We start from the raw sequence: 121,163 nt of genomic DNA, 5'->3' as shown, positions 1-121,163 counted from the left end.
AAAAAAAAAAAAAAAAAAAAAAAAAAAAAAAAAAAAAAAAAAGCATCTGAATACAGCTCTGTGACATGGCTTCAGAAAAGTGTCTCCTGCAAAGAACAAGGATAAATTTCTAACCTTTTTTAGCAGCAGCGGTTTTGGGAGGCTGTGCTGCTGTGGTCCTGCCAGTAGAGGGTGCTGTAGTAAGTCTAGAGGCAGCGGTTTTGGCAACTGCAGTGGTGGAGGACTTGGTTGTAGCTGTGGTGGGCCTAGATGTGGTGGACGCAGGCCGAGCTGTTGAGGGAGCTGTAGCAGGCCTGGAGGCAGAGACAGAAGGACATGGTCAGGTGGCAAACAAACACTCGCGAACAAAAACGAACACAGCTTATTTTTTGTTGGCAAAGGTCCAAATAGGAAATGTTATGCTGCACCTCTATATGCATTTACACGCATAAATAATTGTCCTAATGTAAACCACAAAAGCAATTTCAACAATGGGAACACATTAACAGCACCATCCATCTTTTGCCACATTAATGCCTCCTTCCTTCTCCACTCACTACCAAGATAAAAGGGCAGGCTGTAATGAGGAGGAGGGGAAAAAAAGAAAGATGGAGGTGGAATGGAAAGCTTGAACAAAGAAGAATGACAAAGAAAAGAGGTAATGCAAAAGGTAGAGGCGATGACAACTGAGACAATGAAAAGTATCAGGAGCAGAAGGGGCCACAGGGTATTTTGAATGCAAATCTATTCGATACACATGACTGTCACAGTGAGACAGAGAAAGAGAGGCTCATTTGTCAATGATCAAAACCATCCAAGCCCAAAACCTTTTGCAACAGAATGGCCCAAATCAAAAACATGATACTTTTACCATAGCCCATCAGGTTCAGGCTGGGTTAGGGCTGGGCAATATAACATTTTCAAAAAGCATGGGGCTGACTCATGATTTTAATTAAAGCTGTCATCAACCTGTTGAAATGAACTTCTGGCAAGCAAAACGTTAAAAAAATTACACCTGTGCATTGCCTGAATCAATGGGTGGCTGTGCCAATAATTGCTCCAACTGAACAAAGACCAAATGGAGATAATTGTTTTTGGTGCAAAATTAGTATGGCTGAAAGTTGGTGCATATCTCGATTTCCTTTCTTTGAAGCCTAAAAACCAAGTCAGAAATCTTGGTGTTATTGACTCCAATTTAAATTTTTCAGCCTATTATCATCATCATAAAAATATAGCAAAAATTAAAAGGATACATAAAAACAAGATCTAGAAAAACTAGTTCACACTTTCATTTCCAATAGGTTGGACTAGAATAGTCTTTTCTAAGGCTTTCCTTGTTACTTGTCTATAAATCACTTAATGCTTTAGGGCCATCTGTGGCGCCTCCCCGGTGGCTCACCAGTATACAGCATACTACTTATGCTCCATCTTTACCGCAACTGCCATGGGTTTGAGTCCGACCCACGGGCCTTTGCTGCATGTCATCCCCTCTCTATCCCCCTCTCTTTCCTGTCACTGTCACTATCCAAATCGAGGCAAAAAAAAGTAGGTGGCAGCCAATGGAAGCAGCTATCTTCTGCATTACATTTTTAACTAAAAGTAACCTTTTCGTGCATCGTTATAACTCGATTTTCATGATGCAGTCATTTTACACATTTGCAAGGAGGCAAAATTGAATTAATTTTATTTATTGCACAGCCCAAGATCAAGTGGCAATCTACATCAAATCCCAATCTCATGCCAGCAGTACTGGCAATGATAGTTAGGATAACAATTACAATGACATGTATAAAATATGTTGCTTCCTGATTGAAAAGTGCTTGGATGTGTGGCCATGTTTCTCTTCGGACACTGATTTTTCCAGATATTTTGTTCTTGCTGCATCATCTGCCCATGTGAGAAACTTGAACAGATGCAACTTTGTCTACGCTGGAAGAAACAGTGCAGTCAAACAGATTTCCTGACAAATTTGACCTTTTGGTAAATAAAATACAATCTAAATAGCCAACCTTTTCAAATAATAATACATTTCTTTGTATTTTTAAGCTATACCACACCTGTAATATAGTTGTGGGCATCTTATGAAACAGAGAAAATACTTTGTAATGTTATTCAGTTATGCTTTTCAGGGCCTCACTGAGGGCCACATGGAGGCCTAACAGGCATGTCTTATTCTAAAAACAACAGACCTGCTCTGAACAGCTCAACAGAAACAAGCAGCATAAACTACAGCCAAGTTCCAAAATCCTGTTATAGTATTAAATTTGACAATCAGAAAGAGATGTGTGTATTGAGGTGAGTGAAATGTAACATGGCATTTGTGCATCATACTCTCAGTGCAGTGATATGAAAAGCAGTAACCTACATAAAAATCTGCTTATGCTATACTGGGCTCTGTGAAATCTCAACATAATGCATTTGCCTTGTCAGGCTCCAAGAATTTGACATAGTCTGTGCTGCAATGCACTGCTGCACTGGCTAACCTACAAACAAATGTCTGTGAAATGAGCGATTCGTCAGCCGCAGGCAGAACTAGTCCTCATTTCTACACTTGATCCCTTGTGATCAAAAACAATGCAAAACCTCACCAATGTAAATAATTTGACATCTGTTTTTAATCAGACAGATTGACTTGAACAACAAGAGCTGTATAATAACATGGAATTGCCTTAAGGAACTGTGTAACCCCATCACCAATTACAGTAATCTCCATTATGTCTTCTTTTAGTTCTTGGTCTGCCGATATGGTCAGTGATGTAGACATGAACTGACAAACACACACTGACTTTGATGGCTTTCAGTGGAGTAGCATGCCAGCACACAGATGCCGCTCCCACATTACATTAACCATTACAATGACCATTTGTTTCCCTGAGATCACAGCCACTGCACAGACAAGGACTCAAAGCTATGGGATAGTGTAATTGGCTGTCATCAAAAGATTTGGGTTGCAATGTGAAGTGCAGCTAATTAAGGTCATTTTTCTAACCCTATATGTGAGCAAAATCTGGATTGACATGACCACTCAAGTATAAGAATCAAGGTGTACAGCACTGAGTGAAAGGCTTCCTCTGAAGGGAGAGAGGGAAAGTGAAATGAGGAGAAGAGTAAAGGGGAATAAAGAGGGTAACGGGAGGTCGCAGACACAATATAACCCCAAAAACACCCAACCCCTCCCTCCATTGTTTTACGATGAGTCATAACTCATAAAAGGTTTGATCAAGAGGGGACGACACACAGACGAATAGACAGACCCACTAATGCCTGTACTCCACACACTGTCTGTGGGTGTTGGCTGGTGGTTCTGTTGTTGGTATATCAGTATGGATTACATTTCCTGCCAACGGAGGGTTGAAATCAATACAAATCAACGGTCCAAAGAGCGGATGAGAGGCACAACACACCCATCTGAAGGATTTTAAGGGCAAAGGTCAGCACAGAGACACTGTTACACATTATGGGCTTTCTATGTTTTAATTTAGAATCAATATTCACAAATGTTCACAACAGATGCAAAACAACACACTAATGGCATGAACATACTGAGCAGCTGCGACATCTGTTTGGCCAAAAATCAAAGTGTAAACATGAGTCAGGAAAGTTTTGGTGAAGCCACACCTACACCATCCATTCATCCATGAATCTCTCTTTCCTTTTCTTCCTTCTAAAAAAAAAAAAAAAAAAAAAAACACACAGCTGGGAGGCTAGACTCCTTTGCATACTCACTTGTGGATTAAATTATTCTGTTTTAATCAAGCCAAAGAGAAAGACGTTGGTTTGGCCAGGGTGTACACTTTATCCCTGTTGCAGTAAGATCATCCTACAAATAAAATGCAGTTTAAGTACACATTCTTCTGTTCTCACCCGTTCTCCCCTCATCACTTCAAGAGCCCCCTCCGAGACAACAAATGGAAATAAAGCACCCTAACAATACCTTGTTTGGCTTGTAGGCTGTCCAAACCCAGCTGCTTTACTCCCTCCGGAGAGGAGCACACATTCCTAGGGTTGTGCCGGCCTACACTTATCTCCTTGACAATAAAGAGTGGAGCCCTGAATCAGCTCAGTGGAGAATTTAGATGAAGTGTTGCAGCCCAGCAATAGCTGGGCAGACAGCACTGGCTCTTATGAGGCCCTAGGCACCCACTGTCACTGTGATAGATGCCATGGGTCTTTTCCGTTAGGCCAGTAATCCTGCTCCCTGCCAAGACTGTCGGGGAGAAGTGACACAGTTTTATCTCCAATAGAACAACACAGAAGAAATCAGGAGAAGAGACAGTGGGAGAAACAAAGTGATGGGCTAAAAGTGAGAATAAAGTGTGTTGCACAAAGCCAAGCCATTCTTGTATTTGGTGTAATTTTGATAAATTCTCCATTACAGCACAGTCAGTTTTTTGAATGAGAATAAATACTGTATCTGAGAGACAAAAAGTACTATGCCCCTGCAATTCTGTGCATTCCCAATTGCGACTCTGAATATTAATCATTAATCTACAGATTGCTCAGCAACATGAAGGCATGCTACATCATTTGGATTGGACGTTAGGCTGTAAGGAGGGCTTGAGGAGATCCTGGACAAATGCCCAGCACTGTACATGCACAGACGGCAGAAAAGAGGGATGAGGGGCAAGAGAAGGGAGACTGAAAGAGGGGGTGGGGTGGGCAAAGACTGATTACTCAGTCAGTGCAAGGACACCATAACTCATCATTGGAGGAGAGCAGAGCAAAGCAGGTGCCAGATTTTACAACATTTGGCTTCGACTCCAGTTATCAAGGGTTCTCATCGACCACTGGGACAGAGACATCCTCCTGTCATGCAGATTAATTGTCCATCTTCACATGTTACACAGTCTAACTAACGCACTGAAATGGCAACACAGCTGAAACAGCCTTGCCTCATAACTGTGCACCATCATATCCTATGAAATCTTATTGTCATCTTGCCTAAGCACAAATCCTATTTCTAGGGGCTCATAGATGAACCCATCGCCAAATCTCATTTGCCCTTCTTGAATGAGGCTCATTTTTTAAAACCCAATACGTTTTCATTTCTCCCTCTGGACCAGTTAACATCAATACTTCATGAGAGGGGCTGGACTTTCCATTGGACACAGGCAGTGTGTGCCACTACAACAACAACATGCTTGTTGAGCATGATGACCTTACAATAGGCTTTACTGTCTATGTTGTTTGCCACAACAAGTTTACTTGAACAATATTTACCTGCAGATACTTGAAAATGTTGCACTTTGAGCCACCATGACTGCTGTTGTCGCAGCAACATGAGAAACAATGGCGTGGCTGAAATTACAAAGAAATGGCTACAAAATTACAAGGAAGAAGTGATGGACCTATTGTGCTGCAACTAAATAATCTCCTTTGGGTAGTTTGCCAAATCCTTTAACACCATTCAGTTCTGTTGGATGTGCTGCTATGGAAGGTTAGTGCCATTGTGTTAAGTGTCACGACTAATGCAAGTCACTGCTTGAGCTGAGAGATCCGTTTGTGTTAGTGTCCCACTCTGCCAGAGAGCCAGCAAGAACACCAATACTGACTGAAATGCACACCACCGATACGGTTGCTACACAAAGGATTTCGAGACGCTGCTGACTTTGCCATCACACACAGGTGGCACGAAATGCAACATGCGTTGTCTGTCACAAGGGCACACACCTGCTGCTGTTCTCCTGTTGTGCTGCCCATGTCTCAAACTGAGAGGCAAGTGTCTAATGTCACATCCTGGTGAACAAGCCAGGAACGGTCACATAAGGATGATGTGCTACTGTAATCAGACTCCTACACTTCAATGCCTCATCTGATTAATTCAGAGGATGAGGTTCTTCACACACACACACACACACACACACACACAGAAAATACACAACATTAAGAGTAATACTCTGAGTCTGACCTATATAATTCCAGTCTACATAGTGCCACATTGTTAAGTACTATATAAAAGTGATCATTGGTCATTGTTGTTAAAACCATGGACATTGGTATCACTTTCAAGACGATTGTGATAGCTGTCTCTGCGCTGAATTGATCAATGTATCAAGTCATCCGTCACACAAAAAGACCTTGGAGTCCAGGAAGCTGTCGCAGCCATTTTAATTTGTAACCATTTCCTAACATTTTATAGACTAAACGATAAATTGATTAATAGATAGCTGAATTAATTGTTATATTAAACTGATCATGAAAGTAATTGTTTCCGCAGTAATTAAAAAAATAATAAAAAAACCCAGCTTTGTCTGCTGTTTAAAATAGGAAATTTGGAGAATCTATAAATCAACAATAAAAATAGAGCTGAGGTATAGAAATTGGTGTTGGTTACACACAAAGAGGCATTTATTTTATTTCTTGTAGAAAAGAAACAATTCAATGACCCTCTTCTGCTTCAGAAAACAGAGTGATGCAGCACATTTTTCCTTTATTTAATAATAGAACATTAAGAGGGAAGACAAGTGGAGGCAGAATCTAATCAGGCCTCTCAGTACAGAACAAAACATCCTGTGGAAAGATGTTGGATTGGTGAATTATGGACCTGACTCTAAATTTCAGAGACCAATCACTTCATTTCCACAAATGAGTATCTCAGTAATCAAGTTCAAGTTGTGATTACATAATTTGACAAACATCTGAAGAAAAAGGGTTTGTAGCTATAGCTTTGGCCTTCAGCTAATAATTATGTTTGGCAACTGGTTATAGAAGCCTGAATTTAATCAGGATATCTTAAATTTCTGTCAAGTAAAAATGTCTTTAACAAAAGCTTTCTCGTTGAAATGGCAGTAAATAACAATCTCAACCATGAAATTCTACAACGGTTAAATGATCACTTGAGAGCACCACTTTGAGCAAGTCTAGTCCAACTACATCACTCCATGTCCAAACCACTGGTCCAGTATGAGAGGGATTATGAGCCAAGTCATTAGCTCTCTGCCCTGGGGAGGTGGGGCTGGTTGCTGCCAGGGGGTCCGTTTGGGACAAAGCGGTAGTTCTTCAGTATCACCGACTCTGTTAAGGCCCTCTGTCTCAGGTTATTTCTGCTAACATGACTCACACTTGAAGTGAAATTTGACTCAATAACAGCCCAAAGACCACAATGGACATCATTCTCCGCTGCTCCCTTTCAGGGCATCAAGATAAACAGTCAGTCTCATCCAGTTTGTAAGGGGATTAAAAGTTCAGATCTCAGAGACAGAAACACAATGAGAGAGAGAGAGAGAGAAGGGCATTACACACAGTGCCATTAGGCCTGTAAACTTTTCAGCACCTGTTGCCCGTCTGCGATAGGCATGCATACCTTGTGGTCTTTGAAACAGCAGCACTGCCGGCTTTTGTTGTAGTCGAAGTGCTGGTTTTTGGGGCAGTGGACACCATTGGTCTGCTGGTAGTAGCTGCAAAAAAAGAGAAGATGATATGATTGATGAGATTGTATAGAAATGGATGTCAGGTCGTTAAAGTAAAAAAGAACAAAAAGAAAATTTGAAATACTATCAAACACTACATCAAGTTACAGAAATTTAAATCACAATTCATTTTACTTTTGTTGTTCAGACTCACGTATGGTTTTGGGTCTTGCTGCATTAGCAGTCTCAGCCACTGGTCTCCTCTTAGTGCCATTCACTGTTGTTGGCTTGGTACCATTTGTTACTGTGGAAGCAGCAACAGAGGTAGTCCCAGAAGGTCCAACAGACTTCTTTTCAGGCACTCGATTTTGGTTCCTGACCGTGGTGGAAGCCGCTGCTGCACCCAGTGGTCTTTTAGGTACAGCTCCCGCTGCTGATGCTTTTGCTGCGGTTGTCGTTGTTGTTCTCTTGACCGCAGCTGCAGAGACATTGTTGGAGGATTTGACATTATTCATCATACGGTGCGAGGCAGTACCTGGCCGTGAGTTGGATCCAGAAGCCCCTACAGATTTGGCTGTGGGCTGTATTTTAGTTGCAACGGCTTTTAGTTTGACTTTGGGCTCTGCTGCCACTGGCTTGCCATTGGCTTTTGGAGCAGCCGCGGGCACTGCATCAGTCGCAGCATCCTCTGGTTTAGATGATGCTTGCTCTGTTGAGTTGTCCTGCGATGAAGATGGCTCTGCTACTTCTGCAGCTTCAGTGGGCTCCGTGGTTTCCATGGTAACCCCATCCGGTTTCATCCCCTCCTCCTAAGGTGTGGACACTGATGTTGCTGCTGTTAAGTAGGGTCCAACTGCTCACACTCGTCTTGAATGGCCAGTTCCTCTCACACCTTAATGTCCTGTAGAATTAAAAGCAAAACAAGAACGAATCTCTTAAATGCAGAATTCAACCATGTTGCACTACTCATGAAGTCATATGATAAACATGCCACTGTTGGCCAAAGGAAATTCCATTTATGGTAAGGGGCCTCCGTGGAATTTGGGGGAATCTGAAAAACAGGAAGTGAGCAGTGTGAAATGCCAAATAACCTCTTCTCTAAACCAGTCACTCTTCCACACTCATCTAACACATAACTGACAATCATAATGCATGACGCAGCAAAATTAAGTTAAGAATCGTTATTAAAAACACCAGAATAAAAGGAACAGTGGACTTTTTTATCCGCACATTTTATGGGGCAGAAACACAAAAACTGATGACTTGTGACTGTGCTCCAAATGGCTTCCAGCATGTTGAAATTGAAAAGGGAAAAAGCTGTGGTTTGGAGTACTGAAAGCCAAGAAGCTTCACAATCTCTTGCCATGACACACAGCCCACAGAATGAGTAGAGCGAGGAGATGGACAACAAACAGTAAAGGGCCCATTTGTTGGCCATTGTCTTTCTTTATGTTGAGCAAATGCAGATGGTAATAATCAAGTCACCCAGAGACTGCTTAAAAGAGATCTGTGTGCTGAGAAATTCCTTACTTCACAGCACAAGTGGAAAATCTGAAATTAATGTAGAGTATAAGAGGCTGCAGTGAGGGACAGCAGAAAATGAAAGCAAAGGGCGGTGTGTGAAGCATGTGTGCGAGAAGAGTCATATATAGGTCTTGAATTCATTAACCTCAGTCAAGTTTTCTCTTTCTCTGACTGGACAGAGCTTTTCCCGGATCAGTTCTGGTTTATTCTCCTTCCCCTCAATCATCCTCTCCACCCACACTCCCCATTCCTCTGCCCCTTTGACCATAATAGCTTCTTACCCCCCCCCCCCCCCCGATTACTCCACTCCTTTTTCCTATAGCCACTTGTTCTTCTCAACTCCGTAGTCCCATCCTCCCACTACTAATAGGTCTGCTTCCAGTAAATTGCTACACAGATGGTCTAGCCAGTAGAGGCTCTGTATGGCCCAGGAAACAAGCTGTGCAAGAGATGGATTGAAGTGGAAACAAAAAAGATTGAGATGGATAGAAAAACAACAAAGACCTATCTAAGGAAGCGAAAGCTATGTAACAAAACAAAAGCTTTAAAAAAGGGGGAGAGAAAAGAGATTTATAAAAGGCTGAAGGAAGAAAAGGAATGGCACACAAACAGATGTTGACAGCTCAGAATTACTACAAGGTAAGAAAAGCAAGAGTAATAGTAAGATTGAACAAACCACAACAGCAAATCAGCACAAATTAATTAAGGTCATGTCTGTTGATGTTGTATGATATGCAAGCCATTAAGCCTCATGACTAAAAACATCTAAGGAAAATGGCAAAGTTCCACAAACATCAGATTAATGACTGCATTTACACACACAGTATAGAATAATAATCGAGGAACACTAGAACCTAATTCTGCCTTTACTATGATAAACGCAGTTATTTAAAGCATCTGTATTCATGTCTAACTGACAGACATTTTAGGATTGATTCTTTTGGAGAAGCAGCACACATTCTTGTACTAAGGTCGGGAAACAGTTTGCTCACCAGTTACACATTAACATTTGAGGCAATGTGATACTGAGGCACTTTTCTCCCAGAGCCCAAAATTGTTTTACTTTGGCACTTATGTTTACAAGGTAATAAAGATCAGTAAGACTTGCCATCAATGTACTGGGGATTAGCTTGGAAAAAAAAAAGCAAAGATTCATTAATTAAATGACAATTTCATTAATGACCATTTGCTGCCACTCCTGGAATGACTCATTTGGCCAGATGAGTAATAACTACTGAATACACAACTTCACACCTCCTCACAGAGCCCCTCACACAACACCCACACCTGTACAGCCACTGAAACACCCAAATCTCTTATATAAAATAATTAGTTCATACCCCTTCAGTTCAGCCATGTAAAAGTTACAAGTTGAACTTGCCTCACCTTTCAACTGAGCTTTCACTCCTGCTGCCCTCTTTTGTAATTCTTCTCCTGTGGTCTCTTGTAGTTACAAATCTCACACAGAAAAGGAAGCCAAGTAGTGTAGAGTAACCTGGCTGAAAACACAATGTTTGGATTGTGCCTTCTTTAGGAAAATGTCAAGCCTTAGGGTGAATTAACCAATGTGCAGAGCCCTTGGGACAGTGCTGAGCAGCTCCATTATCATCACTCGATTTATATGGACTGAGAATGGTATGAAGCCATTAGCAAATTGGGAACCATACAACTGAGATCTAATTTTTAAAAAAGCAAGTACAAATCTATTTCTTTTCATATCACTTTTGTACAAATTGTCAAAAAGAAAACCAACTAGAAAAGCTAACTAGGTGGCTCCTCAGGTCAAACTTGCTCCTTGAAGAAAGTTGGTGGATCCATTTGTAAATGAACCCCACCCAGTTTATTCAGACAGGAGGGAGCAGTGAGACAGGGAGTTCGGTTGGCACTGTGACGTGCATGGCATGGCACAGTTTTGCCAGTCCAGCTACTAATGCCAGGGGCTTAGCAGACAGCAGCATGAATCACATTCCTCATGTGATGACCCCTTTCTGGGCAAGTAAAGGCATCATCTCTGACCAGCTGAAAACTACGTGACGCAGCACAGAGGAAGTGAATGGATCATTCAAATCCTATCCACACACACACACACACACACACACACAGATTGTGATGTTTTAATAAATAACAGCAAGACCGCTCTGCAGCCTTGGTGTTCATTTTTATATCCATCAGAAAATGTCACACTGGACACCAATACTAGACTCAATTTGGTGCATCTTCAAGCTGTTGACACCTAGCTGGGGATATGCTGGGTCAGAGTTCCAGATTTTATGTTCAGAAAAATGACTACACAACAATACCAGCAGCACTTTCAAAATGGTCTGTCTGGTCAAGATAACAGCCTCATGCATTTTGATGAAATACAAAGAAAAAAAAAAAAACCTCTTGTCTCCCTTTCTCTCAGTCCACATTTGCATAACAAATCCTAGTTCACTGAAGATTTAAACCATATTGAGGATGCAGCATGTCTTCTTTCTTGCCAGCTCCACATAGCTAATATCACAATTAGCTCAATACCCATGGTGACAATTACAATGAGTTGCAAGTATTGTGATGACAAAACAAAAGGCACGACAGATGACAGAGCTGCAGCAGTATATGTTCAGCCAAAGCAGGAGAAAGGTGTGTGTTTATAAATGCAGCCACCACTTTGTAAGATTGTAAGAGGGAGTCGGTCTAGACGGAGAAAGAACTCAGTGCCCTCAGTGGTATTTACATTCCACTTCTTCTAATAAATAAATATGGCCTTATGCATCATTAAATCTTACTCCTGACCTGTCTTGAGGCAGTTAAATTACATCTGTTGTACCCCATCTCTCAGTCTGTTGCTCTACACGTCCAGACATTAGTTGTGGTGCCTGACAAAATGGGTCACTTTTAATACTGTGTCTAATACAAGCAGAGAGGGATTTAGCTGTGTTGAGAGCATGGCAGGGGTTTGGAATGCATTGTGCAGACTGCTGGAGGTGGTGGTGGTGGAGGGGGGCAGTTGATACTGATGCACAGGCTTAATGTCATCTGTAGATCTACCCCAGACTACTCTCACAATGCTGCAATTATAAAAAGAGCAAAAAGACAATACACATTAGGAGTGGACAGATTAATGGCGTGCCTAAACTGTAGGTAAATACAAACACATGCCAGTGAAGGAAAATGAGGAACATATTTCTGCTGTTCAAGATTTTCCTTATGCGCCTTTTTGTATCAGAGCTGAAGTGTTTAGTCAATCAACAGAAAAATTATTGGAAGCAATTATGATAATTGATTCAGTTATTCAAGACATTTTAAAACAAAACAATCATCTTCCAGCTGCTCACTGGTGACAATTTCCTGATTTTCTTTGCCAGATGTGAGAGTAAATTATAACATTAATAAAAAAGTTATCATAATAATGTCAATATAAAAAAAATTAAATCAATCAACCGCCCCATCAACTTAAAGAAAACAAACAAACAAAAAAAAAAGTCAAATTTAAATCAATATTTGCACATGAAACGAGCTACTTCCTTTGCCCAATGTTGACTGTCTACTTTAAGATTCATGTCAATGCTGCATCTGCTCCAAGATGAGTAATGGTAGAAAGTGAATGCCTAAAGCAGCAGCAGTATCAAGAGCACATCTGACCCATCCACATTCCAGTTCTGCCGACTTCCTCAAGAGACTTCAAGGCTACACAGTGACAGCTGGCCGTGTGCATGTCTGACCAAGTAGGAGTGAAAGGGTCATAGGGAGGCTAGTGAATGTGTGTGCACTATGGTTGAGGGTTGTTGTTGGGGGCAATTTTTGTCATTTTATTTAGTTAATTAGTGGTCTTCAACTCAGTAAATAATTCACCTGTAAAGTGCACTTCAAAGTTTACGCCAATAGGAACTGCCAGTTGGAGCTGAGCACGTTCTTCTCGCATCAATTTCCGTCTTTCACAAATAGTGCAGTGAGTAAATGACAATTAAACCGTCTTTAGTGGTTGCTGTCCAATCGATTGGCACCGAAAAGCAACATCAATTTATTAATAGCATAATAGTATCTGGCAACTAGACCCAAAACTGTACGTGCGATTGCGCTCCGTGATCATTTAATAGCATGTTATCCCCACCCGTTTGTTCACTTGGAAGCTGCAAGCGGAGGTGTCCTTCATCCAACGCTATGGGACTCTTTTTCTAATAGTGTGAGACAGCCGTTCAGCCTGCCCCTACAGCTTATTGCTCAGCTAAGATCTCAAGGTGATCTATTTTGTTTAATTGAAGAAAAGCAGCCTATGTGCCATGATGTCTCAGTAAAATTTGTTCTTCACAGTCTTTAATGTGAAAATCTGAGTGGCCAGTTGGAAAATTTTAACATTACCCAACCCTAGTGTGCACTGTGTGAGCATGCAGAAGATATAGAAGTGTGTAAGCGAGCAAAAAGTGTGTAAGATAAAAAGTCTGCAAGATGTGAAAATCATTTGAAACAAATTTACACGCATGCAGACTAAAGAAATGATGGTGTTTACAAATGATATATGAAGCCTGAGCCTATTTGTTCATTAACTTTCCTCTGGCATGTGACAGAGAGATGCATGTACACAGGAAGAAACACAGGCCGCATTCAGTGCAAGTGTGTATGTATGTATGTGCGTGTGCTTGAAACTGTGAGAGAGGACTGAAAAGATTAAGAGGAAGATGGTTGCCAGTTAATGTCATGGAATGAAGAGCAGAACAAGAGATTTAATCGTATTTGGGAAAACGGGGGGGTTTCCTGACCCCGAGCTCAAGCCTCAGTCTCAGAGCAGATGCAGAAAGCTCACACTTTCACTCCAATTCCTGCTTCTGGATTTACAGAAGCAGCGTTCAGTGACCGCTGAAGAATCTAAAAGCAAATTCATGTCAAAAGTGGGTAGGTAAATTGACTCCAATAAATGGGACGTTGTGTGTCTGTGTATAAAGGCTTGCTGCTCCATCTGACCATACAAGGTAGTAGTGCCGTTTCTGCAGTATCACCAAGTGAGTGTTTAGTTCACACACATACAGAGTGACAAAGTGGGAGAGAGAAAGAAGAGAAATTCAATCTGCTGTTGGAACACAAACGTTTCAAAGCATGCTGATGGGAGAGGCCGAGTACATTCAGTGTACTCACTGTATGAGCCTTGTATTTGTGAATACACAGCTCTATAGAGCACATTGCCGAATAGTTGCCTCCATCTCTGCACATGAATGATCTTTGAAGCTCTCTCACTCTGACACACAAACACGGTAGATCGTGAGTCCTTCACAAGAAAAGGAAAATTTATCCATAACATTTCTATCAATTAAATGTAACTTTGTCCTCTGGCTTAGATAAGTATCACAAAACTAACTTGAAACTTCTCCAGTTTGGATTAAAGAAGTGAAGTTTGTGTTGTACAATGATGTACAAGCAAAGGAGAAGAATGCATCTTTAAAAAGGAAAAAACATAAACAAGAACGCACTGTGTTCTCCGTGGCCAAAAAAAGAGATAGCATAGTTTTATGAAGCTATGATAACCAAAAAAGGCAACAACACTATCACACATTAACAAATCCAGAAATGTAACTTGGCCATTAAATTTATTAGAAATCTGACACCAAAGTTAGGCCCACAGTCATCTGATCACACCGATTTTGCTCTCTCTTAAATTGTTTCCTGCCACTTTATATTGGTAGTCAAGAAATAACATTTTTTTCATTATTAAAGCTTGAAAAATAATGCAGTGGGCAAAGTCAGAAGAAAGGATATAATTAATCCGAAGTATTTTTTATAAGTTTTGTATGATTCATGATAACATTTATTTCTACATCAATTGACAGGAAATGATTAGCTTCAATAACAGGGAGTAACTAAGTAACTAAAATGTAATTTCTCTCCCCTTCATGATACAGACAATGGACAAGATGAGTCCATATTTGTGCTTTAAGCTCACTTTGTGAAATACCCACCTGCACACCAGTAAAATGATCCAATATAATCTGAATTTAAAATGATGGTGGCAGCTTGCACCAGGTTAAGAAACAACCAATAAACAACAAAACAGTGAAGGACAAAGTAATTTGTGAGCTGCTGTCTCTGTCTGTGCAACACAGCTACTGGATTATTGACTTTCGGCACAATGTCCCATCGGCTGTGAAGAGCACAGACTTGTTCAAATGGAAATTCTTTGTATCAGTGAAAATAGTCTGTCACACTGAACCTGCTGTTTGAAATGATTAATCAGTTGAGAATGGATTTCTTGTTCTGGTTTTAAGTAGTGCCTCTGCTGCCATGTAGCATACTCAGATGTGTGGCCTCTTTTCAAGCACATAATTTCTTTTAAGAGGTTTTATATATATATATATATATAAAACAATGTCCATAACTCTTTAGACTTGGCCTTGGTGAGCAGATTGGAGATGACTGTTGACATTACAACACCCAGTCATCTCTAGTTGCATTCCTCAGCAGGCTGTCCAACGGACGAGCAAAATCACACACACAGAAAGTAAAACAGCCCCATTTCTTGTGGGAGGAGGGAGTAAGGACACACTGGCATTCTTTCTCAGCAATGTCTCACTAAAACAAAACCACAGAAACACATACTGTGTGTGAACAATCCCTTGATCTATGTTCAGGTACCATGTTCCCGATGGACAGACAGTAAGAGCTACTGCAGGGCCAGGCCCTGTCTCCTTAGAGCATCATATGTTGACCTTTTTCCCCTAAAACACAAAATCACAAAAGGTGAACTTCCCTTTGCTTATGCATCCATTGTGAATCCCTACTTGTTCAGATTTTGGAGGTGTGCCCATCTGCCAGCCTCAAGGAATTAAAATGAAACAAAAATGAAATATAATCTTTAAGAATAACCACTGGCCCGAACACTTAGCTATAAAAATAAAAACATCCACTCAAACATACAAATATATAAATTGCTTTTACGTTGATGTGTGGTGGACCATTTGCTTTTGTTCCGATACAAAAGGAGTGAAGTGTTTAAGCCACATGATGCCAAAGGAAAGCTGCACTCCAAAATTATCCACTATACATGATGTTGACAATGGAGACCGGAAACGGATAATGGATTCATGCAATCTAAAAACATAAAAACATCCCCCGAAGCCACAGCACTTCTTAACACTTTCCCAATCCAGTCATCATGGAAAGGAAGGGCTATGGTTTTGTAGGAACGCGTTTTATTCATGCTTGCGTACTCTGCTGGAAACCCATTTGTCAAAGAGTGAAAAAGAAAATTTACACTCACAATATCAATATTGTTCATTTTACAGTAAACAGGCAGGAGCTGCTATGGGTCGTGTAACCATTAAAATATATTGACACAAGGATAGGAAAGTTTAGAAGCCATGAAAACAGATGGACCCTTAAGGTGCACCATCCCATAGCTTTCTGAAGTGCATCTATTCTGTTTTTTGTTCTGTTTCTCAGGATCAAGTCTTGGCTCCTGTCCCTGCCAGTCTCCGTGGATAGACCTTTTATAATTATGTGTATGTATGTGTGGAGGGCAGGGCTGCCCACAGAGCCTCCTCACCTCTGCCAGAAAACGATCAGGAAGATAAATGGTGCTCCATGCACCTCGTTATCTGTAGACAAAGAACTGGATTAACCCTGAATGATCTTGCAGATTGGTTGGTTTCTCCTCATCTGTCCATAACAAGACTGTGTGCAAATGTTGACAAGCTCTATAATCACCATTTTTCATCCCAAGACTGCATTTGTATTGACAAATGCTTGTCCTGAGTAAGTTTACTTGCTGTCTACAAACTGCAACCTCCAGGGTATCTCTGTCAAGAATCCCTGCATTACTAAGCAGTAATTTATCCAAAGAGAAACCTAGGATGAACACAATCTGATCAGGCCACTAAGCCCAGTCCCCAAAGTACAAGCCATGGACATGATTATGTACTTCAAAGTCAAACTCTGTCAAACATTGTGTAATAAAAAAGGTACAATGATTAGCCCAGACTGCCTTACAAATGTGTAACCCCTTACAAGTATGACGTAGACAAGGGGGGGGGGGGGGGGGGGGGATATGACTTATAACTGTAACTTTGACAAGATTAGTGGAGGAAATAAAGGATCCAGGAACAGCATCATAATATTCCGTTTATGCTGTGTACACCTTAAAAAAAAAAATCAAACCAACTAATAAACTAATGATAATAAGTTAGGAATGCTCTAGCACAGCTAATGCTCTTGGGAGAAAAGAAAAAAAGAAAGACTTTCATCATGGGGGGGTTTGGCTTGACGTCAAGCATGCAGCTTATTCTAATCAATTCCATAGGGGATACTAACATGTGCTAAGTGACTGTAAGATACTCAATAAGGCCATTAGGAGCAGGTGGTTAAGTGTGGCTACAAGTTAAGTGGACTAAGCCAGTTAGCCTTTAAGGGAGTGGCAGTGAGAAGGGACTGGACTCTAGGCTACTGGCAGAGCAGTGGTCTGAAAGGCTGCATGCAAATAGGTTACAATCTGTTGTAAACCTGGCAGGGTTTTCAGAAAGCACCAGCTAGGCCCTGCTGCCATCAGACAGGCTGCCGGTGGAGTGATTAAAGGCAGTAGGGTGGCATCATTGACCAAGGGGGATAGGAGTGAGTATAAGTATTTGTGTGTATGTAGTCAGAGCTGGTCCAAAACAACAACAACGATCATCTTAAGTGTTTGTGTGCTGAACTGAGTTTAACATGAGGGTACTATGAGGGGGTGGGTGGGCAGACAAGCTCTATTGTCTGCAATTCGCACCATGTAACCCCCTCAGGCATGGTGGTGTCGGGAGTGGGGGTTGGTTCTGAGTGGATTAACTGGTGCAACGGGACGGAGGAGCAGCTGGCACGGGTAACTTCACCCAAAAGACTCCAGGGATATCAAACAGGCTGCAGGGTGAAAGACGGAAGGGTGGGTGACACCTCTTTCATACAGTAGATCTACAAATGACATGGATGTACCATTTGTTTGATGTAGACTGAAGTCTGCTAGCCTGTTATAGCTAAATCTTTACCCAGCAACACCATTCAGAAACTCGGATCTGCAGCTAGCCCCATGCACATCACTGCTATATCATAGTATAACAAAGTCGCGCATCGCATACTGTAAATACCAAAAGGAAGCATCAGTTTCAGGTTCGAATTTTCCCTCACTTGCATGCACTCTTACTTTTAGACTTAGACTTTTAAGTAGCATCCAGCCTGTTTAACCTCGTTTAAAAGAGGATGCTTGACAGAAGTGAGAAGAAAAGCTGAAGGACTGCTAGAAATGGATGGAAAATAAAAAGGTGCCGAGGGAGTTGTAGAATGAAACCATGGCTATAAATCGATTTAGACCAGGCATACCAGTTACTCACCAAGGACCTTTGTCCAGTGTTATCTCCCTCTTCTATCTTACTCTTTTTCCATATTTCCTGTTGCTTCCCACCATCAGCTAACTAATAAAAGTGGAAAGGGGCTGGATAAGACTGTGCAGGCATGTGAAACACTACCTCCTATTCACATCAACTTTGTGTTAAAAACCCTTGGCATTTTCAGTAACTTGAATTCAACATAAAACCAAGAGTCAAATTAAGTGATTCTGTCAAGAATGGCTGGCTGTAGAGAAGCCAAAGCTGACATCAGTTTTCCTATATTAAAGCCAGCAGCTACTCTCCTGTGCAACCGCCAACTGGCTATAGACAAGCAGGCAGATAGTCAATATAATGCTGGAGAGCCTGAGGGCCAGATCAGTTACCATGCCTCTGACTGAGCAGGGTGAGCTGAGGCCAGATGGACACTGATCCCACACCTTGCCTGCCTGCCTCTCTGACAACAACCAAACCCACAGCCACACCCCTGAACAGTGCAAAATACACACACAAACCAATTACTCAACACGCAGGATCAACTTTCTCATGCACGTTAAGAGGCAGAGCCAAGGATGATAACAGGATATGCCCAGCCTGCCCAACACAAATAAATGCACACCCTTATAGCGGTTGTGCACTTTTGATTCACCTCAGACATACTTGGATCAATAACCAAATAGATAAAAAAAAAAAAAAATGCGAAGCATTGCTTCAGTAGTGACAGCTTCTACACACAGCAAACGAGGCCAAGCTAAGAAATGTTCTCATCATACAATATACTTATGCCCCCTCTCCTTTTATACAGCTGCTGGATAATCACATATGTGTTTTCCAATCATCTACATCTCTGTCGTATTACCTGCACAATACATTGCTGCAATAAATACCACCACAAATACTACTGCAAATGCAACTAATAAATAATAAATCACTTGTTCCAAAAAAAACAAAACCCCATGCTGGCAAGTCACAGAAAAGTATGTCTATGGAGTAACATTCAAGGCTACCAAATTGAGCTAACAAACAGACTCTGAAAGTGCTGAGTTACTCTTTCAATAATTACAGTGCACTGAGCCCAGCTTCACAGTCCCAGACAGACCGAGTGCCTAAAAATGCAGCGCCAGCGTCCACCACTTTATCCTAATGGGCAGGAGAGTGCCAGCCTCCAAACCACAGTGACGAGAGTTACAGCACCGCACCGTCTCACCATCCCACAGCTCAACAGCCAAGAGCAACACAGGAGATGCACAACAAACCTGAAGGGTGAATGATGAAATATAGTTAAACCCTGAATGCCACCCTAAACAGATGCAACAGAGCAGGAAAGAGTTCGGATTGAATTCCCATGGGTGTGGGACTGAGACTGACACTGGTTGCATGCTGTAAAAGCAGCTGACTTCCAAGCAGATGCAAATGCTCTATGCTGTACAGGGTTTGTATTTTCCGTTCAGCTGCCCTGACTTCTGAGTGAATCCTCAGACAAGGGACAGACTGAAAAGTGCCAACGTCGTACAAACAGCCTTTACAGATTTCAGTTCAGTATCAATACTTTCAAACTGAACTTCAGTACTAAACTAAACTAGAGCTGAAACGATTAGTCTATAATCAAATGATACAATTTGAAATCAACAGTTGATTTTCTGACATCTTAAAAATCAAATGATTAATTGATCAGCAGAATAATCAAAGATGAAGAAAATCATTAGTTGCAGCCCTGATCCAAAAACAAGTTAAATGCAACAATTAGTCAATTAATTGACCAACAGGAAAGTGAATCAACAGTACTTTTTCAAGCAAAAATGCTAAACATTGGATGGTTCTAGGTTCCCAAAGGTGAAGATTTGCCACGTTTCTTTGTATTACGTTATGGTAAATTGAATACCTTTTCAGTTTTAGACTGATGGTCAGACAAACCAAGACATTTGATGAAATGTCACCTAGGGCTCTGAAACTTTATGAACAAAACAATTAATCAAATACAAATAGTCCTTAGTGGTAGCCCCAAAGTAAATGCTGAGAAATTGATTGCTTGAATTTTTGTTGCTTGGACACAATTAAAAAAAGATTCATGTTTGCATTCATTCGGCATGAGCTATAGATGGATAAATTCAGATAACACTGCAATGACCTTCCGTTTCCCCTTTTATTTAAATTAATTAGTTTTATCGTCTGTCTGATGTGGATAATTTTCCCCTTTAAAATCTGATCCATAATGACTATGAATACCAAAAGACAAAAGAGAAACTGGTAAGTACATTCTGTTCTCACATTGTGTGACTGAGGTGGTGAGGAAATTTAAACCCTTGACCCCGACATCCATAACCACCATAACCTCTCACAGCTGTTGCACTGATGCACACGCAAAGCTGAATAAACAACACAGATCAACCATTAGATGTATTAATCCTACACTTAATCCTGACAGTAGAAAAAGTAGATGACTAGTTTTTGTTCACAGGCCTGTCATCACAGATAAAATCTTGAAGCTTGAAAAAAATAAAAATAAAAAATGTTCAAGTACATGTCCAGAGGGTATTCAGAGTAGTGAAGATGTTTCAGTGAAAACACAGAACAGGTATTTCACTCACTCGGTCACTGAGCATCGAGACTTGTTCCATTTCCCAGTATGTGGCATCCATTTTAAACAGTCACTCTACTGCTGCAATGTCAGCCACCTGCATTTTTCTCTGACCGTCATGCTTGAAATAAACAACTGCACCCACCCCATTAGGCACCAGACCTGCATGAGATGCACATACCAAGACAGAGAGACGCCATACACTGAACTTGATCTTGTAGCAAACCAGTAAACAAAAACATGGAATAAAGTTTTCATCATGATTAAACATGAAATTAATTCCATGTCACACCAAGCTGTAGATATTTTAGTCTCTGTATTACTGGTCATCTTATGAATTTGACACAAACCCTGTTCAGAGGAATGAGGATTTAAAAGTAAGTAACTCTCTTTGCATAATGCCGGCAGTTTCCTCTTTTCAAATCATCTTATCCAACAACTTTAGCTTTCACAAGGTTACAGAATGCACTGAAATGAGAACTATTTTGAGCTCCTCTTCTGGCTTGCTTTGGCCTTTAGGAAGAGGAAAAGGAAACAGAGGTGTGGACAGGGGACGTAACAGTGCAGTATGACAACACAAGCTTTGTCCCAATTTGGAGGCTGGATCTGGCAAAGGATCCGGGTCTTTCACAGAACCTGAAGGGCAGACACAACCTGCTCCTGGTCTGCTGAAAAGATAGCCTCGCCTTGGAGAGAAACCAAAACTAATGGCTTACTTGTTTGATTAATTTGCTTCCCTAAAACTTAATGTTCTGTTTGGAGTATTGTAGAGACCCTGGACCCACTTAAACAGCTAAAAAAAAAAAAAAAACAACCTACATAACATTACTGTATCACCTCAACACATAATTACTTTCCATAACTTTATGAGAATTGCTAATAAACATGACTTTATGGCATGTTTCACAAGTTTGCTACACAAAATGACATATTATTTCTGTTTGAGAGCTGGTTAAATTTTCAAATGCTCTGCATCCGTGACTGGCAGTGACAGTACTTACTCAGTACTATCCCTCCCAAATCCAATAAGAGATCTAACAGGAAGTTAGACTTCTCTTGGGTCCAACTGATTGCAGACATAAGTAATGTCATGATGTAGAATAACATACTGCTCATGTCTTTGTAAATGATTCATTGACAAACAAAGGAATATTTATTTGTTCATTGGTAATCCATGTAACATATAAAACATATTAACCTTTGCACAATGGATTGTGTGATACTGAGGGACATAAATGATACACCAGATGAGTCCTTCAAATTCAGACTGCATGCATCTGCTGCATTTGGTGGAACCTTTCATATAGGTAAGACTGTTGTTATGATGTTTTCAGACTCGAAATGCAGGTTTTGGGGGGTTCCGCCCCTGAAATGCGACACAGTAACAGTGACCCTGCAATGAGCCCCTGGAGCTTCGCCAGAATATCAGAAAAGGCATGAGGGAGAGACCACGTGCGCGTGTCATTCACACTTGGTTTCACACCCTGGTGACGATAAACTGCTGAGCAACAACTCACACACCCTGGCATCGTTAGCACGAAGGTTTTCAGGGGTTACACACTCTCCAGTGAGTTTCTGCATGTCAGATACCTTTTTGAAGCCAGGGATAGAGTCACTGATCCTAACCCTGCCCACCACACCCACACGGCTCAAAACACACCAATTATGTCATGTAGACTCTGAGCCAAAACCTGAATGATCAACAACATCCCTCTATCACTGAGATCTGCAGCCGATGCTGTCTGATAGTCTGTCTCTGAGCTCCCAGTACGCCTCCCTTTTCTCATACCACTCTGCCAAGTGGAGAGGGAGATCGCTCGATTGTGCAGAGATGCAAATATGAAAACAGAGATGACCGCAGGCTTGGCAAGAAACAAGTCAGAATTATTAAAAACACTTGAGAAAGCAGACAAGAAGTTCCTAAAATCTTAAAAGACATGTCGTACTTTTAGGAAGTTTTTACCCCCCCTTAAGTATCCAACATTTCAAGTATTGTCAAACTGATCCTCATGTTGTTTTGACATGTCAAGGACCCCTGGGTGGTCCCTGGACCTCACTTTTGGAACCATTGTTTTACAAGTTACTGGGTGTTTTTCCAAGCCTCAAGTGGAGCTTTAATAACACCACTTGTCCCAGGGAACAAACACGCTGAATTCACCCTGGTTTAGCAAAAGGCCCAGTTCAGCCTCACAGAACAATAGCAGTGTACGCCGGGGAAGCTTGCAGAGAGAAACCCATGAAGCCAGTCAATAAACTGAACCTTATACGACCAAAACAGTGCCAGCTAACTATTGTAACACTGTAAACCCAAATAATCGTTTCTAGGAAAATAAAACCCACGTTGAATCCACCGTGCAGCCGGGAATGCTAACATTACACATCCATCATCACATCCAGACACAAACTGGCCACTACACATTACAAAGAGGTCGCCTGGCTTTCAAAACACATCATGTTTGCTTAATTAAAAAAAATACAGCACAAAGAATGTGAGCTTCTTTTTTGCAAATCTGTCATTTCGAGGGACTTTATGGTCGAGATATTACAAATAAACGAGAATTTAAATAATTTCTCTCGCGCTGGAAACGTTACAACGTAGTAAAATCTCCATACCTTTCAACCGCCGCCTCTGCTCCTGAAGACTCCGCGAGAAACAAACAGTCCCTCCCTCTAGGTCCAGCACGGAGGTAAAATGCACTAAATATGTCGACAAAACCGTAAATTTAACCAGACTAACAATGGAGCCGCGCAGTCAGCGGCGGGCGTCCCTTTCTGTGTCCTTCCCTCCACGTTTTAACAGCGGCAGGCTGCTCCCCTTAATGAAGGATGGACCTGGGCGGGAGGGGGGCTGAATGACCGAGGAGTCCGTTTGAGGATTGAAGGCGAAGCGTGGTGGTCATAAGAGAAAATGCAGATTAAATCCCGCGAGCGGTCCAATCAAAAGCGCGAGACTGGTGGTTATGCAAAGCAGGGGTGACGTCAAATTCAAACCAAGCCCGAGCTCTGTACTGTGGCGCGGAAGGGGGGGTGGGGGTCCCAAACGTGGGGTCCTGGGAAGTGCGGAGCAGCTTAATTTCATCAGTGGTGGAAGAAGTGCTCAGATCAGTACAAAAATTAAAAAAAAAAAAAAAAAATCCAATACAAGTAAAAATCCTGTGTTCAAAATCCAATGCTTTTGATACCCAGAGTATCAAAAATAAAAGTAGGCTACTCCTTCTGCAGCAGATTATATGTTATGTGACTGATATCTGATTCTTTGTGACATTATTACATTGGTAACACTGATGCATCCGTGTGTAAGCAGCATTTTACTGTTGTTGCTGGTGTAGTTAGGTAGTTTAGTCCAGTGGTTTCCAATCTAGGGGTTGGGCCCCTTCAAATTTAGTATTGTACTTCAGCAAATATGGATGACTCACAACACAAAAATTAAAAAGGAGTGGTCAAATTTTTTAAAAGAAAAGGCAGAGATATCCTAAACTTTAGTCCCTTGTATTTGTCAAGCTCCAACAACATTTCCCAGATTGCAACTACCATAGTTAAATAATTTCCCCCTGCCCGGTAAATGCTCGCATCTTTCCCTGCGTCCAGCTTGTGAGACATACTTTTTTAGTGCCTGAGTCCAAGCTGAGGTGACCCAGATTAAACCTGTTTTTATTTCAGTCTGCAGAAGACAGGATAAGAGGAAGTATAACTGTTTCATTAGTTTCGAGATACACTGTTTGTGCTTGCATTTGCTTTTATTCTTTGTTTCATTATTCTCCTGAACTTGCACTGTAACTATGTTAAAATGAATTATTATTACTCAGCTGATAAAATCAAATGGAGAACCAGCTCTACCATGTGCAACAACATGTTTCACATGGAAATCAGTATTTTAATTGTTTAGTTTTTCCAATTAAGTTTCATTGTTTCCACCGTTCCACTGCCAACTACTGGTCAAATGTGTGATTCTCTCCTTTTTTCTGTACCAAGTTAGAAAAAATGTGGAAGAGCAATGCAATCTCATCAAACAGGGATTGCCAAGAATATCTATTTAGGGGCTCTAGGCATGAAAAGTTCAGGAGCTGTGACTCCAATAAAGCAGTGACACTCCACAGACACTCCTTGCCCTTTTTCTCCCACTCACATGTGTTTAGTTTCTGCACTTGAGAATATGAAATTTGAGACATTAAAGTTCCATGAATAATATTCTTCCTCCTTCACATGCACAGAGATTTTTCTGTTTCCTGAGATTCGGAGGGTTGGAAGCATGCCTGAATAAAAACTCTAAAATCTACATTGCTCGTTTGCTACACTCATACCCCAGCACAGTGTCAATTTCCCTATGGTACAAACACACAATAGCTGCAGGCTGAAAGCCTTTTTTTTTTTTAAATGTTGAGTTGCAGCTGCAGGCTCCACAATAGAAATCAATGAAAAGGGAGAGGACATACAAAGACTATTGCAACTCACAGAGAGAGAAAGAGTGAATGGGTTAAGACATCTGACATCAGCTGTTGTTTTCTCCAATAATACTCAGAGAGGAGGAGAAAGAACAGAGGCATGTAAAAGAAAAAGCCTTGTGCGAAGAGAAATCTAAAAGTCTGCGAGCGAAGGGAGGAATGAAGGCTTACCAGAAATCATCAAACATGGACTCGTCAGTGCACACGTTCTCAGTGTGGCTCAATGTAGAGTGAGAGAGTATGAGTCATGTCTCAACTCTGCCTGTCTCCATCCTTGCTCTTTACAAGACTCTGGCAGTGGTTTCATCAGCAGCCTGTCAGCCTTTCCAGTCGGCAAGGGGCCCGGCGCCAGAGCGAGGGGGAAAACCCCAAACTCTCGCTAAAGTGTCACTAATTCTTTAACTTAAACTCAACATCAGCAAACCATTTAACTACTCAAATTTGCAGCTAGGTCACTTAAAAGCTGATCAGCTGATTTTCACCAAGTAATTTTACATAGTTTGTGCAAATCTGAATCCAAAAACTACATGTGAAGCTCTTGCCACAGGAAACCGGCTCTTGCATGTGGATCCACCAGAAGTATGTCAGTAAACCATTTTAGCCTCCTTTTCTTATTTGACTAAACTAGGCACTAATGGCATCCATCATTATATCACTGCGCTGAAAAAGCTAGTTAATCTCCTCACATCCTGCCCATCCATTTCAGATTGCTTCATAATGTTGTTACACAAGGGTGTGGCTCAGTGCTGTGCTCTGGTAAAAACAGAATTAGGATAGACTGAGGGGGTGTTATACTTGACTATACAGACTTGACTTCCTTTAAATCTCTTTCTTTAGTGTGGTCTGGTCACCCATCTGCCCAAACATCTTGCAGTGAAGACAGCTGCACACTCTGCCTGTAGCATAAAACACACTCTGCAGGCCGCACACACACACACACACACACCGACTGACACACCAAACACAATGTCAAGCGGCTGCAGATTCGGTGACTCACTGAATAAAAGGAAGAGGAAACTGCTGCTGCTGCTGCTGCTGCTACAGATCTGCCTTTTTCTTTTTAATCTGAGGTGCTTTGTTAAAATAAAAGTCCCTGAAGTTCAAACAGCAAGTCACACTTGACTGGAGCACATTTTATTTCAAGCTGCGATCAAACTGGCATTAACAAAGAACCACACCTGACACCAGCACACTGAATCTACAACTGATTAGCAGCTTCTAGAGCAAGAGTTTTCCTCTGGGCTTTCATTGTGAATCAATAGCACAATTAGAGTAGTTTGACATATACTCTCATCATGTGAAAAGGATTATTCTCTGTTCTAGGAAGATGAATGAAACATGTTTATGAGATGCATCAAACTATGAACCGTACCTTTGCTTCTCCCACACACACTCCCAACACGAACCATCGAGAGCGGTACATAATGTATGATGATATCAGGTTAAGTGGGTGGAAAGCAAAGATGTGCTACATCAGCTGCCAAGCCTTGCTCGGAGAGCTCAATAACCAGGAAATGAGTTCATCATATTGGACTGTTCTGACATAAAAAAAACAAAAAACAGAATTGTAATTTCCCTCCACAGAGCTTTGTGCTGCAGCGTCGCGACTAAAACATTCACAAGCGCTGTGTTTGACAATGTTTTAGACAAAATCACGAATCATTGTTTCTTCTATGTCCTTAATGTGCCCTTTCTGTCTTCAAGTAGAAAAATAAACTTATAGTCCTTTGGTGCTGTGTTTCATGAATCGGTATCCACACACATTAACTACTTGCTCCCTCTTCTGATGATTCAAAGGAACTGTGTTTGAATGAAACTAACACATAATCTGTATAGTCTTCCAAAAACAGTTTTAATATCAAAGATGACCCGGGAAAGTTTAATCAGTAGATTGGCAACATATGACACCATGTAGATGACTTCATGTTTGCATTTCACAAGTACAAGTGCATATTATTTGTATAAAAAACATGATACCTTCAAACTGTAGGAGAGGTACTAGATAATATAAACATGCATGTAATACCATTTAAAGTTAAGGCCTTGGATACATTTGGCACACATTTGTCATCTCGAGCCAAAGTCCCTACGAATAATTAGCTTAAATGTGACATGTGTTTGTTTATAAGACAGAATATGAGATGACTAAAAAAATACTGTCATCTTACACTCAATTAACCTGTTACTGCTAAAATCAAATCATCTCTCCCTAACAAAATAAACTATTGTCCTAAAAACACCTTCTGGAGTCCAGACTGTGAGACTCCCTATACTACTGTGCGTTTTATGCGGTACATAGACAAAGAGAAATAAAGTTATTCAAGCGTCCACTAAAGATCCGGTCACTGGTCTACAGTTTTAGACAAGACATAATTATGAAGACATGGCAAGACATTATAGCAGCTCTACAAATACATTTTCTGCCATCATTATATCTTCTTGTTATCTACCCCAAACCCCTGCTCAATTTTGTAAGGCAAGTCAAGTTTTTTTCCCTAAAGACTAAACAAGTCGGATGCTATTTGTTGATAGCCGTCAGCGCTGTAAAGAGATGGAGAAAGGGGGTCAGATTTCTACCTTCTGAACTTTGGCATCATTAAAGAAACATGCATATGGCTCTGGAGAGCAGCTTTCCTTGTTGTAGTTGACCACAGGCAATGCTGAGTGCTTCATTAGTGAGTGAGTGCATCCCACTGTATTGATCTTTACTCAGATAAATGCAACACAATCTACTACAGCAATCAAGTGCAGCAACAAAAACAAAACAAAGATCCACATTTGAAGGCAATATGATGCTTGTGCAGTAGAAGCGCAGCTAGAGAAGCTGTTTGAAACTTTATACTGTAGGTGCAGCTCATAGTAGAGCAAACAAATCGAGTCAAGTCAACACCTAAACCTGCATTCTGTATATCTGTTTGTGGTCCTGTTTTCCAGTATTTTTCTGGAAGTCATCTCCCTGATTGTCTTAAATAAAGACAGACTACTAGAAGGTGGATTTCTTCCTCTCATACTGTATACATTTACATGTCCCAGTGTGATTCTAGTGTCCTCTGCTGAGTCGTTTTTGCCGTAAAGAACACTATTTCAAAATGGGTTTTGGTAAAAAGGAGAAAACAGTGGATATGTTTTGTGAGATGTATAAATGCCTCATTTTAAGAGCCCTGTCCTCAAGAGGTAACTGAATTTGAAATACTATAGTAAAACAAAAAACACAAAAATAAAAACAGTCAGCACCATGTATGCTCTTCTGCAGTCCTCATCATGGCAGTTGTACCCACTTAGTATCTTTACAACAGGTCCTTTTCCTGGTTCAGCATTGTGCATTGTTAAATACATAAGAAAAAATACTGATACTTGTTTTAAATACCAACAAGGAACAGAGAAATGTATTTGCATTAGTCATCCATGATGCTGCCTTGTCTTCCTCTTCATACAGAGGACAAGTCCAGCCTCTGATCAGTCCTCAGTTTCTTCTTCATGGAGTCAAGGACAGGAAAAACAATAGGTCCAAAAAAAGACTGTTGTTACATACTCCCTCTACAGAGTGCTGGTCCGGCTGATGGCGGTGACTCCTTCAGATGAGTGCTGAGGTTTGACACAGACACAGTATGTTTGTACAGAGACACTAGGCATCAGGAGTGTGCAGTGTATCCCTGTGGTCAGCAGGGGAGGCTATTGAGGTCACTGAGATCAACGTCAGTTCACCAGCAGGACGTCCTCGTACGTCGTCGTCCTGGGGGGGAAATCAAAGACAGATGGCACATGTTAACCATTTTCTACAGTCATGATATTTCATATCATAATCATATATTCTAATTTAGAGTCACATAATTGTTTTATTTACTGAAATATACTTGAAACATCTTGACAAATTATGTCACAACAAGATGAAAAGAAGAGACAGAGAAGATTGTTGTTGTTGCTCTCATGTCGGCCCTCTCCTCCTCACCTGTCACAACAGCAGAAGAAGGAGCACGGCGAGGTCTCCAGACCTCTGAACTTCCCAGAGCTTGGTGCATCTGTACACTCTGCTATGAAGGCGTGCAGGTCTGTGATATGGATGGGTTCTTGGGTTTGGTGCTGTAGAAATCAATGAGAATTCATCATTGTTGTTTTTTTTTATTCAGTTTTTTTCACCTGTGTCTTCCCTATTCTACATCTCTGACACCAGGCAGTCGAAATGGTAAACTTGGATTAAGACGACCCCTTTTCCTACCTTAATGGTCTCATAGGCTCCTGTGATGAGGGCAATAAACAGCGACAGCACCATGTAGATGAAGAGCGAGATGAAACTGTACAGGTAAACTTGGCTGAACAGCCACACCAGAGTACTGCTCTCCTGCATCTCCACGAACGTCACAAACATGTCGTCCCCGTTAATGAGGGAGAACAGACACTCCGACACCATGGACAGGGAACGGAACTGAGAGAGAGAAAACAGTAAGCTCCATCAAACCTTTTTTATTCAGTCACAGACTGAAATAAATCATGACTATTATCTGAGGTAGGCAAAGAGTTGCATGTGAAGGGAAAGAGACAGAAACAGAAATATTCGACTACACTAAACAACACATTTTTAACATTTTAAATTCAGTAGTTTAACTACACTGATTACCTTCCTGTCTACAAGGGTTTCAGTTTTACTCACCTTGACATGGTATGGTCCCAGGACGATCCAGCCACAGAAGCAGTAACCCAGATAGATGACGGCCACACAGAGGCAGAACCGAATCACATTGGGGAACGCTGCTCGAAGTGTGACGATCAGGATCTGTAGGAGGCACAGAGACATCGCACAGATCAAATCACAGTGTGTGAGAGAGCAGAGGAACATTTTCTCACCTTCTCAACAGTTATTAAATCAGCAGCAAGTTACAACAATATCAGTTGTCGCATACCAGTGAATCTGAGACTTACATTGTATTTCTGGAAGAATGTGAGGTAGCGGATGACTCCCACCCACACCAGAAGTGTGGAGGTCCCCAACAGGATACCACAGAGGTCATAGGAGGACATGTTCTGCCAGGAGAAAAGAAGAGATACCAGCTTGACAATGAACACAAGACTCGTCTATAAAATATTGCTCATTATTAGCCAATTATATTTGTGTGAATCTGGAAGTCCAAATACACCGTACAAAGAGTAAACTGGAACTAAATACAGCGGCTAAATAACATTAGTTGGAAGCCTGAGTCTGACGGACACCTGCAGAGGAAAGGAAAGAAGACCACAGAGGAAAGGCAACCAAAACTGAACAGGAAATAAATAAATGTGGAGAAGTCACAGGTGAGAGTGAGGGAGTGTGTGTAACATTATCTCTGCTGGACAGTTAGTTTAACATCATGTATCAGAAGACGCTGCCAATCTCTGTTGTTGAGATTAGCATTTTGTTGCTATCAGGCCACGGTATAGGTGGGATAACAAGTTCCTTCAAGTTTGTAGGTTCAAGATTATAATGGATGCCTCAGGAGCTAAGAAGCACCCAACGCAATGCAAAGCGGTTTGCCTCCTTTATCAGGTATTATCCTTTACATATAGCACATTAAACTGTAAGAAACTAACTACAAGAACTACTGTGGAAGATGTCGTCACTGAATGGTGTACGGGTAAGAAGGACACACCTTAGATTCAATGCCGACTTTGATAATAGTGCCAGTGATGGTGAGGATATCGCTGACGATAAGGAGGATATACCAGCCATTAATGAACTCAAGCCGGTCTCCCCAGCACACTTTACGATCCAGAGTTTCCTTGAAGAACTGCACAAACTCCTGAAAAACACAGAGACAGTGAGAGGGAAAGGCCAAATTGAAGAATGAGGGTATATGCAGTAAGAGGTTTATTGACTGTACGTTTATGTACATTAACTACACACATTCAGTCACTTTTCCCCTTGATTTTAACTCAGCATTCTCACCATCTAAAGCCTGATTCTGCTTGGGCTGGCTTGAGTCGACGCTCTTATTCAGAGCCCTCATTCTGTCGTATGTTTTCCTCTCTTTTGGTTGTAGCAGACTTTCCTTACCTGTTGCAGCATGATGCCTCGCAGTATGGAGCGTCCGCAGAGCAGCAGTGACACGACGCACACCAGAGCCACGGTGATATCAAAAGCTACGCGTGAGTAGCTGTCAGCTGGGGGTTTAAAGGGAGACAAAAAAAAACAACAAAAAACAGAGCTGTTAACAGTCTTTCACTTCAATCTGGCAGTAGTGCACCCCCCTTGTTAAGTACGGCTGTATAAATAACTTCATGTACTGAAACTTCATGTTGGTTTAGCAATGGTAACTGTAACCAACTTTTAACATCCTCATGTTCCTTACCACCTTCAAGTTTACATCCCGTTTCTTTCACTTGCAGCATTTCTCTGACTGCTATGAGTCTTATATCACATGCTGCTCACACCTGTTCTCAAGAGCCCCAACCATCCGCTCACGTGCTGTCTCACCATGTCCAGAGATGCTCGGGTCTTTACACTCCTTTATTGATGCCTGGTTTTCTAACCGGATCTTCACCTTGCCGCTGTGAGCCTTGTTGTCCAGAACTATCTGGAGGAGAAAGGAGGCCGACACAACAATTCATTTCCTTTGGAACTGTACTTTTTGACATGTATTTCAGACAACGGAGTATGATCTAATAGAATGTGTAATAGTTTAATTTGTCATAAGTCAAATATTGTGGTGCAAATTTGATCTGTGTTATTTGTCATATTGTTTGTCATAGTGTTGCATAATGAAAGTCAAACATAATGCTCAATGAGTAAGAAAGATAAATGTTCAGAACAACTAAACTAAAATATGTATGATAACTGTATAAGTCTAATCAACATGATAACTTGACTAATCAATCTTTTTTAGGGCATGACCGTATACCTAAAGACATGTCTCTTTATTACAAATCCAGGATCTCCTTTTGACAACCAAGAAACTTCACCTGAAAAGTCTCATTCAGTCCCATTATATTAAATGGAACAAATTGTCTTGTATCGTCTGTTTGGAGTTTTCATAGAATAACTCACTCTGTGTTGAGCTCAGCAATTCATTCATTTGTCTATACACTAAATAATCCAAGACATGTCCAGTAAATGCCCTTCAGCAGTGCTGGGAACCGAACCATCAACTGTCTGGGTACATGACAGCCTCTGGAATCAACCCATCAGACATTACCTTTCGATCAACCATTCATATGTCTCTACCATTTGTACTCACCGTTACGGAAAAAGTGTAGCAGTCTGGGATCTCGTTGTTGATGATGGTCTGTATATTGATTGCCTTCAACTTGAACTCTATGGTGACATTAATGAGCCTTGAAAAATATGAAACAGACAGATGGAAATTGAGAGGGAAGCTTGGTAACAGGTGAACACTGGTTTGTAGTGCCAGTGTCTATGGTGTCAATCCTACTAACCTGTATAGGGATTCATTAAATTATCATTTTGATATCCCACTAGTTGTTGCATCAAACATCTTTTCTAGTGTCATGATGTGATGACCTCACTGACTGGTGCGCCACCCCATCAGCGATCTCGTTGGGATTTAATTGATTAGGGGCCTAAGCACTGTTTATTTGTTCACTGTTAATTTCACATTTTTCATTTGTTCAAGTGAAATATTTCTATGCATTCATGCACACAATAAGATTATTGATGCCTAAAAATGATCAGACAGGCATGAATCAGAATCAGCGAACTATGTGTGTGTTTTTGTATCTAAACTTGTATCAGTGTCCTTGTACACATGCTTGAACGTGCGTCTGCAGCAGAGATAAGCGACTGGTTGTCATCAGATATTACAGAGATAATCTTGGCAGTAGAGGCCAAACGAGGGGAAGCCAAAGCCATGCGAAAAATGAAGCCTTACTTGTGGAACTTGAGCGTAAAGTTCTTGTAGCTGCTGCCGAGTGGAGCCGGAGGGACCGACAGAGGGTTCACACCTACACAGTCTGAAGATGGTGGAGAACAGGAAGAGAAATGCCACGTTGAGTAAACACTGGGATATTCTGAAGCTAAAATCAAAGAGGGGGATTTCTGATCTCTGGCATTTTGCTGTTCCTTTTCTACATAGTGAATACAAAATATAAACAAATATGAAATCTTGTCAGCATTATTAGAAGTAGCAGATCACAAAGAAACATTTGACGTACGAGTGATACGAGGATAAGAAAGATGTTGACATGATGTCGTTCCCACTGTTGATCTTACTTCCTCTTAAATTGGTCTAATTTAACTCAAACACAAACTAACATGAGGAAGTAAGAAACCTTTGACCAGCAAATAGGAAATGGTGACACTTTTCTTTAATCCCTCCTGCTTAGCATTTATAAGCACTATACAAACATTTATCAAATGATTTATGAAATATTAATGTATTGTATTTGTCAACCATTAAACCTTTACTATGAAGACATATTTTATATCACTACAGCTGTGTTTTACTTTATTGTCCTTCACTATCTGTTTGTATGCCACATGATAACGTATAGCTGTTGACAAATACATAAACACATATCTGTTTATAAGCACATTATAGTATGTCACACATAGTATAAACCATGTATTAGAGGGATATACACTGCTTATAAATGCTAAATAGGGGCAGGGGGGTTAAAGTAAAGTGTTCCCATTGGTGTTCATAATCACCTCTAGTTTGCTTGCTTCACTTACAACAGATAAAAATCATAAAAAGGCCAGCACTAGATTTTTGACAAAAGGTAAATTAATTCACATGAAATGCCATGACAGGACAAAATAATTCAGTATTCTGGGGAACAAAAAAACAGCCATTTTGCAAATGCAATGATAAAGTGGACCTTATCATGTTATTATGACTTCAGTATCTTCATAATTGCAGGATCAAGTGCTACATTGTATTTTGTAACACATCAGATTAAGTGACCTGATTAGGTGGAGTCAAAAATTGCTATATTGCTGCTGTAAACATTTTTAATCACACTGTATTGCATGCTGGATCATCTCAAAGCCTTCCTGGATGATTCATGATGAGTGACTTTGTGCCTGTGAAGAATCCTGTACTGTTTTTGCTGCTTCTGAAGGAACACAGAGAACCTTCCTGCAGTTATTAATTATGAGATAAGGCTTCAGTGTGGTGAATGTAATGCAGTTCCATAGCAACCATGATCTATATGATTAATATAATTTGTTTTGCAGACAATTTGAAACTTACTAGAAGCCAAAAATGTGACCGGGGCTGCACACAATGAAATAAATATCACATTGTATTTTCACCTAATTTCAGTGGAATGTGACATGAAAACCCGTACAAGACTCTTGGATTGCAGCTGTTTGTTTCCTGTGGTTGGACTTATTCTAAAAAAGCCTTTTGTTTGAGAATACACTCCAGCTTTCACAGCTACTTGTGTAAGAGCCAGAATGCACCCTCAGACATTCCTCCTACTCAGACGTTCCCTTTTGAAGTCAATGTTTGTGTTGCCCCCCCTCAGGCAACAACTGTCACCCTGGACAGTCTGGTCTGTAGATAATTGTTCTCTGCTTGACCTCTGACTGTGTGAAACCAAACTATATGCAAATCTGCTTGGAGCATCCCTTCTGAGAACAATTTATTCTTCTTGTGATCTGTCACTGCAGCACTATCACCATTTTTTCATGTGTTTGTTTTAGTGTCAAAGGAGAGGTGCACCCGTGCTTTCAGTGGGCTTTATCTAGTTATCGGCCGCTCTGGTTCACATGCAGTGATACAAATGCTCACGGTGCACTTAATGTGATGTGACAATTAAATTCTATTAAATTCTTGCATAAATGGTATAACTAAACTCATGTTACGGCACATATGTCCTACATCCACTACAACCCCCACCACTACTGTGTGGCATTTCACAGATCAACAGCTTGTCACAGAGAGGAAAAGTTCACACTACACAGACTTGAGAGCAGCTTTCTACCACTGTTAGCGCTGTTAATGGAAATCAGTTCAGTAGAATGTAGCTCATGTACCTGTGAGGATGTGAGGGTCTATAGTGAAGGTATCGTTGGCTGGGTCGATGCGTCCCTTCTTGTAGTACTGCTGGCAGAGGGAGAGCGCGCTGCCATTCACACCAACATCGTAGACATATGCATAGCGTCCCACTGTGGTCTCTGGTAAGGCCAGATACTGGGGGAGGATGAGAGGAGAATAACTGAGAAAAAGGAGAGAGACTGGAGGAAAATAACACAAATGTTCAAAATGACTTTGAGATAAATCACTATCTTCGTGCATTGTTCTGTATTCCACAAAGTCGGTCAGAATTTCTGGCATCAACTTTACAAAACTCATTATCTAAACTCTGCGTGTATCTGTTGCCTCTGCTTGCATTGTCAGTTTCTACCGACCTGTGCAGGGATTCAATAAGATGGTCTTTCGTTTATTGCTTTACTGTCTTTTACAGTTTAAATTGATGGCTCTGGTTTTGATATCCCAAACATCTATTCTAGTGTCATGAGCCAGACTGAGCAGTGTGCCACCCCGTCAGCCATCTTGTTGGGATTTAACTGAGGACATCTGATACCACAAACCATCCCACTCACAGTTTGACTAAATGTGAAAATACAGCATTTGAAACTGATGGAAACAAACGATTTTCATCAAAACAGCAGATAATGTTCTATCGATTGACTCATCAATTAATCAATTCAGCAGCTTCCCATTTTCCTCAGGGCTTACCTGCTCCACGGCATAAAAGATGTGGTCATAGACATCGCTCTGCGTGTAAACAGCAAAGGAGTCATCTGTGGACTCATCGTAGTCTTTGAGGAAAAGGTGTTTGAAGGTCATCGTGTTCTCCTCTTTGAAGGTCACCACCACCTGGTTACTGAGGCCGAACAGCACTAACTGCAGCAAAGAGGGGAGGGTGATGAAAAAAGTTGACAGGTCAAAGAACAAGGAGAGAGGGAAGAGTGAGATATGTCATGAGGAGGAGTGGGAGTCAGAGAGGAACCCTGAGGCGGTGCGCTCCAGGTGCAACACTAAGACTGCAGGCTTTGTGTTTAAGAACTATGCTCTAATTAATGGCTTGTCGATCAAGTAATCAGAATGTCCTATGTGTCTTTCTGTGCCTCATAAATCAATTCTTCACACAGGAAGTAAAGATGAGACTTCTGCACCGATCCAGTTTAATGAAAAAAATACTGACTACAACAGTTATTTACAATGAGGTGACAACATTGCTGCCTCTCCCACTACCACACTACACAGTTCACTAAAGAACTGACCGATGCAAGCCAGCATCTTTTATATCAACATAACTTTATTTAAATATCATGCAGACAAGCTGAGAAAGTACTGATGTGGGGCTTTCACACAGTATCTCATATCGATCTGTAGACAATGATTTTTCTTTAAAAGAAAAAAAATATTTATATTTTCAGTGATTCGGAGGCAAAATGAGATGGGATTAAATTTATCTACATGTAAATAGACTGTTTAATACTTTTATATCTTACAGTTTTCTGCTGGAATGGTACAATGGTGTTTATTCAAGATTTGTAATCTTTTTTAGGTGCCAGAAGACAACAATGAAATGAATGCAAAGTTTAACCAATTAACCAATTGGAATTGGGGCACCATTAACATTAAACAACAAATATTCCTCAGGAAACAGCACTCTGTCCTATATGTCAAAGAGTTAATATGGAACTGTATGAAACTGTAAGACCAATGAGTTCATACAAACTGAGTCAGGGCATAAACCTTATATAAATATATTATACATATATTAACCTAAAAAAAATATGGGATCAGAAGCCCTGATAATAAAAATGCTGTGGTGAGAAAAAAGAGCAATGTACCTGAGCTGTGACAATAATGATCTTGAGCAGCTGCAGGATCAGTTTAAAAGGCTTGCGGCCCTTAGCATGATATTTATCACAAGGACTCATGAAGAAGTATTTAAGCTTCCTGCGAAGAGCTTCCTCTTCCTGATCAGCCCCAACCCAATGACCTGCTCCCGTCGTGGGAAACTGATGGTTGCTGTGGTTGTTGCCATGACTGCCACTGTGATGGTCATACTCGCCGCTGCTGTCTGTGGAGCCGTAGTGAGTCACAGAGGAGGACAGGCCTTCTCGTTCTGGAGGAGAAAAAAAATGAAACAGTGTTTTTGTTTCTTCATGCTCATGCAAATTTTGATCAAGATTTCATCTTGGTCAAAATGATTTATTAATTTAAAAAAGTACTGAATTAATCTTTGATCAGGACTAATACTCAAAGACAAGCAGACTGAGAAAATCTCCACCTGACGTACAAGCTCCCAATGAGCTACGAGTACTCAAAGTCCTGCATGTCATCATTATTTAAGAGCCACACATCGAATATGAAATGCCGCACAATAAGTAACAAGAGATTACAGAAACGCCAAAGATTCATGAGGCAGTTCAGAAACACTAACTAACACATATCTTAGTTGCTTTACAAACACAAGGATCAAAGAACAAAGGGATCCTTGGCAAATGTGTTTCTGTGTTATCAGTCTATGTAGAAAGTTAATAACAGCCCACATCATTTTAATTGATCATTTTAACTTTTAAATATCAATATTGGTAAATTCCTTAAAATTCCATTTCTACATCTTCTGATTTAGATTTTCTTCATTCACATACTACATTTACTCTGAACATTGGTATGTGTCAACATTTTCAAGCCAAACCCACCATGCACATTACTCTTTCAGCAATTAGTGACAGACAGATTCTTCTAAATTAACATTACTGTCTTTCCCTCCTCATTACGATCGATACTGTCTTATTTGTTTAACCCATTCAGGCTGGTGTTTATTGAGTGTGGCAGATGTGGCTCAGAGTCAGTACTGCTTTCAGGGTTTCTTCTTAGAAACTCTTTAGCTGAGGTGAGCCACCCTGATCCTGATGCATCTCATGTCATGGTCAATTTAGTTAGTGGATGATGGTCTAAATAACAACAGCCACGCTTTTTAAAAAACATAGCATTTCTCATACAAGGTAGCGCCTGTGCTTGTTTCCCCCTAAAGGTTAACATTTAATTTGATAAAGTGTGTTTATTTTTAGTTGGTTGCTAGAAACGGCTCCAAGGATGGCAATGTTGGTCGTTCCACCCCCTTGGTCCTGACTGGAATATCTCATCAACCGTTTGATGGATTTCCATGACAGACATTCATGTTGCCCTCTGGATGAATCGTAATAACTTTGGTCATCCCCTGAATCTTCATCTTTTCATCAAGTCAAAATTTAAAATTGTTCAGTACTAAAGTTTTTGACCAAACAAGTCTGTTAGCATTGCCATATGAGACAACAGTGACTATACCAACTGGCTGAACAGGAAAGCATCATTTACATGAATTGAACTGGTTTTCCAAAGTGCTGAGCCTAAGTCTCGTCATTTCCTGCAAAACTCTACTTGACCTTCTTGTCACAGACACAGACGACTTGCAGCAACAGCAACCTGTCAGCACCACAAGTGTGCCAGAGTCTGAAGTCTGTCTTCAGCTTTCACTGCTTTCATCTTCTCTTTGTCTCCCACTGTGTCTGGCTTTACCTCTCTCTGTCCCCTCTGGCACGCTGAACATGTGCTCAGGTCGGCTTTACGTGTGATTTAACCCTTTCAGCTGCAAAGCCAATAGGGCTAATGTTGCTGAGGACAGGGCACAAAAATAACAACCATGTGATTTTTACAGTTGTCTTTACACTGTGCATGATTTCTGAAAACACTGCTACACTTCTTATTTTTTATTAAATTTAGAGAGGAGTCATGCTTTCTTCATTCTCTCTTCCTCTTTAAATATGGGAAATATCTGAAGCCAAGGTTAAACTATGAATCTAAGGCACCCTTTCAAAAAGTGACAGTGAAAGGGAGAAAAGTCTAGTTACTGCAGACATCAGTGTGGCAGGTGAAGTGAGGCAGATTCCTGGGATGGTTTGGCAAGAGCTGACAAATCTAAGGAGTCTGACCTCGCTGGGTTTGACGAGGGTAACAAGAGAAACTGAGGAGAGTATGTATGAGATATGTTTTGGACATTACATGTTGTTGAACAAAGTCCAGAGTCCAGAGCGTAATAAAAAAAGGCCTTTTAAGAAATATTAAGAAACAATGACACATTACTTTACGCCTAATATTTTTCCTAAATCCAAGGTGTCACAATATTTGACAGTATTTGGGATTTCAGTTGAACTTACACTGATTTGATATTTAAGCCTTTCCTTGTGGTTAAACTGTGTATGTATATTCTTTGGCTTCTATTCAGATATTATATTCTTATTTGATTATTACCACAATTTCTGTAGTATTGCCTCATTGTGTACTTTCAATTACTGAATAATGAGGTGTTGGATTCTCGCACAAAGCTCATAGAGCCTTGTCAGGAATCAAATTTCAAACAATTAGTAGCAGCATCCTTACACTAGCGCCTCAGGTTGCACCAACCAATCAAAAAAAAAAAGCAGTCAAATCACAGACAAGATAATTTCAACTTAATGATGGTTAAAAAAAGAAAAAGAAATAGGGGAAAGGGGTATAAGGTTATTACTGACTTTACTACAAAGGGTGTAATGTGGTAAACAGTAACTGTAAAGTTCTGCAGGGTTCACAAAGTTAAATTCAAGAGATTTTTAATACCATACAATATACAATTTAATACCTGTTTCATGATCATGCCAAGTATCAAGCTATGACTGAAAACCAGTAGGCAGAATATAACCTAGAATCATTTACTATATCATACTCTCTATAAATTAATTATATTAACATGATCCGGACCTGAATAAGCAGCAGAAAAATAGATGGATTTATTATCTTAAATAAATCAGTTTATTTAAGTTCATGTAGGTTGTTGCTAAAATCAGCACTGAGAACATTGATCTGCTAGCTACAGCTGCTAGCTACAGCTGCTAGCTACAGCTGCTAGCAGCAGGGACAGTGTTTGCTACAGGTCTAATGCTGCTGACACTCTTCAGTCTGAGGTCAACAATCCCACTTTTAGTTTTTAGATGTGCGGTGTCTCCTAACAGCCTGCAACCTGATCCAAAAACATATTATAACTAACAACAGTGTCTACTGTAGGCAACAGAAAACATCTCAGACTATTGTGAATTCAATTTAAGACTTTTTAATTCCCGCTGAGGCCTTTTTTTTTTTTTTTTTTTTTTAAATAAAAAAGGAAACTAAACCATGTTTTTTAAGACTTTTCAGGATCCGGACTGCTACTTAATGTTTACAACTCGTGTGCAACTGACTTTGTCTTTAAATAATTAGTGATATAACTGAAAGAATTTCAACTTTAAAAATGGATTTTGGAGAGAAAAAGAAAAAGTTAGTGAGAGACGGACAGACTGGTCAATTTAACCACGATTTGTTTTTATAAATCATAATAGTGTGACTCAGCTAACAGCAGGCGATTTATGTGTCATACCTCTGCAGGACCTGACTACAACCCATAGGAAAATCACAAATCACCAAGTAGCTTAATCATGCTGTCACATGTTTTTAGCTTTCTGGACCAACGACTGATCGCTGCACACGAAGAGATGATTGTAGAGCATGTGTTTACTGTTCTTTGTTTGACAGACACAGGGACCTTATTTAAGTATTACTATGAAGTCAAAGTCAGCATGGCAAGGTCAGATAAACTGCTGAGGGTGAATCCAAACTCAACAGACACAATAAGTCAGCAAAGCAAGGCAACAGCTGGGCAGAGCTGTCCAATGGAAATGAGAAGTGAAACAAGAGGAATACACCACTGATGTTTAATGTTAGTCAGCACTAACTGTAAACAAGATGAAAGTTCAACAGAGGAGCATGACACAGAAAAGTTTGGGACTGACACAACTCCAAATACATGTCGCGCATTATTTCCTTGCACTGCACTCAAACAATGACACAAATGACATTTGTCAAGTTTTCCTGTTTTTCAACATGGTGCAATACTTAGAGTCCTCTCTTTACCCATAATTTATTTCTTCAGAGGATCAGCTCAGCACAAGTTACTAAAAGGAGAGGCTCCTTTTTATAGATAACAATCCACCACATGAAATGTGACAAATGGGTAGCCTCACTACCAAAAAGTCAAAAGACTGAAAAATTAAATTGGAGCAGTTCATGTTTTCTGATACTGTTAAAAGAGTAATCAGCATTTTTTTTTTTTTTTAAATCTGAAACATGGACTCCTCTGGGTTTTACTTGAGGCAGCTATCCAACTAATTTACAATGAATTCTGCTTCATGACACAAGCTTATTACTGATGTAAACATACATTCAAGTGTCTCAGAAAATTAATTACACAGATTTAGCACTTTTCTAGTGTGTGTTAAAGAACCAATCGATCTATTTGGTAGTGATCATGGGTTCCATGTTTTCATCTGTGTTGGTTTATTAATACTTACACAAAGAAGATACAGAGGCTTATTCTGTGTATGATCAGTGGACAAAATGCAGCTTTATGTATGTATCTGAATATTGCGTAAAAGAGTGCTACAATGATTTAGCACTGCATTCCTGCGACACCGTCAGACTCGTGGTGGAAAGTTTCAGGAACAGTATCGAAATCGATGCAGCAGAACCAGAGATATTGTCTTTTTTCCCTGTTCACTTATCTTCCTTTTCAAAATCCGGCGATTACATTGGCGCAAAATGCAACTTGTCCGGTGACTGTTTGGTCAGAGATTCTGCTGTGTTATGCTAGCCTCAAGCAGAGATGGGGAGCGAGCTACAGAGGCCTGGTAAACTAACTTTGTTAAAAGTTCTTAATCTTGTAATTTTCAGACCCAACTAACATTGACTCAAATGACATCACTTTAAACATCGCTCCCTCTGGAGCCACAAACACTTTACACAACTTCTTTCACATATGCAGCAGCACTCCTTAAGACCTATAAACAGACTTTCATGAAGTGGAGTTGCCCTTTACGTTAAATTCATGTGGCCCAAACAAAGAAAAGAAAAGAAAAGAATGGCTTGCAGCTTCAAACAAGCATAACATTAACTATCCATCTCCACAGATTTAAATATCTTTAACACCGAGGCAGGTGATTAGTTTTAGTTTAGTTTAACTGCGCCTTACACGGTCTTAAACTAAGTCTCAAATCTTTAAGTCTTTACCTTGTTTTTTTGCTCAATATCTGGAAACCAAGTTTGACGGAAATGCTTACTGTGCGTGACTCAGCATAGGAAAACAGTTGTAACCGGAGATTTTATGATTTGTTTGCCAACAGTAAACAAACCCATTTTCTTATGGTTCACTTTCTACATTAACCAACACCCGTTATCAACCTGTGAGAATTTCTAGCTGTATTTGTATGAATAAAATCCACGAGCATTTGACTTCAACAAAATTTGCTGTGAGTGACAGCATTTTCATTAACTCGGCTACAAAGGAGGCGGACGAGGTGCCCTGGCTTTGACAGGGGTTGCGTGCCTCGGTGAGAAGCATGAAAAGCAGCCAAATGAATCCAACCACTTAACGTTTCAGACTGCACACATATTTTTTTGCGTGTCGATCGTCACGGCAGATAACAATCGGACAAACAAAAGTGGGTGCAGGCTACTGACCGTGCCACCATGTTTGACACTTTGAGTCGCTCAAGCTGAATAAATCTGTGAAAATATCTGGCTCTTCCGGTTCACCGCCGCCTGTGGAGTGATGGCAGAAGCACTGATGTAGCTACCTCGCTGTCGATCAAAATCCTTACGATAACAAGAAATCTGTCAACAACTTGGTATCAGTGCCTGGATCTAGTCTGGCAGTCCAGAGCAGAAGGCCACCCACAGGCGGAGAGTCCAAAACTTCCACTTTTACCTGAGTTAAAGGAAACATCTTGAACAAAAAAAAAAACAGATGACATACTGATAATCTAGGTTAGATGTTGGAAGGACGATATCTTTTTTGTGAAATTTGAAATGCCTCGTTCTTTTGCAGCAATGTGTTTAACATCACTTTTCTATGACCACTCGACTATCAGCGGAGGAAGAGAAAAATAAACCTGATCATACAGTTTTAAATGGTCAATTCAGCCTAATTACAAGAGAAAATATGTACATCGTGTATATTCTTACTTACCTCTAATGGCATATAATTATACTGGGGGTGGCAGGAAAAATCTGAAAAAGTTATCTCAAAACCTCTGCACATACATAGTTAGATACCATTAGGAAGTAAAATGTTTTTGTAACTTGGGTTAGGGTTCGCTGACCCTTTAACTTGAAGCTTCCTGATCATATACTGTGCTAGTACTATGCTACATGAAGCAGGCGTTAGTCTGTATGTGTGTCTCAAAGCTCCTCAGAGCTGATCATGAAAACACAAGTTGTTATTAAAATACAAACACACAATACAAAAACATCTCAACTCAAGGTCTACATACTAACTTTTTTTTTTCAGGGCTTTCAACCACATTTCACAGGCTTAAAAAGTCAGTAAGCCTCCCAATACAGAGGGTCGATATTCTCAGTGCAGTCCTACTTCATCTACCAAAAAAAAAACAATCCTGCAAAAAACTACAGACTCACTCAACCATGCATGAGAGGAGCTTATGAAAGAGCTATTATTATGTGTGAAAGAGTCAGGCCGTTTAGATGTGGTGGTGGTGTAGCATCTGGGTCTTAATGGGAGAGAGATTTAACAACAGTCTCTTTTAGACAAAGAAATCACACAACCACTGCAACCTCTGAAACTTGGGCGAGTAATTCACACATGGGACGCGGCAGTATAGTTCCCCAATCAGCACTGATGTTCAGTCAGCTGACTTGGTGCAAAGGGTCATTCAATTATTCTAGTCTGCCATACATGTAACTGAAGGTAAGCCAGCCTCTTTGTCTAAAATATCAGAAACTGAATATGAAAAAATGACCTTCACAACTTCATTCATTCATTCATTCATTGGCCGTTCGGGGTCGCAAGGGGGGCTGACATCGTTCGTGTAAACCCTGCACATGTTGCCAGTTCTATACATGGCTGACATATAGAGCCAAACAACCATTCACGCTCACATTCACACCTATGGGCAATTTCCAATTCACCTATCCTGCATGTCTTTGGATTGTGGGGGGAAACTGGAGAACGTGGAGGAAACCCACACAGGAGATCATGCATACTCCACACAGAAAGAAGAACCTGATTGCTGTGAGGAAACAGAGCTAACCACTCCACCACAATGCCACCCTTCACAAGTTATCACAAGTTCAATGAACCCAAAATATATTCTTGATTTGTCTGAGGTACTAAACTCATATTGACATAAAATGGAGAAATGCAGTAAATCTCTACATTTAAGAACATGGAGGCAGTGAATCTTTGGCATTTCTGCATAAAAAAAGACTCAATACTTAAATGATTGTCAAAAATAATAATACATTTCTGCCAGGCAACTGACCTATTAGTCAGCTAATTGTTTCAGTTCTGTGAATTTAAGTCTTATGACGAAGGATTTGTAATGGTAAACAATAATTTGCGACCAAGCTGTCGTTATTGCAGCGATGATAATCATGAGGATGTCACGTTAACAACTCTGTTATTGCGCTCTAAAGTTTCTGTATTAAGTAGAGGAATGGAGAGGTAAAAACCCCACTGAGGATTAAAATACAGAGTCACTATAAACCTGATGTAAAAACATACTTGTTGATAATGACTGCAGTACTTCACCGAGAGCAGACATACATGTGATAACCGTGATGTTGAGGACGTCTCAACAAAAACAACAGCTCCGTGTAGAAAACCAGAAAGCAGCTCTAACACCAGCTTCAATACAGAGGAAAAAACACCTGAACTGTGTTTTGTTAACGAGCAAAACAATCTCCCCTGCGAAAACACGAATGAGTTGTGAGTTGTATGTTTTATATTAAAAAAATTGAAAAGTTAAATGTTGGCGCTACATTACCTGAGGAGTCCCGGTGTCCTGTCGCAGCCATGAAGTTAATTCTTTAAAAGACAATAAATAGGCGAATCATACAGCTACACCCAAAAGTATCCGATGTTTTCACTGTGGCAGTGACTGTTTATGAGCAGACTACGGTCCTGACAGAAGAGTCCTGCCGAACTGCTGCTGCTGCTGCTGCTGGCTTCCGCTCAGGTCATGTGACCAACACCATGTGACCACATGAGCCAACTATGGGCAGAGAAGTGCTGTGGGGTCTGGCACAATGACTGATCTTTAGCAGATTTTTTTTTTTTAAGATGATCCCGTGCAATGATGCACGTGATGCCGTTATACACTTCTCATTGCAGTTTCATTATTTCCCCACTAATCTAGAGGCGAAATGATTAGTTAAGTCATAAACTTGCATCCATGTTTATGTATAAGTTTTTCATCATCAATAGGTTTATTGAATTTTCAATTACTCAATTATTAAGGACAATAATTGTTAGCGTATTGATAAAGAATGTAATTGTTGGTTGCAGTTCTCCTATGATGGAAAAATGTGACTGCCTGAGTTTTTCTGTGTGTAATTACTTCCTGAACACACTCAGAGAAAAAATTAAAGCAATTTAATAAAACAATTTTACAAGTGATCAAAACATAAACTAAAACAAAGCTTTAAACCACAGGTTTGCTCTACACAAGATGGAGGACCTGTCTTACTTTGTATTGTAGCCTACTTCAGACAAATTCTAACTATGTGGCCATAAATGATACAGAATAAACCTGAGGTTTTTGAGGGCAGTGCCCTGCTGTGTCCAGTTTGTGATCTAGCCATGCCTACACAGCATAACCTACAGCTGTACATTTTCATTTTGTAAAATTACGCAGGGGTCATATCTAATATGATTTCAACTCAGTAGCCCAGTGTCTGTGATATAAAATAAGTTAATAATTACAAGACTGTTGTGATGAATTATATTTTATTGTACAGGTCTTTCTATTTAACTGATCACTCAGTGAAAAGGCTGCAGCTCCGTATGCATAAGTTCCACCATTACTACAATTATCTTGAGTCACATTTTGATCCGGACAAACTGTGAACAGTTTTGTAATAGTGTCAAATGTCTTTAAAAGTGTCATTATCTACTGAATTCATTCAATTTACCTTGAAAGTTTTTGAGGGTAAATGCAAAAATAATGCATTAATCTAATACCTTGCCATCGCACATTTGTGGTCCTCTGAAACAGGAGCAGAGTGAGAACTCTTTGTTTTCCCTCTCAGACAAATGACTCACCGCCCCTCCCTACTTTCCCAACACTTAATTTTCCAGTTGCAGTAACTTCTGTGGCAAAACATCCATCATTTCTTAAAACATCATAAAAATATTTTTCCAAAACATTCCTTCATGTATTTATTTACATTTCATGTTCATATCAGAACATATACAGGTATAAACATTAATTTGCATAAACACACATGCCAACAGTGAAGCTTTAGATGAAGGCTTAACATGTGACACAAGTAAAGCAGCCCCACCTTTTGAACACATCCCTGCTACTGTGTTACGGTGTTGTTTTATTCCTGCAATACAAACACGAGCAGGCAGTCTGTGAAGGACACAACTATAATCTCATCAGGCCTGTCAATTAACCTTTAATCTGATTCATATGGTAATATGAGGAAATGGAAGATTTCCCATCAGCTGTTTGGTTTGGAAATGTTTGGTGTCAGCGAAATGTGATGTACAAAAAGAAAACAACAAGCTCATATGCAGCACAAGATTAACCAATAATCACTTAAATCAACAGACAACTTTGTGTGATGTTTACATTTTATATTTGTCCAGGAAAGTCTTACTTTCCACTGCAAAGGAGTGAAATCAATAAATATGTCTGAGTAACAGATACATTCAATATATTCAACACAGTACACTTTCCCTTAGTGCTGAAATGTTCATTTATCGATTAGTTTTGTGATAGAAAGTTGATCAACAACAATTTTGATAATTGATCAACTAATATTTAAAGTAAAAATAACAAAAGATGACTGATTACAGTTTGTCGAATGTGAACATTTGCTATTTTTTTGTTATGCTTCTAAAAGTAAACTGAATTTCTTTGGGTTTTAAGATGTTAATTAGACAAAAAAAAGCAAAAAAAAAAAAATGTCAACTTGCATCTTGGGGAACGCTAATGGGACATTTTGTTCACTAACCAGTCGATTAATAAAGAAAAAAGTCTGACCATTAACCAATAATATAAATAATTGTTAATTGTCTGATCGAGACATTCCAGCAGTTAAATTAACATCATACCTTCACCCACGCACACCCTCTCAATCTCCCATCTCCACTATCTGCCTTCCAGTGCCTTGTCTCTGGCAATCACCGCCTCATCAAACTTGATCATGAGCGTGGTGCCCTTGTGCCAGTGGACGGTGACTTTGGCGGGGAAGCCACTGTGGGTGAGGATGGCCTCCACGATCCCTCCGGTGAAGGCTGCACAGTTCAAGGTGCTGTTCTCTTTAGGAACAGAGATGTAGGTGTTGACGAGCGGCTCTTTTTCGATGATGTAGTAGGTCTTGTCATCGTCGTTGGCCTGCTCCAGCTTGTCTGCCTCCTTGCCGAACAAGGCTCTCCACACAGATACCTGTGGAGTACAAAGAAAATGACTGAGAAACATGCAGGCGGAGGTTCACACTGGGATTTCATGAACACAACATTAAAAATGTAATGAGTGTTTGTTTTATAGTGTTCCCAATATTCAAATGTGCTGATATCACACCTGTTTATTGGGTTGGGTGAGATGAATATAAATCTGAGGGTATGGTGATAAATAAATACACTCTTAGCCGGTGACATAACTGGTCCCATAGCTCTGAAACAGCTGTGTCAATCACAGTGATGCATGACGACAACAGCTCAACAAATGGAAAGATGCCTCTCCAGGAAATCATGTTGTTGCCTGAATGGTGCAGAGCAGCATGATGTGAACACAAAACATCACAAACACATTGTAATTGATATGCTCTGACTCTGTGATGTACTTCAGGAATAAAACATAAAATGACACTGAAAACAGAGTTGGAGAGGAAGCATTGATGCACATGCTTGATGGCCCCCCAGTAATATGACATTGCTGCCTAAACAGGCAGACGTTCAATGAACACATTTTTCAGCAGGAATCAATATTACCTTGATAGCATTAAATATTGGTGTTTTTGTTACTATTTAATGTCTCCACAAGTCCTTTACTTGTATGTGTACACCTACTTGGCCCATAAAGCTGATTCTGATTCTAAAGTTTAGAGGACTTAAACACTTTGTATTACGTACAGCTTCTTGACCTCTCCCCTCACATACGTTTCCTTCTTTGATTTGTTCTTATACCCTTTTACAGCCAGTGGTATTCAGGTCAGACATATTCATATATACGGATTTAAATCCTTTACTCAAGTGAAAGTAGGCCATCAGTACCACAGAGTGAAAATAGTCTGAAAAGTCCTGCATTTAAAATTTTTACATAAACAAGTACATTAACATTAGGTGTGACGTATGTGTAGGGCCATGTCTGTGACACACACACACACACACACACACACACACACACACACACACACACAAACAGAGCTGATGTGTACCTTGATAAACAGCAGTATGTTTAGGACTTTGGTCTCCCTCTTGCCGCTCTTCTCTCTCAGCACCAGCACGTCCAGTAGGCTGCCTCCGACCCGCTGACCCAGCTCTGCCAGACGAGCCTGCAGCTCGGACACCGAGTACACCCGGCTCTGGCAGTACTGCACCACCTCCGAGAACAGCAGGGCGAAGGCACTCACACTCACCTCGGTTTTAGGTCGGCTCAGAGGCCGCTCCAAAATAGCAGACTTGCCTCTGGTGAAGCGAGTCTCCATTATGGTTTTAATTACCGGCTGCAGCGGTACAAAGGCACAGAGGGGTGTAATTTAAATTGAAATAATTAAGACACACGCTGCTGTAACTCAGGCTAGCAGGGTAGTGCTAACAAGACCAAACTGCTGCAGTCATGTGCGGGACACCAAAATAACATCTATCGAGGTGAGCTTAGAAATATTTTTTCATTTCAGCTTTCACAATAACACAGTCTAGCTACAGTCAGACTTCATATAATCACTTACAACCATACATCCACGCTTACGACACCTGCTTTTGTTGACGGTCGAGTTACTTCCTGCTCCGGCGGTGACGGTTGTCACATGACACCACAACTCAAACATAAGACTTAACCATGTCTAACCCCCCCCTCCAAAGAAAAATAACCCCAACTAATTATGACTTCTACAGTCACTATTCTGACTAAACTGTAAGTACATTTTAAACATAGTAAGTCCAAATTATACGGAAGTCCTTTTTTTTTTTTTTTTTTTTTACCTTTTCATCTTTTAAACTTGGAATTATTTCACAACTTTTAATGTTGTCATGTCCCATGATTTTGACTTTTTGACTTACAATGTCAAATCTGCGCTTAATGTGATCATTCTTAAAATTAAAAAGTGCATACAATTACTAAGAGGGGGATATTTTTTGGATTTTGTGACAAGTTATTAAGACTACATGATTATAGGCCAGCTTCATGGTTTATCAACACCCCCTCATGTCAGAACAATACTGTTAGTCTGTAATTACCTGCATTTAAAGTTCACATATAGCTTATCACTCCTTATCATTAGTGACTAAAATGTTTCCTGACATTGGTGAGCACACAAACAGATGCACACATCACATGAGATGGTAAACATTTACCACGAATCTGGTTTGTCTTTCACTTCAATTGTTTAACGAATGACATACTGCATTATGATTCTGTACAAGGCTTTGTAACAACTGAGGAAAGAGTGACAATATAATACAATAACATTTTGGAAAAAGCATGGATTTGTAAAAAAAAAACAAAAAAAAAACAAAAACCTTGCAAGGCGGCCCAGACTTTGTTTTGCTTGTGACACACTTTAAGGTACTGTAGACTAAATCAATATTTGGAGCCATCAGTGTACAAAGAGTACTCTCCCCTATTGGGTCACAACACTGCAGTCATGCACGTACACCTACACAAATACACCCACACAGATTCATCTCAGAAGTTGTGGGGAGCACAACTGTGCTACTGAGTTTACATTTTTGTAAAGCCTGCATGTTAAGGATTATTGTAGAGATTCCTTCATTCCTCAGTGTTTAGGTTTTTTTCATTCTTCTACTTCATTTTTTTGGAGGCAACAATTAGGAGATGACTAGGAACATGACTTTGTCTGGACTATCGATTTTTGTTCTGGCTTTATTCTGCTTCTTTTCTGTCAGTAGCAGGCCGACAAGTAAGTTCATCTATTCAAAAATATGTAAACGTTTGTGTTTTGTTGACAACATTATGATTATTATCAGTTAAATTCTTCATTATGCAAATAGTTTTCTTTTGGTGTGCTGGTAAGGAATATTTTCTGTCTAGACAACCTTTCATACTGTGATTCACTAAGAACGTGAACAAACTGCAGGTTTTCAGAGTGCTCACTATCTTATAATTATGCAAATATAGAATTTTGTGAATATAAATCAACAAACAAACAACTTTTAAAGATGAATATCATATACTTCTCAATGTTTTTGTATGAAAATTGTATAACTATCGCTGTATGAATAGTCCTGGTGCTTTCCTCTTTTAGTTATTAATTGTGAAACAAATTGTCCCCTGCCTAACCCTTTTTTTTTTCTTGTTATAATTCACACAGCGATTCAAGCTGAAGTTTCTTCTAAAATGGCTTTTACATGTCTTCCAGGAAGAGCCACAGGCCAAATGTTCATTCGCTGCTTTATGAATGCACTCCTCCCTCACTTCTTTTTATCCTCATTTGTGTTGTTATCAGGTGTCCACCTGCGTAACATGGACAGCTTCATCCGAGCTGTGCGGCAGGTTGAAGACTCCAACCGTGGTCTGTCCCCGCTGGCTCTGCTCAGGGCCCTGCGCAGGACTGCTGGCCATGATGATGCGATGACAATCCATTTCTTGGGTGCATCGTATAATCTCACTGATGCTGAGGTCCTAGAGACAGCCATTCTCAATGCCTCGTCCTTCAGCTTTTTTGACAAGGCTATCCACCACATTGTGACAGACCATGGAGAGGAAAGAGGGGTGATTCTCGCTCCAGATGGCACCACGGTAGCTCTTGCGCCTTTACTGCTAGGAATCGAGCTAGGACTGAAAGCAAAGATGGAGGGGACGCCAGCTGCGGGAATCTTCCCTCTCACCTTAGGCAGGACGCTGGGCCTGTCCTTCCTCAGCCTCCAGGACTTCACGCCATCTCATCGCCTGGGGCCTAACGGGTGCTGGGACAGTGTGGACCACCCTAAGATGTTCAAGCTGTCTCGGCCTGCCACTCTGGCCACTGATGCTGTGATTAATGGGGGCATGGATGGAGCTATACTGGGCACGGACCTCAGCAACCTAAGTGGATCTGCGCAGGCCCTCAGTGAGATTTTGAAAGGATACTATAGTTTTACTTTGCATGAGGGGCAGGGTCTTGATGCTGTGACCAGCCATATTAGTCCAAGGCGAAGGGAGCTCTCTAGATCCATTCTGGAGCCACTTGATCTTTACAGCCAGGTGATGGAGACACTAGCATTGGTCTGGAAGTTGGAGAGGACAGAATGGATTGCTATGGACACTGGAGTGGGGAAGGCGGTGAAGGATGGATTGCGGGCGTTCGTGCACAAGTACTGGGGTGAGCTATGAAGTGATCAAAAAAAGTACACTTGGGTGCAAGGTAGCGCTGCACCATGGTTAGCAAACTGTGAAAAAACAAGTTATATCCACATTTGAGAACAAGGAGCCAGTGGATTTAAAAAAAATCTTTAAATCTTTTTGACTCAAACAGTAATTCAGTAATCAAAATTATTGCTGAATAATTCTATGTCACTCAACTAATCGATTAATTAAAGAACCCTGTGTAAAATAATCTTTCTTATTATATAGGACTATATTGCCATTTTCTGTAGTGTATTGATACAATATCAAGCTTAGAGTTTAAAAAATCAGATAACAATAAATTAGCCAGTGTTTTTTGTCCTTTTTTCTACATTACATAAACAAACATTTTTTATAAGGATCCCTTAAAAAGTAAGTTCACAACAGGAAAAAAAAGTAATATCAGGGTGTACTGACACACCCAGGAGTATGCGTCGACATCACTGCAGCAAACTGAGAAGTTAAACCACTGGAGGTCAGCAAAAACAGGTTTTCAAGGGGCATTAAGTTTCTCTTTACTGCTGCACTATTTGTTATTGAATAACTTGTAGATTAATTGATATTGAGAATAGTCACACAGAGAATGATCACCTGAGTCTGCAGTTCCTCTCAATTTGACAGCAGTTTAGCATCTTTGAACTCTTTGTTTTGTTTTTATGGTCTGCAACTTAAATGTATTGTAATTGCAAGTCAGATAAATTTTGTGTGCTGAGGCGATGTGGAAAGATGATGTGAAAATTCTGCAGTCTAATGATTGGTCAGAGAGACTCACTGTCATATCATCATCATCATCATCATCATCATCAATTGACTATTTGTACAAAGCGACTTTGAGCATAAACACATATGCTAACGTTAGCTACCAGGTTAGCGTACCTTCAGATGTGTTTGTCTTGCTCACTCCTACATTGAGGAAATGCTATATCTACAGTGGAAAAAGAAAAAATACCAGGTACCAAAAGCGAGTAGAGTCGAGTCGACTTGAGTAGAGCCAGCACCATGCTGTGGAGGAACACTGTAATAATGGCTGTTATATAGGTCTAGGCAATGTATGGCTCGAGACCTCTAGTCGTGACTCGTTGACTGTGACATCACAAAATCTGTAGTGGTCTCAGTATCCTAACCTGCATCCTCTCTCCTCCTCTCTTCAGACTGCCCTCAAATCATCCCTCGCTGTCAGTGGGGGGCAAAAGCCTACCAGGGTACACCTATCCCGCTGTCTCTGCCCCTCCAATTTCTGTATGTTCACCACACCTATGAGCCATCCTCGCCCTGTTTGTCCTTCCCAAAGTGCTCTAGCGACATGAGAGCCATGCAGCGTTTCCACCAGGAAGACCGTCGTTGGGGCGACATAGGATACAGGTAACTGGCATTTAAAGGAATAGTCTTACTTTGGGATATACATTTGTCTGTTTTCTTGCTGTGAATTAAGATGAGAAGATTGATCATGTCACTGCATTGAGAATGGACATGGAGATAGTAGGCAATTAGACTAGCTTAGCATAAAAACTGGGGGAAAGAGTTAACCTGAATCTGATCTAATTCAGCAAGATAGCAAATCTTCCAAAATCTCAAACTATTACCAGTTAATGTTAGAAGAACTGTTGGTAAGAATGCTGCTGATTTATTGTCTTTAATGCTCAGAAGCACATATTGTTGAAAACTTTAAAATTTATTTTCCATTAATTCTGACTATTTGCACTATTTGTCTCTTAACACCACCCTCCAATTTTCGGCATAACCTTTATTAAGCTTGCTGTGCATTCATCTGTCATGTACTTTCTTCATGCCCTCAGCTTTGTGGTCGGCTCTGACGGCTACATCTATGAGGGCAGAGGTTGGAACCACCTCGGCACTCACACCAGGGGGCACAATGACATTGGGTATGGCGTGTCTATCATTGGTAACTACACTGCCACCCTGCCGTCTCGCCATGCAATGGACCTGTTGCGCCATCGTCTAGTGCAATGTGCAGTAGATGGAGGAGGACTGGCTTCAAACTTCACCCTCCATGGCCACAGACAGGTGGTGAACTACACCTCCTGCCCTGGAGATGCCTTCTTTTCAGAAATAAGAAGCTGGGAACACTTCGGGGAATGACAGGGATTCTTAAACGCCGTTAATGGTTCTTCATGGTATGATAAGTTTTATTTTTTTTTAAGTAGTTTCAGTTTATGAAATGGATCTTGAGTTAGTCCTCCAGACTCTCTGCAGGATTAATTAAAATCTGGTCAGCCACATGGATCTTTCTGGTCTCCTCACATGTGGGGCACTAAGGGTTTAATAGTTAGACTCAGCCACTTTAGAGCTTATTCAGGTTTTTTTGGCCTGAAAGGACCTTTGGACTAAAATGAGTTTAGATCCAGTGCACATCAGAGGTACAAAGATCCTCAGTCAGGAAGTCATGTAGCATGAACCATCTTGACTATCCAGCTGTTTAATATCTGGAGTTTATTCACCTTTTTAGGCAGATCTTCACAGTATGAAAACTTAGTTGACATAATTTTTTTAGGCCAACAAAGATGACTAACTAATTCTACTAACTCTGGGTTTTTAAGAACCTTTAATTTATCAATGTGTACATTTTCAGGGATGTATGAATTAATGGATGTAAATATTAATTTCATTTCCCTATAGGGGTAAGAAGAAATTTGTTCCCAGTTCCAAGTAGGCAGGAACAACCCCCCCCCCCCAAAAAAAAAAAAAAAAAAAAAAAAAAAAGAGCACTTCTTCACACCTTGTTTCACGATTATCTTCTTTCTCCTCTTACGATTTCACAGGAAATGGATTCCTCAAAAACAGAACAATAAAGAGGCTGGCCAACTGTAATAAATATGATTGTTTCTATTACCTGTCTTGTTCATTTTCATCACTTCTTCTATCAACAGGATTCATTGCCAGATACATCTCGTACAACTGAAACAAGCACAAACAGATGTTCTCTTGCATTTGACAAACATTTTACAATTTTGATGTTGATTCAAAGTGAGCAGCAAATGCTTTACCACCACATTAATTTGTCTTAAAAATTACACGCACGATAACATATGTATGGTGCATGTGCAGCAACAACATGGCAAAGAGGCTGAATTCTTCAGCGATATATTATCAAATTAAAGATAATGTTTTTTTAGCCATCAGGATCTGAGAATAGTGATTTGTATGAAGCAATATTTTTTTTTATTACCATAGCCCTAGTGGGGGCATTGCATGAAACTCAGCAGTCCCATTCATAGTCTCGATCTGTCGAGCCAAATTTAGTTGGAATTAGATGAAGCATTCAGGAGTTACAGCAGGTTGAACTGATTCTACCACACCCCCAAACGTTTGTTAGTTAATCATGGAAAAACGCAAAATGATTTGTCGAATCAAACATGAGAGCATTGCTCTGGGTCATCTAACCATGATATGTACCAAGTTTGGTGAAACTTGGATCAAAGATGTTAGAAAAATGTCAAAATGGCAGGATGTTTTTGGGCCTGGCGTATATCGATCTCTTCAGCATCACCCACCGAACCCATTGACACCGGAATTTTTCTACACCTCATGGTTTCTAAGATATTAGCCAAAATATTTTTAGGTGTTTTCTAACCACATGGTGACGCTATCATCTTTCGCATTGATCATGTCATCATGTTGACATCATGTTTTTTTTTTCAAAAAAATCATATAAAATCATATAAAATCAACTGTTACACATGTCTGCACCAAAAGTCATGGCACCTGTCTCCCCTAACAGTTTAGCTTTGGAAAAATGTTTCTAACTGACTGTGGGGCAGATAGACAAAACAGTTGTGCATTTTATGACTAAAGCATGAAAGTTTCAGCATTTAATATACATACCCCAAGGTTTTAATTCAGACATGGAGGCAATTTATATCTGACCTCTGGTCACCTTGACATTCAGTCATTGACCTCAGTATTGCATCTTTTCAGTTTTAGCACCACTTCTCCATTGTAATCATGTAAATCTTTGTAAATTACATAACGATGTGTGTTTGCTGCTATGGCCATTTAATATAATTTTGCTTAGAGCACAAATATTGCAGCAGTACAGCAGAGCCCATTACTCCCAGATGTTAAGGTAGCTATAGCTTGTTAAAAACACTGACAACCTCTGCTGTGTGTTCTATGAACCTAAATCACTAGCTAGCACATTAACAAACATCCTAATCAGAAGTTAGCATGCTAGTTTGTTCTGGACCACACTCAGTAGTCCAGGGGGTTCTGCCCTGTCCCAGAGGTCACATCTGAAGACCTCCAGGTTTGAAAATAAAATTCATGGTTTATAGAAGCAGTGGAAAACGTTTCGTGCTTTAGTCATAAAATGCACAATACCTTCCATGTACAAGCTTATCTGCTGCACTATAAGTCAAGATTTAAGATAATCACAAAGTTCCACTGGGGAAGTCAGGAAGGAAATACAGTTTCCCTGGTCCCCCCTCCCTGAGTCAGTGAGACTCTCTCCTTCCGTTACAGTGAGTTTCTTAAGTGATCTGTTCTGCCCACAGTCCTTCTCACAGTCTAAGGCACAACCCATCCAATAAACAGACTGCCTCAACATCACACAGGCTCCACCGCAGTTGAGAGGAGAGCGACACAGCGAAGTGAGGAGTCAGACATGTCTACCAAGACCGTTAATCTCGCTCTGAACGACCTGCTGCGGGATTTGGCCAAAATGCAATACGAGCTGTTCTTCAACGCGATCCTGGACCGCCAGAAGGAGCCGAAGGTCAGACGCTCCGACGTGGAAGACAGAAGTCGGGTGCATTTTGCACATGTTCTGATCTCGACTTTCACAGAGTCCGGTGTTGTGGAGGTGGTTCTGGAGGCGCTGGGGGAGATCGGCTGCAACGCTCAGAAAGAGAAGTTCGGTGGGTTTATTTGCCCTTCATTCACATGTCATTCATATTTTCAGTCCCCCTCCACACTGTTTCTTGACTTGTTAGATGTTTGAGCATCACTGCACAGGATGAATGTTTGTGCGGAGTTTTTATTTAAGGTGAAAGTGCGCACTTCCCCCGCAGCAAGACTTTGTGACACATTCAACTAGTTTGACGCCAATTTTTGATTTTGTGTCCATCAGTTAAACTTATAGTAGTTATACTCATAAAATAAATAAACAGCATTAGCATATTATACATAATCACATAGCAAATATATATATATATATTGGAACTTTTAATCAGGTATTTTGAGTTTTTGTGGAAAAATCATATCAGATGCAAAGTAAAGTATGGAGGTGATCTTTTAATTCTGACTTACATATGCTCGCAAATATTCAATACACTGACCTGAAAACGTTGTGAAGAAATCTGACCACTTATCAAGTTAGTTAAGACGTGTTCATTGGCCAGTGTGCTTCTCAGAACAGAAATCCACAATGAACCATCTTAGTATCAATCTCTAGTTGTATATTCATGAGGAGGACAAGATATTTTGGATGAAATGTTTTTACTGAAACCTCAAGTTTCTTTAACATTTGCAGATATTAAGTATTTTCTTTCTTTTACCAAGTCTGCCTAAGACAGACGTCAAGTGGATTTACCACTGTTAAAAACACATTTTCCATATTTTCACTTTTTCCCAATCTTGGGGACAAACCCTCTACAGGCAAAACAAATTTGATTATCAGCAAGGGCCATCAATGTCCAGTGTAAAGATATAATACAATAATTACATGTTTATCTAGATTTGTTTTCATTTCATTCATCTCTGGCTTCTTTTTCTCTGTTGGTATGGGTTCCTTTGAATCCTATCACATATATCATAATATTACATTTTGTTTTGTGTCACACATAAAGAGCTGTGTTCACTGTGTTCTGCTTGTTTAAAACACAATAAAAACTAGTCCAAAAAAAAAAAACAGACAGCATAGATTACCCTGCACAGGATAAACAAACAGAGGAAATTGGATGGATGGATCGCTGACATGAACTGTAGGAAAGGTTATGACTCCAAGAGACTTAGTTTCAGAGTCATGCATGATATTTCACAACAGTTTTATCATGTAATAACTGAGCTGAGAACAAAATGGTTCTAACCTCAGCTGTTTCTTATCTTTTGTCAGTTAGTTTTACTTTTATTTTATTTTTATTTTTACTTTCATTACATACGGTGTACTTGTTGCTTATTTCTGCTCATAACAATATTAATAGAATTATTTCAGTGCTATTCAACATGATGTCTTTACTTCCAGCCAAGGACATAGGTGAAGGATCACTGACATCTGTTTCCAGTAAGTGAGTGTTTTTGGATGATGTGAAACACCTTCAGGTCCTCGTGCTAAGAGCTCATGTTGATGTGCAGGTGTGTCGATTAAAAATAATGGAATAAACTGATCATTTGTAGATTACGGAGACATCATGAAGGTGGAAACCTCTGGAGCTTCGATGCTAACAGCTCAGCAGGACAACCTGGATTTCGAAGGTAAACCGGCAGTACAAACACACTTATCTACACCCATAGTGTAACTATATCAGGAGATTGATAAGGGGAAAGCTGCATTGAAGTCATACTCCTTTCCTTACTTTCAAAAGGTAAGGAGGCGTCGTACGCCATGGCTGAGATTGATCTGGTAGAAATGAACAACTACAAATCCACCATCAAAAACGTAGCTCGTCAGAAAGGAGTTGACGCAGCGCTCATCGCTGCCATCATCTCCAGATCCTGCAGGGCTGGAAAGTGGCTGACGGGAGGCTGGGGCGGCTACGACGAAAAGAGACAAAAATATAACACCTTTGGGCTGATGCAGGTTATAATAAACTGTTTTACTCACTCCCTCTCAATAGTGTCCTCATGTTACACTACAGTAGAAGTGATTTCCATCTGAACTGCAATATTTCCATAGATTGATGTAAGTCCGAATGGAGGTGGACACACTCCAAAAGGCTCATGGGACAGTGAGGAACACCTCTGCCAAGCCACCGACATCCTGATTTATTTCATCATGCGTGTGAAGCATAAATTTCGTGGGTGGAGCAAGGAGCAGCAGCTGAAAGGTTTGTTTTACTCAACTGCTACAGTTTCATGACACAACTCCTTTCACGCTTTGTTCTCATTTGTATTTGTCTGTGCAGGAGGGATAGCAGCCTACAACGCAGGAGATGGGAACATTGGCCCCGATGGAGATGTGGACTCCAAAACCTCAAATGGAGACTACGCTAATGATGTTGTTGCAAGGGCTCAGTGGTACAAATCCAACGGTGGCTTTTAAAATCCTGAGGCCGCCACAATGTCCTAAAAATCTGAAACCTTATCTGTAATGAAAGCAATATGTCCAAACATAAGATATAGGGATTCAGTTCATCTCCACTGTGGGCTTCAACATGCCTCCTGTTTTGAGCCTGTCTTTGTTGATATTTTTGCATATTGGCACCATCAAATCTGCTAATATAATAAATAAAATATGATGAATAATGCTGAATAATCTATTTGTTGTTTGTAGTTCTTGTTTGCAGTGTACCTATAAATGTACGGACTAGTCTCACTGTATTACTTTGATATTTCTCTGAACTATAAACTTTTTTAGCTCATTTCCTCGAGCCCTGTCACTGACAAAGCACCTGTGTGACAGTATCATGCACAGTACACTGCAAAGAATTTGACTGGATGCAGCATTTTACTGTTATTTTACAGTTTAACACTGTAATTTATTTTAACAGTATATTACTGTATTTTGGATTACAGTATATGTTTTACTGTAATTTATATATATACCAGCACGTTACTGTTTCTTTACAATCTACTACTTTTGAATTTAATTAATATAAATTACAAATTAAAAAAGGTAAACCAAGAGAATACACATTTAATAAAATATTACTCTAATTTATAACATGTCCTCAAGCAGTTGTATTACAAAACTTATAAAATATTGCATAATCAAATGTCTCCAATAAAATCCTTGATGACAGACTTTACTGAACTCATAAGCACAACCTCGTGCTGAATTAAAATAGCATCAAGAACAGTTTTCCAGTAGGAGGAGGCTGGTAGAGAGAGAGCAGGAAGAGGGAGTGAAGAGTGAGAGAGGTGAGACTTGATAGGAGAGCGTGGCTGGTATCCTCATTCCCCAGTGACGAATGTCTAAAACAAACAAACAATAAAAAAATTGAACAATACAATGTCACTGGTAAAATATAAGAATATGAAACAACAAACTTCTGAACTTTTGGAAAGGTCCATGACATCTGGCATAAACACACTCTGCATTGGGTGTACAACTGTGGGTCTGCATGTGCCTCATTATGTTAACATATCAAGTCGTAGCACACGGTATCATCTTGCTCTGGTTAAATATCTGTCTTTGACAACAAAGATACATTTCAGCTTTAGTGCTACAAGGAAAACTTACGGCATTTAGGAACAGCAAAACAGCAATACTCGGCTAATACAACTAAATCGTACAGTTTAAATGAACAGACTTTTTCCATTTTTATATAACTAAATGAGAAAGATAGACATTACTACAATGGACTACACAATAAAATGTGTTAACTGATTTTATTCAGGGGAATAACACACTGACACACCTCACTTCTCCATCTGCTGACAGAGAGAGAGACTCGAGGACTTAATCCCAGGTCCCCACTCCCTTTTGAAAATTTTCCAGCCTTTCCCCCTTGCAGTTGTACAGTCAGCTCTGTAGTTGCACAAGTAAACACAACTTAGAGACTTCTTCACATTACAATTGGCGAGTGACTTTAATAAACTTAACTTTACTGGCTGTTTTTGCTGGCTTCAGTTGAATCTAAGGATACTGTGTCTTATTTACAGAACTGTTTCATGAACATGCTGGAAACGACACCTTTGCTGTTAGCCAGCTAATTCTAGTAAGCTGACCTAATGAATCATTATCCGAAATGTCAAGAGTTCAATAATCACGCAGAGAAAAAAATACTGGACAATGCCACTTCCATGAGATAAGAGTTATGTTACCTCCTTGGTTGAAGTCCAAATTGACTGCTCTGAACTGAAGCTGAGCTCTCCAAAGTCAAGCTCAGATGCATCTTGTCACTCAAAAATGAGTAGTATAAGAAGTTGGATTAATAAAAAAATGTCATCTTCAAATGCATGTTATATTTAAATGTAAGACTCCATGTTTTCTTTTTTAAATAAGGAAACACCGTTGTGTCAAAGAAATATTCTAATGTGCATCATTGTACGCATATTGTTCAGCCTGACATATTTAGTATCTGTGGAAACTTGTCAAAATCTTGACTCCACTGAAAGTTCTGTGGGTTTAAACAAAGTTGGGCTGCCCCACAGTCACTTTGTAATGAGTGATCCACCGGAGGGTCAGTGAGGTTTAGATAAAAGATGATATCAGGCTAAATATGATATTATTATACTATGCAATATCAAATTATGACTGAGCACATTTTCATCATAACTAGAGGAAAACAAACACTCTCAAGCAGAAGAAAAATTAGAAATAACGGGGGATGTATTATAGCACTCTGATCTGCAGTAAAAAGTGATCTGATGTGATTCCGGTGTTACACAGCTGTGCCTGCTGAAAAAGAGCAAAGGTTTAATCTTGAAGATTAATGGTGGCATTTACAGCAATACCGTGTGTAGTCTGGGCATTAAAGTTTCACTATCATTCACCGGAATTCTCCATTTTCTTCATGTACTTTAGACTGCATCATCATAACACACCACAATACTGAAAATGAAAGATAAAGTAAAACAAAATGAAAGTGAAAATGAACTCATTCAAAGTGAATAAAATTACTTTAGATAATGTTGATGCCAAATGACTGAATAAGCTCGATGATGATGGAGTTTGTACGATGACAGTATTGTTTGATTGTGTATGATAACATGATGCAAAAATAGAAAGTGGAACAATCCTGGACAATACTTTTTCCAGCAATATCTTTATTAGCATTGTCAAATAACCTCCAAGAATATTCACATCCAGTATGAGGGATATGATTAAGCGGCTTCAATCGACATGCTCAAGGACTTAATGCACAGATCTGCAGTAAAAAGGTTCTGGTACTAAATATAATCCATTTTCCTCTGACCTAAAACGTGACCTGATGTGATATGTCAGGTGTTATATAGCTGTACCCATTGAAAAAGAGCAAAGGTTTAATCTTTAAGTTCCACATTCTCCATATGCAATCAGCAATGCTGAACTTTAGACAGTGCATCATTGTAAGACACCACAATACTGAAAATGAAAGTTTAAGGTATCTCTTCTTTGGTGTGAAGTTCAAAAAATCCCAAATTCAACACTAATTAAATTAGATTAGATTAGATTAGATTAGATTAACTTTATTAATCCCACAACTGGGAAATTAATTTACCACAGCAGAAAAATAAACATCTATAGAATAAACATCTATGGAAATATACAACAAAAATATACTAAATATACACTAATAAATACCATATACACAATACACACGATATGTACATGAAAAAGTGCAAGTTTGCAAATGTAACTCATACTGACAGTGTGTGCATCATTATTTTCAAATCTCCACTTTCCTAAAATGGAAAAGGGTTCCCAGCTGGCACCGTACTTCAATGTAAAGTCAGGAAGACGTTGATTCTAACGACTCTAACGACAGAAAGATTTTAGTTGGAAAGGAAAATACAGGTGTTGGCTACTTAGATTGTGACAATCAACATCGACAGTGGTGACCTGCTGCATGCCTGCTGGGGGAGTTGCACAAGTCATGCAACATGCTTTCTGAAAGCTGATTTACTGCTTTGCCTGTCTGCTGACTGAGCAGATAAAGGAAATGACATAGGGCTGTAGTGTTTCTGACACGAAGACTCTTGTTCCTGTTCCAGTCAGTGAAAGCTGTTTCTTTGAAATCAGCTGAACTCTCCAGCAGGGCTGCTTAAAAAAAGCCTCCTGCAGGTGAAGAACAGATCAGAAGCAAGATAAGGACATCGTAGTGAAACTGAAAGTACAGTAACTGTATAAGTACAGCTTCTCTGTGTGTTCACGCCAAAGAGAGGACAGAGGAGCACAGAGTCACAGCTCTCCCATTCCAGTTTGAAGAGGACTATCAGACGAAGAAACAGGAACAATGGGTGAGTTGTTTTTCTGATGATTTACCTTGATCTTCATTGAATGTACTTGTGGCAGGAAGAATAGTGTCTTACCACTTCAGCATGGAATTTTTCATACATTTAAACTCACTATGACTGTGAAAAAATGCCTCGATGGCATCTGGTTCTTTTCCACCTGATTTGAACATTTTCTTAGAGTTTGTATTTTTGTAGCTACTATCTGTACACACAGTACTCCTCACTTGTTTGTAAGGATGTGTTGTACATGTAACTCTAAAGTCCTCTCAGGCCCTCATGGTTTGCGCTAATATGTCTGTGTATGTAGAAGAAAAATAATCTGTACTAAACTGTACTGAACAATTGTAGGTTATGCAGACATCATGGATGTTGAAGCTACTGGAGCTTCTCGGCAAACTGCTCAGCAGGACAGGCTGGGATACTCAGGTAAACACTGCAGCAGAGAAACACAGGAGCTGAGTGATCAAATATTGTAGAAAAAATATTAATCTAACCATCTGTCTCCACAGTGTTTCTATATCTATACACTGACATGCATGCATTTGTTGCACTGATGATATGATCCTGTTTTCTGTTGGATTTCTCTCTGAAAGGTGTGAGGGCATCAGAAACCATGGCAGAGACTGACAGAGGCAGAATGGGAAGGTACAAGTCGAAGATTAACAGAGTGGGAAATGACACTGGAATCGATCCAGCTCTCATTGCTGGCATCATCTCCAGAGAGTCCAGGGCTGGGAACGCACTGGACGGAGGCTGGGGAGACTCGGGTAAAGCCTGGGGACTGATGCAGGTTGTAACAACTACTATTGTTTTACTTGCATCTTCTTAATAGAGTCTCACATTACAATACAATAACAGGAGTGTTCATCCTATTTTATTCTCATTTCTGTAGGTTGATATAACTAGCACTGGAGGTAGACACACTCGACGGGGCGAATGGGACAGTGAGGAACACATCCGCCAAGCCACTGGGATCTTGGTTTATTTTATTCAACGAATCAGCGAAAAATTTCCAAACTGGAGCAGAGAGGAGCAGCTGAAAGGTTTGTTTTTTTTATTGGATCAGAATCAACTTTCTTCACACTTTGTTTGGCTTTGTTCTCATTTCTATTGGTCTCTGCAGGAGGGATAGCAGCCTACAATATGGGGGATGGAAACGTCACATCCAAAAACGTAGATGAAAGGACAACAGGTGGAGACTACTCCAATGATGTTGTTGCCAGAGCTCAGTGGTACAGAAGAAATGGCTTTTGACAACTGAAACTGTCCACAACAAGAGTCTTATAAAGAATCTCCTGATAATGATCAATGAATTGCTGTAATATGCATCCTATGTCAAAGAGAAATGAAATAAACACAATACAAAATCTCAAATGATATATGCGTGTGTTTGGCTCAGTGTGAAATCTCACTTTGATAAGTTGCAGTACACAGTAGACTTAAGTTCACCAATGCTTCCAAGTTTTGTTTGGCTGCAAGAGCCAATCAAAACCCTTCGCTCGCCCTCTCTGTGAAGAAATGCAGTCGGGGAGCAGCCATAAACTGTTCTGTTGTTCATTCCCTGAGGCTGCTTGACTCTTGAATGTTGAATCTTTGGCCCCTTTAAGGTGCATTTGGTTTTCAGCCATGCTAATGGAGTGGCTCTGGGGAGGACGGTAAAGTTGGTCTGAAATATCTCATCAACTAGTGGATGGATTGACGTGTAATTTGGTGCATGTCTTCATGTCTCCTTCAGAATGAAATGTAATAACTTTGGTGAACCTTCATATTTTCCTTCAGCACCACATTCAGGTCAAAAATTCAGTTTGTCCAACACTTTTGGTTCATGACCACCAAAAGGCTCATGGGACAGTGAGGAACACCTCTACCAAGCCACCAACATCCTGGCATCTTGTTTCCCTTCTTGTTCTTTCATTTGTTTACTTTTGTTTACGACTGCATACAACAGTCTTCTTGTTAACTTCTTGTCAGAAATGTTGCTTTCTCACTGAAGGAAGACTGTAAATAATGGAGGGTATATGTTTACACAGACTAATACACAGCACTCTGATCTGCAGTAAAAAGTGACCTGATGTGCTTTCTCAAGTGTTATGCAGATGTGCCCATTGAAAAAGAGCAAAGTTTTAATCTTGAAGTTTCACAGTGGCATTTACAGAGGTGTCGTCTGTAGCCTGGACGTTTGCGTTTCATTATCCCTCACAGGAATTCTCCATTTTTCTCCATGTTCTTTAGACTGCATCATCATAACACACCACAATACTGAAAATGAAAGATAAAGTAAAACAAAATGAAAGTGAAAATGAACTCATTCAAAGTGAATAAAATTACTTTAAATAATGTTGATGCCAAATGACTGAATAAGCTCGATGATGATGGAGTTTGTACGATGACAGTATTGTTTGATTGTGTATGATAACATGATGCAAAAATAGAAAGTGGAACAATCCTGGACAATACTTTTTCCAGCAATATCTTTATTAGCATTGTCAAATAACCTCCAAGAATATTCACATCCAGTATGAGGGATATGATTAAGCGGCTTCAATCGACATGCTCAAGGACTTAATGCACAGATCTGCAGTAAAAAGGTTCTGGTACTAATTATAATCCGTTTTCCTCTGACCTAAAATGTGACCTGATGTGATATGTCAGGTGTTATATAGCTGTACCCATTGAAAAAGAGCAAAGGTTTAATCTTTAAGTTCCACATTCTCCATATGCAATCAGCAATGCTGAACTTTAGACAGTGCATCATTGTAAGACACCACAATACTGAAAATGAAAGTGTAAGGTATCTCTTCTTTGGTGTGAAGTTCAAAAAATCCCAAGTTCAACACTAATAAAATGTAACTCATACTGACAGTGTGTGCATCATTATTTTCAAATCTCCACTTTCCTAAAATGGAAAAGGGTTCCCAGCTGGCACCGTACTTCAATGTAAAGTCAGGAAGACGTTGATTCTAACGACTCTAACGACAGAAAGATTTTAGTTGGAAAGGAAAATACTTGTGTTGGCTACTTAGATTGTGACAATCAACATCGACAGTGGTGGCCTGCTGCGTGCTGATATGACCTGATGTGCTTTCTCAAGTGTTATGCAGATGTGCCCATTGAAAAAGAGCAAAGGTTTAATCTTGAAGTTTCACAGTGGCATTTACAGAGGTGTCGTCTGTAGCCTGGACGTTAGCGTTTCATTATCCCTCACAGGAATTCTCCATTTTCTTCATGTACTTTACACTGTATCATCATAACACACCACAATACTGAGAATTAAAAATAAAGTAAAACAAAATGAAGTTAAAGATGAACTCATATTGAAAGTGAATAAAATTACTATAAATAATCCAAAATGTGAGCTCAGTAATGTCCATCAAAGAATAAAAATGAACAGATGAAAAATTGTGTGCATTATTATTTCTAAATCTCCAACATTCTGCAAATGAGAGGGAGTTTCCTAATTAAAGATTTGCACAAGTCATGCACAGCATGCTTTCTGCAAGCTGCCTTCACTGCTGTCCCTGGTTTACAGCCTGTCACATTAGGCAGAACAAATGAATGACATTCAGCTGCAGTGTTTCTTGTAAATGCCCTGTTTTCTCTTAACAGGTGAACTACCCAGCACACATGGGAAAAGTCTGACCTTTGCAGGCGAAAAATAGAACAGCAACAAGATAAGCAAATGGTGGTAGTTGGCTGGATTCGACTAAGATGTGAACTGTGGATGTCGAGCGCTTTCTGGTGCATGACGCAACTAGAAGTGGGCGTAATTATGTTATATATCTAGTATCGAAAGCTACAAACAGGCACAGAGGAACACTGGGCGACAATTCTCACATTCCTGTTTCAAGAGAGCAACCATACGTGGAAACCGGGAGTCATGGGTGAGTTAAAATCCGCACGTATATTACTGTGGCTGATGTGTTAGGATGCATTTGACATGACTAACTGTTTCAGATCCTCCTGAGATCTTTGTGCTAGTGTCAATGTGCAGGCTTGTCGAAGAAAAATAATCTAATACACCCATCATTTGTAGGTTCTTCCTCTTCTTCATCTTCTTCTTCATCTTCGTCTTCTACTTATGGAAACATCATGAAGGTTGAAACTACTGGAGCTTCCAAGAAAACTGCGCAGCAGGACAACCTGGGATACACAGGTAAACATTGCAGAAGTGGAGCACAGGAGCCGCTCTCACATGTTATAGAAAAAGTGATCACTTAATCACCTGTATCGACAGTGTTTCGATTGCCGTTTAAGTAGTCACGGGATATGAAAAGAAATGTTTGCAGTTTATATCTTAATCAGGCATTAAATTTGCAGGCAACACTATAGTATTGTTCCCGTTATGTTTATATGTGTTTGCTCTGTCTAATTGTTCATATGGGTTAAATATAAAATATAGAATAATCTGCAATTATCTTCATGACTCTGCATTATTTTACCTGCTCTGTGCCCTGGATTATGACCACTCCAGTCATTTTTACCAATTTCAATAACTTTTAAAGGGACAGTACAACACATAAAATGCTCTTTTCCACATGCCATAAATTGACTGCAGCATCTACCACGCAGGGCTGTGGGAGGATGTTTTAAGTTGGTGGTGCTGTGGTGGGAGAAGCATTTTACCCCAACCCATACAACCCATATACAAATACAACACAGGCCTACAACCATACTTCTACTACACACACACACACACACACACACTACAAAAGCAGCAGCAGTAACAGCAGCCAGGTCTATAAAAAGGGACTCAGTAATGCTATTGCACAATAGCTCACAATAATAGCATAACATCGCAATACACAAGTCAAAAAGATCATTGTGCACGGCACACAAGAACATATCCGAATCTGCCCAATTTTTCAACAAAGTTATATCAGTGTGATGTTAAAAGTAATTGACAGCTGAATATTGCTCGGTGGCAGCTTAAACCAAATAACCTACCCAAAGGTGCAGACAGTGTGCTCTAGTAGTTATATTAATCCACATGTGGCTATCAGGACGTCCTGGGTCTGACTCCTTGGGAAGTGAAGAGGCATCAAATCAACCGGTTTCCCTCTGTTGCCTCTTCAGGCAGGCGAAACACACAACCTGACCACACTCCACCATGCAATGAAGCCACTTACATTTAGCAAACCAAGATGGTGTAAATGCACGGCTGAAAGTTTAATTTGTGCTCTCATTAGCTGGTGCTTTGCCAAAAAAATCTGCAGTACACTTTTCCTTAAAGGAGCAGAGACCTCAGCCACTTTATTTGCCTCCAAAGTCTCAAAAGTCAAACTTGCCGAGCAAGCGAGTGTGGACTGCTGCGGGAATGCTGGCAGCAGCCAGAGCCGCATATTGTTTTTGGGTTGTCTGTCCCATTCTCGTGGACACGATATCTCAGTGACAACCTCAAAGGAAGTTCTTCAAATTTGGCATCGTCACTTGGACTCAAGGATGAACTGATTAGACTTTGGTGGTCTAACCGGTCTACTGGACCACCTCTACAGCCTTGTTGTGTTGTGCTCTTGCAAACTATTTTTAACTTTCAGCCTTGTCAGCCTTGAAATATGTCACATGAAACCACTGGAGCTTTAGATAAAACTAACTGTGGCTGGCCTACAAAAATATATGTCATCCCTGTGGCACTCTATAGGCTGTATAAAGATGGATGTAGCATCTGTGACGTCACCCATAGACTTTGGTTTTGAAGTGGGCTGCTCTGCCATCGTAATCTAGGCAGTGCCTGACCCCACCTAACTGAGCCGACACTTTGGTGCAAGTCTGTTTGTGGCGAGCTTATGCTCACCCACCTGTCACTCAAAGAGCGGCCACACCCTCAATTATGCAGAACATTAAGCCTTAATAAACTTCAATGGGCGAGTTATATAAAAATTCACCCCCTGTACAAAGTGGGAAATTTTAAAGACCAAAACCGTTTTCTGTACCAGGCTGTACAAGTTAAGTACTTAACATGGTAGTTTTTGAGGATCGACTCACTTATAGCCAGCCCAAAGCGGACATTCGAGGAAGTGCACTTTTTGGCACTTATTTGTTGGCTTAATTTTTCACCCCCGGAGGTTGCCACCTGGTGTTGAGGTGATGCACACGCGACCACAGTTGTGCATGCGAAGCAGAAATGCTCCCTCAAGAGAATGGTTTTCCGCTCTCGGTTGCTGTTCTCTTTGCTCGTGTCATGTGTATGCAGATGGAGTTTTGAGATTAATTTAATGCCATAGTTTCTATATCTGTGCACAGACAGGCAAACACATGCATTTGTTGCACTGATGTAATGATCCTGTTTTCTGTTGGATTTCTCTCTGAAAGGTGTGGAGGCATCAGAAACCATGGCAGAGACGGACAAAGACGAAATGGAAAACTACAGGTCAATAATCTACACAGTAGCAGAGGAATGTTGCATCCATCCAGCTCTCATTGCTGCCATCATCTCCAGAGAGTCTAGGGCTGGAAAACAAATTGAAAATAATAATGGCTGGGGAGACTGGAACCCAAAGAGAAAAATGTGGAACGCTTTTGGACTGATGCAGGTTGTAACAACTACTATTGTTTTACTCACATCTTCTTAGTAGAGCCTCACATCACAATACAATGACAGGAGTGTTCATCCTATTTCATTCCCATTCCTGTAGGTTGATGTTAATCCGGATGGAGGTAACCACACACCTGAAGGTGAATGGGACAGTTTAGATCACCTCCGCCAAGCAACTGGGATCTTGGTTGATTTTATTGGCAAGATCCGTGATAAATTTCCAAACTGGAGCAGAGAGGAGCAGCTGAAAGGTTTGTTTTACTGACTCAGTCGACTTGTACAGGCATCAATTTTCTTCACGCTTTGTTTGGCTTTGTTCTCATTTCTATTGGTCTCTGCAGGAGGGATAGCAGCCTACAATATGGGGGATGGAAACGTCAGATCCAAAAACGTTGATGAAAGGACAACAGGTGGAGACTACTCCAATGATGTTGTCGCCAGAGCTCAGTGGTACAACAACAATGGTTTTGACAACTGAAACTGTCCACAACAAGAGTCTTTTGATGAATGCAACACTGTGTAATGCACGTCTCGTGTCAAAATTTGACAAAATAACCATAATGGGAAACAACAAATGATATATCTGTGTGTTTGGCTCAGTGTAAACTCTCACTGTGATAATTTGCAGAAGGATAATATTCACTGTAGCATTGTATAGTAAACTGCTCTGCTGTTGAGGCAGATTCTGGATTTGGATAATTTGAGTTGATACTGATGATGCACCACATTAATTCTAGCAGTTTGCTTCAAATGCCTTTATTTTGATTTGATTCATATCTGCTTTCTTTTTCTCTGTTGGTAGGGGTTCCTTTCTCATTGATAATTGTATCATATCGCATATATTAGCTATCATAATTTTACATTTTGTTTTGTCTCATGCATAAAGATCTTTGTCTACTTGTGTTCTTGTTTACACAATGAAAACACAATAAACACAATGAAAATTGTCTAAAATACAAGTACAACATAGAACATAGATGGCCATGACCCTGCACTGGATAATAAAACAGAAAATGAAATTGCACATGACATAGGCTGTAGGAAAGTTTATGACTCCAAGAGACTTAATTTCAGTTTTGGTGAAACCAGCTTTCTGTTTCAGTTGCAGACCAATCTTCTTTAAAATCAGAAATATCAAAGTAAGCTTATTATCTAGCGATTTAGTATTGTAGTTCCATAGATTGAGGGTTCTAGCAAGAGATATATCAACGAAAGAATGACCAAAAAAAAGCAAACAAACTCTGGATCATACATTTCGTACAATGCAACCTCAGTAGCATCTTTCATTAGTCCTTCCTAACAGTTTCTGTTAAAAATATTTGCTCTCCAAGCCCAAAGCCAGAACAACAAAACAAAAAAATCCTATATGAAACGATATTTGTAAAGAGTGCAATATTTCAAAACAACACTGACCTCTTAAACTTGACGACCTGCGTTATCTTGTTTCCTTCTTGATTCTGTTGTTTACATCTGTATACAGCAGCATTAAACAGTCTTTCTGTTAACTGCTTGTTGGAAATGTTGTTATCTCAAGCACTGAAGAAAGACTAGAAATAATTGAGGGCATGTGTTTCTACCTATTTGATATAGGTGCGCCTGTTAAGAAAGAGCAAATGTTTAATTGTGGTATTTCCAGAGGTCAGAGAGAGCTGGACATTCCAGTTTCATTACCTGTCACAGGAAAGAAAACCTGTGTGATGGTCTTGATTTTCATATGTAATGTCTCCTCCGTAATGAATATAAACAAAGAAAAAGGTAAACCAATAAAAACGTGTGTGTGTTTTCTTTTTTTTTTTTAAAGCTACTAAAGTGTTACGCTGTGTACCCACACGTTACTGTGGCTCTTGTTTTTGAGGATGTGTTGGACATGTAACTGTAAAGTCCTTTCAGGACTTTGTTATCATGTATTGACTATCTATCTTCAATGTGCAGGCGTGTAGAAGAAAGCCACAGCACCACCAAAGAGGGTGGTTATTTCTAGCACAACTTTGGGTTGTGCAAGGTGCAAGTTCTCGGGGTGATAGCACTCGTAGGAAAAATATTCTGTGGTAGCTGATAGAGAGTGACCCTGGTGTAATTAAAACCTGTGGTGCACTTGTGTCCATCAGTTCTGTAGTGCTGTTTGCTTCTGAGCCGAGATGACATTTCATAGCAGAGTGTCCACTCAGGTGAAAAAGAAGAAGTTTTCATCTTAAAGAGTCCTCAAGTTTCTTACTTGATTTTATGAAATCTTAATGTCTTATTTAATTTTTATTATTTATTCAAATAGTTTTTTATTTTTTTAAGCTTTCTTAATGTATTTCCATACCTCTGTAAAGCACTTTGAATTGCCTTGTGTCTGAACGGTGCTATATAAATAAACCTGCCCTGCCTGTGCCTGTTACTGTCAGTGGCAGCTGTTTCTTGTAAATCACATGGATCTTTTTTCCCTCCCCTTTTTCATGAGTAAACTATCCAGGCCTGAAAAAGGAAAGGAATGCTTCAGCGGGGGAAATTTACCATTAAATACACCCATCCTGCGATAGAAACAGAGGATCAGTGTGCAGCAGCTCTGTTGGTCACAGGTCTCAAGCTCAGCTTCATGTGGACAATCCAAGGAGAAAATAGCAAATGGTACTCTTCTGCTGATTTTCAACTGTGAGGGCGCTTGGGACCCATAGCCTGGACCTCCCTGCAGAGGAAACACTGGAATATTTGTGTTTCCTGCTAATATATGAAAAATATTATAATTTTTCTGTGGTATTTTCTAACATTACAATCTATCATACAATTACCAAAAATCTAATTTGAAAGGATTACATGTTGTCAGCCTTGAAATATGTCACATGAACCCACTGGAGCTTCAGATAAAACTGCTCAGCAGGACAATTTAGGTAAACCCTGCAGCTGAGAAATACAAAAGCTGATTTGATCTGATGGTTTAGAAGTAATCATTAAGTTTTTCTTAAATCTAACCATCTATCCATATCTGCAGTGTAACTATATCAATACATTCACGGGAAGACTGATACAGTTTAATGCAGTGATGCCATAATCCTGTTTTTTTTCTACAAGGTTTGAGCACATAAACCTTGGAGTTCTGCCGCCACATGACCACAGAGCACAGAGAAGATTGATGAACCATGTGGGAAATATACAGTATTTCACTGAAAAACTTTAATTCAGTCTTCTGTCATCTTTAGTGATGACATTCATTATTTAGCTAAGAACCACATGATGGCATGTTTTTAGCTCTTGATGTGCTTTTCATTTAAAAAAAAGAAAATCACCAATAACCGTGAACCTCTTGTATATTTATACAAAACACATGAGAGAATAGTTAGTAGGCTAGTACTAGTATTTTTACAACTCAAGAAGTACACAGTAGATTACAGTCAACCACTGCTTCCAAGTTTTGTTTTGTTGCAAGAGCGGTGAAATAATCTCCCATTACTGCACTGGAAACCTGTGCACAGGGTAAGAACAGTATCTTTCTTTCCTCAATGTCCTAAAAGACTTAAATCTAAATGTAAAACTACTATAGCTTTGGATAAAAGATTTGACATGGTCATTAAAAACAACACAGTCAGTAGCTTTCTCTCCTGAAGGTGTTTCCACCGCTTATTGCAAAAGGCTGAAGACGATGACTCTGCTGTTGTCAGAGTCAGCGGTAGGTGCAGTGCTGCTCCTGGTGCTGCCGCAGGTCCCCTTTGTGCTGGAAGCTGTAGAGGCAGCGAGGGCAGCGGTAGGGCCGGTCGTCCCTGTGTTTGCGGCTGTGGGTGATGAGGTTGGAGCTCTGGCTGAATGCCTTCCCACATATCTGACACACATGGGGCTTCTCTCCTGGCACACAAACACAGCACAGGTCATTTGAATACACAGGAAACTCGGGCCGTATATAGATGAAACAGATAGTGCTCTAACATTTCAGGATAGTACGTAAAATTATTATATATCGTCTTATTTAATTCAGTTACATATCTGTATATCTTGAAATTGCTTGTTTTGTCCAACCAACATTTTGAAAACCAAAGATATTTAAAGAAAACCTCATATTTCAGGGGCACAAAACAATGGATGTTAAGAAATAACTTCAAGGAATTCTGACATTTTGGCAGAAGATTGATGTCACTCATGTCTAAGACAATAAACATTAGTTTGAGTCACAGATAACACTTTTTGGGCTTTTGTGCCTTTATTGGACAGGATAGTAGAGAGAGACAGGAAATGGGGAGGCAGAGAGAGGGGGAATGACATGCAGCAAAGGCCGTCCGATGCGGGACTCGAGCCGGGGCCGACTGCAGCGAGGACTGTGGCCTCTACACATGGGGTGCCTGCTTAGACCACTACGCCAGACAACGCCCCACAGATAACACTGATAACTTGGGTTTAAACACAAGGCTGGGCTACGTGCTGAATGCATTAGTGATGTATATAAAATGAAGCTGCGGTTCACTTTAATAATTTTATATGAATGAAGTCAGATGTGGACTCGGACAACCAAAGGGTACACGTCAACCCACCGGTGTGTATGAAGGTGTGTTTCTTCATGTCAGACTTCTGGTGGAACCTCTTGCCACAGTACTGGCAGGGATACGGCCGAGTGTCCGAATGTATGAGCAGATGAGTGGAGAGGGTGGAGGAGCGCTTGAACACTTTCCCGCACACCGTACAGCCAAACGTCCTCTCCTAAAACAACAGGCACTGTGGTTATGGATTCAGAAGTGTTGCAACATCATATGTGCATTAAATTGTCCAAAGTAACCACATAATTCACTTTAAAGAGAAATGTGATGCTGACCTTGCCCCTGCATGGTGACTGCGCAGTATTTGTCCTGCTGGACTTGATGTGTGCTGATGACATTCTGCTTCCATGACTCTTGCATATGTGAGTCTTCAAACTAGACAGACATGAAAACATCTGCAAAGACAAAATAAACATAGTTTAACACTGAAAAAACAGACATAATTGTAGATGTCAGGACTAGAAATGGCCATTTAAAGTAATTAAAGTACATTTAAGTAAAGGAAAGTTCATTTCCTGAGGCTGTTTGACTCTTGAATGTTGAATCTTTGGCCCCTTAAGGTGCATTTGGTTTTTAGCCATGCTAGTGGAGTGGCTTTAGGGAGGATGGTAAAGTTGGTCTGAAATATCTCATCAATTAGTGGATAGATTGACTTGAAATTTGGTGCATGTATTCATGTCTCCTTCAGAATGAAATGTAGTAACTTTGGTCAACCTTTATCTTTTCCATCAGCACCATCATCAGGTCAAAAAAAAATGTATACCCACAAAACTAATGACAGTTCCCATCAGGCTCAGCTGTTCTATGTGTTTAGCAGTAATAATCATCAAGTGGGGCCGAGTCGTAAACCTTCACAGTTGTTGTTTGTCTGTCAGACAAATGTAACATATTGTAACGGAGGGATGCCATACTTTGCTACAGACTGGACACTCTTGTCTCGGAGCACTGATCTTCGAGCAGCCACTACTCCTGGTCTCCCTCAGGATCTGAGGGTGCTGAGTCAAGTCTCCCAGTCCCGCTGAAAGTTTGTCTGGATATCCTGAGCTCACATGAGGTCTGGACCATACCGCTGATGTGGGAGGGCCTGAGTTGACTTTCTCCACAGGGCTAATGGTGTTTGAGTTGACAGGACTGAAGGGCTGAGCAGGTCTACAGTCTGAGAAGAAATACAGACAAGTAAAATCATGAAAAGTTAGATTGTAATGTTCATCATCTTCTGCTTTTTCACTGTGAATAATCTTTTATTTGTAGTTATATAGGAAACACGTTTTTTTTTTTTTCTATCTAAAGTCTTTTGAGACATTCTAGTGATGAAAAGCCTGTCTAAATGAACAACAAACATGAAGTAGCTCTGTCACCCACCATAAGATTTGGGACTCAGTGGCTGAAGGTTCCCACTCCAATCAGAGGGACTGGTAGCAGGAAGGTCCTGCTGCAATAATGTGATGGACACCGTGTTGATATATGGTGCTTCTGCTGTGGAGTAATCCAGAGATGTGTTCCAGGACCCCATCTTTCTTTTTAGCTGGCTGAACGTTACTGGGGTTGATCCTGGGCTGGGGCTTCCTGCTGCGGGCCGAGGGTGGTGCAGCCCTCCGCGCTTCACCAAGAAAGAGCGAGGCATCATTCAGGAGGGAGAAGGACTTGCTCCACACCTGAAATTAAAGTCATCTAGAGGGGGGAAATAAAAAAATAAAATTAAATAAATGCCCGTGTTAATAAAGGCATTAAAACATACAGCTCCAATATCAGTAGTTACTACCAGCTTTGACTAAAGGCAGGCACCAAAGGACCAAAGGGGTAGACAAGAAGTTTGTGTTGCCCAGAAGAGGGCAGCAGAACTGTTCACTCAGTGGTTTGTTTCCTGTTGAATCTGTGCAAATACTGGTCGAACATATACTATACATATGTTGCTGCTGTTGAGCGGAGAAAAAGTGTTATCAAAATATTGACTACTGCATTGTTTCTGAAATTAGGGACCTTTTCACTTTTTCACTTTTGTTATGAAATTTGAGAAAAAAACCTGAAATCATCTGTTTTTATAAGAAACGTGTAGATTTATAATAACAAGTGGAAATGAAGATACTATGAAAGACCTGATTTACTTCAGCTCTCTCAGACTGTATACAGAACTGTGAACCTTCGGTCTGCGCAGATTTTTCATCCTGAATCCGTTGGTTTGGTCACACGTGTGATGTTGCGTCGAGCTGAAAGCTGAATCTTTGACCTGTACGACACTGAACAACAGGCATGGTTTTCCTCCTTTCTGTGTTGCTCTGATCATTGCTGCTCGGTCTCCCAGAATCCTCAGGGTCACTTGGCATTGAAGTCAGAAGTCAGTTTTTGTCACATCAGACCAAAGAATCTTTTTCCTCTGGTTCAGGTGTTTAAATTCTGCTTGACAAACTCCAGGTGGCCTGTCAGATGCCTTTTTGTCATCAGCAGCTTACTTGACAAAGTAAGGCTGCAGAGATGGTTCTTCCTCTGACAGACTCTCCCATATTTGGGGCTTCTCTTCTGAGTGACATTCACGCTGCAGGTGAAAGCAGCCTGAGTCTGACTGAAACTGACATTTGGATCTAAACTTGGTTTATGACAACATGACACAAACAGTCATATGAGAATTGCAACTATATCACTTAACTGCAACACATTTCATGACTCAGTGCTTGCACTTGAGCAGAGGTGAAGCTGCAGTGGAGGAGTTCAGTGGAGGACACTGAGGTGTAAGACCTCATAACTAAAAAGTGACATGACTGAAAGTTCAAACTTCAAGTTTAAAGATCTTGAGACCTGCTATAATGGTCTTTTTAGAAAATAAATAAATTAGTGGCTACTTATTTAAGACACTGCCCAGGTCCCCTCAGAATATAAACTTATAATTACTACAGAGACTACACACACCAGTATGAACAGATTATTAGGTTTAAAGCCGGTATTCCTGATATATGTAATGCAGAAGACAGAAAGGTTCATTACTTCATTGTCTAAGGCACTGCCCAAGATCAGTTTAACCACTTTAGATGCATCAAGGTAGTTAGTAATGTGGTTCCCAACCTGAATAAAAACGCGAACAACCATGTATTTGTGAAATGTGACAAGATTCTGCAGCTAAATGTGGCTTTTTAAAATTGTATTTTTTTTTTTATAGGAATCAAAGGTTGGAAACCACTGATTTATGCAGAATATTTCATAAGATTATCGTATGTTTTTTAAAAATAAAATCTTAATCTGAAAATAATGAGTAACTCCACTTGCCATAAGAGTTTCCTCTGAAATGTTGCAGTGTAGAAGTACAAAGTAACTTAAAGTGGAAATGCTCGGGTAAAGTACAAGTACCTCAAAACGGAACTACAGTACTTGAGTAAATGTACTTCCGACCTCTTTACAGTTACCTGCATGCCCGAAACTATGTACTTCCTTCCTCTTAGATGTAAAATAATCAACACGGACAAGAAAATTACTATTCTCTACTTAAACGTACTACAGCCCAGTTTTGGAAATCAGTTAAGACCAACTTTTATGAGTACGGGAGTACGCTTTATCTTTGGAGAAAATATTTTGTTTTAGAGGGGGAGAAATCTGTAGTGGTCGTTTTGCCTTGTATGATATGTCATTATAAACACACATTTCCTTAAAAGTTTGTTTTTCTCGTCTCATTTTTACCGTGAGATGTTTTGTATGTGTTGTCAAAACAAAGTGTTGTTAAGATTTTTTCTTTCGCATGTGTTGTGTGCCTGTTATTTGCTTGTTTGTTTGTACATACTCATACACACATACTATAAAACTAAAAATTCAATAAGCATATTTGTTTAGAAATTGAAGCTGATGTGACTGAATTAAAGGGTTTCTTTTTATGTGCTAAATCACATTTTATACGATAAATCCAGCAATGAGGGACTGGTATTACATCTGTGTCTTTTGTACTTTTGACATGCTCAAACTGGTGCTAAATATTGACTAGAATGAACAGCACAATATGAACATTCAAACAAAGGTCCATTATATAAGCACTATCACAGTATAAGCTATGGAGGTAGATTTAAAGTTGTCTGTATTCCCTAACACACTCAGATTGCTTCGACGACCAGCTCGGCGGTTCATGCCAGTCTTTCATTTTAGAGTGGCAGTACATCCAATGATTTATTTCTACAGTGACTTTGGGTTGACATACACACAGCTGTGTGTTTGGGCTCTGATCAAGATACTTTCTCTCAGCGATGATCAAAGAAAACCGGCTTGCTTTTTGTCTCGTTGCATTTTTGTGTCTATAGTAGCAAAAAACGAACAGATAAATAAAAAAAAAAGTTTAGAAAAGCTTTCTGAAATGTGTGCGTCATTACATTTACAGAAAAGCAAAGGTGTTGTGATAAAATAAGCAGCTCTATTTTTCAGCCGTTTGAGCTGCTTTAGTAACAGTTTACAGCTTTAGTAAACAATTATGTTTCTGAACTCCGATGATCAGTATAAGACGATATGATAACTGCCTGAGTCACTTACGATTAAAAGATCATCATTGTTATTATTATTGTTATTATTTGCTTTTTTAATAAATTAAACATTTGAGAAAATGATCCACAAAGTCACATGGAGATAATTACGAAACAGGGTGATTGCCATCTGAATTCACTGTTGAAGACAGATCACAGATCAAATCTACACTGGTCAAACGGTCCAAAAGTATTTTTTAAATCATCATGTTAAAAAGAAAAAAAATAAATAATAAAAAAACAACTTTAACCAAACCAAAACTGTAGCAGTCTAAAACCATGAAGATAGTTTATTAATATACAAATACTCACCAGTTTTCACATTCCCCCAGTGCTTCTCAACGTCACACACAAACTTCACACAAGTAGTTTTCCTGAGAAAGGAGTCTTATATCAAGTTAGAGAAGACGACGTGAGTCAGTGTGTCACATGAGGTCAGTCTGCTCTGAGGTGGACTGTGAGCCGTTGGTGTTCACTGCAGGTCGGAGTGATGAGAGTAAAGAAGGATGAGGAAGTGTTTCAGCTCTGACACCTCTGAGCCGACAACTCTAACCACACTGTTTCCTCACACACAAAACACAAACACTACACACTCACTCACAGCAGCACTGAACCTGACTGACTCTGCTTTTTAAAACCTTTCTGTGCACATTTGCGGAGATGTTGCCGTGATGTGCAAACTAAAAACTGCATCAGATTAATCTTTGGAGGACAGATAAAACCGATGTGAGAGGAAGGGGCCGGACGACATGTGCTGAAAATTCTCCAGAAAGTGTTGACACACTATGTTGACACAGTTGTGTTTCAAAACAAGACCACTGAGGTCAACTTTAAAAGAAGCTGGCTGGTGCAATAGACAGATTCCCCTCTATAGAATTCAGCGAAACCATAGCGCACCCAAGAAAGAGAAAATGTGAATACTTCTCTGTATAATAAATGTGAGAAACCTGAGGATGTTTCGGGACGGGATGGGCAACTTGTTTTTATTGGTTTTATTGTCTCGTCAACCTTTATTGTTCTTAGTCTAAGGTTTTTATTTTTTTTTTAATCTGCTTGCAGACTACGAATAAGAATAATCTATATATTTCTTGACAACAAATCCCATAAAGAAAAACAAAATCAACAATTAAATGATCCTGCTATTAAGCATCGTCTGTGTAGCTAAACCCTGATATATCCTATTCCTCTGTGCCATGGAGCTCCATTGTTGTCATATAAACTACAAAAAACACATCAGTGAACCACATTGTTGCACTGGGTGACACGTTGCTTCATTAGGATGAACGTGGGCACTGTAGTTTATTTAGAGTCAGTCCCACATACACCATCCTGCTGAAAGAAAGACGCACTAGCAAACCAGATGTGTTAATCCACAGCTGAAAATAGTCCCAAACAAACGCACTGTTTACTTCTGTTTGTGTAATGTTTGCCGAAAACTACGGTGCCTTCTTGTTTCAGGAAATGACTTTTTACAGTCTTTTTTGTGTAGGCCCGAGCGTCACAGACAGAGTAGAGAAGTCTGAAAGTATTGTGAGACTGGCTAATGCATTGTTGCTTCGTAGCTTTTCGTCAGATTTGTTGGCATTTAGAGAAATATTGAATATTGTTTTGCTGAACTTGTGCAACAACAAAGAAATCTTCATGTGAAGACATAACATTGTCAAAGTTTGATGGAGTGGAAGAGCTAACATTGGCTGTTGCATCAAGAAATAAACGTGGATTCATTTTAAAACCGTCTCAGCACAAAAGTCTGTTTTAAATGTTTTAACGCTCCAAAGGGAAGACGTCAAGAGAGTGGATGAATTCGGGCACTTCATGTTAATCTGAAAACAAATAATAATAATACACTGACTTTTATTTTTGTCCAACCCAAAATCCGTCCTAGGGTGTCAGTATTTGACGAAACTATGAGTGACTGAACTTGGTTGTACCAGCTACCAGCTACCCACAACTCCATCCCTATGTTTGTGTATAATATATATATATATATATATATATATATCCAGTGATTTTCTAGCAGTAAACTACAGGTCAGTGCACCATCACAAATTGTCACATAAGTTCCAAAAATAATCCTTTTTAAATGTTGAGAAGTATACGTTTTAGAGTTAGTGGTATTTGTGCAGTTGAGTCAAAAATATTTGATTATACTGATCTAACCAATACTATTTAGCTAGTTATTGATACTGAAACCCAATTATACAAAGTCATAGATCTTTTTATATCAAGATCCAAACATTACTTCCTGAGATATTGATGAAAATGTTGGAAAATCTCACAATGTTAAAAAAAACCAAAATCATTTTTCTTCCCTGGTCCATGTCCCATTCTTCCATTAAGTTTGGTGCAAATCAGCTCAGTACTTTTTCCTGCTGACAAACAAACACACAAACAGATATGGGTGAAAACATAACCTCCTTGGTGGAGGTAATTATACATTTTTAAACATTATTTTACATGACTGTTAAACAGACAAATACAGCATAGTTTATGTTGCCTCCTTCACTATTCAATCTAAACAAGTCATGTATTAGCAAGCTAATGTTAGCTTTGTCTGTTAGTTCAGTTAGTCACCTGGCAGTCTGTGTCTAAATATACAATAACATCTAATCTCTTCGTAGAAAAACTAATTTGTGTGGTGGAACCTGCACCTGAAATGAAGAAAATCAAGATCCATAAAATGCATAAAAGTTTGCATCTTAAAAGCTTTGAGGGGGTGTCATGTGGCGTAGTGGTCTAAGCAGGCGCCCCATGTGTAGAGGCTACAGTCCTCGCTGCAGTTGGCCCCGGTTCGAGTCCCGCATCGGACGGCCTTTACTGCATGTCATTCCCCCTCTCTCTTCCTCCCCATTTCCTGTCTCTCTCCACTATCCTGTCCAATAAAGGCACAAAAGCCCCAAAAAAAATATACTTTAAAAGCTTTGAGTAAATATGATCACCCAGCAATAAACAACAGCAACAAAATCAGGCCTTTGCAAAGGTGCAATGTCAAAGTTTATTTTGTATCATTCATAGGATACAGAACACTGAAATGTATTTTTTCCCCATCATACTGGAATTTATATAATCTTTACTGTCATTTAATATATTTGACAACAACATCAGTTGAACTGCAAGAGAGAAAGAGAGAGGGTGGACAAGGTTCTTGGGTATGATGCTGTGGATATCAAACAGCTGTCACATACAGCACATAAATCTGAGAAATCCTACACCAGACTAACCAGGATCAGGACTGTCTGTAAGGAGAAACTCTCATCATTTAGCACTGTGTTGTTGCATTTCCCGCTTTAAATCAGGGAAAACGTGTGGTGGGAGTTCCAGGTTCAACACGATACATCTGGAGCAACACAGTGTGATCGTTTTACAATCCACGCAAAATCAACTTTATATTACATGGCTGTTTAATGAAGGGCTGTAGTGGCTGACTTGTTGATGAAACCCTTGTTAAACACACATGAAGTCATTGAGCATAGTTTGTAAATCTACCTACTTTTATGGCACATTATGATGTTTAATCATTATCATCTCATGTAATGCTGTTAGCAGGAGAAAATGAAATACTAATGGTAATTATAAAAATAATATTAAGGATGACAGCTAGTACCATATTCAAAAGTAATTTACAAACATATCAAAATGTTTCATCACAGTAGATAGAGTGGTATTTAGACAGTGGTGAGAACAGAGCACCATCACTGAACAGCAGTGTGCAAATGTGTTTATGTGTTTAAGGACACTAAGAAATGATCTGGGTCCAGATTAGTTTCAATTTTTCAGAAAGGAAACTCAGTCCTACAAACAGTTTATGTAGTTTCTGACTGAAATCCAAAATAAAATATTTAAATTATATTCCTCTAGATTTTAGTCATAGTAGATTTGGCAAAACCTGTAGTTACTGATGGTAACGCAGGGCCCAGAGTTAAATTTGAAATATGCTTTGAAGGGTTAACCTGTCAGAAATGCAAGAGAAGAGGAGCAATTTGTGCATATGTTTACAGTGCAGCCAAACACATGATGAGATGATTTATCATCTCCATATTTTAACCGAGAAGAGTAAAGAAAACAGTCAACAACTGCCAGGTTTCAATCCAAATGTGGAAGAAATTTGAACAGAATTTCCATAAAAATAATCAGAAGAGCAGCAATTTAGTGCCGTTACTCTCCAGTTAGGTGCCATTCAGCTATGGCAGAACAGTGAAAGTCAAAAATATGAGGACACTGTAACGTTCCTCATATTAAAACATGAAACAAATGTAAATTCCTTATTTCCATTATATTTTCTACATTGTTTTCAGTTTTATTTGAAATAATAATAATAATTCATTTGTGTTCTCTTTTGATGATTTTATAGGAATTTGGTTAAAATTTGCCACATTTGGATGGAAACCTGGCTGTGGTTGACTGTGGTGAAAAATTGGGTTTGATATAATAAAGTCTGAAGGATTGTAACTTTAAGTGACCAGTTCAGCCAGTTACGGAGTAAATGGATTTAAGGGCTTAAATCTCATGCTGAACAGAGCTGACGCCAGTCTACATTCTGTATATACTAAGAACCAGAAGGAACTGAATTGAAACCGTTTGTATGACACTGATATGGTCTGATGATATCAAAACACTGATTCCAGTGTTAAGATTTCAGTTGCTACACCCACCAATGACCACTAAAAAGCTGTTATTTGCAACAGTCTGGCGGGCAAACCAACATCCTCTTTAGTTTTTGGATGGCCATTTATTGGAAGATCCAATTTCCTTATTTCTGACACAATGAAAATAATGCTCTGCTTTACCATTCTTTCATTTCCATTGCAAAAACAATGCCAGAATTGTGAGGTTGGCCTTTAGAGCATTTACAGAAACTTCCAACATCAGTCCGAGGAATAATGATACTATAGACTATAGCACTATAGAAAGTCAAGACGTTAATCTTGGAGTGAAGTACTTAGATCGCATCAAGGTCCCTCCGAAGAGCTGAATATAATAAGGAATGATCCCACAATGAATCCATTAATCCACACCATCTCTCACTGCTTAATGTCATGAGCAGAGAGTTTCTCTCTCTGTAGTGCAAAAAGCAGAGATCATTGCTCTACATATGACACCCTGTCTGATAAATACACACACTCTTCTTCTCACCATCTTCAGTGCATTTTGACTGACAGTGATACAGCTTTAAATCTTATCTATATAAGTTTGTTCCTGTCACTCTGTATATTTCATACTCTCCATACATTTTACACCCTTTTTCTACACAGAATATATTAATGTTTGATATGTAAAATATTTTCCACCCACACGCTCTCCAGTCATGATGACAGCCTTTTTGTCAGCATCCTTACGATATGAAGTGCTCCCACCACTTTCATTGGCCCACATGCTGCAGTTTTAGTTGTCAGAAAGTGATATGTGCACATGAACTGGGCGACTCCAGATCAGCACTGTTACCTGGATTTTTCCTTTTGCTTGTATGGGACACTGACAATTAAAAGGAACAGTCTGACATTTTGGGAAATAAGATTATTCACTTAGATGAAAGGGTTGATACCACTCTCATGTGTGTCTGTTACTTGTGGAGCTACAGCAGGGAGATGGTTAGCTTAGCTTACCTTAGCATAAAGACTGGAAACTGCTCTGTCCGAAGGTTAAAAAAATCTGCCTACCAGCACCTCTAAGGCTAAATTAATAAGCAATAAAAAGCACCCTTGCTCTATTTATTACTCTCTGGGGTTTAACTAGCTGTTACGGCCTCACTTGGTCTGGTTTGACCAGTAGCTTATGTTGGATAATGTTAGCTAGATGTTGTTATGTAACTGACATTACTGAGACATTTTTCTTTACTTGTGCCAGTGTTACGCTACGTTTTAGCATCTACCACTATATTACTTGTGGCCACAGTTCATCAAAAAAAAAAAATTAAAAAAAAAAATTTAAGTGTAAAAACAAGTTGGGGTCTAATGTGGGGTGGGCAGGTGATGTGCTGGCCTTTTTCTTGACTGTGTGCAGGAAGTCACCAGTATAAAAGAAATAGCCCAGCTACTCATTTAACTCTCAGGCAGACAGCAATATACAGTAAATATAGTTCCCAAAATGTCAAACTTTAACTCACACATAGACAATGATAGTGTTTGGTTTTGAAGGACCCCACATGGTTCCCATCATAAATACATTTTGAAGAGCTCCAGGGAGGAAAATCACGTTTAAACTGTTCACAAAGATTAAAAGAAAAAACAACAGAAAGAACAAAATGGAAGAAGTAAAATTCAAAATCATAGCAGCACATTTTCCGTCTCTGAAACACTCAAGTGTCACAATAAACCTGTAACAGACGACTTGTTGGCACAAAGGACGCTGTAGAAAGTTTGGCCTCTGTCAGTATCTCTACGCTCCTATAGTTTCATATAGATATATAAAAAATAAAAAAAATATCAAAATAAATTACAACATATAAATAAGTTAAAAACAAAACATTTGGCAACATTGAGTATCTTCCTTCATTTTTTGTGGGTTATGATGAATATGTTTTGACATGAGCTGTTGAATTGTTATCTGCAAACCACAGACACAGACAACACACATATTTAGTATGTTAAAGTGTTCATGAATCACTCATGAATGCCACCTTGTGATAAACAAATAGTTTGATGTGTACATGTTCCTACACTGTACCTTTCCTTCTCCTACTCATCATTTTGAGTTTTTTTTTTTTGTGAATGGATGGCTGATAGAAGTTTGTTTCTGAAGGCAGTGACGATGGATGTGTGTCTTCTTAAAGAAAGCCATAAAAAGGGAAAAGAGAGGATAAAGATGTATTTAACTCTGAACCAATCAGGGAGGAGAGTTATATAAGGGTAGACAGAGCATACTGTATGTCAAGTGTCTATTCTTCAGTTTACAGGGAGAGGGAGGTGTTCTTATCTGTCTACCCATGTTTCACTCCTCGTCACGGTCACGGATTCAGGTCCCATGGTTGATCTCAAGCAGCGAGCAGCAACAGTCTTTATGGTCCAGACTCAGTTTGTTTGTGTGTCATATGTTTGTGTTTGGATGGATATGTATTTTGACGGACAGTTTCTGGCGCAGTTACACGTGGGAACAAGGAGAGAGGCTTTATATTTCCTCTTTGACAGGGAATGGACAGTGTCGGGAACAAGGCGGTGGAGGCATTAACAGGGGCGGAGACTACACATAGTGATGACCAAAAGAGTTCCGATCAATGCCATTATGGCTGCATCAAGTAAAAGGTAAACACTGGAAAAGCCGAGGAGGAGGACTGGATTGGATAATGCAGTCCCAGTTTACAGTAGCAGTCCTGTCCTGTAGAGCTCCAGCGTCTCTTTAGGTCAAAGAAATCCAATGGACTCTTCACACCCCCTCCAGGCCTCAGTTATCCAGACCCTCTGCGCACACCATGCTGCCGTACAGCTGCTGTGGGTCCGGGTGTGTCCGCATGCGCTCCTCCGCCTCGCTGTCTGTGCTGCCCTCGCTATCTAGGCGAGCAGATGGGTGACACGGACCGGACAGGGGAGGGTAGAGGGCATTGGGAGGCAGCGGGCTGGGGAGAAGGTCCTCGTCTGAGCTCAGGTAGTCTCCCTCAGCGGAGGCGGGGCTGGCCAGGCAGAGGTCCTGGTAGTTGGTACTTACGCCTCCACTGTTGACCCTGGAGCTGGGGGCTGCCTTCTGCCCTCGCAACTGCCTGATCTGAGACAGAGAAGACGGTTTTAATTTGATGGGTCCTACAGGTAGGTTTTGTCTATATTTCATCCTGCTCAAAGGAAGCAACGCTCGGATTTTGAAGGCTGACATTATTGTGTATTTTTTGTGTCAAAAAAAAAAAAAATAAAATAAAAAAGACCAAACAAACACTGTGTTACCGTCACTCAATACTTTCTTCTTTCTTTCCTCATGCCAGCTGAAGATGCAAATCTATCAAAACGGTTCACCAATATAGAGCTTCATTTTCTAAATAGGTGACCCTTTTTCAGAAAAACAGTGGGGCACTTTAGTTTTTAGTAAATGTTACTCAAACAGGAGACAACTGTGACTGGGGACTAGTTTCAACACTGGACTGATACAAAGTAGGTGCTATCGTGGGTGTTTGACAGCAAGATGGTGTATGTGGGATTGACTCAAAATAAAATACAGCGCCCACGTTCACTGCAATGAAGACACGTCAGCCACAGTGTGGCTCCTCTACTGTATATTATACCTATACTGCATATCTAATCATTTTTAGACAACTAGAGTTGTGAGGTCAAAGTGACCTTGACCTTTGACAACCAAAATCTGATCATTTCGTCCTTGAGTCAAGATGTTACTGAGATATCACATTCATCAGAATGGGACGGATGTACAGAGAGAAAACCCAACCCTGGCTGTCATTGGCTGAGGCATGACAAGAAGGCAAAGATAATATTTCGAGTAACAAAAACACAAAAATAATCTTTAAGTTTTGTAATCTATAGTTTTCATTTCCATCGAAACATCTGCAGGTATGATGATGATGCCTTGTTTCCATAGAAACTCAATAGTATATACGCAAATCTATGTAGAATGTGAGGTAAGGTAAAAAGTACAGCCCAGCTCCTCACATCTCTGTATGGCTGTTTTGAAGTTCACAAGTGAGTTTCGAAATATCAACTGTGAGTTGTGAGAATTCAAGGATTCGGTTTTATAAATTATTTTCAATGTTAAAAATAATGAGAAACTAAATAAATCGTGTTAATCTGTTTGTGAGCTTTTGCAAAAGCATTAGATGTCAGGTGCTGGGAATTTTCTTTTTGACAGGCTGTGAAAAAACTGTGAAACCCACTGACCTGTATCCTAGCTACCATTTAGAGGTTGTGCAATTTCAGCGGTAGGGCCTACAAAGCTAAATCAGAGCACTGGAGGTTTCTCACCTGACTGTGATGTCAGATAGGCAAATAAGTAAAAAACAAAACTGGACTAGATAGATAGATAAATAAAAAAAGATGTGTGTGTGTGTGTTTGCATGTTTCTCATGTCCAGCTTTCAGGTTACGGTGGCTGCTCTTGTTCTTACGCATGCATGCTTTTCACGTGTTAGTCTTGCATGTCCCACAGTGACTCATGACAAATCTCAGAGGTTTTTGTTTTCCCCCTATGGTACACTCAGACGAGCTGCAGGGTGGGGGGGAGGGGGAAACCAGTGGTTAACCATTGGAAATGTTTTGACTGTATCTGACTGCTCTTCAAGCTACAGCAAATTAAAGAACAGAGGCTAAACTTTTTTGGGTCATTTCCTCTTTTTTGTTTTTTGCAATTATACTAATATTCAATATCAAAATATCAGAGAACTGTCAAAATGCTAAATGCACATTACTAAATTAATGTCAAGCTGAATCACAATAAATAACCTGCAGTATAAATGAGGCTGTAAAATCATCCCAGCTAGTTTCTATAGAATCTATCATTATGTATCAGGACTGTCAAAACATCTCATAATCATTAGGTGATCGCTTAGAGCACTATACTGAGATTTTTCTAAATGGTTCAATGCTTCCTCATCCGCGCTCACGCAAGTTTCAGTCTCATTTATAAAACCCACTGCTTTGATAAAAAGCAAAAAAATGTGGGGAGAGGAAAAGAAAAGAGAGGAGAGGAACGGTAAAGAGCAGGGCAGTGTCATCACACCCCCTCACTTAAAGGTTTAAACAGTTCCCTCATAGTCACGCACTGCCACTCTCTGAATGAACAAACCCTCAGTTGTATGTTGGGTGAGAACTTTGTGACTCCAAAACCGCGTTGGAGAGATCTTCAGAAACATGAGAGGTCATTGAATGTTTTCAGACCACAAGAAGCTGCCAAACTTGGAAATCAGCTAAACTTGAGTTACACAATGTATACTGTTTTTTTTTTTCCAATCCCACAGCGAGTTCTGTGCACAGTTGAGTGAACAACTGTGTACAGAAGCCACGCAGCTGTGGGTTCACCTATGACAGAAAAAAAACAGTTACGCACTTATTCTTTTGAAACTCACTCATCTTTCAGAATTAAAGTTCACTGAGAACCAAATGATGAGAATACAGTTGCTGGGGAAGAGCAGTGGTCTATTATTACAAGAAAGACATTGACACAACTGTGAGTGTGTCGGATGGAAGTGGTGCCTGTTGTGAGGCTGCATGTAGATGAGAAGATTTTTTGTGGTGGTGGTTACCAAGGCTGCAGAATATCTATGTATGTATATGTATAGACATATCTGACACCATTTCGACGCATCTACCAACACCAACATATCCTGAACAGAATTATTTACTACAGGTTCGTCAGCTATATTATTGTGACACTAATAAATCATGGACATTAAAGCAAACAATATTTGCAGGGGCTAAACTACATTTTACATTATCTTTTTATTGGTAGAAATAGAAGATAGGATCCAAATGGGTTGTGCCTATTAGTGTAACAGCTGTTTCAGCTGGCCGGAGAAACAGTTGACCAATCACATCTTAGTGAAGGGGGTTAAGAAAGGAGATGCCATATTCCTACATTGCTACACAACTACATTCATAGTGACAGAAAATGTTATTGTACACAGACATAAACTCTTATATCCCCCTTCTACTGACATATTTCTTTGATTAAAGTGAAAAACTTTTGGTTAACTCTTCCTAGCAACCGTTTCCACATCTGTATTTTAATACAGCCGAATTCCCCAAAAAAGTTGTGTTGTCATTTAGATGTTTTCCTGTTGCTGTTGGTGAACAAGTTTGAAATAGTCCTCAGTCCACCTGCTGTTCACACCAGCAGCATGATTCTCATTTCGCATATGCTTCATTATTCAAAAACTTGCATTGAATTCTTCCTGCCATGTCCTCTGTGTGATTGATGCACATCTCCAGAGGGCTCTCTGACCCACCTTGGACCCACCCTCCAAAAATCTGGGTATTCTCATACCTTACTAAATCAGTGTCTCTGTGCAAAGCACTCTTATGTAAGGAATGGTGACAACAAAGAAAGTAATTTTAAGGCTCTGGAAGAGAGATACTGTGTCACAGTTCAAGACCTGCTTATCTGAGCTCAATGCTATATTGCACTTAGAGAAATTTCAATATGTTATGATGGGCAAACTTAATAGATTTTTTCATGTATGGCAGCCACTCTTCTTTGTTTGTTTGTATTGTAATATGAAAAATCTTAATTGAAATCACTTGCCGCAGATTGGTTAGGGCAAAACAAAAGACCACGCCAACAACAAATGGGCTAACATCAACACGTCAGGCTGAATGAATTAGGTGAAACAAAATGGCAATTCAGCCTGCAACTATTGATTATCTATCTTCAAGTGTTTTTCAAAATATCGACTAATTAGTTGATCAATATTCAGTTCCAGGAAGAGCAGCAAAAGGCTCATGGAAAACACACTGCGGGTATTCATTAAAGGAAATTCCCAAAGGGACGCTGTGAAACTACTTAGTGTTGTTACCACAGTCTCAATCGTATCTAAAAGGGTGTTAAATGGTTTATTGGTCCACATTTATGAAGAAATCTTGTAAACAGTGTAGTTTTGTGTGTGTGTGTCCAACCTCATTCTTGAGCTCAGCGATCTGGTCCCGGAGCTGGGTGATGTACTGTCTGGAGTCTGAGTGGTTCAGCTGGCCCTGGATCAGCCCTTCCTCCTTCTGAAAAACACATTTGACAAACACAAGTTCAAGGTCGGAGTCTCTTTACTGTTACAGTCCTATACAGTCCCTGTATATACAGATCCAAACGTCTACATGGCGATGCGCTGATCGGCTCTGATGTCAATCTGAATCTGCAAGTATGCGTAAATAATCCACCCACCACACATCTGAACTGATTATTTTCCACGATTTAGAGGCTCGCACCTGATCACACATTACCATTATTTCTCAGTGGGATATTACGTGTGATGATATGGTGACATATTACACTGAAGTAGGTTGGTTTTAAGCAAACAGCGGGAATATAACTGCGATCCATGCATGAATAGTCTTAATACATAAAACACACACCTGTATCTCGAGTTCAGCAATCTTCTGCCTGAGTTCAGCCACGGCAGCCATACTGTCTGCTTCCCTCAGTCGCACAGCCATCACCTCCTCTTTACTCTACACGTGGAAGTCGGAAGACAGAGCGAAAAAGATGATGACATTTCAAGCAGAACACTGTGGTTGACAATGACATGCTGGATTTCAGTGATGTATGTTGATAATAAACTGTCTTAGTCCTCCTCTGCCCCCCCCCATCTCTTAATCCAGGCATCTTACATTGCATGTGTCCTTCTTTTGTGGATATGATTCCCAGAATTTATAGTCAGACTCTGCCCATTTCTCATCTATTTTCTTTTTATCCTCTTCTGTCTTCTTTTATCAGTTTTGTCTCATTTATTGGTGTTTTTCCATCTTGCTGTTAGTGTCTCATACTGTCTCTACGTTTCAAATGAATCAGTATTTAAATCAACCAGCCCTTCTCTCATGTTCCACTCTCCCCCCTGTTGCCAACTCCTTCTCCTCCTCTCTCTCCTCTCCATACAGACCTTGCAGTCGAACTCGGCCTGCTTCCTTTTCATCTCATTGAGTTGGGCCTGGAGAGCTTTGTTCTGATTGGCCAACATCTGGAGCCGGTCCTGCAGGGCGGAACGTTCCTGCTCGTGGCGACCAATCAGCTTGCTGTGGATCTGGTTCTAGAATGAAGAAGGTCAAAGGTGAGAGGGTGAGTTTCCTGATTAATTCATGAACCACTTTGTCTGTGAAATGCCAATGACAACTTCATAAAGCCCAAGGTGAGATCTTGAAATGACTCATTTTGTCCAGTCAGCAACTTAGTCAGTCGAGTCAGTTGAACTTACTATCAAAGTTGTCAGTTATATGTCTGTCATTTTTCTTATTGATTATTTGACTAATCACTGTAGCACCAGACAAGGGAAAAAAACATAATGTAATTTATTATTATTATTTGCTGCATAATCCTGACACCACAGGGATGATCTGCTTTTATCATTTTGATTAACACTGTTCTAATGAAATGCTTGAAACAAATGACACAGCACTGACTTCTACACCATATATCTGTGTATGCAAGAAGAGGACTTGACTGTTTGCATACCCTTTATGACTGACTGACTGACAGTGTGTAGTTGTGAAGTGTGACAGACCTGGCTCTCCAGCTGCAGGGCTTTTAGTTTGACCTCCCGGAGCTCAGCCTGGGCCTGGGCCTCCCTCAGTCTGACCGTCATCAGTTTGTCCTGCAGCTCGTTCATGGCGTTCTTCTTCGGGGACTCCTTCCAGTGGCCACCCCCACCACCAGTGCTGCTGCCACGGGACATATGATGCTGCAGAAACAGAGTGAACAGGTGTAACTCTCCTGCCGCCGTACAGGTGGGACACATGAACATGCACGCATGTGTAGTTTACAGAGAAAACAGCACAGGTTTGTGTGCGTTACCTGCCAGCGCTGGTTGAGCTCAGTGACTGTGTCCTGCATCTCTCTGAAGGAGCGCAGCGTCTCCAGCTCCCTCAGCTTCATCTGCTTCACCTCCTCCTGCAGAGCCGCCATGTTGTTCTCATCAGGCAGGCAACTGCTCCTCTGGATGGAAAATATTTTTCATGATCACAGTTTAGCAAGACTAACTAGTCCACAGCCATGTTAGCGGCTCTGTGAGGCTGCTGTATGGGAAAATAAATGCACTGTTGTACCAGAAAGGAAATCCTTGAGGTTTTTGCTAACCTCAAGGATTCACACAATGCATTTTGGAAAGTAATATTGAATGTAAACATACAGTGACTTTTGTTTGTTTATGAGAAAACTTAACAGTGCACCTTTAAGGAGGTATTATACCTGCCAAACAATATTATGTTCCATCACCTTAGTTTGTGTGTTAGCATGCGCCAAATACTGCTAAGGAATTTTAATTTCCCAGGTATTTGGAGATTTAAGTACTGGACCAATTAAAAGTTTGACATCATGATGGCACTAGAGGAAGAGTGAAGGGGTCAACAAGGTTATTACAGTTCATCCTGAAGGGGACATGAATGTCTATACAATATTTCATAGCAATTCATTTAACAGTAGTGGAAACACTTCACTCAAAGCCACATATGTAAACCTGTTGATGCAGCTAGTGGAAAGGTTAGGGGATCACCAGAGTCAGTAGGATTCATGGAGATGGTGGAGATATTTCAGTCTGGAGCAAAGCAGTTAAACAGCTCGCCAACAGACAGACATTGCCATTGATGGAGCAGCGAGCGGGACTGAAAAGTTCCAGGAATATAAAAAAAAAATCGTACAAACAAACATTGGCATTGAGACATATTTGCCTTTTCTTACATTCAGTTTTACATTAAAGTGAAACCATCATTATTAAAATGAGGAAGAGCTGTTGTGTCCTAACACCTCAAGAAGTAAAAGCGAAACCTCAGACATTAACACTTTTTCTATTTAGCTTACAGTAAAATAATCTTTACCACATTCACAGGTGCATGCCTGCTGTCTCTGCTCTTTGTTCACACAGTGTTTTCTCTCACACACTAAAATGTACGTCTGTGTGTCCACCCACCTTCTCCAGGTCCAGAACCTTGTCTTGCATCTCCTTCAGCGCTCCGAGCAGTTCAGCCTCTCGCAGTCTGGACTGCTCCAGCTGGGTCTGCAGATTGCTCACAAACTGCTCCGTGTACTGAAACAAACATCACTGGTGTTACACAGGTATACTGTTTCCCAGGTCAGTGGGGCTTGACATCAGCTCGTACTAACTATGAAGAATAGTGGTCACTATAACAGACCTTGTTTGGGTCAGTTTTATTGTCATATGCAGACGAGATGATGGGATTTGTCATGACTAGGGGTTTAGATCAGCTAGAAGTTCCACAGCACTTCATTGGGTGTGAATTCTGCCACAAGCCTTTGGTGTTATATCTCTTTCTCTTTCATTTTCTTCTGCTGAGAAATCTAACAGCAGATTAAATATTCAGACACTGTCTTGGACTCCTGAATCCTTGCATGCTGTTTGTCTTTTTTTTTTCTTTTTCTGAGAGCTAACATTGTCATCAATAATAATAATCAATACGTTTTCTGCACACAAGCTACATATTATGAAGCCAGTAGGAAATTAGCAGTTCTACATTTGATTCCTTGGCTGCTTCCACAAAACAACCAAGAGTCGTTGTGTTATTCCTAGCTTCTGTAAGAAATAAATCAAGATCATCAATTGCAAAATGCCACTTCAACCCCCGATCATGATTATCTGCAGCTGGTCTGCATACGGCAACAGAACGAACACTGTTTAAGGGTTTTATTTTTCTCTGAAGCCGTCAAACGTCAGTTGATTTGTCTGTTCTGTGACTGATGTTCCCAGCTGTTAGCACATGTCTGTAGAGTAGCCCAACTTGAAAATTGCTAATGAAAAAAAATGAATTTGGTATCCAACGACACTCTTGCCCCACTGACTCAGATTGATGTCATAATATAGAAAGCTACTGTACATTTTCAAGTCACCACATCAAAGTGCAACTACAAAGATAAAGGCGTGAGAACAGCAGAAAAAACTCAGGCGGCTGAGTGGAAAAATACTTTCCTACGAGGCAAAATACAAAAGGTTGAAATTGGGCAAGTACATGGTGTGAGTAAAAGAGTCTCGATTTGTCATTTTGGGTATCTCAGTCTTGGTTATCAAAGAGAACTGTGAGTGTCTGGAGTTGTGTGAACTCTGGTGGGTGATGGGTGCTGGCAATCTGAGGTGGAATAAAATCATGTACCACAACGGCATCACTTAAAATGCCTTAAATCAGAAGAATCAAAAGGCTTGCATTTTTTTTCTTTATAAGTAACACATCTTTTGCTTGTTCTTCATTCTGTCTGAATGTACGTAACATTAAAAAAGAGAAATACAATGTATGAATTTTGTCACATGTCATTGTCACAGAAGAGTGTGATAAGCATAGGTGAATTTTAACTGTAAATGTCTTTATGAAGACCCCTGGTTCTCACCAAAAGGGTTTATTTTTTTCTAGGACAGCAAAGTGTTAGTTGGCATATTCATTACAAATTGTGAGTGTCCTGTATGTATAAAAACAGAAGCCCCTGTGTGCTCTTTACAAATTAGAAATTAATATGGTCTTATTATATAGTAGCACCACATATCATGTAGAGGCAGAGAAGATTATTCAGTCTCCAGGACAGACAGGAATGTTTCAAAACCCAGTGATGGAGAGTTTTCAGATTCTTTACTGTAGTAAAAGTAATGACACTTCAAAGTAGAAATACTCCATTATATGTAAAAGTCCTGCATTGAAAATGTTACACAAATTTTATTATTAAAAAGGTACTTTACTTATCAAAAGTGAAAGAAAAAGTAGAATTACTGCCTTGTGGTTGTATGGCTCCGGCAACCAGCCGAGCTGCAGGAAATATCTCACAATCTTCCTTTCCTGAGTTACAGTCTTGAATAATGGCCAGAAGTGTTTTCGCAGAACATTATGATGTCACAGGGAAGTTGACCTTTAACCATTTCGATACAAAGTGTCATCACTTCATCATTTTATCCTATAACACATCCGTGTGAAATTGTGTCATAACTAGCGTGTTGATTCAAAAAAGTCTTTTGTGAGGTCACAGTGACCTTTTGACCACCAAATTGTAATCAGTTCATCATTCCAGCCAAATTTGAAGAACGGCGTTACTGTGATATCACGTTCATGAGAATGGGAAGGACAGACATACGGACAATCTGAATACATAAGGCCTTCAGTCATAGCTGTTGCTGCCAAGGAGTACAAAAAAACCAGAAAACCACTGAATATCAGAAGCAATCAAAAATGTAAGTTTTTAACCTTCAAGGTCAGTCCATATGTATTTCGACATTTTTACACATTTTTTCATAAAACAGAAATTTAATGATCTACAACAAACTGCATCCATCACCATACAACTAACTTGTTTTCCCTGTGAAAACTTTATATTTTGTGGATTTCTCATGTGCCATTGCGACAACCCTCCGTACGGCCCGGTTTGTGACAGCCATAAAATAAATTTGCCTTGTCTTGCCTTACTTCCACATTTAATTTATAGAGCATTTTTAAAAAATACTCAGACTCTTACAAGTAAAAGCACTGTATGTGATTCAAGTTTATCATTGCTTTGCTGTGGAAATATTAACTGAACAGATCATATGTCCATATGCCATAATGTCCAACATGCTCAAACTATATAAAAATATATAAAATTTCTGAAATATACACGGCATCCTAGAGGTAGTTTTCAGGCTGAAAATTAATTTTGATTTCAAAATATTGTATCTTTGTGATCTGGAGGGTCTTCAAGGTACAAAGAGAGACAGGTCTCTGATGAGAGTGTTGTTGGGTGCAGGTAAAAAGGCTTGACTAGAAAATGGCTTAAGAAGGATACACCAACTGTAAATGAATGGATTGACTTGGTGCATGATATTTATACTATGGAAAGAATCACATTCACACTAAGAACTCAAACTGACTCCTTTAACAGGAACTGGTTTGCTTGGCTGTCGTTAACAATAAGGCCTGATTTTGTATAGGACCTCAACATACCAAGAGCTTTTATTTTTCTTCCTCGGGCAGAACAAACTAGGACAATCAATGAAGCAGATATTCTTTTGTACAAAGCCATAACTTTTGTTAATTTAAGGATGTAACCTCCCCTGGTTCTGTTCTGGTTTGTTGTGTGTTTTGTTTTAGAGTGAATTAAGCCTGTTGGGCTGCCTCGTAAAAGTGTGTGTTTAAAATGTCAAGAAAACCAATAAAAAGTAAATTACAAAATAAATAAATAAAAATACATAAAATTTCTGGTGTTGTTGACAGGGCCAACACAACTCCCCTGTTGCAAAACAGATGTTTTGGTGGCTTGTGTTGCAAACATTTAAACTTAGAAATTTCCACTGAAGTCTTTAGACAATCAGTGTTGCAAGTAGTTTATTCAAGTCAAACACTGGCTGCCCTAAATCTGACCTGAGACAAAGAGATGGTTTGTTTAATCCATATGAAATATAACACAATTTTTTTTATGATTCATATGGATTAAACAAACAAGATAATGTAACGTGTTAATTAGTGAGTTTTCAAGCTGCTGGTAGGTGGTTATTTCTACCTTCAGATAGAGCCAGACTAGCTGTTTCCAACTGATTCCATCCGAAAAAGTCCAACAGGCGCTTTAAGTAAGAGAAAGTAAGATTGAAAAAATGTGTTTTTACATATATTTTTGACATGTATTTTTCTACTTTAACAAATACTTTCACTTTTCATTTTTAGTTTTGTCTTTTTGACAAACTGGTATCAACTGAATCAGGAAGCATGATTTTGCATAGAAAAGCAGCCCAGATTCTGAAATCTGGACATTGACACACACTCAAGATGACATTGTCCCATACGCAGATAAACCGCTTCGGCCTTGACAGATAATTTTATTGCATGAATCCCCTATTCAACATCGTTCATAGTGCTACCACAGTGTTTGGGTACAGATTGTGTACCCTGTGTTTACCCTCTGTTGCTGCAGCTCTCTGATGGTGTCCTGCGCTTTCTCGAGGCTCTCGCTGGCTGTGTTGCACTGCTGCCTCACCACCGCCAGCTCCCGCTTGATCACGTAGTTCTCCTCTGCTTCCTGTGCCCTCGTCACCTGACCCTGGAACAGCAGCAGGACAAGGGTCTAGATCAGCTGTGGAGTTTAAACTTTAAAATGCAGACTTTATACCAATGTAGGGTGAAGGATGATTCTGAGGGAACGTAACATCATTATGCTTAAGGGGAACTTTATTACATGGTACATGGTAGATTTTTTTAAGGAAAAGTTTAATATTTAAAAAATAAGTTTATTCAGTTTCTGGCCGAGAGTTAGCTGAGAAGCCTTATACCTGATATCTGTCTGAAAGTAACAAAATCCATCTACAAGCACCTTTAAGGCTCATTAATTAGCAGGTTCTATCTTATATTTTGTTTAATCCTTCAAAAATTAGTGGTAAAAGGGCTGTGGTCAGCAAATAAATAGTCATAGCTGCCCCTGTAAAACCAATATAGGTTTTACACTTAAACACTTAAGTTTTTGTACAGATTAAACAACAAGATATAACATGTTAATTATTGAGCTTTACAGACGCTAGTAGGTGGATTTCTTTGCCGTTTCCACATGTTTCCAGTCTTTATGCTAAGCTAAGCTAACTGTCTCCTGGTGGTAGCTTTATATTTAACAAACAGACATGTACTTCTTCTTATCTAACTCTGCGCAAAAGCAAATAAACATATTTCTCCAAATGTCTAATATGCAGGATATTTTATTGACATTTTGGTGACCTACAGTATTTATAATGAAAATGTATAATAGTAATAGCAGTAATAATAAACCTTTACATGCCACATGCAGGGACTGTACAACCTCATTAAAATTCCCATCATGGATAAATAACAGTACATGCATTCAGGGATCACAGGATGTCCTTGTTGACTGAACAGATAAACAAAATTAACAACATTCTCTCATGCACTTTTGGCTGGCTATTGGTAAGAGGAGGGAGATAAGCAGAAGAAGGAGGAGGAAGGGGTGTGAGTAGGGCAGAGGACAGTGAGGTCAGTGGGAAAGTGGTTTACAGTACTCTACCTGTATCAGTCTGTCTGCCAGAGCAGCACTCTCCTACAGCGCAACAAAGGAGAGGAACAAGAGGATGAAAAAAGAGATGAAGAGAGTGAAAGACAGCGGGACACCCGGGAGGATAAACCACAAAACCAAAGAGGACATTTAAGGAAAAGAAAGAAATGGGACAAAGATTGAGGAACCAATCATTCGAAACAAATGTAGGAGTGTGGAGGTGATTGTGAAGAGAAAAGAGGCAGCAGTGAGATCACTCAGAAAAAAGTATTTGCACAGAGGAGAAGAAGATTAAAAAAGGGAGTCTCTCTCAATAGCAGAGTACTGGTTCAGAGGGTTAAAAAAAAAAAAAAAAAACCTTGCGTGCAAATAGGACCAATCACAAGCATCCACACTATTCTATACTTTAATCCACACACCCACGCACACACACCCACGCACACACACCCACATACAAGACCAAACTCTTCAGGATACGAGAACAAACACCACAAAGTGAGTTCACAAATTAAAACCTGCAGCATTATCAAGTTACAGTATCTGATTAAAATGGGACGAGTCCTCTGCTTTTTCATCTCAATGATGCTGCATAAAACGGATTCATATTAGCATCTCGATAAGCTGGAATCAAATCTCATCTCTTACCTTCTCCAGTGTCTCAATCCTCTGCTTCAGCAGCCTGTTTTCTGTGCGTAATCTCTGAGCAGAGACAGTCAGAGGGGAGAGGTGCTGAGGAGTCATTGTGTATGGCCTATTCATTTTTGTACTTTTTAATGTAATATCGACATCATGCACAAACGCATTAAACACAAGCTGCTAAGCGCTCACACACACGCCGCACACATGCGCACACACACGCACACACTCGCACACACACACGCAGACACACGCAGACACACGCACACACACACGCGTGCACACCAACACACACACACACACACACCTTGATCTCAATTTGCTCCTCCATTTCTTTGTTCTTGATCGTGGTGTATTCTTTCTCAAGTCTGAGGAAAAACAAACAAAAGCAGATTGTGACGCATTACCTCAATTCAATGAAACAAAAAGACCGCTTCCTCCTTTACTGTTGTGCATCAATGCTTAAAAAACTAAAATCAGAAGAGGATAGAACTGGAAAACACCTCTTCCTGGTGTGCCATCCACTCATCACAATACTTATAAAAAAACAAAACAAGCACACATCAAACACCGGATATGAGCGTGCATCGTTGTAAAAACCTCAGCATTAGTAAGACAGAAATACAAATCCTCCTGGGCCACATAAGGCCCGGCCAACCTGAGTTGCACTAGTTGTTAGTTGAGTAATACGTGCTCTTACTTCTTCATCCTCTTGGGGTTGTATTTGACCTGGTAGGCCCTGAGGATCAGCTTGTCTGGGCAGCTGTCAAACTGGTGGGGGATCACCTTCTGGAAATGCTGCCAGACCCAGAGGGAGACAGACACAAGATTAGAGAGCTCAAGACTGACAAAGAATTTCATTCATATTTTATGAAGAAGCTGGCAGATACTTTGTGAAAGAGTGAACAGGAGCGGCAAAGGATCCACGCTGCCTTCGTGGCGAAGTCGGCAGCTGCTGCATTTTTGGAAAACAATGATTGTTCTGGTTTTCTGTGATTAACAGACAATGCTGTATAATTAAAAACTCAAACCTTTGATACACTTCATGATATCACTCGTTACCACTTCAGCCTGCTGATATATTTATTTTGAGGTATAAAGTACTGAATCATAAACTGAGTTGAGACTTTAATGCCAGAAAATTGAGAAGTCCAAAGTCTAGTAACGGAAAATGCAGTGAGACACCTTTGACAACAGTTTGTACTGGACTGGCAACAGATAAATAAATATATATATATATTAAACAATTTATCAGTATCTTTTTTATTATATACTAGAGCTGAATCATTAGTCAATTAATCGATGCAATGATGCACAGAAAATTAATTATCAGCTAAATCTGATAATCGATCAATAAAAGGGCTCAAATTTCTATTTCTTCAGATTCTGGACTGTTGGAATAAAATTGATTAGCTACACCTAGATAAAACTAATGCAGTTTAATACAACGTGCCTGTAATAAATCCTCCTTAATGAAGATCATAATGTTCATTTGTTATTGAATCTGTTTAAGAGGATGTTGGATTACTTTAATGGTCATTTTGGAGGCTGTAATTAGTGGAGTTGCTGAACTGTGCTGGGCTATACTGAGCGGTGGTTTAAGAGCCTTAATTCATATAAATGTGATGGACAAAATAATAGGAACTCCACTAATTACAGCCTCCATGAAATGACGATTAAAATAAATCCAACATGCTCCAAAACAGAGTCAATAAAACATTATAATCTTCATGAAGGAGGATTTATTGCAGGCCTGTTGTATTGGATGCATTAGTTTTATCTACTGTAAGTGTACCTAATACAAGTGAGTGTCTGTGTCGCAGCAATCCTTTTGAATTTGTAGTCCAGTATTTTCTGATCAGGGATCTGACAAAGGGGGTCTATTATTATCATTACCATGACGATGAGATAAGATGATGATGATTAGATGATTGAATAATTATACATCATCCGCTTGTTGGGATTTTATTAAGGAGAAACAAATACATTATTTCTGTGTTAATTCTCTCCCTTGTGACTGTTTATGCAGATACTGCATCCGGATCATGAAAGATGCATGTAACTGACGACAAGCTTTACAAACAGTGTCAAAATCACCATCATGCCTGTTTCACTACATATAAAACACTGATCTACAAGCATCTCATAGCACCATCAAATATGTGCTGGTTTATGTTTTAAATCACTGGAAGTGAGTGAAGCTTTCTTTTTTTTCTTTTTTTTTTTTAATTCTGTAGTTCAGAGGGTTCACATGCAAAAGGAAATGTGAAGCCTGTGACTCATGACTGAATCTGTACATGAAACTCATTTGATGGTACAAAGCTGAGGCTGTTTACCTGCGACATGCCCTCCATGTCCAGCTGAATGAGGTCAGTCTGGTTGTACTGCAGGATGGCCAGGCCCACACGGAAGATAATCTCTAGACCCTGCAGACAGGTCATGTATTTAATTATTTGTGCTTAGCAAACTGAAATAACAGATTAGCAGACAGAGTATACACAGTCAAAAGACATGCGCAAACTGTTTCCTACCTCATACATGAAAATATCAAAGATGCGAGTGGCGACAGGCAGAGGGAGGAAGGTGAGGAAAAGGGTGAGGAACCAGGATGAGGCGTACATGGATGTGTGGAAACTCTGGGACCGGAAATGGACGTTCAGCTCCGGAAGTTGCTCCTGAGGTTACAAAAGAGCACTCAAATAACTAAAGTAAACTCAAAAGGCCATGTCCAAATATGAATCGATGTGCTGGAGATATCAATTGATGATTTGCTGCCCCTCTGTGGACAAGTTTCACACTGCAAGCCTCTTTCTTTACAGACTCATATCTCCTCTTTACCTGTAGCAGATATTCAAACTGGTAGATGCAGAGGCCCAGCTCAGCCATGCTGGGCTTGAACAGCTCCCTCAGACGGTATTCCTGCATCAGACGCACGAAAACACAAAATGCCTCCTCCTCTGGCATCTGGGAGGAGGTGAGATGGGTGAGCAAAGTTCCCTCATTAGTTAGACAATCAGACACTGCTTATGTTGAACTGTATATGACTCATATTTCACTGATCACTGACTTAACCTCCAGGGACAACCCTAATTGCCTTGCAGTTTTTCAAAAACCACATAATCAACAGTTTTTAGTTGTATTAATCACAGAAATCTAGTGGGACGGATTGTGATAAACCTCATGACTCCCATGGTGAAGTTATGTACTCAGCCTTTAGGCAAAATACCCTCATTATGGATCATTTCCCTGATATGTTTGATTACCTGCATAAGCAGCAAGCCAACTATGAATGCACTGCCTTGGCAGTAGCCCACCTCTCGGTCCACCAGGGAGTATGCCTGAAAAACACACACAGACACACACTCACGTTACGTTTTCGAACATTCAGACTGATCAGCAAGGTTCAACAAGTCACCAGAGGTCCTTTCATTTCCAGAGGAGCTCAGGCGGGAAACTTGACTGTTGTGTAGACGTCGTCAATAAGCTCGTCTGAATGGTGATCAACAACCAATTTCCACGTTTCCTTGTTTCCCAACAGATTCACTTTCAGGAACAAAATCACATCAGGAAGGTTGGACTGATTACAGTCATTCAGGTCTTTAGGAGTTACTTTCATCTTTTTCTGAATGTTTGCAGGAAAAAAACGACACACTGTTTTATTTTTCATTAATGCTACATATTACTTACCTGTCATGCTGAAATAAATAATTTTGATGAACTAACATGGTGGATCAAATTTCTCAAATGTAAAGCCTTCTTCCATTTTATGTCATTGTAAATTGAATATCTTTGGGATCTGGACAAACAACAAGTAAGTTGTCACCTTGGGCTCTGAAAACATGATGGGATTTCAAGCAATTAATCACAGAAGTAATTGACATATTAAATATACCCTAAGGAAAAATGCATTTGTGTGGGGGTGTTTGTTTGCATTGTGCATGCACATGACCATGAAGGCAGCACAAAATACATTCCTGTGCCATCAAAGGCAGTAAAGAAGAAGACTACGAGATAGCAAACAATGCATAATTGAAAACATAAAAAAAAAATTTGCTTACAATTTTTTTTATGAGGAAGGAAATGCATTTAACCTAGACCTCAAGGATACACACAATGCATTTTGGTGAGTCACACTGAATGTAAACATAACTTTGGGTGAAATTAAGGTCTCAGTGCAATTACATGGTCAGCAAGTTTAACCCCTATCACCTGCCAGCAGGACATACTAGGGTTGTTAGTGTTAACATCACAACGTCTCTACCAGAGGAGCAGAAAAATATCTGATCTGGCACTAAATCAACATAATCTGAGCCTCGAGCAGCACCAAGTCACACTGTGATCACATGCTAAATCACTTCATAAATAACTAAATCAAAGAAAACATAACTTAGAGTTGAAGACACATTTATTCTAAAAGGCACAAGTCTTACCTTTTAACAGACACTAAATATCAAACTGAGAAGTTCAGACCTTGAGGTGATGTGAAATGCTGCAGTGCTCACCTTCATGACATTGAAGAGGACTTCCTGCCCCAGGCTGTCCTGGCCTTTGAAGAACTCGTGCTCGGGGTAGGTGCGGGCAATGTCTCTGCGGATGAGTTTCTCGCAGGGGGAGGACATCTTCAGCAGCTCAGAGTACTGGTTCTTCACTGGCATGTCAGTGGCATTGCCAAGCAGCTGCCAGACAATGGCCCGGAAATGATGAGGGATGCCCTTCCTGATCAACTCCTGGAGGGCAGAGAGAGAGAGAGAGAGAGAGAGAGAGAGAGAGAGTGTGAGATTAAAGAGGACGAATGATGAATACCTTGCTCCTTTATGTAGTGAGGGATGCAATTTAAAGAATCTCTTGGAGACCAAAGAGCAGGAAGAGGAATCAATTATGGAACAATGAATAGATGTATATTTACAAGCACCCTTTAGCACTATTTCATAATTACAGCCACTCAGTACATTATGATGTATCGCTCTTCACAATAATTCTTAACCCCACGTTTTAGAAAAGCTGCGTGTCATTTTTTTGCATGTCTGTAGAGTTTTCAGCCAGCGTCATTTTGCTCGGTTTGTCTGCTCTCTACCATTTTGCCCCGATTTTTTGCTGTCCCTTCTCTCATCCATCTTCTCTTCCCCTGGGTTTTCTCTTTTTGTCACAGAGGACACAGAGGGACACAAAGACAAAGGGAGGGGAGAATAGGATGAAGAGAGAGCTATAGTGGTGCATTGCAACTGAAAGGCATTGGTGTAATCGTATTAAAACTATCTTATTAACACATGGCAACAGACTCAGGCAGATTGTTAGGGTTTTCTTCCCAAACTGTTCCGTTGTGGGGCAACGTCAACAAAAACAAACCCTGTGGTCTCAGACAACACTGTTCCTGACACACACATATACACACAGCTAAAACAGACCAGTGACGAAGTCTGTGTCTGTGAACACATGTGGCCAACCAGCCCCTGAATAAAAGGTGCAATGAACAGTGCCCTGTTTGTTTTGTTTTGTAAAGTTATCCATTAAACTTCCTGTGAATCATTTTTTTATTATATTCAATGACTCACTCTTGGTAAACTGCTACATGAGACAATCCCTACCTTCAGGAGTTTGTCCTTCTTGCGTCTCCACTCTTCCCACTCGTTGACGATGCGGCCCCACAGGATCCAGGTGTCCTCCTCCAGGTGTGACAGGTTGGAGGAGGCCGAGGAGCTGGACACCAGTGAGGAGCCACTGTTGCGCCGTGAGCCGCTCATCGACCGCATGGACTTGGAATCGGCCTCCAGCAACCTGCATGAAGTGACAGTTCATAAGATTAAGACGATCAAATTACAATCGATTATTTCTGATGGAAAAGGCACATGACCACACTGAACAACGTGTTTGTCTCATACAAGAAAGTAAACACACTGGAGAGTGACAGGGAAGCTAAGACGAGCATTAACAGTCATGGCGGACCGACTGGCCTCCCTGAGAGACCAGCAGCCTCCGGGCACCTTATCTGAAACTACAGAATGAGAGGCTGAACCACGAGGACGTTACACACACGGCTGTATACAGGGGTCAGACTAATGGGAGTTTTTTTATTGTTTATGGAGGGCCAGTTAACGCAAACAGACACCCCACTTCATCTATTACAAGCTGCCAACCTATCTCAGCCTTTTAAATTAATATGTTACTTTTATTGGCACAGAAATCCAAGAATTGGATGTTGAGCCAACATAAACAATATAAACAAAACAAGTACTGCAAAAAGGTTCTGTAAATACAGTCTGTGTTTTTGGTATAATCACAGTAGAAATGTTAAAATACTGTCTTTCATGCTGTAGCCTTAGACTTTGTTCAACATACAGTACAATAAGTCTGTTTTTTGTAAAGGAGGTGGGTAGAGCATCTGTCGGTCAGCTGAGATTTGCCAGTATGGGACACATTTCCACTACACCATTTTTAATCCTGTGAAACGCCAAGTTATCATTTTTACACCACAGTTTATGTTAGGATTAAACCAACAAGGTATAACATGTTAATTTGTGAATTTTAAAGGACGGCTAGCTGTTTCCCCCTGTTTCCATTTACTATGCTAAGATAAGCTAATATGATATCCATCTTCTTACCTAATGCTCAGAAAGAAGCAAAATAAACATATTTCCCAGAACTATTCCTTTAAATGTAGTTTTTTTAATCCTTCTTATCCTTTTGAGTCTGAGACAAAATGACGGCAGGAAGCAGAGATGATGTGATTAAAGAGAAAGCTCTTTACCCCCGAGGGTGGCAAGTTCAGTTCCACTTTGACCCCAAATGTCTGATTCCTTTAAGTCACTTGACTCCTACGTCCTGCAGTTTGACCCCTCTGCTGAAACATGTGATGGCTGGATGAACACGCTCCGTCTTTGTGTCTCCTTGAATTTGACTACTGTGCTCCTGCTGGGGTTTCCCATGGAGAATCTGGTGCTCTTAGCTGTGTGGGATTAAACTTTACCCTTGAAAGAAAAGTCTAAAACATGACTGTGAAACCAGGTGAATACATTTTCAGATATAATCCCAGAGGAAATGGATGAGCTTCCTGAAAGAACACACAGCCGCATCCAAGATACGTACATGCTCTAAGTGAGAGGAGGTGTTTTAGTCTAATGCAGAGGTCACTAATAGTTGGACCGTAGTCCAGATCCAGAGTCAGACAATGTTCTATCCAGACCCAGACGTCAAACTATAAATCATTGAGAATTATAAAATTTTGACAGAGCATTTCCATTTTAACCAGCGTAGCTTTTCTGGCCTTTATGGCACTGGTCACGTGACTCCACTCAGCCAAGTAGCCATGCCCATGTAATATATACAATTCACCTGTGTCTGTGTTAATCGTTGACTTCGTTCTAGTCCTTCTGTTCTTGTTGTGCATCTCAGGCTCTAAGTTTTAAAAAGATAGAAACTGACATAGTGCCCAGCCCCAGTTTTGTAATCCCCCCCCACAGGGTTGTACGCATTTATAAACATCACCTATTCACAGGTTTCTAAAACACTAACCTACATACCCATTTTTTGTTACCTAGTGTATTTCTTGCAAATATAGGCCGTGCAGATTTGTGATTCTGGGTCAAAATAACATTGGCTTGTGATGATAAAGTGATACTAGATGTAAAGTCAATTTTCAACTCACCTCCTGTGTAAAACATTTTGTTTCATTGTTTATGGAGCATAGCAGCTGCAGCCTGCTTGGATTTTTGGATGGTAAGATGGCAAAAATTTATCAAAATATCCTCAGAAACTTTTTAAATTACCAGTTGCATTGTTAATGTCTCTGCTATCCATCTGTATGCTTACTGTTTGTTTTGTTTTGTTTTTAAATCAGTCAATCATGGGTTCAAGTGTCACTTTAAGCCTCACACACTGAATTCTGGTTCTGCACATGTGCTCTTGAAAATCCCGGAAAGATTAATTTAAAAGCTGTTGTGAAGCCTGTGAAGGAGACTTTTTTCTTCAGCTCGACATACTTCAGGATGCTCAATATTCTCTTAATTTTCATCAAGGTAATTCATGGAGAACAGTAATATCAGTGATTGCTATGACACAATATTAAATGTTCTCTGTATGTGATCACACACTTTGATATTTCCTGGATGAAACTTTGAGGATGAAACTCTGATAACCTGTGGCACTACTGTCAGTTTTAAAATGGCCCCCAGAGATGTTTTTTTTTATTTTTTATCTGCGATCATGAAGTTCTAATTATCTCCCACATTAGACCATCTCATTAATTAGTTGCTGTTTTAACGCTACCTTCAACCCTCATTATTTTCTGCACTTTAGCTTCTGCAGCTGAAGTCAAACTTAAGTTCACTTTTAACTTGACCTATTTGTCCGTTCTTTCATCTAAATTCCTGAGTTTGTGTTCCTGTTTGATCAAGAGATTTTACTTCAAACATCAAGTGTCTACAATTCATGGACTTTTCTTGTTCATCGTCGGGTTCTTTGGTTTCCAAATGAATCTCTTATTTTAGGTTTTGGTGCTTTATTCACCCTACTGTACAGGCTACACCTGCCCTGAGGTGACACATTACCTTTGTTAGAAAGTCAGCTTTACAACATGTATGTGCAAAGATGCTTGTACATCAGAGTTTGGAGTAGGACAGAGAGTAACAGTAATGGCTCTGCCCTGCTTAGGGAAATTTATGCTCCTGCAACTCTGGCCAATCTCGCTTGCACAATATATTGCTTGGTCCTTCTCCTAAAACCTGAATCCAAAGACTTATTGTTTGATAATTACTGCAACTACTACATATATTATACTATATAATTACTACTACCCTGGACTGTGCAATAAAAGTAGCTTAGTGAAGGTCAACCAACTGAACCTGCTACTGTACAAGTGAACTCTGGGCCCCACTCAGTCATATTGAAACTGTAAAAACTGTTTTGTTTTCACTCCAATAGATACGCAAAATAAGAGCGGCTGCTGGTCTCACCTGTTCTGCTCCTCCAGTTTAGCCAGCAGCTCCAGTTCATCAGGACTCAGGTTCTCTGAGTCTGCTGGAGAGGCTGCTGGTGCTGACAGCACTGCATCATGGGAAGATGAGTCTGGGCTGAGCACTGGGCTGCCTGTCGACGGGGGGTCTGGGTCCATGCCGGTTGGGGAGGAGGGGCACTCTAGCTGAGGGAGAGCCCCACCAGATCCCTCTCTTTCTGGGCTGCCGCTGGGTATAGACATGGCGGTGACGATGGAGTGGGATGGGTGAAGCAGTGCGGGTGCGGTAAGAGGGTCTCCCAGTCTCACTGTTGGTCTCCGTGATCAGTGAGCCTTGCTGTCGCCTGATTGGCCACCTGGCTGGCCGTGGAGCCAATACGATCAGAGGTCTGCAAACCTATCATGGATGCAGAAAAAAGCTGAATGAATGCGACTGACAACAGATAATTAAAGAAAAATGATCAATGCAGTAGTGAACATGTCATCACCACAACTGATGTGACATATACGTCCTCGAATTGCACAAAACTTCTGGTTACAGTGTCATATGTCTAGCCTTTTTTTCTTTTTTTTAACATCTCTCAGTATAACTTATACATTTCACCTGCAGCAGCTTCCAAAGGCTGAAGGTTGAAATGACACTTTCTTCAAACAGTTTAAACAAAAACAATAAACACTAAACATTACAGTCTTCATGAACGCAGGACTTACTGCTGGGCTTCTGTATTAGACTATAAGCATTAAACGACAGCAATATCTAGGTACACCTTGTAAACTGGGGGCCGAGTGTAAAGCAACCAAACTGATGAAGGAATGAAGGAGACTTCATCTTCCTGCCCATGTACAAAACTCCTTAAATATTAGGTGGAGCAACAACGTAAGATGTCATGCTTGGCTAAATGGGCTGAAGACACAGTCATACTGCTCCAACCCATATTAAAGATGCCAATAATGCCGCTCCGCACCCTGGCTCAAATAACTGCGTTGAAGGAGTGGCCCTTAGTCACTGTAATGACATCATTCTGTCTGAGAGCATCGTGGCTCGTCACTGCAGACACACTCTGCTGTCAGGGAGCTGTTTTTGTTCACACTAAGACGGTGGTCTCATCATCATCTGCCCAGTGATGCCTCACACTGAAACAATGCTGCTGATGTGACACTGACCTACAGGGATACCCATAACCTCTGTGTTGCATTATTTCCACCATCGTAAAGAGGAGTGAGTGACCCAACCTGAGTAGCTATTGCTGACGACCTGATAGACCATTATTCAAGTCACACTGACTGCAGGCCTCTCAAAAGGACTGAGCCTTGGTCACACACATATGCGGTTAATGTGCATTCAGACGTGGTGCTACAAAATTACTGCAAACAGCTGTAGACTTTATTAAGATCAGCCTAATTAAATAACTCAGATTAATCGTTGAGTGAGTTCAGATTGATAAGGCAGGTGTCACACAGCTTATAAAGAGGAACAGAGGAACAGAAGGGTTAGGGCAGCTTTTCCTTCCCATAGAAAGCCAGGTGTGATATTACAGCAGTGAAAATGCTTTTTCAGCCAGTGGAAAATTGACCTTACTCTTTGGGCTGAAGGCACTGCGAACAGATTCTTGTTTGGCTGGAGTTTTATAAATTATATTAAAAAAACAAACAAAAAAAAACAAAGTTGTGTGTGTGTGTTCCAGGTTACATTTGTTACTTCCAGTGATTAAGGGTGTAAAGGCATTTGTGTCTTTGATGCAACATTCAACTTGCAAATGTGAGACAGCACATCGAAGCCCCGTGCTTTGCTTACTCAAATCATTTTCATCTTTACATACATACAAAAAAATACATAGCTGAATGTGAGGGGGCAGATTTCACTCATACCAAACAAACTTCACAGAGCTTGGATGTTGTGCTGCATACACATAGCATGTGCATTGTTTAGCAGCTGGACACAGACACAAACACAGACACACACACAGACAGACACACACACACAGTAGCGGTAAGAATAATACAGTAAACAGATCAACACATACCACATCACACTGTTGTTGTGTTAGAAAACTTCAATTTAATGCAGTGCAGAATTGATTTCAGCTGTAATCAACCATCAAGGCCGAGAGAGATATTCACTAGCCTGTATAATGTGAAGCATATGACGCAGACGTACACAACAAAACAAGGAGAGCAGAAACATAGCCTGTAGCAGAGGAGAGGAGAGGAGCATAATAACAGTCTGAACAGGGAAAACACTGCATGGGGAAGAGACAAGGACCACATTCATGCACAGAAACCAGCCCAATCAAAAGAGCCATTAACAAGCCAATGAGACCAAATCACATTTGCAAAAGGGTCTGGTCAGAGGACAGATTGGAAGTAACATCCTTTTAATGTTATGAAATAATGATAGAACAGATCTTCCAAATTACAGGAGTTGCTTACTCAAGCTAATCTGACAAAGGTAATACCTCTTCATTTGAATTTGCTGCACTGACAACTTCAGTGTGCCTTTTCTCAAAAAGTCATCTGACGGGAGGTTGAGCCTCAGGCAGACATGCATCTGTCCTGTCAATCACATATTTACCTCAATCCCAGCAGTGAGACTGAGGTGAGCTCTATTACTGACAACATTTATAACTTTATTTCACCTTCATCTCAACTCCCAGAAACCCTTCAATGAGTGGACAGTAAAGGTGTGGACATGAGGCACATGTTCACCATACTAGGCAGTCTGTGATGCTTTACACCAAAGGCACACAAGAGAGGAACAATACAATGTTGCTGAGATCGGCTCTCTCTGGACAGAATCGCTCGCTCACTGCTGCTTTTCGGATTTCAGAAAAATGTGCAAATCTCTACATCAGATTTTCATTTGGCCAGATCTGCTCTGCTTGAATGGTTGCTGACAGGGTGACTTTTTTTCTGAGCTGCCACAGTCATCGTCTTTTGCTCAGTAATGTACCATAGGACTATACACAGTCACAGTCCCTGCAGAAATTTGTGATAAAGATTTGCAGTATTGAATGTGAATTCAACCAATCCCAGTACTGCTCGTGAGAGCTTGCAATTTTGTGCCTCACAACAAACTAGAAGAATGCTTGTAGATTTTACCAATGATTGCACTGGACTACATAAGCTGAGGCCAGATGAACATGGCAGCTGTTACCGCCAGGCTATGTATGGCTCCCAGCAAAGTCAAATCTGAGCAGAACATTTTATCACCTCACATCTTAACTTAAAAGAAAAAAAAATCAATAACAACCTCAAATTGGTCACTTTATTTATGAAGCAAACAAGACTCAAACATGAGATGCCACAAAAAAGTGAGAGACCAAAGGTAACCGTCTACAGTTATGCTAGAGGCTCTTTGAGGGTGCACTTGGACCTAAATACTAGCATCACAATGCTAACATTCCAGCAATGGCAATAAAAACTGATCTTTAGTAGGTATAATGTTCACCATTTTCAACATCTTAGTTTAGCATGTTAAGATTTGCTAATAAGCAATAATGAAGAGAAAGGCTGATGGTAATGTGATAAGGTTTCAACGTGTTCAGCTATAAACCAAAATTCTGCAAAGATTACATTTTTGACCTGGTGATGAGATCACCTACTTCATTACAAATCATCCCGAGAGTATGTAACAAATTTAATGGCTGTACAATACGTAGCTGTTGAGACATTTCACTCACAACAAATGACAACCTCATGGAGGCAGTAAAGGAAAAGTCAAGGGATCCCAAAGAGTCAATAGGTTACATCATCTGGGAACCATGAGTATCTGTACAAAGTTTTGTGTCATTACATATAAAGTCTGTTGAACTATAAGCATGTGACCTTTTTCATGTATATTTGAGCTTTTACTAAATTCCTTAATCTTGCTTCTGAATTATTGGAAACTGTCACAAATCTGTCAACACTGCTCACTCGTGTAGTAACGTTACCAGTGTGCCTATTGCAGAATCTCATCCTAGCTAACATGTACTGCATGAACAATAACAATTAATTGATTTCTTACCAAACAAAGTCACAAACCAGAGGGTGACAAACAAGGCAGTGTGGCAAATGAGGAGATTTAAGATCCAGAGAAGATGCTGCAGAAGGGATTACAGCATTACACAGCTATAAACCACACAAGAGCAGAGGAACTTTCAAGGAAAATGGAGAGGTGATTTCTTATTTGTCCACTCCTTATGTTAAATATACTACCAAACTTGCTCTGATTTCAAGCAAAGTAACTTGAAGTGACACTTACAATTCACACACCCAAATCTGAGTGGTTTTCAGAGTGAAAAGTGCCACTAAAATTTACTCTCCTATTGACTGTGTCCTGCCAGAGTGGAAAACCACTATAAAAGATGGTGACATATTTGAGTTTGGACCAAAGTGGCAGATTGACCGTCTGAAAGACCGACATTACCAACCATGGAACCAAGCTGCTAGCGTGGCTAAAAACTGCATATCCCATCTCATCTTTTTAAAAAGCCACTACACTTTTGGTGCAAAAAAAAATAAAAATGTAGACCTGTTAATAAAGAAATAATTGCATTTAAGGGGGGAAAAAAAATCTTGTTCAGGATCATCCTCTCAGGGAAGATAGCACAAAAGAAGAGGTGCTTCAGAGAGGTTTCAGCACGACAAAGGGCTAATCAGCTGTGCTGCTGTGGTCAGCCAACACTTTAAAAGATGTGAGTCATGCAGGACTACAGAAGAGTGGTGGCACTAAAGTGGGATTTTTGTCTCTCCACACACACACACACACACACACACACACACACACACACACACACACACACACACACACACACACAAAAATGGAAGGACACTGTGAAGGTCTCTGACAAAGCAAAACAAGCCAGATTTTCTGAGCTTGGCTGTTGCTCTGTATGACAGCAGGCTCGCACGCTCCATTGTCATTGTGTACTCGGGAGAAACTGCAGAGGACTGAGAGAGAAAGGGAGGGGGTCATTGTAATCCACTTATATTTGTGTTTCTGAGCACTATTAGTGTGTGTGTGTGTGTGTGTTAGTGTGTGTGTGTGTGTATACACTACATGAACGGTTACCATTTCGCATGTACTCCATGCTTGTTGAATCCATTTGTATGTTCCGCCTCAGTATACATGCGTGTTGGCAGTGTGTGACCTGTGAAGGAGTTCTGCAGTGTGATAGATGGATGTATGCACAGTTTTGTGTGTGTATGTTTAGTCTCTCCTTGACTGATGTCACTGTGCACAATTATGCTATTGTGCAAAGTGTATGCATGAACACATCTTCTCTGTGCTCTCACTGTCTACATAAACAGTGCTACTGTTTCAGCCTCTGACCTCCCTCAACACACACATGCAATCCTTAGTGTAAAATGTGTCTGATTTACAAAGTACTTTTTTTTGTGTAAAGACGCTTTTCAGGGTCACCATCTGGGCTTCCTGTTGTAAAGAGTGAGCTGGCCTCAGGCAATAAGAATAAGGAGGGTAAAAAAAATAGCAAATGCTCCCTTTGATCTCCAAACACCCACCACAGACAGATCCATCCATGTTTTCCCTCTTGCAAAATAAGCAAAGATCGCCATCTTGCTAGCATGTTACATGCTATCACTGACATTCTATGCTGTAAAGTTATTTCCCCAGCAGCCAAGAAAAACATAGAAACACAAAAATGGAAAACCCTGACTGGCATCTGATGAAAGAAAAACAGAAAAATCAGCTATTTTTCATACGAACCCCGACCTTGCCGATGTGTCACACCTGTCTCTTATACACATCTAAGAGCGACCCCTTCGTTAATCCGTAGCCGCTAACCTCGCTGTTGTTCCAACTCATGATCTCATGATGGGTTACTGACACGTGGACTGTTCATTTACACTCTATTCATCTACACTGTACCTACTGTGCTTGTGACTGCTGCTGGGCTCCACGTTGCTCAAAGCATCCCGTTGTAAAGGTCTTTTTTCTGATACTGCTGCTCCGAGCTCTCTCCCTTACTGTTTGTGAAAGCCATAACTGGAATGAAAATGACTATTAGCTAAAACATGCATGGAACTGCACTGACACAGACATATTGACAAGTTAAATGCCCTCCACATACAGTGGAAAAGGGCAATGGTGTGTAAAGTGATCCGAATCAGTTTGTATATGATCAAGGCTTTTAGATGATCTTATAGCATCTGCATGGCAGTAGTGGAAAGGACATTTACTACTGTACTTAAAGTAACAACAATTTGTAATCCAGAAGGCAATACTTTACTTTTTATTTATTTAACAGTTACTGGTTACTTTTCAGGTAAACATTTTACGTATAAATCATATGATCACTTTATAAAATATGATGCATTATACTCATATAAGTACATTTAAAATCTGACCAACTATTAATGCATCATAATAACAATCCAATAGTGTTATAATATAACATTGAAAGGGGCCAGTCTGAATTATGAATACTGTACCTTTACTTTTGATACTTGTGCATTTGTTGCCTTTACTGTTGGGCTTTTGAATGCAGGACTTTTACTTGTAATGGAGTATTTTTATATTGTGGTATTGGAACATAAACTTAAGTCAAGGATTTGGGTACTTTACCACCGCTGCATGAGTTATTGTGTAGTGAATTTGACTGTGCACAGTGGTTCATGTTCATGTCTGTGTACAAGGAACAGCTACCTATTAACCCAGAGAACATTAACCTTCCAGCATCATCATTATAGTAACGGCGGTCTGTTCTCCAAACAGCCCTCGTGCACAAACTGCACTGGATAGATTATTGAGATGTAACTGCTAACTTGGATATGTTTGTGCCGACATTGAACCTGAAGGAGGGGGAGACACATTCGGAGCAATTGAAGCGACATTGCTGATGAATGTTTAAGACATTTTTCCTTAAATCTACTGACCACTTTGTATGACTAATGCTTTCCTGCTCTAAATTTAGTTAGTATCCCTCTCCAGATGATTCGGTTCCCCTGAGTGCCACTGTGAGAGGAAATTGTCTAGAAATAGCCATTACCACAACCCATCAATTACTTTCGACTGCAGGCAACTGTTTTGCTTTTTCTACCATGAAATACTCAGTGCATTGGTACTACTACAGATTAATTAACGTCTTACAACAACAAAAAAAATCATGATAAGACAAACTGCAACATCCACTGATCACATGCTAGACTCGAAACTGGATTATCATGGTACAAAGTGGATGCTTTGCATTGCTTAATGTGATGCTAAAGCATTGACTAACATTAGTTTTCCAGTTCATACTTTCCCAGCAGTGTCGTCACAAACACTGATCAGTAGCCGTGCTGCTGTTTATTCATCTGTTCTGATTATAAACTTGTTGTTTGCCTTAGAAATTACTGCGAGAAAAAACAGTGAAATCCACAAACATCATCTTAAAAATGAAAAAAATGAAATTCAAAGCTTGGTTTCTTGTGTTTCATAACTACCTCAGGCCTCGTGGGAAAATGAGGAAACTAAACAAACAGTCCTGTCAGTAAAATGATCTGAGCAGGTGTTCACAGCGACTACACTGTAGGCGCTTACATCAGTTTCAATTTGAAAGCAGAAAAATCAAAAAGATATGAAATATGATTTACGGCCCTCATCTATTCTGGCATCTATAGAGAAGAAAGCCTCCTCTGTAAATAAACCCTGAGCACATTTCAGTTCTACCTTATTTGAGCTGCAAAAACCTTGTAACTTCCACATTGTTCCCCCCAAAGCACAGGGGACACAGATGGTCCATTAGCTCACAGGATACATCGTGTTATAGGTTCACTGTGCAAAGGAATCATCATCATCAACAGCCCGGTGTGACGACACAGTCTCTCACTCAGTAACACATCTGCGTTGTTAATCATACCACAGATTCACCCTCCCATGTTCATTCTAAACAATAACTTGACTTAGCTGATGAAATGCTCTGACCTTTTGTTCAGAAAAGCAGCATGTTATAGAAATCAGAGAATTTCAGGTAACTATCAGTTTGTCCAAGGAAATAACGTTGGACATTGTTGGAGACAGTTCAAATTACGACTGAAACAGGTGAATTAATAGTCAGGAAGTAGTAGTTTCGGCCTCATTATTTGAATATAATTTGCAAGTTGGTATAAATCCAACATGCAGCAGTCTGTAAATGAGATTACGATTCAGTCAGTGTAAAATCTGCAGGGTTACACAGATCCAGTTACAAATCTGCAGCGAGATCAACTACAGGAACAACTGGCGAGAGAGAGGAGAGTTGCTGCAGTCGTAGAGAGCTTGAACCGTGGCAGACAGGTCATCAAGCTGCTCCCTGTTTCCATGTGTCAGCAAAGAAGATGAAGTGCAGTGCCGTGCACAGTCCAAACACCAAAACAGTCGACCAGCAAGCCAGCCGGGGAGACGTGCAGGGGCCAGGGCAGATGAGGGACAATATTATGTTTGAATAGAAAAAATCAACCCCATTAAACAGAAAAATCTTTCTCTTGACCACCTTTTGTGTGGTTGATGTTGCTATTTAGCAAACAATGAAACAACCCAGAAATTGCAAATAGGAAAAAAATGGCATGATCTTCCAACTCAGATCTGTACTTGCTTAGAGCTGAAGCTATGAGCCAATTAAGTGATTAATCAATCAACAGAAAATGAATCTGCAATTCATTTTGTGGACTAAACAATTTATAGATTTATCAATAAAATAATATGTAGATCAATCACTGAAAATAATTATATTTTTGGCAGTTTTAGCCTTAAATTATTTTCATAATTTTTGTACTTCAGCTACAGGACTGAATCAAACAGTTAGCCACCCCGAGGGAAAACATCTACATTAACCTCAACACTTAATAAGGCTTAGAGCTATACTATGAGGAATAGTTGTAGTTGAAATTAATTGGCAGCTATTTAGAAAGAAATTGGAAAATCATTTTGAGTTATGTTTTTATGAAAAAAGCAAATAAAAATAAAAATCTCTGGTTCTAGCTCCTTAAATGTGTATATCTGCTGGTTTTCTTGATCTTCTATGAAAGTAAACTGAATGTTGGGTTTTGGACCATTAGTTGGACAAAACAAGACATTTTAAGATGTCACCTGGAGTTTATGTGTAATATAATTGAGAAAAAATTTGATGGATTAAATCGACTGAAAATAATCCTTAGTTGCAGTCCTACAGGAAAATAGAATTACATACAGACGCTGAACATATGCGATAATGATTGGCCACACAACTGCAGTTACAACTGCAGTTTATTAAAAAGTCATAATGCTCCTCTTTGATTATTCATCTCAGGTTTTCTTGTTAGATTAAGTCACTAGTGGAGTAGATGTTAGATCTCATTCACACAATTTATCAAACATAAATCTTGATTTAGGTGTGAGGGAAATAAATCAGAACATGCTTGGTATGACCTGGGCATGTGGCTCCTGTTTGTCACCAAACACAGTGGCAGACTATAATAAACCTGGACAGCAGCAGGGAGACAACTGTACAGTACAGGGAGAAAGCTGCGAGATGATATCCCTCCTCCTGTTCTTGCTGGAGGCTACACACACATGCACGCACACATTCATATGCATGCACGCACACAATCACAGACACACACACACACACACACACAACTCAGAGGCTGTTTATCCTGACAACACTTCCAGAGCCTATTAGCTTACCACTCTCTCACACAGATGAATAATATGGCAGCAGCAGCAGTAGAGAAAAAGAGCACAGAAAAAAAAGGTTAGCTGGAATGAGCTGGGGTTTTCTCATGTGCAGTCTTTAGCATATGGGATCAGATAAAGAAGAAGAAGCTTCGAGGCTGAGGCGCTCAAAAACAAGGTCACCAGGATGTGAGAATCAGATACCTGTTTCCTTGACGGTGAAATTAGTGAGATGTCTTTTGCATGGTGAGTGGTTTTCAGAGATAAGCCTAAAGGCATTGTCACTGTATCACATACGAAGATTTGATGAACCAATTACTCAGTGGTACGTGTCCTTAGTCATGGGGTATTTAAACCATAATTATAATCAACAGAGTAAGATAAAGAAAACCTTGAATAACCTCTTAACTCACTAAAAAAAAAAGAGAGATAAGTGCCTGAGGAAACTTTTTTATTTAGTGACTAGTCAGCAGTATCCTCATCCACATCATACCCCAAAAACTATATCAGTTCCCTACTTTTTATCCCACTTGGAAGGTAAAATGATGCGTGCTTGGGCCTAGATTTAAAGTACAGAGTCATTTAACTCAGTGGTGCTCAGGGTTTAGAGTAGTAAGCTCCTGGTATTCTGTCTTACAAGCTAGCCAAGCATGTTTAAAAGGATTTCACTCTCTCATTAGATGAATACAGCAAAAACAGTTGGATTTAGGGTCAATACACCACTGAAAGCCATTGATTTAGATGACAATCCTATCCAAGGTGACTAATGAATGGGCAGGTAGGGGTTCAGTGCCAGCTCAACAGACATATGGACACACACACACACACACACACACACACACACACACACACACACACACAAAACATAGCAGCCACTCCGCCATCCATCCACTGTTGTTCCAGATGAAACCAGCTATGTACGAAAGATGAAAGTGACTCCTGTAATCCTTTGTCCTCCACTTTCATACTTGAAGAGCCTGTAATCCTATTGACTGAGTTGTTTGGACAAGATCGGCTCATTATCCCGTTCAGACCTGGCCTCCTGCTGCTGCTTGAGGATGCCTGAACAACAGGCCTACATGCTCTGCAGTCGACTCATGGCTCGGCTGGATCAACATCTGTGGCCAAAATGACACATCATCCCCTCTTTGCGGCACCAAATGTCCCGGCTTCCGACAACAACACGATTGTGTAACGACATTAAAAATGAGAACGGGACGCTGAGGAAACACAACATGGACATGGCACGCAGCAACACGCCATGCCTTAACAATAAATGCGGTTTATCGGCTAATGAATGGGCCGTGTCTCCGTTGGCATGCTGTACAGTGGAATTTTACACCGGGATAAATGGAGCAGACGGATGAAGCGGGTGTTGATGGGGTTTCAACGACCAACGACCAGTAGTGTTTTGCTATATATGGGGCCTGTTTTTAAAGATGAATTTATATAAACTAATAAGCTCGTGGGCCCGTCAATAGACACCACGCGGCAACATTGATATTACATTTAAAAATAAACACCTAAAATAAACAAATAAACCATACATGCTTACCTGAACTCCTTTTCCATAATCGGAGCAGTGCGTTTGTCGTCGCCCCCACACCAGTCCGTCGTAAATGTCAACCGTATGTTATCAGCTAATTAAAAGCTTAATAGACCGCTGAGGACAAATACAGAGAGACCGTCCAACGCAGTGCCATCCCCCTGCCGCCGTACGACCGGGAGGCAGCGTCTCACAGCTGCTCGCGAGCCCCTGTGCGCTGGAGGCTCGTGTGTGTGTGTGTGAACTGAATTAGAGGAGGGAAATCTTTCTGGAGATATCCGCTTAAATAACCATGACAGCCGTGCGATGTAGCCTGCGGTTCAACAGGGATGTGGTAGGCTATAAACGGCAGCATCAATCATAGCGACTAAATCACACAGAATGGCTGGCGTTCTGTGCCTTCTGTTGAGCACGAGGTGGGGCGATCCAATCACGGTGTAGAATGACGTGTGAGTGGCATGTCGCAGACCAATCGCCTGTCCGGATCGCGGGATCCCTTTCGAAGGACAACAAAGAGAGCCAATCATCCTAGTTTTTTATTCTGCGAGAAGGCGGAACACGCAGGTGTCATACAGCGGTGTCAGCTTTAACGGATTTTGCTGTGTATATAACAACTGAATTATTAACTATGTGACAAAAATGTTACATGTAATATTTTCGGACAATCGTTGGTCTTGTGAGTAATCAACCCGAGCAACCAACTGTAGTCTCATGACAAGCTACAATCGCCTGCATTCTTTATAGCTATTTTAGCTTTAAAAAAATATATGAATGCCCAATTTTCACGTCATTTACATTTTTTTTTATAGCCATGGATTTTGCACACAAAAAAAATTTGAAGTAGGCGTAGCTGTTCTGTGTAAACTGACAAAAAATTGTCCTGAGATTAGCAGTAAAATAGACTATTGGCATGGCTGGATTAACCATCCAGAGGGCCCAGGGCCAAAAGTTGTTCTTTGGCCCTGTGCCCGAAACAGGGTTCTTCAGCTTAATTATTTGAAACATATGATTTCAAACACTGCACATGGGACAATGGAACAAAAAATGAAATTCATTCTTAACGACACGGAGCTCATAAAAATCACATAAACACTGCTCCTTACCTACCTACCTTAATATCTGCCAACTTATCTGCCACATTCTTCAACTCTGCAATGTAACATGTAAATAGCATTGCTTATCTTTGGTGAGATCAATTAAACGATGTAAAGAAATAGGCAATCAATGCACTGTGCACTGTGATCATTTTCAAGATGAGTTATATTATAGGTCCTTAATCTTGGTCCAACCTGTCCAACTTCAATACCAGGGCTGCCAATACTAGAACACATCCAGTTCCATTGCAGTGGTGTATGAGGTGCAGCATGATTTAACTGCAGGAGATGAGCAGCAGATTCTGCCTATGCTGTGGAAAAGCCAGATCTGTTCACATGCTGTGATCCATCAACAGTAGGGCTGGAAAAATGGGGAACATGGCCACAGAGCATATCAGGACTGGGAAAAAAATTATTAATAGAGAGAGATTTCATCACTAAAGCAAATGTACACATATGATATTAACAAAATATATTCAATAATAAAGTTATATGTATTTTACAATAGACAATCGAAAACTTCATTTTGTACAGTTTTTGTAAAACTACAAAGAAGAATCCTTTAATTAAAAGATAGGCTGACAATTTAATGTCTTTAATATCTTTTCCTCCTATGATAAGATTACATATGGATAAGATCATCATATTGTCTGTACCAACAAAACTATCACTGTAAACGTGTTGCAACATTATTCTTTTTACAGAAATAGTATGGCACAATAATATTTAATGTAATATCAAATATCATAGCTCTGACCCTTTCTCCCGACCTCTATGGCGCTGTCCAATCACAGCTATAGAAAACTCGACGGTTGTTTCTGTAGGCGGTGCTGTCCTGCGACTGATGCCTTAAGGTGTTGTTTCAAATACCGTAATTATGACCTGTAGAATGTGGACTGCATTATTTTACACAGACATGCGTACAAATTATAGGATTACTAAATATAGGGCTATGGAGATTGGAGATTTGGCTAGTATTGCCCATAAGTCAATTTACGTGGCGAAAAACCTGAAAGCCCTGTTAATAACATTTGTGACTTTTATTTGATAGGCTATCTACAATACAGCTCAGAGTTCTGTACTTTCATGATATGGTTCATTAAATAAAACGAAAACGGTTTATTTTTTTGCGGGCTTTATTTTGTTGTTTGTTGTTGTTTTGTTGCGCAAAAGCATACTAACATGTTGCCTTTACAACTGTTGGTTCACAACGATACAATAACTAGAGGTTTTTCGAGGTGTTCCTGAACACACCATACATGTGTGCTCACTGTGCTATGAATACTTGCTAGCTAGCCTGTATCACGCACATAGACGTCGGCAAGACATAAAATATAAGAGCAAGGTAATATTGCAGTGCCTTTGTATTTTTCATGCCCC

The 121,163-nt window shown here is 40.1% G+C and overlaps 9 protein-coding genes across 13 annotated transcripts in view; 4 read left to right on the top strand and 5 right to left on the bottom strand.

The window, feature by feature from the left end:
* Positions 1-25,475, bottom strand: part of prr36a (proline rich 36a) — a 35,180-nt gene extending 9,705 nt beyond the window's left edge. The window contains exons 1-4 of one of the 2 annotated variants that reach the window (XM_087175748.1): positions 25,361-25,475; positions 7,543-8,229; positions 7,283-7,376; positions 115-293 (exon numbers count right to left, since the gene is read on the bottom strand). In XM_087175748.1, coding sequence (XP_087031874.1) covers positions 115-293; positions 7,283-7,376; positions 7,543-8,128 — 859 coding nt within the window. In that variant the 5' untranslated portion in view covers positions 8,129-8,229; positions 25,361-25,475. Of the gene's footprint in view, positions 1-114; positions 294-7,282; positions 7,377-7,542; positions 8,230-23,360; positions 23,631-25,360 lie in introns of those variants that run through there. The other variant, XM_087175747.1, reaches the window with a different exon arrangement.
* Positions 25,476-27,022: 1,547 nt separating this feature from the next.
* mcoln1a (mucolipin TRP cation channel 1a) lies at positions 27,023-45,212 on the bottom strand. The gene is made up of 14 exons (XM_023412834.2): positions 45,033-45,212; positions 36,987-37,264; positions 35,863-36,030; positions 35,157-35,313; positions 33,046-33,127; positions 32,395-32,491; positions 31,635-31,734; positions 31,215-31,321; positions 30,811-30,960; positions 30,107-30,208; positions 29,838-29,960; positions 29,406-29,612; positions 29,139-29,269; positions 27,023-28,922 (listed from the first exon to the last, which is right to left on the bottom strand). The coding sequence occupies exons 1-14, from the start codon at positions 45,061-45,063 to the stop codon at positions 28,886-28,888; spliced, it is 1,770 nt and encodes a 589-aa protein (XP_023268602.1). The 5' UTR covers positions 45,064-45,212; the 3' UTR covers positions 27,023-28,885.
* Positions 45,213-45,977: 765 nt separating this feature from the next.
* trappc5 (trafficking protein particle complex subunit 5) lies at positions 45,978-49,307 on the bottom strand. 2 transcript variants are annotated; one of them, XM_023412824.2, is made up of 3 exons: positions 49,193-49,307; positions 48,655-48,942; positions 45,978-47,663 (listed from the first exon to the last, which is right to left on the bottom strand). In XM_023412824.2, exons 2-3 carry the CDS (start codon positions 48,922-48,924, stop codon positions 47,367-47,369), a joined length of 567 nt encoding a protein of 188 aa, XP_023268592.1. In that variant the 5' UTR covers positions 48,925-48,942; positions 49,193-49,307; the 3' UTR covers positions 45,978-47,366. The 2 variants fall into 2 exon arrangements, with proteins under 2 accessions (XP_023268592.1, XP_023268591.1); XM_023412823.2 differs by having other exon boundaries at positions 49,168-49,221.
* A 765-nt stretch (positions 49,308-50,072) lies between these two features.
* Positions 50,073-54,632, top strand: pglyrp2 (peptidoglycan recognition protein 2). 2 transcript variants are annotated; one of them, XM_023412819.2, is made up of 5 exons: positions 50,074-50,358; positions 50,905-51,759; positions 52,934-53,144; positions 53,579-53,917; positions 54,563-54,632. In XM_023412819.2, the coding sequence occupies exons 1-4, from the start codon at positions 50,274-50,276 to the stop codon at positions 53,880-53,882; spliced, it is 1,455 nt and encodes a 484-aa protein (XP_023268587.1). In that variant the 5' UTR covers positions 50,074-50,273; the 3' UTR covers positions 53,883-53,917; positions 54,563-54,632. The 2 variants fall into 2 exon arrangements, with proteins under 2 accessions (XP_023268589.1, XP_023268587.1); XM_023412821.2 differs by having other exon boundaries at positions 50,073-50,358; positions 53,579-54,632.
* Positions 54,633-56,297: 1,665 nt separating this feature from the next.
* Positions 56,298-59,211, top strand: LOC111659749 (lysozyme g-like). The gene is made up of 6 exons (XM_023412775.2): positions 56,298-56,656; positions 57,982-58,020; positions 58,134-58,211; positions 58,322-58,536; positions 58,633-58,783; positions 58,862-59,211. The coding sequence occupies exons 1-6, from the start codon at positions 56,404-56,406 to the stop codon at positions 58,996-58,998; spliced, it is 873 nt and encodes a 290-aa protein (XP_023268543.1). The 5' UTR covers positions 56,298-56,403; the 3' UTR covers positions 58,999-59,211.
* A 3,384-nt stretch (positions 59,212-62,595) lies between these two features.
* On the top strand, positions 62,596-64,211 carry LOC111659752 (lysozyme g-like). The gene is made up of 5 exons (XM_023412777.2): positions 62,596-62,840; positions 63,186-63,263; positions 63,431-63,627; positions 63,730-63,880; positions 63,961-64,211. The coding sequence occupies exons 1-5, from the start codon at positions 62,837-62,839 to the stop codon at positions 64,089-64,091; spliced, it is 561 nt and encodes a 186-aa protein (XP_023268545.1). The 5' UTR covers positions 62,596-62,836; the 3' UTR covers positions 64,092-64,211.
* A 2,352-nt stretch (positions 64,212-66,563) lies between these two features.
* LOC111659740 (lysozyme g-like) lies at positions 66,564-71,139 on the top strand. The gene is made up of 5 exons (XM_023412757.2): positions 66,564-66,718; positions 66,871-66,990; positions 69,147-69,367; positions 69,470-69,620; positions 69,711-71,139. Exons 1-5 carry the CDS (start codon positions 66,715-66,717, stop codon positions 69,845-69,847), a joined length of 633 nt encoding a protein of 210 aa, XP_023268525.1. The 5' UTR covers positions 66,564-66,714; the 3' UTR covers positions 69,848-71,139.
* Positions 71,140-72,503: 1,364 nt separating this feature from the next.
* Positions 72,504-79,022, bottom strand: LOC111659775 (uncharacterized). The gene is made up of 6 exons (XM_023412813.2): positions 78,677-79,022; positions 75,237-75,545; positions 74,786-75,030; positions 74,150-74,269; positions 73,872-74,037; positions 72,504-73,191 (listed from the first exon to the last, which is right to left on the bottom strand). Exons 2-6 carry the CDS (start codon positions 75,499-75,501, stop codon positions 73,013-73,015), a joined length of 975 nt encoding a protein of 324 aa, XP_023268581.1. The 5' UTR covers positions 75,502-75,545; positions 78,677-79,022; the 3' UTR covers positions 72,504-73,012.
* A 2,313-nt stretch (positions 79,023-81,335) lies between these two features.
* On the bottom strand, positions 81,336-119,060 carry evi5l (ecotropic viral integration site 5 like). 2 transcript variants are annotated; one of them, XM_023412811.2, is made up of 20 exons: positions 118,699-119,060; positions 107,529-107,924; positions 104,166-104,355; positions 103,083-103,307; positions 101,844-101,918; positions 101,419-101,544; positions 101,112-101,255; positions 100,917-101,006; positions 99,281-99,378; positions 98,888-98,948; positions 98,590-98,643; positions 97,957-97,989; positions 96,847-96,987; positions 92,897-93,013; positions 91,786-91,926; positions 91,496-91,672; positions 90,878-91,024; positions 90,354-90,449; positions 89,904-89,999; positions 81,336-86,059 (listed from the first exon to the last, which is right to left on the bottom strand). In XM_023412811.2, the coding sequence occupies exons 2-20, from the start codon at positions 107,768-107,770 to the stop codon at positions 85,742-85,744; spliced, it is 2,571 nt and encodes an 856-aa protein (XP_023268579.1). In that variant the 5' UTR covers positions 107,771-107,924; positions 118,699-119,060; the 3' UTR covers positions 81,336-85,741. The 2 variants fall into 2 exon arrangements, with proteins under 2 accessions (XP_023268579.1, XP_023268580.1); XM_023412812.2 differs by lacking the exon at positions 97,957-97,989.
* Positions 119,061-121,163: the final 2,103 nt, after the last annotated feature.

This window comes from Seriola lalandi, unplaced genomic scaffold (assembly GCF_002814215.2).
Source record: "Seriola lalandi dorsalis isolate HSWRI2012SDOR001 ecotype SW California unplaced genomic scaffold, Sedor1 jcf7180002054487, whole genome shotgun sequence".
NCBI lineage: Eukaryota > Metazoa > Chordata > Actinopteri > Carangiformes > Carangidae > Seriola > Seriola lalandi.
The sequence above is the reverse complement of the archived record's forward strand: the minus strand, read 5'-3'. Positions and strand labels throughout refer to the sequence as shown.

Bases quoted from the DNA above. Each gene is read 5' to 3' on its own strand.
- mcoln1a (XM_023412834.2), bottom strand. From the start codon at position 45,063: ATGGCTGCGACAGGACACCGGGACTCCTCAG. The intron at 36,031-36,986 runs GTACATTGCTCT...TCTTTGCTGCAG, and splicing joins TCATTATTGTCACAGCTCAG to TTAGTGCTGTTCGGCCTCAG. The intron at 35,314-35,862 runs GTAAGCCCTGAG...ATCCTCCCCCAG, and splicing joins TCTTTTATGCCGTGGAGCAG to TATCTGGCCTTACCAGAGAC.
- trappc5 (XM_023412823.2), bottom strand. The intron at 47,664-48,654 runs GTACACATCAGC...TGTACTCCACAG, and splicing joins ACATACTGCTGTTTATCAAG to GTATCTGTGTGGAGAGCCTT.
- pglyrp2 (XM_023412821.2), top strand. From the start codon at position 50,274: ATGACTAGGAACATGACTTTGTCTGGACTATCGATTTTTGTTCTGGCT. The intron at 51,760-52,933 runs GTGAGCTATGAA...TCCTCTCTTCAG, and splicing joins GTTCGTGCACAAGTACTGGG to ACTGCCCTCAAATCATCCCT. The intron at 53,145-53,578 runs GTAACTGGCATT...TCATGCCCTCAG, and splicing joins TGGGGCGACATAGGATACAG to CTTTGTGGTCGGCTCTGACG.
- LOC111659749 (XM_023412775.2), top strand. From the start codon at position 56,404: ATGTCTACCAAGACCGTTAATCTCGCTCTGAACGACCTGCTGCGGGAT. The intron at 58,021-58,133 runs GTAAGTGAGTGT...GATCATTTGTAG, and splicing joins ATCACTGACATCTGTTTCCA to ATTACGGAGACATCATGAAG. The intron at 58,784-58,861 runs GTTTGTTTTACT...TTGTCTGTGCAG, and splicing joins CAAGGAGCAGCAGCTGAAAG to GAGGGATAGCAGCCTACAAC.
- LOC111659752 (XM_023412777.2), top strand. The intron at 63,628-63,729 runs GTTGTAACAACT...TCATTTCTGTAG, and splicing joins AAGCCTGGGGACTGATGCAG to GTTGATATAACTAGCACTGG. The intron at 63,881-63,960 runs GTTTGTTTTTTT...TGGTCTCTGCAG, and splicing joins CAGAGAGGAGCAGCTGAAAG to GAGGGATAGCAGCCTACAAT.
- LOC111659740 (XM_023412757.2), top strand. The intron at 69,368-69,469 runs GTTGTAACAACT...CCATTCCTGTAG, and splicing joins ACGCTTTTGGACTGATGCAG to GTTGATGTTAATCCGGATGG. The intron at 69,621-69,710 runs GTTTGTTTTACT...TGGTCTCTGCAG, and splicing joins CAGAGAGGAGCAGCTGAAAG to GAGGGATAGCAGCCTACAAT.
- LOC111659775 (XM_023412813.2), bottom strand. From the start codon at position 75,501: ATGATGCCTCGCTCTTTCTTGGTGAAGCGCGGAGGGCTGCACCACCCT. The intron at 75,031-75,236 runs GTGGGTGACAGA...ATTTCTTCTCAG, and splicing joins ACTGAGTCCCAAATCTTATG to ACTGTAGACCTGCTCAGCCC. The intron at 73,192-73,871 runs GTGGGTTGACGT...TTTGTGTGCCAG, and splicing joins ACACACCTTCATACACACCG to GAGAGAAGCCCCATGTGTGT.
- evi5l (XM_023412811.2), bottom strand. From the start codon at position 107,770: ATGTCTATACCCAGCGGCAGCCCAGAAAGAGAGGGATCTGGTGGGGCT. The intron at 101,256-101,418 runs GTAAAGAGGAGA...TTGTAACCTCAG, and splicing joins AGTTTGAATATCTGCTACAG to GAGCAACTTCCGGAGCTGAA. The intron at 98,644-98,887 runs GTGTGTGTGTGT...GTCTCTGCTCAG, and splicing joins AGGAGCAAATTGAGATCAAG to AGATTACGCACAGAAAACAG.